The following is a 144,179-nucleotide window of genomic DNA, read 5'->3' on the forward strand; positions in this document are numbered from 1 at the left end:
TGGTATTTAATGAAAAAAATGCAAGCAAAATAATTTTTATTTTAACTCTTTAGAATTAATTATAATTCAAATAGAATTATTTTTATTTTAAAGCTTTCCTTAATCCAACTTTTACAGTTTTAGCGTTTAGTCTTGTGGAATATTTTAACAAAGGCTGTAACAACTAATTAAAAGAACTAGATGAAGAATGTCAAAACTCAAAGCTTTGTACCAGTTTTAGTTTGTCCTGCTCTGCTGAGGGACAAATGCAAAACTAGAAAGAAGGAAAATGCAATAATTCAGAGCTTCTTCCAAGCAACTGAATTTCTTGGAGAGTGTACGAAGTATTGCTGTTCTGTATGCTCAGAACTTGCTGATCTGAATCTGAGATTTTCTCCATAGCCTTTGGCCATTTTGTATCAGTGTTTGGTTTTATTCTGTAATGGTTAACTGGGTGGCCAGAGACATGTAGGATGTGGATATGAAATTCTCCTGTGGCAAAACGACCAAAAGCTTTTGAGGATCTCACTCATAGTGGCTTACGTGAGGAAGAACAAGTCACACTAAAGGCAGCTGCACCAAACTGCATGTTTCTGGAACAGGCTCTTGCTTAGCAGATTACCAGGATTGTCAGGATATATCTCTTTTTGTCTGCTACAAATAAAATGTAATATAATATTATTTCTCAAATAGTGCAATTTAACCTCTAGACATTTCTTCACTTCTTCACCTTCCTTTTTTTGATTTCTTTATTTGCTTGGTATTCTTTGTTTGGAAGCAGTTGTGTGCTAGGCTTTGCTGGGAGAAGATTTTTAACTTCCTGTGTAGGGTCTTTGCCTCACAGGAGTGAATTGGGATGGAAACAGTAAGAGGCAGACGACCCCCCAATTTGTCCTATGTTCACTGTAAATATCCAATGGAAGAACCTGCACTTATGTGGTATGAAGAAAAACATAATGCACTGCACATGTGTGGGCAGCTAAGGAAATCAAAAGGGGAGAATTAGCTAATCTTGTATTGCTAATTAGAAAATCTTATTTTGACCATATTCTTACCTTTTCTCTTATGTGACTGTGCCCAGAAGGTGTGGGCTCTATTACCCATTGCATTTCATGGCCGTGAAGAAGTTACATGTGCCTTAGCTGTAATAAGCAGCAACCATAAACTGCACAGTGCTTTTCATAACAAGACTAAGACGGTAGCTTGTAACTTTGGAATAATTTGGACTGATATCTTCCAGGCATGCTCAAGTGCTCAGCAACAGTACTTATCAGGCCAAATAAATCTTGCGGAGCCACATGCATGTTTGCCTTGCTCATCTTAGCCCTTTTAGTACCATCGGTATTAACAGAGGCAAACCCACTCCCCCAGCCTCTACTCAGTGGCATCCTGTTGTGGGCAGGCACGTCCTCTCTGCCCCCATCAGAAAGACATGCCCAGGTCTCAGCTGGCTGGCTGGGAACCATTTTCTAACAAACTCCTAAATTTTTTCACAATCGACATTTGTCTGATCTGCCAGTGTGTCACCTTGAAGAGCTCTTCTCTGTCTCTCTTTTTGTGTAGGGGGAAGCAGTCAGACAGCTGTTTCCACAGGTTAGTCTATTGAAGCCTAGCCATCTTTTTGTATTATTTCCTTGTAAGACCATTTACCCATTCACCTGAACACTGTAGTAGCCCTTCTTTCTCTCCGTGCTACTTGAATTCAACTTTTGTTTCACTGATAAGCCTGAACGGCCATGAATACTTTCCAGTCTTACTGGAAAACACTGTTTAACACAATTTTAGAACGTGCTTGCCTTTTCAATAATCTCACTATGGTTTTGGTTTACTGATAGCTGATACATGTCATTATGTTTAGTTTCCAATTAATTTTCAGTTTTTCTTCAGTTAGTGCCCAAGTTTTCACAATTTATACTTTCCACTTGTAAGTTGTTGCTACAGTTCTCAGTCAGCTGGTTTATTGTTTGATCTTCCTCCTCTAAACTGACTGTGTCTCCCAGCTGTGCTGCTTTATACAGGCGTTCCCATATCTTGGGCCTCAGTTAAGGAACATGTTAAACCAAAGGCCTAGATGTTAAACCAAATACCCAAGCCCTTTAAGGAACACAACCTTTAACATCACTCTAGTTATGGCATGGAGCAGGAAATACAATGTTTGGTCTAGTTTGGTTGTATTATCTTGAAGAAATAGTTTTATCTCTATTTTTTTCTTCCTCTCTTTATTCTGTATCTTTAATATAAGACTTACGCTCTTCTTTTAATGTGCTTTAAAGCCTAGGAAATTAAAAAAAAAAAATTAAAAAGCCAGAACAACTAAAAGAAAGCTATGGGTGTATGGAAAAGTTCAGGCACAGATTACTATATCCTGGGAGGCTGGCATCATTTCAGTGATGATACTCGTTAGTGAAACGCCCTGGATTTGACTTTTCAGATATTCTCAGCTGCCCGTGGTCCGCTGCACCGAGCACGACTGTCAAGGTTTTGGTAGCAGCAGGGCTGTAGGGGTAGCCATGTAGGAGGAGGTCAGGCATGGCCCTGTGCTGGTCACAGCTGCTCAGCAACAGACAAGAAGCCGGTTTATGGCACCTCTGTAGAACCATGTTTAAGAAAGGGTGGTAACCAGCAGGAGCCGTAGGAGAGAGAAGCCAAGCAGGAGGGATGCTGAAGAAAAAAAGAGAGACATGGGAGTGGAGAGGGACAGAACAGGGCTGGACAAAATAGGTGCATAAGGAGAGAGGCCAGTGCAGTGCTAAAGCACATAGCTGTCTGAGCAGGTGCTAGACCAAAGAGCCACCCAAGAAACTCCTGGAGCAAAGAGCCACTGATAAAAGACAGAGAGGAGACCTGGGCGGGGGGGGGAGTCCTGTGGCTGGTGGAGGAGCCCATGCCAGAGCAGCTAAGTAAGAAACAAGTAGCCTCAGAAGAAAAGGAATGACAATGCACTGGCCCCAGCCTCCTGCTCCGACCAGCCCCACCAATGGGACCAAATGTAACGTGTGGCAAGGAGGCAAGACCAGAGGTGGGGTCCGGCGAGGTGTCTGGAAGGAAACTGAGGTGGTTTTGCTGAGTTTGTTTGTCATTGTTTCTCAATATTGGAATCAATAATTAACTTTGTTGATTGCCAGTTAACTACATTAGGTAAAATCTGATGATTTGAAACTTTTTTTTTTAAACTGTGACACTCCCCCATGCATAGCACAGGTAGACCTGTTCTCCTATGTTAAGCCAGACCAGGAAAGGGTCCAGACACCTGGCGGGGGAGAAATGCTACTTGTTATTACAAACTGTTCCATCTAAACTGGTGAAGTCCTATGCAGGACCGATTGCCCTGGCATCTAATGTAAGAAAACTCTGTGCAAGACCATACAGGAAGGAATGGTGATTTTTATTTTAAAGCTCATCTCCCTGTGCTCACTCTCTTACAGGTCAGCCATCCTTTCAGACCTGTTCTTTCACACTGGCATATTCAGAAGGACTGAGGTGTGTGTGTCCAAGTGGTCTGGCCAGGATTACTTCTGGTGACAGAGCAAGGAGCACTGGTTACTAAGTCTTCATCACACCTCCTGGATTATTCTTGATCTCTGGGCACACCTTTTGTACCTTTATAAGTTCACAGTGATTAACATCTTTTTCTATCATGTCCTACCTCTGAGAGTCATTAGGCAACATCACTAATTTACTAATTATCCTTTTGCCTCCTTTGAAAATAGCCTGTCTTTGTTTCCCTAAACTAGGTATCTCGGTAAACTGCATATTGACGTGCTGAGATTGTGCTGACCTGTGGTTCTGCACCAGGGTCTGGGTGTGGGTCAGGTGAGAGATACGGTGCAGGGCTCTTCCTGCAGCTCAGTAAGAAAGGCCTGACAACAAATGGCTTAATAAAATAGCTGTTTTAATAAGACAGAATAAATAAGACAGAATAAAAAGAGGACTATAGATAGTGAGTAAACCTTTTGTCCCTTCAGATGCCGAGCAGCACACGTGTGCAGCATCAGATGGACCCTGGATGGCTTTTGTCATGTTAAGCTGTGCAGATACCATCTGTGGAGACAAGCTCCTCCTTTTTGGTCCTTCAAGATACTAAATAGTTGTCTTACAAGAAGACAACTCTACTCCTAAAAGTTGTTGACATGAGAACTTCTGGCCACACTGTTAGACACAGGCAAGGATGGGCAGGCGGTGCAGCGGCTGGTGCCGAGCGGGAGCTGCCCGCAGGCTCCTCTGCTGCAACCAGCCGGCTGAGGTGGCCCCGCGGCCGCGGGGCACGTGCCCTGCACCACAGCCTGAAGGCTATGCTGGAGGGGAGTGCGGATCACCAGCTCCACCGCGTACAGCAACATCCTGGTCAGGATCCATACACCAGCTGATCTGGGTGTTGGCAGCACTCGCAGTCTGTTTTCCCCCTCTGCTTTCACACTTACAGGTTTCCATTCGTGCTTGATTCGTATCAGTCGTGACGTTTCTGTTTCTCTGTAGTACTACGTTTGTACGCTGCTTCAGGAAGCATAGTGTGAAATGTTGTCCTTTTAACTCAGCGCTTTTCTTCCCATCAGCTCAGACAAGATATGAGATAACAAGTTTAGCCTCTGGGAGGTTTTACCTGAAAAAATACCTACTAGTGAAACCAGATCTCTTTTAACTTAAAATCCACAATACGGAGCTGCATCAATCGGTGTACCCCACCTTTCCCTCTTGTCATCAGAAGCAGCGCAAGAGTGGATTATCAGAGTGGTGGCCATGAAACACAGTGCTCTGATTTATTATACAAAAAGCTATTCTGGACATGAATAACTGGTGGAAGTGTTCTGAGACAGTAATTATGTAACTTGAATTTTTTTAGATGCTTCTGGGTGTAGCTCAATATATAAAGAACATCAGTGCAAAATTTAGTGGCTTTATTGCTATTTATTTTGTTAGAGCAGTCTGTGTTGCACATTCTAAAACCTTGCCAAATATTTTTCACATAGATTTCTCTCTACAAAGCATGCATCTTTTTTTTTAATCCTTATATTTAATTCTGGTTTTTTGCTTAGAACTTTTCTTCTGTACCCAACTGGTAGACCAATAGTGCTTTTAAAAAATAGTTTCCAGTTGTACTTAATAAACCAAAGTAATATTATTTTAAGCCAATTATTTGTGAATCATTGGTGTACAAGAGAATGTAAGAATTCACAGAGTCAGTGCTTTTGAAACTGAGCGATACAGCTCAGTTGAGGTGGTAGCTGCTAAATCACAGCTTTGAATACATTGCAGTCAACTGCCTTAGGGACTTTGATATCCTTAGAAACCTGAAGAAGTTGCTCCTCTGATTCCAGGCACATCTCTTGCCTTATGAGACAAGTTAGTTTATCTGGCTCACATCAGAAGTTCTGATGATATAATAAATTTCTGATGTTTAAACTTCCTTTTTTTTTGATAACTTGGTAGCAAGGGGGGTGGGGGTGTGTTGTTTTTTGTTTTGTTTTGTTTTGTTTTTTCCCCAGCACATCAAGTATTATCCCTCTGCATCTCTGTAATGCAGTCAGAGCACTAGTTATTGTTCTACTCCTAAATAGGATATATAGCCAACATAAAAGTACAAAGCTGACAAACTGTACTGTTTACTCTGGATACCTCAACTGATGTGATTTTAGTGATCATTTAACCATGAGAACTTAAATGTGGTCTAAGACTATTCTAGGAGAAGACTGATCCCATGCTGGGGTCTGGTAATGCACACAGCGTAGCCTTGTCGTTTGTCAGACATGACCTGTATGGCGGCTCCATGTGCACAAAGAAAAAAAAAAAAAAAGAGCAAGGACATAAAAAATCTCCAGATTTGAGGCTTTGAATGTCCTCTAGCAATTCATGCTTGATTAAACCTCAGTTTAATGCCTGATTTATTTTCCTCCTTATACCTATCTGTTCTTGTTCGCTGCAGGAGTTTTACATTCCTACAGCAGAAGCAGCAGAGCATTTTTCCATGTCTCAGGTATTCCCACTCGTAGTCTGGCACAAAGTAAGCTACCTGTAGTAGTACTTTGACACATGAGAATACGAAATTCACTTTCTGAGATGTGGAGACATACTCCACTTGGACATCCTGTTGCAGTGGTGATAGAAGTACAAGAAGTCTAATCTAAACACCTGGAGACAAGGATATTTTGATTAGCTTCAGCAACATTTGACAGAGAGTATGTCTGTGCCTTCTAGTGTGAAAAGAACAGTCTTCACCTCCACTGGATAGCAAAAAGGATTATTGTATTAGCTCTCATTATTGACCAGAAAATACTCTGATTTTACTCTAGTTGACTGTTTGCTTTGTATTTTGTAGTTGCTTGGCTTTTGTTTGCAATAGATGATGACTAAATTAAGAGTGGGACTCAACTATTCAAATACTTCTAAGGAATAAGCACTAACTGGAAAAATATGACATTAGACCTAAATCAAATAACAACACAGAATATGAGAACCTGTATTGTATTTGGCCCTTCACTTCTTGTCATGTTGAACCACATGCTCCTTACACAGTACAGAACAGGTTCATTTTTGTTCTGTTCTATTTTGTTTTGGTTTGGTTTGGGTTTTTTTTGTTTTTAAACCGACTTTTCTATGGCTTTATTTAGTAGCAGTACGTGAGAAAGTAAGGGAGTTGCAAATGAAATGCTAACTCCTTTTAAGTTAATGGTAAAACTCTTAGTTTTAGTGGGGCTAGAACTTCACATGTTGATTCTAGGCTGAATTACACTAAGTCCACATGCGGTACCAGCGTATATTCACATTGATAGGATGAGCTCTGACAAAGCTCTGTCTTAACACTGCTAGAAAAAGAAAGTATCACAACTAAGACTATTGGATAGGCTTATATTTTTGTTTCTAGCCAAGAAAAAAGATGACATGTCATAGCTGCTTGGAGAACAGTCACTTAGTTTTAACACAGATCTACACCTCTTATCACTCCATTTCCTAATCAATGAACACTTGTTAACAGTAGTCTGTTTATAACACTTATAAAATGTCACAGTAAAAGAATTCTTACTTTTACACAAAGAAAATAGTTGTGGAATTTAGTGCCAGGGCCAGTCAGCGACGTTTGATATGAACAAATGGGTGAGTTTAAGAAATGCTTCATATGTTTTCACATCTGCTGACACAAAGTAATTTAAGCTAAACTGAACAAAAAAGCACCCAGCTTCTCAGATTCTAGCAGCTAATTGCTGGGAGTACCTGAAGGGCAGCTTCTGATCTTCGGGCAGCCTTGGTAAAGTTTTTGTCTTTCATTTTGACTTCCCCACCTCTCCCTAAAGCATTTGAGAATGTAGGTCACCAGACACAGCTCAGTGCTGAAGAAGTCTTGCATTAAGGGAATAGCTTGTTGTGGCCATTCCAACATAAATGCTGTCAGGTTTTATTTACTGTCTTAACTGCAGTGCTGAATCTTTGGTATTAGGCTTCACTGCTGCTTACTCCCTCTGCAGTTCTGGGATTCAGTTCTTGGCCACTTCCCCTCCTGCCAAAATGAAAAGTGTGATTTATATCTCCTCCTGAGAGTATTTTGGGGCTCTGAAAAACTGCTGAGCTAACAAAGATAGAGTGATGTGGGGACTATATGTGATAAATCGAATAACCTACCAAAGGGGGGACAACAAAATGTTTTTCAACAGTTAACTGAGGGAAAAAGAAATCAGAAAACGAATAAAGCTGCAGCAACTATTTTAGTCTTTGTCCATCGTATGATATGATACAGGATATGGATACTTAGAACTATGTAAGTGCTGTGGGCTTTTGAATGTGCCATCTTTAACTACAAAGTTAGTGGCTTTAACTACAAAGTCACTTCACATAGAGCTAAGATATTCAGTGAATGAAGGACCTGCCTTAAAAATATTTTTTTAAATGAACTGCCTCATCATAACCTTCACATCATTGAATGTTTCCCTAATAAAGATTTTTTTCCTTTTAAGTAATGGTTTTGTGCTACAATATCTCTATGCCTCTCAGATATCCTTACTGTAAAATGGTTTATCCCCAATTATTTCTGCAAAAGAGATGCAGAGAGTGATTGAGCATGTTGCTAGCTGCTCCGTGGAAAGCCTGTACAAAATACACTACTTTCTTAAATCTTAATCCAAATTATTGGATCTGCTGCAGAAGTTTATCTTTTTCTAGAGCAGTTCTGCACTGTCCTACTTTGTTCCTTTTCACTTTTTGGTAGGGGGTTGGGGAGGACAATATGATATGGGTTAGAATAGCATTCCATCTGAAAGAAAGAGGATGTGATAAGATACTCTCAAAAAGGGTCTGTGTGCAACAGAGTGAGTGAGATGATAGATAGGCTGGTTTTAACTTTATAGCTTCTGAAGCTCTGTGTGCTCTGATTCACGCTCAACTTTTTGCTAACATTGTTTTTTGATGGGAGCTTTGGCAAATAAAAATAAATAAGGAATTCTATCATGGTCAGGCATTTGCAAGACTGTGCTCTGTACTGTTAGTGCAATCAAGTTATTTCATTAATCCATGTGCACAACTCCTGAACTCTGGCTTCTATATTCGCATTATTTTATTATTAATTTATATTTCAGTAAAATTAATGAGCAGCACTGATTCCATAAACGTAATTGGATTAGTTTCTATATAAAGTTACAGGACACCACACTGCAAAATACAGAATGTCCTAAGTCAAACCTCCTGTGCCTGGGAGCAGCCTTTTATGCTTGTATACCTATTTGAAATTCTGCCACATTGTTTATACAATTAAATATTCCTTGCAATTTTATATATAAAAATGTATTTGTACTGCTAGTGGGGGTCTGGCAGGTAGCTAGTTTTGCCCTCCTGTAAATGACTGAGACTATAGACATAGCTGTACATAAATTGACTATGTGTAACGCAGTATGACATATTGACAACACTTATGTTGCACATACATAGAGAAATGACAATGTTTTTATGACTATTTGCATAACTTGTAAAATTGCACTTGATTTTCACCAGATGAAAGGCTAGAGTAGACTTGACTGATTTTTATTTTCTGTAGCTATTGCAAGAAGTGGTTAAAAAAAAGCAACAACAACAGGAAAAAACTTTATTTTTCTAAATGAAGTGACTACCTGGCATTTAAAAATGATTCTATCATTTTGATGGAAGTTTGAAGCAAATTAATACTCTGATTCATTCAAATATTCTGATTAAAACTTACCACGTTTGAAAATTACAAGCTAACTGAAGTGACCTTTTGTAATGAAAATGTGATCTTGGTGATACATTTTCCTACCCAGGCCTGATGACTTGAAAAATCTTTTTATTTACTGTTTAATAGTTCTGGCTCAAGAGACGATGTAACTGCTGATTCACTGAACCCCCAGTGTTTATGTATTCTGTCATTTTGCCAGTGTTGCAGCTCATGTCCCTCAGGCCGAGAACTACTGCTGGCCACAAAGTTTTCCAGCTCTGGTGGAACAGGCTTAATGTATTAACAAAGGAGCTGCCCAAGCAGGAAAGAATTCTGTCTTGTAGAGAATTAGGGAAGGAAGGAGGAAAAAGCAAAAAAACATTTAAAATAACAAAAACTTTGAACAGAATTCATATGAGGATAAACATTATAGAAATAAAGGGGATGGGCAGTAAGTATAGCAACTTGAAAAGAAGCTGCGGCAACTGCAGGAAGCAGATCTGCATCCCTCCCAGAAGACTTTGTCTTGAAATGAAAGAAGAGCTGGCACGTTAGCTGACAGAGACAATGAAGTAGGGAAATATGTACAGTTTTATTGTGAATAGATCTGTTTACTTCTTGTAGTGTTAATTAAAATCAGTAATATTCTGGTATTCAGCACAAAATCTGGTTGTGCTTTTCTTCCTGTGAAGCTCTGAAAAGGGAAACCGTAGGGCCATTTTTTCTACTCTCTGTTGCCATCAGCCCAGAAGCAAGAAAGTTCATCCTTAAACTGCAGCTTGTAGGAATTTTGCCTTCTGAAAGTCCCTGCGGGACCCAGGGTAAGGCCAGTGCCTGCACTCTGCTCCATTCCTGGATTCTAAGGGAACATACTCCTGCTGCAGTGGCTTGGGAACGTCTAACCAGAGTGTGCCAGAGAGAAAGGCATTTGTTTGATCAATCGTATCTTCAAAAGTTTATTTAGAAGAGCAAAAGAAAATTTAAAATGCTAGGTCACACTGACAAATCATCAGGTCAGGTCGCATGTGAACTTACACCGTGGCCTGTGGCTAGAAGAAAAGATGGTATCCTTCAGCCACAGCTGCAGCCTACAAACACAGCTGTACTAACCTCTTGGGGAAACGCATCTAATCTTAGGATAAGAGAGTGAGATCGCAAGGTCATGGTCAAGGGTCTTCTTTTCTTGTGAGGGAATGGAATTCCAGAGGAGATTGAGCTAACCAAGGGTTGGACTACTCTCAGGATTTACTGCAAGGGCCTGTTCTGTGGCAGAGCACTACTGTCGTATCAGTGTAAAACTGAATAGAGTATTTTCTGGACTGAAAAAAATCATTCTTTGTACAGGGATGAGAGAAGGCTTCTGGGACCTCTAGGGAATTCATTGTAACAGTGTAATTGTATCATGTAAAGTAAGTGTACTGAGTAAGTGCTGCAGAAATCCACAAGATAGATGCATTTGACATTCACTTTTTTTTTTTTTTTAAATGTCCAAGGCACACATAGCACTCGATGATAGCATTCTTGAGTTAAAAATTAAAATATATGCAGATAAAGACAGACAAAGAAGAACTGCCCATTCTCCCACTTTAAAATAAAGAAGGAATTAATTTACACACAGGGTTAAAATAAATCCAAAGTTATGTAACCTTGTTAAGGTAGCATGATAATATGGTGAGTTGACTTTGGCTAGCTGCCAGGTGCCCACCAAAGCCACTCCATCACTCCCTTTCCTCAACAGAAGCTATGACAAAAGTCTCATGTGTCAAGATAAGGACAGGGAGATCACTCAGCAATTATAGTCATGGGCAAAACAGACTCGACTTAGGGAAATTAATTTAATTTATTACCAATTAAACAGAGTAGGGTAGTGAGAAATAAGAAAACCTAAACCTAAAAACACCTTCCCTCTAACCTTCCCTTCTTCCCAGGTTCAACTTCACTCCTCACTTCTCTACCTCCTCTCCCTGAGTGGTGCAGGGGACAGGGAATGGGGGTTGCAGTCAGTTCATGATGTTTTGTTTCTGCTGCTCCTTCCTCCTCACACTCTTCACGCGTGGGGTCCCTCCCATGGGAGACAGTCCTTCACAAACTTCTCCAACGTGGCTCCTTCCCATGGGTTGCAGTTCTTCACAAACTGCTCCAGCCTGGGTCCCTTCCATGGGGTGCTGCCCTTCAGGAACAGACTGCTCCAGTGTGGGTCCCCTGATGGGGTCACAGCATCCTTCAGGGCACATCCACCTGCTCTGGCCTGGGGTCCTCCACAGGCTGCAGGCGGATATCTGCTCCACTGTGGACCTCCATGGGCTGCAGGGGGGCAGCCTGCCTCACCATGATCTTCACCATGATCTGCAGGGGAATCTCTGCTCTGGCGCCTGGAGCACCTCCTCCCCTCCTTCTTCACTGACCTTGGTGTCTGCAGACCTGTCTCTCTCACACATTCACACTCCTTTCTCCCAGCTGCTGCTGTTGTGCAGCATATTTTACTCCTTCTTAATTATGCTATCACAGCGAGCTACCACCGGGCTCAGATTTGGCCAACGGTGGGTCTGTCTTGGAACCAGCTGGAACTGTCTCTGTCTGACATGGGGGCAGCTTCTGGCATCTCCTCACAGAAGCCACCCCTGTAGTCCCCCTGCTACCAAAACCTTGCTGAGTACAAATAATCCTAAAATGGGCTTTTGTGATTTTATACTACACTTTTATAAAAATTAGTTTGGGAGGTGTAGAAGACAAGTGTCTTGAACAACAAACATCAGTTGAAGAACAAAATAAAGAAAATAACCTTTTTTTCCATCCCCACCCTGGCCCCTGGAGGGTGAGCTACCTGGCAGACTGGGAACTGAAGGATGAAATGGAGGCCAGCAAGGATTAGGTTGGCAGAACATGCTTGCCCTGAGGTATCTTTGATTTCTTTTTGTGACTCATTTGTCTTTACCAAAACTGGATGATGGCACATTTTCAACAGCATGCATTAAGTACTAGGAACTAAATTCATAAACTTAGTTAAAATAAGTTCCTAAATTAAACCTCTAAATCCCTCTCTATTTGAGGACAGGGAGTCTTCAAAGTGCGACCAGAAATTAAGTGTTGTTAGGTTATTTGGTAAAAAGCTCATCTCCACACACTAAATGTAGCACAGAGCAACAATGGCAAGTAGGGGAAACCCCTGGGGAAGTCAGAAAAACAGATCCTCTGCCCCAGTGCCCCTCAGGACTGTCACAAAAGAAAACTGATGCCCATTGTCCAGGTCTGAAATCTATCAGATGAGTCTGGAAAGGCTCTGCAGAGCAACTTATGGACTGAAGTGGGGGGGCTACTGCCTAGGAGCTATAGGACACATCATAGGATGCAGCAGAGTAGAGTAGAGTAGAGTAGAGTAGAGTAGAGTAGAATAGAGTAGAGTAGAGTAGAAGAGAAGAGAATCGAATCGAACCAAATAAAATCAAATCAAATCTTTGGAAGGGACCTAAAACCATCATCTAGTCTAACTGCCTGACCACTTCAGGGCTGACCAAAAGTTAAAGCATGTTATTAAGGACATTATCCAAATGCCTCTTCAACACTGACAAGCACAGGGCATTGACTACCTCTCTAGGAAGCCTGTTCCAGGCTTTGACCACCCTCTCAGTAAAGAAATGTTTCCTAATATCATGACCACCAGCATGAGGAAGAAAAGACAGGTTATAGTTGTAGGTGACTCCCTTCTGAGGGGAACAGAGGGTCCAATATGCCAGACAGGTCCTCCTCTTGGGAAGGTCTGCTGCCTCCCTAGGGTCTGGGTTAGGAAACTTCACTACATCACTAGGAAACTTCCTAGCCTGGTACAGCCCTTGGACTATTACCCGTTACAGCTCTTCCATGTGGGTGGCAATGAAGCTGCAACATGTAGTCCAAGTATAATCAAAAGAGACTTCAGGGCCTTGGGACGGTTGGTAAGGGAATCCTGAGCACAGGTAATTTTTTCCTCTATCCTTCCAGTTGTGGGCAGTGATACTGGAAGAAACAGATGGACACAGTCTATTAATACATGTCTTTGTGAGTGGTGTCCTTGCCAGAATTTTGTGTTTTCTGATAACGGGATGGTCTACATGGCACCAGGCCTGCTGGTGTCAGATGGGATTCATCTTTCTCGAAGGGAAGAGAGGGTACTTACTCACAAGCTAGGAGGGCTGATTGACAGAGCTTTAAGCTAGACTTGAAGAGGGAAGGGGATAATATCAGGCTTGCCCACGACAAGCCACGGGATGACACACCAAGGTTGGAGGGATAGGGTGCTAGTGAGGGCCCTCAGCCTGTTGCAGCAAGATGTGCTGGCTACACTGGAGCATACTTGAAGTCTTAAGGAGATGAGCCACGGGCCCCGGAGGTAATAGGAACCAAGAGGGAAACACTGGTGAAATAATTGAAAGGAATGAAGGCTTGTTCCTCTAAAAAAGTGACACAGCTGACAGCTCAGTTGAAATGCCTCTACACCAATGCACACAGTATGGGCAACAAAGAGGAGGTGTTAGAAGCCACCATGCTGCTAGAAAGCTATGACCTAGTTGCTCTTTTTGAAACTTGGTGGGATGAGTTCCATGACTGGAATGAGGCTATCAATGGCTACAGGCTGTTCAGAAGGGACTGGGGAGGAAGAAGTGGAGGAGGTGTTGCCCACTACATCAAGAAATGGATAAAGTGTGAAGAGCTGTCCCTGAAGAATAGCCACGAGCCGGTCAAAAGCTTATGGGTAAGAATCAAAGACCAAGGCAACAGAGGGAACCTTGTGGTTAGTGTCTACTACAGGCCACCCGATCAAGGGGAGTCTATTGATGAAGTCTTCTTCCTCAAGCCAGCTACAGGAGGCATTGCGCTTGCAGGCTCTTGTCCTCCTGACAGAATTCAACCACCCCGACATCCGCTGGAAAAGTAGCACGGCGAGCTGTAGGCTATCCAAGAGACTCCTGGAGTGCATGGAGGATAACTTCCTAAGCCAGGTAATAGACAGCCCTACTAGACTGGATGCCATACTGGACCTTTGGTCACCAATGTATGTGAGCTAATTGGTGATGTCAAGATTGGAGGCAGCCTGGGCTGCAGTGATCATGCTGTGGTGGAGTTTGCAGTCCTGAGGGATATGGGCCAGGTGAAAAGTAAAGTCAGGACCCTGAATTTTAAGAAAGCAAACTTCCAGTTCTTCAGGGGCTTAGTCCATAGGACGCCCTGGGAAACTGCCCTCAGGGACAAGGGAGCAGAACAGAGCTGGCAGATTTTTAAGGATGCTTTATAAAGGGCATAAGAGCTCTTGATCCCCAGGTGTAAGAAATCAGGACAGGAAGGCAAGAGACCAGCATGCCTGAGTCAAGACCTGCTTGTCAAACTAAAGATCAAGAAGGAAATGCACAGGCAGTGGAAGCAGAGAGACGTATCCCGGGAAGGGTACAGGGACACTGCCTGGTTGTGTAGGGATGGGGTCAGGAAGGCCAAGGCATGGCTGGAGCTGAACTTGGCAAGGGATGCAAAGAATAATAAGAAGGGCTTCTGTTGCTATGTTTGCTAGAAAAGGAAGGTGTACTCCCACAATGAACATGACTGGGAAACTGGCAACAATGGATGAGAAGGCTGAGGTACTCAATGATTTCTTTGCCTCAGTCTTGACTACCAATTTCTCTTCCCACACTTCTCAAGACTGTGAGATGGGGACTGGAGGAGCAAAGTGCCTCCCACTGTAAGAGGATGACCTTCAACCTGAAGAACCTGAACATACATAGGTCTATGGGACCTGGTGAGATGCATCCCAGATTCCTAAGGGGAAATTGGCTGATGTAGCTGCCAAGCCACTCTCCATGATATTGGAAAAGTCATGGCAGTCACATGAAGACCCTGGGGACTGGAAAAAGGGAAATATTGCACACATTTTTAAAAAAGGTAGCAAGGAGGACCCTGGGAACTACTGACCCATCAGCCTCACCTCTGTGCCTGGGAAGATCATGGAACAGATCCTCCTAGAAGCTATGCTAAGGCACAGGGAGGACAGGGAGTTGATTTGAGACAGCCAGCATAGCTTCACCAAGGGCAAGTCCTGCCTGACCAACCCAGTGGCCTTCTATGATGGAGTGACTACGTCACTGGACAAGGGAAAAGCTATGGATGACATCTGTCTGCACTTCTGTAAGGCCTTTGACACGGTCCCCCACAACATCCTTCTCTCTAGGGAAAGAGATGGATTTGATGGATGGACTGTTCGGTGGATAAGGAATTGGCTGGACGGCTGCATCCCTAGAGTAGCGGTCAATGGCTCAATGTCCAAATGGAGATCAGTGATGAGTGGTGTCCCTCAGGGGTCTGTACTGGGACAAGTATAGTTTAATATCTTCATCAGTGACATAGAGGGATCCAGTACACCCTCAGCAAGTTTGCAGATGACACCAAGCTGAGTGGTGCAGTTGACATGCCTGAGGGACAGGATGCCATCCAGAGGGACCTAGATAAACTCGAGAAGTGGGCCCATGTGCACCTTATGAGGTTCAACAAGGCCAAGTACAGGGTCCTGCACCTGGGTCTGGGCAACCCCTGGTATCAATACAGGCTAAGGGATGAAGGGATTGAGACCAGCCCTGCTGAGAAGGACTTGGAGGTACTGGTGGATGAAAAGCTGGACATGAGCTGGCAATGTGCGCTTGCAGCCCAGAAGGCCAACCGTATCCTGGGCTGCATCGAAAGAAGCGTGGCCAGCAGGTCGAGGGAGGTGATTCTGCCCCTCTACTCCACCCTGGTGAGACCCCACCTGGAGTCCAGTGTCCAGCTCTGGAGCCCTCAGCACAGGAAAGACATGGACCCATCGGAGCGGGTCCAGAGGAATGGAACACCTCTCCTATGAAGAGGCTGAGAGAGTTGGGGTTGTTCAGCCTGGAGAAGAGAAGACTCTGGGGAGACCTTATTGCAGCCTTCCAGTACTTAAAGGGGGCTTATAAGAAAGATGGGATAGACTTTTTAGTAGGGCCTGTTGTGATAGTGCAAGGGGTAATGGTTTTAAATTAAAAGAGGGCAGATTTAGACTAGATATAAGGAAGACATTTTGTAAAATGTGTGGTAAAAGACTGGAACAGGTTGCCCAGAGAGGTGGTAAATGCCCCATCCCTGGGGCAGGTTGGAGGGGCCTCTAAGCAACCTGATCTAGTTGAACACATCTCTTGCAGGGGGGTTGAACTAGATGACCTTTAAAGGTCCCTTCCTACCCAAACTATTCTATGATTATATGGCATTTGTTTCTTTCTTTTTTTTTTAATGAAGCACAAATAAATTGTGAAATTTGTCTGAATTCTGTCATAGAATCAAATTTGTGTAATTCTGATTCTGCAGGTTTTCTAACACTGATGGCATGCTCTGTGACAGAAAATTCTATTAGAGAAACAGAAAATTATATTCTAAACTGTATGGGATGGGGGAAATAATTGTAAAAAATGTAGGACCAGCTCCATATTAAACGTTAGGAGAAGAGTCTCCTGTTTACCATATGTTTTTTCATGTTAATCTATATTGCATTAATTTTTGCCTTCAGAACTAGGTTCTGATTTAAAGACATACCTGTCTTAATCTGTTTCTCAGCTGTATGGTGGAGACTCTTCTAGGGCCTCAAGCCAGCTCAAGCTGGCTACATAAAGGGTAGGATTGCTGTGTCTCCTTCAGGAGAAAACTTGGAAAAAAATACAACATGATTTTAGTTTGTGCTCTCATGAGAGATCACAAGTGCATTTGCCATTCTGTACCAGAAAACCTTCATCGGTAATGCAGCCAAACTTCACCCTAATATGAAAGGACCTTAAAGCAGTTATGACATTCTGGGTCATGTCAATAATTGCCTTAAGATACTGAAATAAATGTCTATATACTGAAATAATGGTCTATAAACTAGTTTTATAATAAACTATTATTGTGCACCTTAAGGCAAGTATAGATATATGACTGTTTTTAGAAATCAGCTATGTATCTGTCCTGCATTTGAAAAACTGAGACTCCACTGCACATTAACTGGATCCGCTTGCTTTTCACCCCCACCGCTGCAGGGAGAATGCTTTAACTTGATTGCAGCACAGCTTGTGTCGAGTTATGGTCCACTGAGTTCTGCCAGGTCATCGGAATCTGGTTGTAAATTCACGAGTGAGGATGCACAACAGTTCATTAGATTCTTGGTGGCTCCCGAACTGTCTCTAAAATTTTGGATGGGATTGCTCCTGATTAAGTCGGTGGCTGCCCCTCCCCGCTGTGCCAACCCCAGGCCTGCTCGCAGGCAAGCGGATGGAACGCGGGGTTTTATGGAACGCCTACTGCACTGCACAGCCCAGTCCTGTACGTGATTTTTATTTACTTTATGTCAACAACCACAGCTTAAAGCACAGCCGCGCAGCAACCCGGACCCAAACCTGCCACAGCCCGGCAGGACGCGGAGGACTGCGCGCCCCGTGGGCTCCCGTTCTCCCTCGGGAAGGGGCAGTAGGATGCTCGAGACGGCGGAAGCTGCTACAGCTGCCCCCGGCTCCCGCGCCAGCCGGGACGGGGGGGTGTCGCCGGCCCGGCCCGCCCCGCGTCGCTCCCAGCTCCTGGCGAGGGGAGCGGGCAGGGAGCCACGGCCTGCCGGCCGCCCCTCCACCCGGCCCTGCCCACCTGCGGCCGAGCACCGGGCAGCAAGCGGGGAGGCACGGGCAGGGCCGCCGCCAGCCCCAACCAGCCATTTAAGGCAGCAAAGGCAGCGGCTGCCCCCGCGCTAATTCATTACCTCAGGCTCCGCGGGGGGCGGGAGCGGCCGCCCGCCGGACAGCCCGCCCGGCCTATGGGGGCGAGCGGCGGAGGGGCGGGCAGGCGGCGCCGGGCGCTCGCCAATGCCCGGGCGGCGAGGGCGGTGCCTGCCGGAGCCGCCGCGCCGGCTTCACACGGGCTCCCGATACCGCCGGAGCCCGGGCGAGCGTCAGGTTGGGCTGGCGGGAGCTGCCGCCCCTCGAGAGCCGGCGGTGAGTGGGCACCTCTTGCTGGTGGGCGAGGCGAGCCTCTCTTTTTTGGGGGGACACACACACATACACACGACACGCGCGTGTTTCTTGCCGTCTCCCCCCTTTCTAGCGCGCTGGCTAATTGGTTTCTATTCGGTTATCGCAGATGCGGGGCGGCGGGCGCGTTGGCGGGGCTGCCCCGGGCCGGCGGCCCCCGGTGCTGCGGTGCGACCGGCGGCCCGCCCCCCACCGGAGGGGCGCGCGGCGCGCCGTCCTGCCGCGCGCCGCCGTTATGTAACGTCGACGGGGGGCTGCGGGCAAGGCGGCGGCGGCAGCAGCTTTTCTCCGCAGGATTAACCCCTCGCTGTCTCCCCCGTTTTCTTCTGCATCCTTCCTGCCTTCCCGCGGGAGCCCCGGGGACGGGACCGGCGGGGAGAGGGGCTCGGTGCAGAGCCGCTCCGTTTTGCCTGACCGTCGGGGTGGGCCCCGGCAGCCGCATCTCCCGCCGCCACCGCGGAGGGGACGCGCAGCGGCAGGGGAAGGGGGCTGTTTCGCGGCTCCTGGCGACGCTGCCGCAGCAGGTGGGTGGCTGGGCGATGCCCGTAGCTGGGCGATGCCCGTAGCTGGGCGATGCCGGTGACCGGGCGATGCCGGTGGCCGGTAAGCACGGCTGTGCCCGCGGAGGAGCTGGGGAGCCGCCTTTGCGCGCGCACCGGCAGGCTGTGCCGTTAGCTGGAGGCGAGCGGCCCCCTTTCATGGGGGTTGGTGGGTAACGACGACGGGCCTTTTCTTGTCTTTTAAATGCCCAAGCGTTAGCTGAAGGGGCTCGGTCTCCGAGGGCCGCTCCTCCATGCCGTCCTCCATGAAAACCAGCATCAGGTGCGGGCGACTGTTCAGGGGCCGCGGTCTAACGCCCCCGGGTATAAAGCCAGGTACGGCGCTCCAGGGCGAAAAAGGGGACGAGACGAAATCCTCTGAATTAATCTGCGACCCCGGCCGGCTAATCTGAAAACGAGTGCACCCCCCACCCACCCCCAAATCGGCAGCGGTTGCACGTATTCCTGAAATCCCGGCTCCAAGCTCTTGTACCTGCGTGGGACTCTTCCACGGGCGTGGCTGAACGCACCTGTGACAAGCGCGCGCCTGCAAGGATGGCAGCTTTGAGCCTTGCAGCGGATGCTGCTGACCCGCCGTGTCCCCACTCGCGTTTTGCGGGGTCTGCGTGAGCGGGGGCGGGGGCTGTAGGGGGGAATTCTCTCAGATTTGACAGAGGGTTGCATAACTGCTTATGTTTATTTTAAAAGGAAAGAAAAGGAGGGGCAGAGCCAACCCCCCGCCTGAAATGACACACATGATGTGAGGCCGTTTTCGCTGGCTGTCACTGAGCATTCATGCTGTTTTCTCCACTAGTATCATGAAATAGCATGCTTTACAGGGTTGGCAAGTGTTAGGATGATAATGAAAGGTTAAGGTTTGCAGTTGGGTGGTTTTTTTTCCTCTTGTGCGGTGAAAACTTGGGGGGAAAACCAGATACCTATAAATTTTCATAGTTTCAGGCTTAAAATAGCATGACTGTTTATTGAATGTATACAATTTATTTTTAAAAAGTCAATGGCTATTTGTTTAATCCTTTAGTGATAAGCCATTTCTTTTTCAAATTGTGTTTTTTTACAGGCCCTACCCCAGCTCAACCTCACCTCTCCCATAACCAAAATAAAACACTGTTTTGAATGCTTTTGTACCTGTCTTAGGCACAATCATATGCCTTTAAATAGTCAATCATTTCTAACTGCTGAAGTGTATGTCCAGTATTAAATCATAGTACGGTGTAATGCTTAGACAGCATGCCATGCAAGGATCAAATTGCAGATAAAGTTCACATAGGAATCTCCTGCAGTGCTTGCACTTGACCCATGTAAATGTAAGAGAAGACCTTTGTAAATGGAAATATACATCCAGCAAGTAGTTGTTTCTATGCTCAATTTAAACTGTGGATCGACTGTGGTGAAAAATAGTGTCTTTTATATAATTTTTATAGTAGATATATTCATTCCAGTTACTTTCTGTAGGCAGCTGTATGATAGAAGTTATTTTTACTTCTCGTACATTGACCTTAATTTGTGGGGGAAAAAAAAAGAAAGCTTTCTTACAGAGGGAGGCAGGCAGGCAGTTCTGTCAATTTATGTTAAGATTAGCATATTCCGATTATAGGTAGAAGCAATTAATTGTACTTAATATATCTCAGAATGCTTTAGAAAATAAACCATACAATGTTTAAACTTGATAACTTGCTCTCAGATGATAAGCTAAAATGCAAATTAAAACAATATCAGATATTTTCTTGCTTTGCAAACTTTGATTATGTAAGTCTTCAGTGTGAGAATGTGACTGTATTCACAAGCCTGTATCACTGTATGAAGAAAAACTTAAAACAACAGTCTTTCCTGTGGTGTAGTCACTCAGTGATGTCATGTCCTTTCTATTTGTACATGCATACTGAGTGCAGCCCATGCATAAATGAAAGGGACTATTTTCAGCAATCAACAAATAGGGTTTTTTTCTCCATCCGAAAACTGTTTTTATGTCAATGTGGAACCAAAAGTAAATGCAGGTGCATAATTTTCACCCCTAGTGTTTCTCTGCCATACTGGCATGACTATTATGGCTGTAAGCGTTTTTAGGTGCCTCTGCCAGCTAGTTGAAAAGAAATATTTTGCTTACTGTTTGTATTGCCATAGTGTCTAGGAGGTGTGATCAAGGACCTTAACTAATGTGTTAGGTGCAGTATAACCATGGAAGAAAAGTTGGGCCTGACCCCCAAAATATTATGATCCAAAATACAGAACAAGACACCATAAGTGGTATGGAAAAGGGAATGCAGCTGTTGTCAAGGATACATTGGTACACGTGTGCATTGTCCAGCTATGTATTTTCTTTCTTGTATGGTAGAGCAAAGGGAATTGCAGAACTTAATGTAGGGCTCACACAGTTCTCTGAGGGAGTTCTGGTATCAAAGTGCACTCTTGAGGCATGTCAATAATGGCTTGGTTTCAGGGGGGTTTTGTAATTTTTTTTGTTTGTTTTTGCTGGACTAAATGCTAAAAGTTGGGGAAAAAAAATCTACATCAACCCAATATGAAATACTTTATCTTCAGGCTCCTTAACTTTTACCATTCTTTAAATTTAAGGTCATTTAAAAAAATTTGGAAACAGTTTTCATCTTAAAATCAAAACATTATACAGGAAAAATTACGTTGTTTTGCCTTTCCCATGGTGTTTTCTGTAAGCCGTTTTTTAGCTTGCTCTTCCTCTCATCTCCCTCATGTGCTGAAACCCACAAAAAATACATAGTAACAAATATACCTTCAGCAGAAAGAAACTTCTTAGTGAATGCATCACCCTGCCCATCCCAAATTGCCCATAAATAGAAGTACTGCAAGAATTTCCCATTGCAGTGTAGTCTGGCTATTGGAATACTTTGAAATAGTAATTAAAGTAACTGTACATTGAGAGGACGTTATTTGTAAAATACTCTGATATAAATATGTTTTTAAAGTAACACAAGCCCTGTACATGTGGTACAGGACAAGTACTCACAGCCCGTTCAGGTTTCCAGACCATTTTTCTGACTGGGTATTTATCCCATGGAGTGGATCTTCGTTACTCGTGGCTTTTGCAGAAATATTTTGAAAGGGTTCCATGGAAGTTCAGATCAGTAGACTACTCTGGATGGGTGTGGCAGGAGGGGACAATGTATAGTGTATGAAGAAATGAGGCTAAGCAAAAAAAGCTGATGGAGCAGAACAGACTGATTTTGGGCTCAGAATGAGAACAGACTCATTTTTCTTGGCTCGTAGTAGTATGTCCATCAAAACAGACAGGAGGTTTTTTTCATTCTTAGTTTTTGTGTAGTGCTTGGGCAATTCAATTTGCTCCTGCTAAGAGGAATCTTAACTGTGTCAGGACTCTAAGGCAGGTGTGGAGTAGCCCAGGTTCTTACTCTTGCCAGTCGTCTTAAGGTTCCCTCTTCTTTTTCTTTTCCTCCTCAGCTTTCCTTGCCTCATAGTGTCCTGAGTGTGTGATGTGAACTTACCTTGTCCTGGATAGAAAACCAAGACTAATGCAGACTGAAGCTTCAATGCATGATGCGGCAGATGAGAAGCCAAAACTTAATCTGCAGTACAACTGTCTTAAATAATCTTATGAAGTTAATTCTTGCCCAGCGTGGCTAATCTCAAGAATATGCTTGTCTGTCAGTGTTCAAATATTGGAGCATTTGGCAAAATGAGCACAGAGAAACTTAAGAATAAAAACCAAGGATGTACCTGGTTTTGTCCCTTGACTCTGAGGGATGCAGCCCTAGTTCGAACAAGTTCTTAAATGCACGATTGAGGAATGGTGTTCTATTGGACCAGTGCTAAGGAAATTTTTGCATTGGAAATTCAAATGCTAAGAGGTCTTGCTCACAAAAACGTTCTTTCTTTGTTCATGACTCTGCTTATTTTTAAATTAAAAACAAATCTGCATCTGCCTGTCTCATCCAATTTCACTATCAGAAGGACCAGTTCATCTTACAGGAGCTAATACATGTGAAAGAACTATTGATGGTTTAGCAAGGGATGTATTCCCCTGCTGTTTTGTACTAAGCTGTGGATAGTTGAAAAAAAATCTGTATTCAAAGGTTGTTTTTTGGGCTTTGTGTTTTTTGGGTTTTTTTGTTGTTGTTCAGACAAAACTGAAGCAGCAGACTTTAAGAACGTAAGGGATCTTTAGACAATCTAATCTGACTCATGTATTAGTTAATTTCAGTTATTATTTGATCTGAGACCAATAACATAAATTTGATAAGTCTGTCTTTCAGAGATGCTTGACTAAGTGTATCATCTGTATTAAATGAGGTCTAATGTGCAGGCATCAGGATGTGAAGTATCTGCAGCTATTCTTGGAAGTTACCTTCAGTATTTCCAATGGTTGATTGTCTCTCCCTAAGGAAGTCTTTTTTCTAATTTGCATTGGCATAGCCTGAATTTTCAGCTGTTGAGTTTTTTGATATTCTTTGACAGTAAAGAGCCATATAGTATGTGATGCAGTTTCTCTACAAAGATATTTGGATACCTCACTCAGGTGACTTCAATCACATGACAAATTACATTGGTGGAATTCTTTAAGTCTCTCATGGCAAAACATCTTGTCTCATGATTTTGTAGGTCTTACATCATCTCCAGCTCTTTGATCAGAGATGATGCTTTGTGACTATCAAATCTTACAGTCCTTTCAAGGCCTGTAAGTCTCTGTTAGTTCAATTTTTCTTTGATCTAATTCTGTCCCTGTCGATAGCATCAACTTGGTTCTCTTGATCTTTTTTTACCTATAGGTGGTGCACAAAACCCCCCATCTTACTGGTGTTTGAAGTGATCTTCTTGCTGTACAACCTCTGGTCTCCTTTCATGGAGTGGATCTTTGTTACTCGTGGCTTTTGCAGAAATATTTTGAAAGGGTTCCATGGAAGTTCAGATCAGTAGTCTACTCCGGATGGGTGTGGCAGGAGAGGACAATGTATAGTGTATGAAGAAATGAGGCTAAGCAAACTCTGCACTTGTAATGTTACAAGTTGGAGAACCTGTACTCAACTAATCCTGAACTGATGATGGGCCCAGCATGTTATCTGGAGCTGTAAATTAATTGTATGACTAACTACTGCGGAGAGCAGCTGTTGTCTTCCAGTCTTTTTGGACCTGTGATTCCTAAGTCTTTTTTCGATACATCATGAAAATATACCTCATCTAAACAGTTGAAGCTCCTCTTGTTGTGCTTTAATCAGTGTTGTATTCACTTTCTTCTGTGAAGGGTGTTCTAGACACTGGCTTGTATCCTTGCCTGTGTGTGGAATTGCAGAATATTTGTGTCCGGATTATTTCATCATCTACCAATGATAGCAGCACAGCGGAGCTCAGGATGAATACTTAGTAAGTTGGATCCTCAAATGGGATAATAGCATAATGGAAAAAAATGCATGGTAAAGGTTCAGCAGTACATATACGTGTGGTGAATGCCTGTATTTATGCTTTTGCCTTCATAGTTGAAACCTTGTGTAAGTGACACGGTGGTATTACAGTATATTGTAGAGCTAGTTAAGAGCTATCTAGTTAAAGAGTTTTTGTGTAGTTTTAAGTGTTGTTAGTTGAACACGTGTCTTGTAAAAGAAAAAAAGTTATAACTATTGCTGTTAAATGTGTGTGTGTCTGTGTTTATGTGCTTCATTTACACATATATAAAGAGGTGATATTTTATGAAGTGGTTCTTTGGAATGGAGGAATGTAATTTACTAAGATCTGAACTTAGTTTTGTATGTGAGTGATATTGTAGCAGCAACTATGTAGGCAAATAGCAGTAGTTTTTAGAAATAAAACAGTAACAGCAGTCAATAAGCTCTGTGCTTGATGATGTGTTGTCTGAGGTTGTTTCTTTAATGGCATATGTAACTTCATGGCAGTCTGCAACACTGTTTTGCTAAGGAGAAACATTGGACAGCTTGAGTAACCACCTTTTTTGTTACTCTGTGTGTGTCCTGCTGGAGGTCTTAATGCAGCTTTATGATCTCGCCAGCCTTGCCCTTGTCCATAGTGCTAGATACACGTGTATTGCTAAGAGAACTTGAGGTTCAGCCATGAAGTTCCTCATGTGAAAGGATTTAATTTTGTTTAAGTAAAGATTGGTTTCAATGTAGATAGACTTGTGTTAGGTTTAGTTGGTCTGCAGCATTCTCTGCTCGTTTTTTTTCGGTGTTAATATGCTAGGGAAAATGGAGGGCTCTCATTCACTTGAGCATCACGTGTGGAGAAATATGCCCAGAGCAGAAGTCAGAAGAAAAATGCCTTAACTCTGGTTCCTACTGTTAGCTGTGAAGGAAGCTTAAGGGAAGCTTTAAGAGCATTATCTAATGCACTGCATTTTATTAGGAGGATGTTGGATTTCTTCAGTTGTTTATCCCTTCCCTCAGCTTGAATGTTTATGCAAAAATGTGGAAAAAAGATTCCATCTGCTGTACTTTGTCTCTGCTGTTTTTATTTGTCATAAATAATTACAGACAGAAAATAAATGAGAATTCCCCTTAACTGCAATTCTGTAACATTTTTAAAACACAGGGGAGATAGATCAAGTACTAAAATAAAACAGATGCGGTCAGACAAATTCAAATGCCTTGCACAGTTTGATAATGTTATGAATCCAATTCACGCATAAAAATAGCACCTCTTGTGCTCATTGAAAAGTTGCTTTCTTCCTTGCTTGGATTGGCTGGAAGGCCTTAAGAAATTTTGGATGGCAACTATTTGTGGTGCAGTGGAGAAGTTTTACCAACAGTGCAGAAACAAATTCTGATAAAAATTACAGCTTAAGCACTTGCATACTTACCAACACTTGATGTGCAGGAAGGATTAGCAGGGAAATGGAAGGTAAAAACAGGTAATGACATAAAACTACTATGTTATGTACCTGTGGGCAGAATTCTTTGTTGTATGCCTATTTTCTAAAAGCCAGTTTTAAATTTTAAGACTATGTAAGAAATATCTTTAGGAAGGCTGGAAGGCTGGCTGGGCTTGAGGACCTGAGAATGTAGGTGTGGAGGGGCTGATGCATTTATAAGAGAATGGCACAGAAATAGGAAGCTTATTAAAACAGAAATAAAATTGTTAATGTTAACAACATATGGTTCTTCATATCTTTATGTAATACCAGACTTATCTCAACTTGCTGACTGTGTTAACTGCATTGCAAGGGGTCCACCACCTCTATCCTTTCCTCCTACTCTATTTCTAGTTCTCAATAAAAATGGTAGATTCCTGGCTGCTGCTTTCTTGAGCATTCATTCAAATATCTGATGTGATCACATGCATGAGAGATTCTATCCATCTGAATGTAGAATCCTATTTTTCTTGGACAACTAAATAGATGTATAGATGCTTTTGCAGATTAATCTTATATTTTCACCCCTTTGGAAGGTGAGGATGCAAGGAATATCAGTTGGATGACATTCACCCATGAGCTAGGGAATTTTTTGGTCTGAATACCCATTACAAAGAGCGAGAGTGTTAGCCTACATACTCGTGCTTGCTTAAGGACTAGCAAGGATGGAATAGAGTGCTTGGAAGGTTTTTAAAAATTTTTCCCCCCTTTAACCTGCTGATGGTGATTTGCAGATAGTAGAACAGTATATTTGCTTATAAGTCATGGGTTTGTTCTGTGGATTTACCTACTTGTCCTTCTCACTTAACAGATCATGGAGACAAAATGTACAACAGAATTGCTGGGTGATGAGGAGGTTGCAGAAAGGCTGTCTGGGGAATCTCTGTTTTGGGTTATATCTTGGTGGATATTTAGGGTATGGTTAGGGTACCATCTCCACTCTATCTTGTGGCAAAAGCTCTATGGTGTGACTGTAAGCAAAGTAGAACTTTCGACTTTGCGTAAGAACAGCAGCAAAAGGAACTGCAGAACAGAAAGAAGTCAAGGACAGAATTTGTAGCTTTTTGCTGCTTAGTTGTCTGGGGCATGTGGAAGGAAGGGGTTAATAACCTAGGGAGGGATCAGGGCTAAGATTGAGAACTTGAGCAGATTTCTGGTTTTTTGGGTCTTTGGGCTCAAGGTAGGAATTTACACTGCAGACTTTGGATTTTAGCTAGAGGATGACCCTGATGCTTAGTGTAAACATAACTTTGGGGTCTTGTGGAGTTTGCAAGTTGGAATGGAGCTAGGTGTTGCAAGTGATAAATAAGGTTGGCATATGCAAAGATGAGCATTACAGGAAAAAGTAGATGTTAGCAATACCATTATTGCATTGCAGCTGTGCCATTATGCTAGTGAATATTTTCTCCAAATTCATCAGTCTCAGCAGTCTCCTGAACAGAGCTCTGCTTGGTTTGTGAATGCTTTCTGCCATTAAAAAGTTTGAACTGAGTTCTCCTTAGTTCATGGGACTTTTGACCTCCTTTTAGTAAATTCTTGTTTGGTAAATATTCTAAAGAACAAACAGTTTTAAAATAGGCTGCTTTTTCTATTAACTGGATTGTATCTGAGGCTGTAATAAATATCTATTGCAGTGTTCTAGTCTCTTGTGCTCTTAGACAAATAATCTCTTATTCATCTCTGTGGCAGTTAAAGCTGCGAGAAGACTTTCATTAAAAACTGGTTTTGTAATACTTGCTGCAAATGAAAGCAATTCAGCTTAGATTGGGATAGAATATTCCTAGCATGCTAGAGGCAAGCTAGACAAAGCAGGTGAGAAAGTACATGGCATAGCCCAGAAAGCTAGGTATTCACACGAAAGTTGTTGGGGTGGTGGGTTTTTTTTTGTGGGTTTTTTTTGTTTGTTTGTTTGTTTGTTTTTTTGGAAAAGCATTTTTTGGCATGGAGATCGTCAACTGGGTTAATACATTTGCAGCTAGTGAGACTATATTCATATTTCCTCCATAGAGTCAGAGAACATTGGTTCTTCAGAGCACTCTGTACAATCATTCACCTGCTTTATGTGGCCTAATAATTAAAGCAGTGTAGAGTACAGGACCCAGGTTCCTCATCATGTTTTGAACTCTGGCAGCAGAACAGACGTGTTTCTTCATCTCTCTGCTTTGGTTTCCCTCTCTGTGACATGGCAATGATGCTAACTTCTGTTACAAATACTAAGCTGTCTGCATTTCCTGAGCAGATTAGCTATGCTTTAGTTCTCGGGGACAGGTTAGAGAAGGTGCCGCGGTGAATTCTGGCCAGGTAGGATACATGCATATTCTGTAGAGTTGCGTAAGCTGCTGAAATAGTTTGCAAAAATGCTCTGCATTTTGGTAAGTCTTCAGGTCTTCCTTGTTGGTGCTGAGGGATGGATTACTTCTAAGAGCAATTCCCGCAAATCTAAATCAAAGCCATACCAGAATTCCTGCAATATGTTGACACCTGGAGAGAATGTAGATAAATGAAAGAGTGTAAATTAATATAAATCTTTCAGTAGAGCCGACAGTTGGTCAGTACTGAGACTTTGGTTTATTTATATGTACCTGGTATTCGTGCAGCTATAGAGAATCGGCAACTGGAATTCACGGAAACAATAGCTGCTTGTCGCCTCCTTTTTGGAAGAATCCAGATTAATACGTGACTTCAGGGGAGTTCTCCCAGCTGTCTGTCTGCAGATGAGTATGTATTGTGGTCTCTGGCTGAAAGGAAGTTTGATGATACGAGAAATCTTCTAATGGGTTAGGCATGTGCTGAGAACACAGATCTGCAATTTCAGTCTATTTTAGCATGAGTTAGTCATGACCTCAGTCAGTTTGATCCCTAACTTAATCTCTGTATAGGTATCTCTGTCTGTGTAATGTGCTGTGTTATTTACCTACTGCAAAGTGAGAGAAGAGACAAGAACTGTTGTTTCGTGATACTAAAGGAGCACTACATGACACAGGCTATAGCAGTTCACAACACCTAGATCTTCTGTGGATTTCTGGAACTCCAGTTTTTTGGGACGTTTGTTCTTTCATAAAGCCTTCTGAACTTGTACCTCTTTCTTAATGTCTTATATGGCTGCTTTTGGTGATGTGGACCTGCTAGCTCCTTCCTCATCTCTAATCACCAAAAAAAGTTTAAGGAGCTCACCTCACTAAAAACCTGATTTCATACCCTGTGTTGTACAGTTATTTACCTTCTAATGTAGTATATTAATGAATATATTTCTTTTCAGAGTGTGTTGTTTGTAGTGCTAAGAAACAAAATATTAAGTCCAGGCTAGGCCACTACTTTCATAAACCAGGAAGCTTCTTTTTAGTAAATTTCTTGCTATTACGTGGGATTTTAGCATGTAAACTGTAATTATGGTTCAACAAGGAGTATCTGTGACAATTTTTGGCAAACACAGCAGAGCCTTAGTTTTAATCTGTCCTTGATCTTCTACTTTAGATGGTGAGCATTTCTTTGAAATGAGTCTGCTTTGCATACCAGTTTTCACCATTCAAAACTGAAGCCTTTTCTATAGAGTGTGTCCTGTTCCCCCCTAGCCCAGACTACACAAAACACCCCAATATAAAGATAATTTATTGATGTCTGAGAAAACTAAGTGTAGAAGTGAACTTTCTCAAGGCCAAGTATGTTCCTTTAAGCATTTTTCCTGTAACAAGTTTATAAACTTTTAATTTATTAGCAACTGAAAGTAAGTTAAAAATATTTTCTGTAGATATAGTGATCATATTTTAGCAGGGCCTGTTGCAATAGGACAAGGGTTAATGTTTTTAAACTAAAAGAGGGTAGATTTAGACTAGATGTAAGGAAGACATTTTTTGCTATGATGGTGGTGAAACACTGGCACAGGTTGCCCAGAGAGGTGGTAGATGCCCCATCCCTGGAGATGTTCAACGTCAGGTTGGAGTGGGCTCTGAGCAACCTGATCTAGTTGAAGATGTTCCTGCTCTTTGCAGGGGTTTGGACTAGAATGACCTTTAAAGGTCCCTTCCAATCCAAACTATTCTATGATTCTAGATCAAAGACAGTACAAGACAGTATGGACAAAAAAAAAAAAAAAGTAGTAATTTAAAAAATCGCACAATTCAGAAAATCAGAACCCTTCCAGGTATGGGTTTCAGGTCATGATTTGAAATCACTAGCTGCTTTTAAAAACATGTTTCTACTGTGCTGTGCAAAGTTGAGTTATGGTTATGGGCAACATGGGATTAGGTAAAGTTGGTCAACAAGGCACTGACACTGGCTAAAGAAATATTTCATTCAGGAGATACTTAAAAGTGTAGGCATGTGGTTATTCTTTCAAATTTCAGATGAGACAGAGTGGCACAGGCATTTTCTTCCTTGTAGTTTGTAAACTGGGCAGTTGTTGTATCTTTCAAGGAGATTCACACTGAGTATAGCTGCTTGACAGAATTGCTAAGAGGGGCCTATCCCTGAAAATGTCTTGGAAGGTTTATTTGGTACAAGATAAAAGTGCAAAATTATATGAGCTGTACATACCTTACTATAGCAGATCTTCACCTTCTTTTGTCTGTTACTTGCTTATGGAGGTAACTTTGGCTTTTAGTATCCTATATAGACATTAAAATACAGACTTTAGTCTTTGCTGATGTGTACTCTCTTTCCCTAGCCCAGTTAGTGTTAGCTTGGAAAATTTCTGGTTCTAGTTTCCAGCTGCAGTGGATTTGAAATGGTGCAAGCTTGGAAGAGACTTCGGCTTTTGGAATTCAGACTTCCTCGAAGACGGAGGTAGATCGTAGATCTTCATGATATGATTTTTAATGTAATTCTCTTTTGCATAGATTGTGTCAGCAGCGTTTTTGTTTTCTTTTTACATTCTCTCACCATTGTTTTGGTAGCAAAAGAATAGTATAACCTGATGAATCAGGCAGTTTAAATTGATCTAGACACTATTTTAGTAAAAATGTATGCAGCTGTAATATTTGTAGTAGCTAATTTACAGTGGGTGCTTATTGTTTTGGAGTTTTGGTGTTGGGAGACATTCAGAAAAGATTATTGAGGTAAAATTGCTGTGCTTTGGAGAGCAGACAGAGCACGAAGGAAACAGAAATGGGTTACATTAAATCAGTTACATTTTTAACTTTTTAATGAACATTACATTTTCAAACTTTTTCTCCCCCGTGCTTTTGTTTTTATTTCATAGGTGCACATATAACTCTCAGGTTACAGTCAGTAAATTCCTGTCATATTAATTTTAATTTAGCATTTTGATTTGCTGGCCAAAACTTGTGCTGACAGTGTAAACAGAACAGAAGGATCCCCAGGCTTAAGATATAACAAGGTTTTTACACATTTACTTGAATGCTTTCAAGTAGTGCTTTGGCCATGCTGCATTTGCTCAAGTGTAAAGGGCAAAGGTCCTTTTAGTATAGTTTTTAATAAAATGTTGTTTCTAATCATGAAGCTTAACAATAACTGCTGCATAGCAGGTAGTTTTGGTTACTTCTCTTGCAGCGTGCGGGAAAGGGTATGCCTTGGTTGCTCAATTGACAGCAGTTAAGCAATATCAGAAGAGGCAAAATTTTAGAATTGTTTCCATTGCTGAGGAGTTTGTATTGAAGTACAGTATATAAGCCAGAAGAACTTTCTATCTGATGCAGAAATAAAACCTTATCTAGAAATACATACCAATCTTTGCATATGTTAGTCACATACCATGTACAGCTGTGACTGTAGAAGAATGGACGAGGTAAGTATGGTGGGCTTTCCAGCCCTTATCAAGTATTTGCCAAACTTCTGATACCTGAAGTGCCTCTTTATGGGTTAAAATTTGTCACAGCACCACAGATGTGAGTCTGGGCAACAGTCTGCATGTAGCTGTTGGGACAGGCACACAGTGTACTCTATCCCTAGGCTTTTCAGTGCCTCTTACTTCTGCCAAACTAAGAGTGGACGAGCAGAAGGCAAAAGCTTCTATGGCATGCTTCTGGCATGTTAGGGTTTTTTCTTTATGAAGACACCTGAAAATAACTTCAGTGTTTGTTGCTCAGTATAAAGTTTCTTTTAAAAAGCAAATCTATCCTACATGAACATAAGGTAATCTGAAAGTTGCTTTCTGCAGTAATGACATTCCTTCTCAGTTCCCCTGCATCATGGATGTGTTCATTCCAAATGCATTCCACAGCTATAGTTCTTTGGGCATAAACTTGAGGAATGAATGATTTTGTTAACAAGAGAGACTTGTCTAACCATTTCTGAAGCTTCCTTACTTGTTAACCCTTACATTATATAACATAAGGGTTATAACGTTAATATTTTTGCTACACTTTCAAAATATTTCATTTTTCAATAATAATTAAAAAGCCACAGTCCAGAAAATAAAGGGCTGTTTATTTTTACTTCAGAAATAAAGGTAGTAGTAATGCCTACGATGTAAAGGGCATACTTTTATTCAAATCAGTAGAGTGACTGTGGTGATTGCCAATTAAAAACAAAAAAAGAAACAAACACTAAATGTTTTTTTGTTGACTGATGTAATGATGGTGAAATTATGTTTGTGCCCTATTTTGGAATGTTCTTTCCCTGACTTTTTGTTTTTTTTTTTTTTTAATATGCTAGAAATTTTTTCTAGATGGGTAGGGGATTACATAGTTCTATATATATAGACTGATGGTGGAGGGCACTGAGTTCTTGCTAACTTTATAGACCACTTATTCTTCATACACTGTGACACGGACTGTAGCATGTAGCTTAACAGAAAGTAAACTAGTGTAAATTAATGTAATGAGTTTACCCTCCTCTTCTTTGTAGCACAATGGCTGACAATAAAGCGAAGTCGACCAAACCTGTGAATAAGACTCCTCCAAAGTCTCCTTCAGATCCAGCAAAGGACCGAGCAGCAAAACGATTATCCTACGACTCAAACAGCTCCCATGAGGGAGCTATGGCAGGAGAAATAAGTGCTCTGGAAGAGGCCTTTAGAAAATTTGCCATTCATGGTGATACAAGAGCCACAGGAAAAGAAATGCATGGGAAGAACTGGTCAAAGCTATGTAAGGACTGTCATGTGATAGATGGGAAGAACGTGACAATCACAGATGTTGACATTGTCTTCAGTAAAATCAAGTAAGTTCCTTTCTGCCATCATTTCCTTGTCTTCCCAACATGTTTTGTAGATACCATCTAAACTTATCTTCTGTTGCTTACAGATGTTGTGAGGCACTGTATGTGTTTGTCACAATCAATCTCTTCCTTGTTCCTTTATGAAACTGTGTTGCTTTGTCTGAAGATACAGCTTTCAGCTTCTCTCCTGCTATCTTAAACTGACTTCAGTGTCACAGGTGTTATGCTGTACAAAGAGGCTATGATGTGATCAGGACAAATGCAGGCTATTCCAAGAAACATTTTTTTTTTGACTGCAGTAAGTGATGTGAATGTTTTCTGAAGGATATCTGAATGAAGTCAGGATGTAGTTTTACATCTTGGCAAAACTCAGCCTCAGAGGACTGAGGCTAAGGCGGGATATGTACTAAAAGCCATTATTCTTAACAGCAGTCCTGAAGTCCAGCACAACACCTACTCAAGTTTAAAGTGTAGGGCTACACCAAACTGATGGTGGATTTTTGATGCAGAGCCATGGCTGTGATTAATTGGTTAGAATGATCTCAGTGGTCCTAGCTTATTCTTGTGAGCAGACTGGAGCTCTAGTGAAACTTTCTTCCCAGATTGAAAACCTAACCAGGTTTGATCCAGAAACTCGTCAAATCCAAGGGAAGACATTCAACTGTTCTGGCATATTCTGTGTGAAGTCCCCTCCCCCAATTTTTTTTGTTCTCACTTTATGTGTAGAATTGGATCGTTTTCACCTTCCCCTTCCCCCTGGTATCTGGTCTGATAGCCTTGACTTTTCTGCTTTTCATTACCACAGTAACTGTTTACACACCTCATTGTGTTGAGGGACATGCTTTAAGGAAGGTCCCTTAATTGTACTTGTAGCTTGTAGGAACATTTATTTGGCTTGTGCTCTCAACTACTGTGGTGTAATGCTGGGGAGGACATGCAAACAGAGTTGCTTGCAGGGATAGTTGGGAAAACTTGCTACAAGCACTGACCCTTAGGGTATATCAAAGCACAGAAAGAGAGGAAAAGGCCCTTGATCTTGAAAGGCTGTCCAGTGTAACATGTACAGTTAGAATGACATTACTTATTCGTTCCTTTCCTTGTTTCTTTTCTCCTTGGGGATCTTATATAGGCAATTGAAAACACTATATATGCGCACTCCAACCCTCTTTTTCTTGTATCAGTCCACTTTCTCTTTGAGTCCCTACTTGTATTTTTTGGAAGTTGTGTTGCCAGAGTTAGGTATATTACCAGTGAACTAGCTTATTTGAAATGGATGTTTAGGCTGTAGGGTTGTTTTTTTCTTTCGTGATCTATGATAGACAATGCTGGGTTTTTTTGGTTGGTTTGGTTTTTTTCCAATTTTTCTTTGGCTTTCATTGACTTAAATTTCTCTGTGTCTATCATCACAGGAAATAATAAATCTTAGTGCTACTTTCTCATGTCAGCATTTGGACAAGTTAGTGATAGGATAATGCCATGATATGGCATAAACAATTGTGCAACATAAGCTGATACGAAGATGTATCAGTTTTGGTGCCTGCTGGGGTAAAAGGAATCCAGTCCTGTTCTGCAGGAATGAGTTGTGAGGTGGTGGGGACCTGAGGCTCAAAGTGAATGCCAGCATATCCCCTTGCAGTTGTTCAGCAGTCTCAGCTCAGCTTGGGGGTTCTTGTTTCTGCCCCTGTGGGGAGGTGCCTGTTCAGCATTTTCTCAGACCTTTCTCCTGTGACCACTGTGAAGTGTTGTAATTTCTCTTGGAGGAAGCATGCCATCTTTTCATCTATCTAGTACTTAATAGTTTAGAAGATAACTGCATCGAATGCAAAAGCATTTTTATCTTGATAGTTTATTAATTACTTGCACATTCCTCACCGGTACATGTAACATGTATTTTACATATTCTCTTTTAAAATTATTTTCTTTTTAATATTGCTTAATATTAATGCAGATGGGGAAACTTAAAATAGCTGAGATTTGCAATCTTTATTAGGAAGGTCTGTTTTTTTCATGTGCATGCTTTCAGTAGGTATACTTCCACATTGTCTTAAGTGTTCGGGGATTTTTTTACATTTTGAGAGCATACGTCAGCAATTCTTTTTAGTCTAGATCACATTTATTTCACATATAGTATTTTAAGTTTTAACAAGGGAAGATTTAATGGCTGTAGATACTCAAGTGTTAGTAATATGCTGTATAGGAGGCTTATGCATAGGCTGAGTGTACAGGGTTTCTTGAGCATGTTCAGACAACTGCTTTTACTTGTTTTTCTCTTTTGCTTCACATTTAACCTTAAGCTAAAGAATAATGACAGATTTGGTGATGCATCAAAACAGGCATACTTGCAAAATAAACTCTTACTGATTTCCATTTTACAGGCAGCATTTTCCCAGTGGAGCACTAAGATTTTTTGACAACCCAAGTTTTTCCCCATTTGTGTTCAATGAAAAACATTAAACGCTATCAAAGAATCTCTAGCTCCACAGAAAGTGCAAAGTACTGCTTCCATGCCTCAATAAGAGTTGTGCTTATGGGTATCGAAAGGTCTGTACTTCACTGTTGTTTTTACGATCTTCAGCTAGACTATATGTCACAAGATGGACTTTATCCTGGGATTCTTATGGTCAACCATAGTCATTCAGTGAGATGGGTCTGGTGAGTCTTGTTGGCTGTTGTAGTCTGGCCAGGGAACATGCCCAGAGATAAGAAGAGATGTTTGTCATACTCAAGTACAATTGCCATCTAGCATTGTGGTAGAACTTCCAAACAGGTTTTCTGTTGGGTCTGTTACTGGGAAGTCACCATGTTTAGCACAGTGTTTTCTAGCCAGCTATACTTATTGTGTATAACAATGGCACATGTTGTTCAAACACTAGAAAATAGTTAATCTAGTAGAATTGTTCCTTGGATTTATGATTTACTATGTCTGTGTATAAAGCCCATGTTTGTCATCTTGCTAACTTTCCCAGGCTTCATTCATTGTTCTGCTACAGATACTGGCAAAATAGGTAGGAACTATGGGTTGCTGACAGTCAGGTTAAAGTAAGAGGGAAATTAGTAACAGATGTGTTTACCTAAGAGCTACTGAAAAATACTGTTTTATTGACCGATTGGTAGCTTTCTCTGCTGAGGAGAGATTTTATCAGTTCAGTCCCGAGAAGTAATGAACATTTTTTGTAGACTCAACACCCTCTCTCCCCACCTTCGCCAAACCAGGTAAACAAAACTTCTGAAAGTTTTGAATAGTTTGTGATACTACTTCAAAGCTGGGACTATGTATCTGCCTTTCAGAGATTAGTTCATTTAAGTTTAAGTTTATGTTGTTATAAAGGTCGAGGAAGTTCTGAACCTTTGTTACAAATAAGAAAATAAGTGTAGAATGCTGTTTTCCTTCTGCATGAGAATGTTAGGTCAGACCGAAGTGTAATTTGTCTATTTATCTTGCATAAAAGGTCCACTAAAGGCCCTCATGTTAGCACAACATTTGTATGTACTTTAGCATAAGAAGAAGGAATGGTCTAATGCAAAGAATGCACAGTAGTAGACATGAAAGAAGAATTGCTAGAATTGCATTGTTTGAAAAGAAAAGATGTAAATTGGGTGATTCCCCCCTACCCCACCCTCCCCCAGTATTTTTGTTTTACAGTATTTTGTGAGCTCTTAAGGGTCTCTCAAATCCTTCCACTGTGGTGGATTGTAATATAAGTTATTGTGTGTTAAAAATTGTTTCAATAGATGTCTTTCTGACTTTTTTTTACTTTTCTATTTTAAAACTTTCTGTTGTCACTCAGAAAATACAAGAAATAAAGTAGCAATGAATTTTGCAATGGAATTACTTGAAGTGAAAAGCCAAGGCCCACTTGTAAGAGTAGCCACGTGTATGAATATTTGTAAGTTGCATCCCTAGAGATCAGAGAAAAACTGCTTACATTTATGCCAAATATTTTGATTGCATTAATACAGTTGGGAAAGACTGCTGTTTCTACAACAAGTAGAAAAGTAATTTTTTTTTTTTTTTGGTTATAAAAGCATACAATGAAGACATTTCATACGTTATTGTTACCTTTCTATGCTTGTTGCACCTGGAAAAGCAAAAGAAATTGTAAAAAGTCAATTACAAAGTTTTACAATATCTTATGGGATGAAATCTATTAAAAATGCAGCAAAACCAAGAAAAGTGTACATAACTGTAAATGCAATTATGTAGTAAGTTTTCATTACTGTATTTTATAGTCTCAGTCAAAACTTGAGATGTTGAACTCTTTTCTTCGTAGGTTCATTGGACTGCATACAACAGTAATGCTATGGTTGCAGTTTTCATTTCAAAGCTAGCTCCTTGCTTAAAGTTAAAAATCTCTTCTGCTAATTGGTATCGTGATAACTTTTTCTCTTTAAATGGCAGAAACGAAGCAATTACTTCTCTGAAAAAACTGCTCATATAATTGTTTGGGGAAAAAAAAACAACTCAGCCTGAAAATACTTTGCAGGAAGTAATTTTTTTTAACTGGTCTCTAAATTCACTGCCATACTTGAAGGCAAGGATAAAACACAATCATATTCTATGAGAATGAAAGTTTTCATAAATTACTGTATGTGAAATTTTCATGACAGGAGCAAAAATAGTATTTCACCATTTTTGTAATGATAACAACTTCAATTTCCCTGTAGCTCAGGCTTCTGCTAAAATGTAGGCGTTTAGTATAAATATAGTAATATTAGATAATTCCAAGCATTCATTTTTCACATACTCTCTGAACTTTGATACCTTTCTTTAATATTTTGCGAATTAAGAGTCGTAATGCAATCTGGATCTACTGAATTTAGAGACATACAACCTGCAGACATACAATAGCATTTGAAAATGGATGGTTTTTCATGAGAATGGGAATTCCATGGGTATCTTTTTAGTAGCTGAAACAATTGCCTGCCTTCTTGGAAATTTTCCTCATTAACTGACTGTTTCTTTTTTGTTACTCTTCCAGAGTTGCAAAAGTTTGTAGGCTGTGTGTCTTGTATTGTGCTTGCAGTGTGCAAACGTGGGTTTAGTGAATCTTGTTGCCTTGGAAAAGCAAGCTCATCGGTGACACAGGAGAAGGGCACATAAGTGTTCTGTATTTGGTATGAAAAGCAACATGTGGCTGCATTCTTCTTAATCCAGCAAGATAGTGAGACACAACAGCCTAAGAACTTCAGGGGTTTTGTATTAAAGAAAGCAGAATACCCAAGAAGAATAGATGTTACTGATCTCTGACCAGCGTTCTGGCATGTTGCCTTAGGAACTTAAATTTCTTTGTTTATTGGGGTCAACAACTGCTCTGAGAAATTTGATATGTTAGCTATGCTATACACACACTCCACTTGTTGTATGTAGTTAATATGGTAATAGTAATAGCCCTGATATAAATACCTCTGCTCTTATTTTAGAGGTGTTACCATTCAGCACTGCAAGAATATGGTTTAAGCACTGCCATAAAACTGCTAATTCTATGACATTATTAGATAGAAAAATAAAAATATTTCTGTTTACACTGGCATGTTACTATGGTTGCAGGCAGGCCTCAGTGACGTCATGCCTTGGATCCATTGTGAGCATTTATTTAGGTAGTTGTCTCCATGGAAACATTTGTTTGTTTTGATGTTACTATGTGTTAAATTTTAAACAAATTTTTGTGGTTCTATACTGGATTGTTATTGAAGACTAGTTAATCTACAGAAGCTGTGTAAATATACCTTACTCCCCGCCCTCTAAAATATTTTTGGTAAAAGATCAAGTGAAAGCATAATTGTCCTCTCAAATTCCATTAATAGTTTCTTATGTTGCTTTGACATGTTTTCTTGTTGCTCGGGAAGCCATGTGTTCTAAAGTCCAGAAAACTCTCCTCCATCTTTTTGAGAAAGCAAGGTTTTGTTCCCATGGAGAATCTTCACAACACACTTTATTGTGCCCTGACTTTTGAGCAGTCACACCCATACTCTATCCTTAGTACCTCTTGCACAGTCAGCTCTTTAGCCTAGTTCCCACAGTCTGGATCAGTCAGGTCCCTGCAGGAGTGCTTCCACCTGAGACCAGCTGGGTCTTAATTCAGCAGTAGTTCACCATTGCTGCAAGACTGTGGAAGAATTAAAATGGATAATGTTTGCTCTAAGCAGCTGGCAAGATAACTCTTGGCAAGAATAAGTACATGCTTTCCCCCTTTGTCAACTATAATTGTTGTCTTGCCTTTTGTATTGAACAATTATGACGCTTCTTGCTGCCTTAAATATATTTGAAAGACAAATATATTTGTCAAAGTAGTACTTTGACACCTGCACTCATTCAAAACAAGTATCTCTCCATGAGTTTTCTCTGAAGTAATTTGTATTTAACAGAGATTTTACTGAAGCCTCTCTTAATTTTTTAAAATATGTAAATAGGTATGAAGTGGTCTTTACATATAAATGAAGAACATAGTAGTTGTAAGTTGTGTTTTACTTCCCTACTGGAGAGATTCTTTTAACAGTGACATAGAATCTGATTTATGTAATCCTACTTTATGCATGAAGTAGGCATAACAGTTAACTTGTGTACTTTAATATGTCTGCATCAGGAAATAAGTTTTAAGTGGATATAGAATGGTATGCAGAGCATAATCTGTGCTAATAAATCTCTCCCAGGCAAATTGTGAGGTAGTGCAGTTGTAGATAGAAATATAGGTAAGTTACAACAGGAAGTGTTCTTTACCACATCATCTACACTTTACTTTAACTGAAATTAAGATCCAATTCCATTTCTTGTCCAAGAAGCCAAATGTAATACTGCTTTTTGCACTTTATCCTTAAAAGGCTTTTTATTTAAATTACCCTTTAAAGGATTTTTTTATAAAAAGCAAAGCAACTCTTCTCTCCTTCTGCCAAGAGGCATAAATTCTAAAGTAAAACAGTGATCGCTTATGAAAAGAAAGATGGATTTAGATTCACTTGCTCTTATACAGGCATGTTTTGTGCATGTAAAATGCATAAATTCTGTACCTCTAATAATCTATGCTGACTATGATTTTTAGAAAAGCCTTTTTGTGTGAGTAGACATCACATTGAAACACCCACCACTGTATCTATAGGTTTTATTTCCCAGCTGATACAGATTGCTGCATGTTATCATACACAGTACTATATAGTAGCTTGCTTGTTATTTGCTACACTTTGGGGCATATGCAGCTTGTGGACTGTAAGAACTTCTACTAATTTCGTGTAGAAGTAGGGCTCTGGTATGAGATCTTGTCTTGTGGGTTTTTAGAGGGTTTTTAGCCTTTTATTTTTTGCAAGTCAGCCTAATTCCATTATACTGCACCATAATTTAAAATGACCTGTTTTTAATTTATAAAAGCTATGTGAAATCAGTGTTAGTTACAAAATTACCTCACTTTACTGATTAACAAGGAAGTATTTACTAGACTGTTAAACATCAATGTAGACTTTGTCTCTCATTGTCCATGGATTGAAGTAGATGATGATTAAGATGTTAAGGATGAGGCAGCCATCGCTGCAGCAACCAGGTGACTATGAAGTTTAAGCCCCTGGGAGAAGTGAGCAATATGAACAACAGAATTGCAAACCTGGACTTCAGAAGGGCAGATCTTGGCCTGTTCAGTTTCCCACAGAAAATTGCCCTGAAGGGCAAAGGGGCCCGGGAGAGCTGGTTGATCTTCAAGACAGCTTCCTCAGAGCACAAGAACGGTCCATTCCATGTGCCGGGAGTGAAGCAAGCATGGCAACAGGCCAGCGTGGATGAACGTGGAGCTTCTGACTGAGCTCAAACGCAAAAATGAAGTACATGGGAGGTGGAAGCGGGGCGGGGCTATGTGGGAGGAATACAGCCCATGCATGAAGGAAGAGAGTGAGGAAAGGCAAAGTTCAGCTGGAGTTGAGACTAGCGAGGGAGGTGAATGACAACAGGAGAGGTTTCTGTAAGTACGCTGGTAGGAAAAGTGTGGGCTGACTGCTTGGTGTGGCAGGGGACCTAGTGGCAAGGGATGTGGAAAAGGCAGAGGTAGTCAATGCCTTTTTCTGCCTCCCTTTTCAAGTGGTAGGGCTGGCCCTTGGGGTTCCCAGGTCCCCGAGCCTGCTAGCAGAGTCTGTGGGAGTGAAGCAGTACCCCGAGTAAAGGAAGACAGAGTTAGGAATCACTTGAGCTAATTAGACATACACGAGTCCATGGGACCAGGTAGGATGCATGCAAGGGTGCTGAAGGAGCTGGGTGATGTCGTTGCAAAGCTGCTCCCTACCATCTTCAAGAGGCCCTGGCATCTGGGGAGGGTTCCCAGTGACTGGAAAAAGGGAACAACACCACACACATCCTCAAGAAGGGCAAGAAGGAGGATCCAGGTAACTACAGGCCAGTCAGCATAACCTCAGTCCCTGTGGCGGCTGTGAAGCAAATCCTCTTGGAAGCTCTTTCTCGACATGCCAAGGACAAGAAGGTGATTTGGAGCAGCCAGTGTGGATTTGCCAAGGGCAGGTCACGCCTGACTGACCTTATTGCTTTCTAGGATGAAATGACTGGCGCTGTGGGCAAAGGGGCATACCTTGATTATGGCAAGGCCTTGGCCCCAGTCACATCATCCCCAAATTGGCGAGGTATGGGCTGGATGGCGGGTCGACGGTCTAGGAAGCGGCTCTGGAGGTTGTGTGGGACAGCCAGCTGAACGCGAGTCAGCAGCGAGCGAATCGTGGCAGCACGGAAGGGGTAGCCGCATCCTGGGCTGCACGAGTGGCTGTGTAGCCAGCAGGTCCGGGGAGGGGATCCTTCTCTTCTGTTTGGCGCTTGTGAGTCTGTGCCTGGAGTGCTGTGCCCAGCGTGGGGCTCCCCTGTGCAAGAAAGCCATCGATACGCTGGAACAAGCGCAGCGCAGGGCCACAAGATGGTTGGGGGCTGGTTACAGTACATGATGTCTGTGGCAGGGGGCAAAAAAAAAAAGTTTATTTATGTTCCTGTATAGAGAATAGAAATTAACTTGCTGTTCTCAGGTTAAGAGCAGAAATTTTGTAGGAACAAAGTGCGTGTGTGTGTCTATGTATGTACGTTGTTTGACTCCTAAAATAAGGATGTGAGCTAGAAATCACCCATCCCGTAAAGAAGATTACTATACCATAATGTTGTAATTAAGCTACATTTAATCTGCCTGTGTGTATAAAGGTACTGGAAGAATTAAGATGTGGTCCACTTAGGATGTGATGCTGTTAAATGGAAGCATGCTGCATTTGATACAGTTTTTCATCTTCCTTCCACTATTTCAAAAAATAACCCAAAAAACCAAAAACCAGTGGCTTGACTTAGGAAAGCCAAGTTCTTGTGTTCTTCCCATTATCTAGAAGTTTAAGAGAAGTTATTTTTCAACTGATTCAGAACAAATCTCATTAAACACAGGTTGCAACATTAAGTTGAAGAAGGATCCACCAGCACGTCAGCTTAACCCCCGCCCCGAGTCTGCCCTATCTTCGCTATTCCCCGTCTTCACCACCAGCAGAAACATAAACCTCTTCCTCAGTGAAGTGTTGGCACATTGTTTTCAACTTTGTGGAAGGCCGTGTTAATCAGGCCAGCAGATCCCATGATTTGTAGTTGTGTGGAGTCTTGAAATGCTTGGGAGCTGGAGTCTGGGGCTACTGTTACAGAGGAGGAAAAGAAAGGGTCGCTTGTAAAGTGACCCTGAAGGCTGGGCACTGCATGGTCTGGTCTTGATGAAGTTAGATCTGGGCCCAGCAGCTTTAACTTACTAATTTGAAATTGTTCATGCGAGTGATGTCACGTGCAAGGCACTTTCTTAATGTATTTTGCTCTCTCTCTAGCCACACAACTAGCTGGTGAGAAGTTTTAGGGTTAGGACTTGCAGTGCTAAAACACCCAAGCGATGCTACTGGAAACCACTCCTTTGAAAGGCATCACCCTGATTAATTAAAATGGTGTTTCTACTTTGTGGCTGTTACTGAGTTAGTGGTTGTTTTGAAGAGCAGCATTGTATCCTGAATAGCCAGCACCAATTTTTGCAGCTCTCCCGTCTGAGTGTTAATATTGTTGATTTAGTTTAGCATCTCACCTCAGTGAGGTGAGAAAAGATGATCGTTTTTAAAAACAATTAAAAAAATAAAGGTAGTGGGGAGTAATGCTCACAGTCTGCCATTTTGTTGGGTACTGTTTGCCTCCAATACTTTGTTTGATCCACTGGGTACTAAAAAGACATAGTACTTAAGACAGGAAGGGAATGTTTCTGTACTATCTGGACATTTGTAATTCAGGCAAAACAACCCAGAAAACCTTACTGCGGTGTTTTGCATCAAGCCAGTAAGTTTCTGCTTAAGCTGTGGAACTGTTTTAATTTAAACCAGAATCTTTGTCAGTGATGGTGAGCAGTGGAAAATACCTTCAGGCAAGTTGTTTCAGCAGAGGCAGGAGTCCGTTGCAAAATGCATTGCATTTCACGTCTGTTTGGAATGTATGATATTCCTCAAGTCCAGTGACTTTTCTTGCTGTGTTTACTTCCCAGTATTGGTTCTGGAGATCCTTTTTGGGAATGGTGCCATGTTCTGTGCAAAGCCGCACGGCGCACAGGTAACGAGAACTTGCCACGGGCTGTGCCAGCTGCAGAAATGGAAGCAATGCAGCTACAACCGCGTGGTGCTGCCCTGATCTGGTTGTCCAGCCCATAGCATTGTGCCAGGTGAATGCTCCAGCCTTCTTGGCCTTAGCTTGGTGTTTTCAACTGTGTGCTTTGTAAGATGGATGGTAATGAGTGCTGACAGAAGATGAAGAACGCAACTTTAGCAGCCCTGATTTGTCTTCCTTCTTCTTTGCCTCAACTTTGTTCTGGAAGGAAGAGTCCTGAAAGTGCGCGGAATCTTTTAGTCTTACACTGTTACCATATTTTTCCTTTTTTTTTTTTTTTTTTTTTTTTTTTTTTGGTGATTATCACAGAAGCTTCATATGATGCTTAGAAAAGGAATGAGTGGCCCTTCAGCAGACATTAATGTACAGGATTTTAAAGGGAAGGATAAGCCACCATCATCTGGTGAGAAGGAGTTACTACTAGAGACCTGATCATCTCTTTGTCTCTGCTGATACAGCAGAGCATTGTACCACTTAGTGCCATTTGTGATCATGGGCACCAGCAGCTGCAGAAGAGTGGTGTTCTTTGGCACCAGGCTGTGACTCTCATGACACAACAGCACTTGCTTCATTGCCCAGATGTCTTGGGTCTTTATTCTGCGGTCTTCAGTTGCAAATATTGTTCAAAAAAAGAAAGTAAGCTAATGAGAGAGCAGTTGTTTTGCTGTCAGTGGCTGTATTTTTTAATTGTATGTAAAAGATGCAACTGATAGCTTTTACGTCCTCATAAAAGTGTATACAAGGATAAGTTGTTTTTCTTTCAGCTAAGAACAGATATACAGTGATACTGTAACATAATAGTACTTCATTACACCACAACTGAAAAATCAGTATGAGAAAAGAGATTAGGTCTGTGCTTATTGTTTGGAATCTAACCCAATTATACAGATCTCCAGATATACTCATTGTAGTTCCCAGTGCAGTACCAATTAACCCTGGATTTATCTGCTTCGTGATACGCGAGGTGTGCGTTCCTCAGTGTGGGGTGGTGTTTGTTAAGCTTCTGAATGGAACTGACAGTGCTGAGAATGGAAAGTTTATCTGACCTAGAGCAATGTGGGAGTTATACAAGAGTCTACTGACGAGAGGATCATAAGTGAGAGGGTAGGCAGCTCTTGCTCATTGTCATGTGCAGTCTGTATTTCACAAAAAGGTGGTATTCACTTTTGCAAGAATAAGGCTCTGTGGTATGGGATAGATGAAAAATGGTGACTGCACTGTTTACCGTCATGTCCAATCACTTCCCTGTGTGGAAGTGCTGCACGCCAAGCTAGTTTGTGGCACTGGGGGACCATAATGAACCCTATTTTGATACTTCTTATGCTCAGTCTTTCTGTGTCTCAATTTGAAACGGGTAGTAACCTTTCTTCCAAATTTAAGCTATTTATATTTTCTTCCTGTGACGGATGCTGTATGGAAACAGATGCCGGGAGCACTTGTAATCCAAGTGGAGATCCATGTGCTTTTGTGGGTAAAACAGAAAGTGTCATACTATTTTCATTTGGCGTGCTGTCAACAGAAGGTTTCGCAGGTTTGTGAGCAGTATGCATTTATTAGTGTTTACAGCTCTACAAGAGGGTGTCTAGGGAGAAGGTTTCAGGTGGGTTTTTTTGGTGGTGTTTTGTTGTGGTTTTAGGTTTTTTTAGCAAAAGAAATGAACAGGTGAGTTGGTATTCTTAAAAGAGCCTATAGATAGACAAAGGAAGAAAAAAGGAGTACTTTAGATAAAAAAATGTAAGACCCTATAAATGCCAAAGTACTTCATAAGTTGAGGGATCGGTTTCAAATACAAGAAGACAATAACCGAAAGTCCCAAAAGGTAGCTATGATGAAAGAAAATGTATACCGTGTATGGTACCTGAAAGCCGCTTTATTAGGTGATATTCTTGTGTATATCCAAAAATAAAGAATTTTAATACTTTTCAAGCATTCTGTTGGAAGTAGATGTCAGATGAAAATGGTGGTGAATTGTCTGTGATTTGAGTTTAGGACTTTTATTTATGCTAATAATTAAAGATAATGAGTGGTGTGAATGCAAATCTGAGAGTTATGACTCTAATGTGATTAAATGTTTTTCTGTTCCCAGTAAGTCCTGGTACTGGTTTAAAATGAACAGTGAAGAGTATTCAGTTTAGTAATTCCTTGAGAGGACCAATACATTTGCCATGTGTTCCAGCACCTCATCCTTTATTAAGATAGCACAAATAGCATGATTGGTTTTCTAAGCTTTTATAGTAAAAATAAATAGAAATTATTTCCTTACTTTTACAGAAAAGCTGGAACTGTGGTTTCCTCATCCAGACAGGTTGCTTTTCTTTCATCACCTCACCTCAAATGAGAGTAATGGGAGGGCTTCACATTATCCCAAAGTGGATGGCATAGCTGGGAAAGCTGTTGAACTAGAATGTGCAGAACTAGCTTGATCTTCTTTTTTGTCAAACAACAGACTGTGGCCTATTGAGTCTCCTGTAACCAGATGAAGAAAGCTATAGAAAGGATACTGAGCAGTCAATTAAAGAAGCTGTTTGGTTTTCCTCCTGCTGATGAGATGAACTCTGCTTGCTGATTTAACAGTCTGGAACTTCAGTCAACATTGGCCATTTTGAATAGTTTGCCTGATTTTTAGTAATTCCTTTTCTTATTTGATCCTGTGTTCTGTGAGCAACAATATAGTATCTCATGCATGCTTGGGAGATTGTTCCTTTTTTTCCCCTTTTAGATGCTACGTTGTGCCACCCAGTCATTGGCTTCCTTAAGTTCTAGTTCTACATCTTTAAGTACTAATCTGTGAAAGGCCTAGCCCAGATGGACAGTGAAGTGACAACCACATGAAGTAAACAGTAAAGGTATGTAAGAGCTATCAGACATAAGGGCTATCCATAGAGAACTGGATTTCTTTAATGTTAGGGATACTAGCTTCATGTTATCTGCCATGACATTTGTACATTTTGGAAGTGTTTCAACTCCATTTGTCAAAGCCTTGAGATAAGGAAGATGACAAGATGTACTTTCTGGAGACAGTTATCCAAATAACTTATGCCAAGTGTTGATTAGATTCCTGTATGTGCTTGCTACAAGTGTAATCTCTTAATCTTGGAAGAAGTCATTTGCTGAACAGCACAGCTTCTCCAACATACATGGTGATTTTTAAAAGTAGTAGTATTGACTTACCTCTCAACAGCGTTGTTAATTGTCATATGCTGTTTAAGAAAATGAAGCACATAAAGTGTGCCTAATTTGCATGTGCTCAGAAGAATTCTGGCTAACATTTCTGCTTGTCATCTTCTTTGAGCTATATTTGAAAATCTGTTGGGCTTTTTGGAGCTTTGAAGAGTGAGAGAATTTGACTTCTGATGCCTCTAAAGGGGTGGACACCCTACCTCTGCTGCAGGGTAGAAAGGCACAAAGACATACTAGTTTTTGTAGATGTGGTCTCACAGGGCTTTGTTGACTTATGTAGATGTAGGATAAAGTGCAGCGCGTAGGACTTGCTTTGATTATGTTCTACCCTATCTGACTTTGTTTAGTAATTGAAGCAAAGCATTGGCCTGAACCAGTTGCTGTTCTCCTACTGGTTTTGCTATCCTTACTGTGAGAAGTTAACTCAACTATAAATACACGCATCAAGTACTTTAGCTAGTTTTAAATTAACTACTAGTATAAACATACCTAATACAGAAGTTTTGTGATAAAAAACTAGCATGTAACCCTGCAAAATGTTTGTCTGTTGCTTGTTATGGGGTGTTTCCACAGTAGACCTGCACAGGCTGGTATATGCTGTGCAGCACATAGAGCCTGACAGTGTATATGTACGTGGCATTGACTTAATATATTGTTTTTATGAACAGTAATCTACCCTAAAGGCAGTGCTAGTGGATTGTGAGAGACCAGATGTTGAATTAGCTCCCATGGAAATTCATCAGCAGTCCTCTTTCAGAAGATTTTTATACTGCCAGTAAATGGGTATATAAGAATCTGGTAGATCTGACATATGCACTGGAATAAGAGTACAGAATTCTAATAATGATTGCACCATTAACTGGCCACAATTTAGAAAACTTACCCTCCTGCAACAAACATTGTGGGAATGGGTATTACTACATTGAGTATCCTTCTTGCACCAAAATACCGTATTGTCAGCAAATGACAGTTTGGAGCAATACTTCACTTCCTTGATTCCGCTGGTAAAATCAGTGGCTTTGAAGAGAATGTCAGCTTCAAAGTTGAGATAGTAGTTCAGGAAAAAAGAATGTGAAGCCTTATTTTCTGAATGTAAGTGACTAGATATTGCTAATGTAAGAATGTAATAATTCCTGTTTGGAAATGAAACGGAAAGTGCCCTTTGTACAAAGCAAAAGTCAAGAGGGCAGTACATGTTTAGCAGCTTATATTTGAAAGCTGGAGAGTGTGACCAGACAGAATGAAAAAGAGGTGCATTGAAAGGAAGTTTGTATTCCTCTTTAAGAAGGTTTCTGATGTCTGGTATGGCTTGTTACGTTGTGAGGGTTTTTTTGGGGAAGGAGAAGCTTCTAAGGTATTTTGAGCTTCTTAAATGCTATTGACTACTCAGTGGTATCTGATCACAGCAACGTTGTTGAATCACACTCATCTAAGGACAGCTTCAGTTTCATCCTGGCATGCAGCTGGGTCCTGTGCCCTGACAGATTTTGCCACAGATTGAGACAGGCTAAATTTGGCAGAAATTTCCCCTAATAGTTCAGTAACCCTAGCTGCTTCCTTAGTTCAGTCACTGAAGTTATGTTAGACATCTCCAAAACTGTCAGAATGTTTCTCAACACTGGCACGATACCTTTCTTCAGTAGCTGCTGATCTAAATAAGTCACAGATTTCCAAAAGAATGTACACTTGTTCTTTCTTAGTCTCCTCTCTGCTTTCACAATTCATTCCAACATCTTGGAGGCTTCCCAATTGTTCCTTGTCATTTTGGTTCATGATGATCATGTCTGCAAGACAGAAAACTATGTGGGTAAACCTCTGTGTATTGTAAACTTTTGGGCCTTTTAAATACAGCTAGTGCTTTGAATTGAAGTAAGTGTGATGTAAATGAGAGAATATCTGTATTCTGGTGCTGTCATAATTTTCTGCATTTCTTTTGGATTGGTTTCAGATGCACATGAGTCAGCACTGTAAAGACTGGTAAACAAACCTTTAATCCAGGGGAGGACATAGATTCCCACAGAGTATTTGGTCGCTGTCTGTTTATAGCTTTCACAAAGTGACAAGACGTCATTGGCATGGGCTGTTTGCAAATTTTGTGGTACAGCTGAGACTTCTATTAGTAAAACATGTTTCCCTCTTTGGACACAGAGGGAGGATCAATCTCTCTTGCCTGGAGGAGGACTGCCTCAGAATCGAAGTGGCTTATTTCTGAAGTTGGATGTAGCTTCATTGTAACTACTTGTTTGGCAGATTTTCTCTGGTAGATTTATCTTAGGATTTTTAATTGTAGCTTGGGATTTTTATCAGGAAATGGATAGAACTCTATCGTTTGCAAACCCTCTATTTTTTTTCCTCTTCAATCTCTGCTTTGCCTACATTGAATTGTTTAGGTCTCAGAGCTCAAGGGCTAGCACTTACCGCTTGCGAGGTATATTGTGCTTCCTGCAGATGTTCCTTGTTATGATTAGTAAGGGAATCTTCATTCATTGATGGTTGCCTTGTCAATTACTGCAACTTTGGGATGGGAAGTGCATGGAGACGGCTCTTGAGGTATACAAAATAAGTAAGTAGGCAGATGCATTAGTTATTTTTTCCCAAAGCTATGCAAAGGTACAAGATATGGTAAGAAGAAATAGTAGAGACATAGCAGAGGAACTTATTAAAGAATATTCTCTGCCTTGGCAATAGCACATATATGGAATGGCCTTTAGACTTGTGGATCTGTAGAAGAAATGAGGCACCACCTTGCTCGTATGTAAGTGTTCTATAGCTTTTGCTGCTGTATAATTTAGCCTGAAGACTTCCCATCTGCCTTGACAGCTACCCCTAGCCCCAATTCTCTTTCTGCAGGAAAGAGAAATTTGCTACCAGAGAAATTAATAAGAAGGGAAAGAGTCCAGAACTGGTACTTGACTAGAAGGCATGGATAACAGAAAAGCAAGTATTTTCCTCTCCATGTATATTTCTATGGCACACATGAGCAGTCAAGATTTGAGACAGCTACAACTGTTAGCAGAACATGAGCCTTTTCATAGAATCATAGAATAGTTTGGGTTGGAAGGGACCTTTAAAAGTCATCTAGTCCAACCACCCCACAATGACCAGAGACATCTTCAACTAGATCAGGTTGCTCAGAGCCTCGTCCAACCTGACCTTGAGTGTTTCCAGGCATGGGGCATCTACTACCTCTCTGGGCAACCTGTGCCAGTGTTTCACCACCCTCATTGCGAAAAATGTTCAGCTTCTACATGAAAAGTCTTGCTCTTTCCAGTAGTTAGAAACTGCTCATCGCGCTGTACATTCTCATGGAGGTTATTTCAGTGCCTGTCTGGAAATTATATTGATGCTTGAGTGAGCAGAGAAAAGTAACATCTGTAGTAGATGCATGCATCCTTCTTTATGGTAATGTTGTAACAGAGATTTTTCCAATAATGTAGGAAATTTGTGAAGTCAGAGCACTCAAAGCCCGATTAGCTTCTTTGGATCCCTATAAAAAATTAAAGCATTGTGCTTAAATAAGGATCTTGTTGCCATGACAATTGTCTTACATTTATCCTTTGGTCTGAATGGAAGCTGCCTTGGTTTATGGTTCTTTATGGTTTTGATTTGCTGGGTTTTTGCAGCATCAGCTCACTGAAAAATGTTGGCCTGTTTGTTTTTGTTGAGCTGTTTTTCATTATGCTTCAGTTTCAGGTTAACTTGAAAGCATTTTATTATGTGCCATGAGAAGAATTAAATGTTTTTGATGTTCCTCTATTCATTCGTTGTGCTAAGGACATATCAAAACTATTGCAAAAGATGAGCAGAGGAAAACTGTGCTCTTGATGTAGAATTTGTCTTTTGACATTTTCTTGAACACTCCACCTTAGGGAATTAATTTTCAACATGATTTCTGAGTGGATTACATTTTTGCATATGCGGTTTTCAAAACTACCGTGTACACCAATTAAAACTCTGTTACTTAAAGAACCTTCATTTACATGCATAGTGTTCTAGATGACTTGTATATAATCTGAAGTAGAAAGCATGGTATCTGACAAATAAGAACAAGGGCAAAATTAGAGATATTTCTGAGAACTTGGATTTGGTACCTGGAGTACCTTGGTGTATAGTTTGTTTTGAAATGTGAAGAAGATCTTAAAAATGCAAGACTGGACATTTTTAAAAACAATTCTTCCGATACTTCTTTAAGTTTAGCTTACTTCCTAATTTTTCATATCAGCAAGAATTAGCTTGGACTCAAAGATTTACTGTTTTTGTTTCCCATCTCCTGGAGGCTTTTTTTTTCTCCCCATTTTTTTCTCAAATGATAGGAAAATACTTTTTCCACAAATTTTTGTGTGCATTCAGTTTTTGAGTGGACTAACTAGCTTTATTCCCGTAGTAACTTGATGTAACTTGATATTTGTGCAAGTTCATAGTTGGTTGTTCAATGCTGTACCTAAAGCAAGAACATTATTTAAGGTGTTGAAATGTCAATTGTATACATCTCAAATATGTGCAGAGTTTTTTGCTCTGTGTGTGCTTTTTTTACTTGTGGGCAGATATTAAGAGGAATATTTTTGCACATCAAACTGCTATAGGTTTCCTGTTTTTCTTTTTTAAATAGTACAGTTCTCTTCAGGTAGATATCTTTTCAAACATTCTCATACTCTCATTGTAAACTGAGAGACTGTTTTGGCCACAATCTGCCTGTTTTTCTCTTTTCCTTTTTGTTTTGTAAAATGGGAATGACTGCAGACAATTGCATTAGTAATTTTAAGTGTCTAACTGCTGTTTCAAAAAACATTAAGAGGGATATGCGGAGAAGGACATTGTTGTGAATGTTGGAGTTTTAACAGAGATTTAAATCTCCCATACAAGGAACATGCATAGAATGGGAAGACTAGACACCATCTGCATATTTAGAGTTTTCCTGTGATCCAATTTTCCCTTTCATGTGGGAAGGCAGTCTCTCAGAAGGGGAGGCATGTGCACTTTCTTTGTTATTTAGGTTATATGTCTTGTTTTGCTTGAAAGAAAAATTGTGATATTTCTGCTCTGTGCAAACCTGCAGTCTGGAGTCTTCTTTCCTGAAGGTTGTGAGTTGGTCCTTGGTCATTCGTTATGACAAACATTGATTATGTCTTGTGGGTTTCTCTGCATGTGACCTCCGGATATGCACTGCCATTGTAGTTAGTTTTTCTTCTTTCACTTGGTGTGTCATTCGTGATTTCACACCTTTCTATCTCCACCCATGGTCAATGATTCCCATAGACTGAGCTTGCGCTCTCAGTTAACACCAGCTGTCTATTTTTAATGCTGCCACCTTCTCATATTGCCAGCAGAAAATGTTAGCAGATATACATACATCTGTGTTTTCTCCCTGCCTTCAGGATCGCTAAAACAACCCCTCCCGCATACACACACTTTTTTACTTACCTAAATATACCTCCAAAGAGTTCACTATCATTGAGCTGTCACTGGGTTCAGAAATTGCTTTCATGCTTATATATGATTTGACATGGAAAAAATTCCAGCCCTGTTAAATCTTTTGAAAAACTGGAATGTTGCTGTTTTAAAATAATCTGAAGATTATATTTTCTTATTGGGACAGTCTGATAAAAATCTGTTGGTTTTCAATTCTTTGTTATTAAACTCTAAAGGAAAGTACACCTTGGATTAGATGAGAATGCTCTGGCTTCCATAGTAGCATTTTTGGAAGCAATAAGCTGCTATCACAGTCCCCAAATACATCAAGCAGTATTGCTTAATGTTTACATTATGTTTCAGAAACAGCTATGCAAAGACAGTTCTTACGTATAGTATTAAATGGTATTATACTTTTCTCTCAAAAAAAGTCCCAGACCAGTCTGTAACTGGAAATAATTACTTGGAGGGCAGGGGGGAACGTCCTGGAGCTGGAGGGAGCTGGGTATCTGAGATATCAGCTAGTGCTTTCTAAATTCCTTGGCCACGAAACATGAGTAAACTTGCTGTGTCTTGGCAGTGTGGTCATTAACAAACAGCTGCAATGCCTGAATAATAAAGTGAATATGCTCTATGTGAATTAAAGGTTGCGTTTTCCACTCCTTTCCCTTCATTTTTCTTGTCTTCAGTTGGCGACTTTTTTTCTTTATGTTGAACAGTGTAACTTCCAAATTAAAGTGGGAGTTTTGTCATATGCCTCACTGGAACAGAGTGTTCCAGACATCTTCCCCTATAGGAACACGCAATAAAATGTTCAAATTGCACTTGTAGTTTTACTTGAGCTTCATAGTGATTTAAAAACATGTCCCCACAATACACACCGTTTGCCTCGCCACCATCTTGCATTGTTTTTTTCATGCTGCTCTGATGTGAAATGGCCATTTTGGTAGCTATAAAGATTGTGCCTGGGAATTGAAAAACCCTTATAATATTAGACCTTGTAAAGACACAGAGCTAGGCTTTTTGCTGAAACATCAAAAAATCCCAGCAGGAAAACAAGAAAGAAATGCTATGGAAGTTAGCAGCACATAAAAGGTGGTTTTTTTAAATGTAATTTTAAGAAAAAACTGAGAGAAGATAAAACTTTTAGAAAGAAGCTTGGATCCTCACTGTTGTTGCATAATAATGAGTTGGATTCAGTTACTATTCTGTTCCTTGTGCAATGGTTTACTTTCAAGATCCAATTCAGTTCTTAATGAAACAATAATTTAAGCTCTAATATCTTGAGACTTAATGAGTTAAGAACTTACTATGTCAAGTCCTGTTTAATAATGCCATTGTTTTTTGACCTCTTGTAGTTGTGTTTGAATTTTGTTGTCTGAATTGAGTAAGATGTCATATCATATAATCATACAGATATTGAGCTTTTCTGTTCTGAGTCTCATTAATAAAAATAGCACTGTCTTATGTAATCATTTGATTTCTACATGAAGTTTTAATTTTTCTTTCCTCTATCAAATGCCATGTCCTTGGTTAACTGATTTCATCAGAAGAGGTATCTTGTCTTCCCTGAATGACAACACAGTCAAAACATAGATACTGCATGTGGAGAGAAAGCAGTAAGGAGGGTTACTGGCTATCAAAAGCCAGAGGGGACTGGGGGCTAACACAAACGTTCATTGGGTTACATCTCTTTTCCTATCTCCAATTGTCATGTATTTAAACAAATTCAGGTTAATAATAAAACAGAAGTCCTGAAAAGTAGCTAATAATCTGAAAGTTGTCCTTGAGAATCTTTTTCTTTTCATACTTATGAACAATTTTTGTATAGTTTCTATGGATTAACTGCGTGGGACCAAATGCATTCACTTTTGTTTAGAGGATGTTTGTCTGTGCAGCATTGGCTTTGCCCATGGTCATGGCTTGTGATGGTATTCTAGCTTCCTTTCAACAGTGTTCGTGTTAGACGTTTTTTCATTGTGTTAGACTGGTCTCCATTTTATCCAAATATTTTCACACTGTTGGGAGTGAATCAAAATAAATGTAGCAGCTGGGGGTTTTTTGGTGGGAATTTTTGTTGTTGTTGTTTGGTTTTTTTTATTCTGGGACATGAATGAGATGTGTCAGCTCATACGGGATTGCTGGTGAGCTCTAGAAGGATGCCTCACCTGTGTTTCCTACTTTTCTTTCCCTGGGTTATCAAGCAATGAGTTCATGTGCACTGCTTTAACTGCAGAGAAGCTACAGGGGATGTTGGTTCTTTGCCCTGACCTCTCAGCTGCCTTTGCCATAAGCCTCTGCACTTCAAAAGCAGAAAGCTGTAGCATCTGTATCGGCTTCTTCAGCGCTCTGAAAGATAAAATGTTAAATATTATTGTAGGAAAGTACCTTCTTACCAGTAGCTTGTGTAGTAAGCCTGGGGAAGACTGACAGATGAAATGATTAGCTATTGAGAACTGTTAGTAAATCTTCAGCTATTGTTAACTGCTTTCATTTATTGGTAGGAGGCTGAGTTAATGAGCACTATGACATCATCTTCTTGGATTTTCGTATTTTGGATATGCTCAGCAGTGTCCCTGGCAGCTGTGAACTGTATTAGGTTGTTACACTGGTTAACAGTTTCTGCTCCCTCCCCCTACGATCTTTGTGTGTGTGCCCAGCCTAGTGCATATCCTCAAGATGACAAGAACCAAAGGGAAGGGCAAGTAAATGGAGCCCTCTGGAGAAGAAACCAGCATATCTGCAGAAGCCTGATTCTGAGGCACCATCTTCCTGCTTCAGCACTAGTTTGTCCCCTACCATTTGGGTCTAAGACCTGTCTGCAGCCTCTCTTTTATTTTGCTGTCCAGTTCTTACATCTTTCTGTACTTTGGCTAACTTCCCTGCTGCTGTCACTCACCCCTGCCATGTCCTTTAATTTCTAACTTCTACCTGAGCTGTGCTGACAAATAGTGACAGTCCTTCATGCACCCGAGAGACAGATTTCTGTGTTCCTGAACAACATGATCTTTAAGTTGCATGTCATTTACTGTCGTCTTTCACAGACGTAGACAGCATTCTAAGGACAAAAGAAAGACACTTGTGATAAAATTACTATCTTTTATCCATTGTGTGTTATTACATTCTTTGTGTAGAGTCCAAGGGATTGACAGCCAGAACAGCTGTTGTCTTTGTATGATACCAGTTAACAAGAAAAAGTTGAAGTCCTCCCAGACTACTCAGTAGTGCGTGTTTCTATCTCTTTTCAAACTCAGGTACACGCCTGTCATGAGAAATGCATGTGCAAACTCCTTTGGTGTAAGTTGGGGCATCTGCTTTATTCAGGCTTCCCAGAGTTTTCCAAATACTTACTTTGCAGTTTTTTATCAGTAGCTGGATAATAATGGATCTTTATTCTTAAATATCCAGATATAATATTATTTTTGTTCTCTTAAACTGAGGAAAAAAAAAGAAACATCAAACAAGTGGATTCTCCTACTCTTTTAGGCTAATTTCATCTCTTCCTCTAAGACTCATATAACCATCAGACTTACTTTCTGCTTGGACTTTTTCTTTTCCTCATCCTGAAGTCCTGTTAATCTCTTTAACCCCTTTAACTCATTCTGGGGTTTGCTTTCCTTTAGAAGCTTTTACTTACTACATGTTTTTGCCAAGCCATTTTCTTTCTCCACCCCTCTTCTTCCTTCCATTCCCAATACTATTTTATCTGATAGGGTTATAGCTTTTGGGTTTGCTTTTTTTTAAAATTTCAGAATTTATTTTAAGGGAAACAGTTTTCCCTGTGAGTGAACCACATAGGAAGGAAATGCTACAAAAAATAAAGCCAAGAGGAGAAAAAGGTTAACCTCAAGTATAGAAGAGTTTTTATGAGAGAAGCCTAAAATATTTAGGTTAAAATAAAGCCTGATAAAGATACCAACTGCTGGGTTAGTAAGCTGCTGAGGTCCTCTTGTTTCAGATCTTCAAAACATGGCAGTTCACAAGCTGTCACAGTTTCAGATACTTAAAATGAACTAGGCACATTCTGCTTTACCCTTTGTTGTGGTTTAGCCCCAGCTGGCAACTAAGCATCATGCAGCTGCTCGCTCACTCCCACCTCCCCAGGTGGGATGGGGGAGAAAACTGGAAAAAAAAAAAACAATTCACAGGCTGAGATAAAAGCAGTTTCATAGGACAGCAAAGAAAGAGGAAATAATAATATTACTGGCAAAGGAGTATACAAAACCAAGTGATGCACAGTGCTACAGTTGCTCACCACCCAGCAATCGAAAGCCCATCCCTGAGCAGTGATTCCCACCCCCGGGCAACTCCAGTTTTATACACTGAGCATGACATTGTACGGCAGGGAATATCCTTTTGGCCAGCCTGGGTCAGCTGTCCTGGCTGTGCCCCCTCCCAGCTTCTTGTGCAGCTCCCCACTGGCAGAGCATGGGAAGCTGAAAAGTCCTTGACTTCGTATAAGCACTACAACCACTTAGCAACAACTAAAAACATCAGTGTGTTATCAATATTACTCTCATGCTAAATCCAAAACACAGCACTATACCAGCTATTAGCAAGAAAATTAACTCTATCCCTGCCAAAACCAGGACAGTATCTACCCTTTATTCCATACCACCTACGTCATACCCAGGTCTTACAGCCTCCATCATGTTCCAATTAATCGTTGCCACTTTTCCTGTCTTTTGATGTATACACACAGATATCATTCCCTTAGTCTATGTACCATCACTCTAAAATGTTTGTTGAGTTCATTTGGTCCATGACTTTGGGCTCCATCTGTCATAACAGTCTCCCAGGGCAGGAGAGATGGTGTGTGGTGTTGGGTTGTTGCATGCTGCATCTGGAGCTTGTAGCTGGTATATCTGGTACGACCCATGCCCAGGGTCTGTGGGTTGAAGATGCTGGTCTCAGGGTAGTTGCTGGTAGCAAGTTGCTGATGCTAATTCTGATTCCATTGCCGCTGCATTTTGCTCATTTTCATTCAAGTTCTTTCATCATTAATCTAGGTGATTCTTACTGTAATAGCATTGATATGGCATATAGCAACCATAATAATGATGACATACAGTATTGTGTAGCAATTAACATCATACAGTTCAAATCATTGGCTATTCTCATCCAAAAACAAATCCCCTTGAGATACGCATGACTTTCCCATCCTCTCGCATTACTCACTAAGTGCACTGCTATGAATGGGTTTGCCTTCACCTGTCTTCCTCAGCATATTTTATGTGCACAATGGGGACTTCATCCCTTTCTACAGTATGTAACAGTTTTGATGGGGCAGGGCCAGCTCCACTGGCAAATCCCCTAGTGTTGACTTCCCAGGTGGCTTTTTCTAAATGTGTATTCCAATGTTTGAATGTCCCAGCACCCATTTCTCTCAGTGTAGTCTTTAACAATCCATTGTATCGTTTGATTTTTCTGGAAGCTGGTGCATGATAGGGGATGTGATACACCCACTCAATGCCATTGAGCTCTTTGGCCCAGGTGTCTGTGAGATTGTTTCAGAAATGAGTCTTGTTGTCAGACTCAATTCTTTCTGGGATGCCATGTCACCATAAGACTTGCTTTTCAAGGCCCAGGATAGTGTTTCAGGCAGTGGCATGGGGTATGGATTATGTTTCCAGCCATCCAGTGGTTGCTTCCGCCATTGTAAGCTAGTAGAGCTTGCCTTGGCAGGTTTGTGGGAGTGTGATATAACCAGCCAGGCCTCCCCATATTTATGTTTCAGCTATTGTCCTCCATACCAAATAATCTTTAATCACTTGGCTTGCTTGATTGCAGCGCGTGTTTCACATTCATGGATAACCTGTGCAATAGTGTCCATGGTCAAATCCACCCCTCGATCACGAGCCCATCTATAAGTTGCATCTCTTCCTTGATGGCCTGAGGTGTCATGGGCCTACCAAGCTATAAATAATTCACCCTTACGTTGCTAGTCCAGATCTACCTGAGCCACTTCATTCTTAGCAGCCTGGTCCACCTGCTGGTTGTTTTGTTGTTCTTCAGTGGCCTGACTTGGGTACGTGGGTGTCTATGTTGCATACTTTTACAACCAGATTCTCTAGTCTGGCAGCAAAATCTTGCCATAATGCGGCAGCCCAGATGGGTCTGCCTCTGCACTACCAATTGGTCTGCTTCCATCGTTGTGACCACCCCCACAAGGCGTTTGCCACCATCCATGAGTCAGTATAAAGTACTGTCCATTTTTCTTGTTCAGGCATATCTAAAGCCAGCTGGGTGGCTTTCAGCTCTGCAAACTGACTCAATCCACTTTGTCCTTCAGGAGCTTCTGTGACACATTGTGCAGGACTCCATACAGCAGCTTTCCATCTCTGATGTTTTCCTACAATAGGACAGGACCCATCAGTGAACAGGGTATATTGCTTTTCATTTTCTGGCAGCTTATTATACAGTGGGACCTCTTCAGAATGTGTCACCTCCTTTGATGATGATACTCTGAAATCTTTGCCTTCTGGCCAGTCCATGATCACTTCCAAGATTCCTGGGAATCGAGGTTTCCTGTTCAACCTGCTGTGTGATCAGTATGACCCAATTACTCCACATAGCATCAGTTGAATGGTGTGTAGATGGGACATTCTCTTTGATCATCCAGCCCATCACTGGCAGTCGGGGTGCCAGGAGGAGCTGTGCTTCAGTACCAACCACTTCCAAAGTAGCCCGAACTCCTTCATATGCTGCTAGTATCTCTTTTTTCAGTTGGAGTATAGCAGGACTTGGATGCTCTGTATCCCAAACTCCAAAAGTCTAGGGGTTGACCTTGTGTCTCCCCTCATATTTTTCTACCAGAGACTCTGGGTACAGCCATTCTCCCCAGCTGCAATGTACAGCACATTTTTTATACCTTTTTCTGCCTGGACTGGTCCAAGGGCTACTACATGAACTATTGTCTGTTTAAATTGTTCAAAGGCTTGTCATTGCTCAGGGCCCCATTTGAAATCGTTCTTCTTTCAGGTCATTTGATAGAGAGGACTTACAATTAGACTGTAATTTGGAATATGAATTCTCCAAAAAACCCACAACACCTAAGAAAGCTTGTGTTTCCTTTTTGCTAGTGGGTGGAGACATAGCTGTTATTTTGTTGATCACATCTGATCAACATCTTGCCATTTTGGGATCTGATGACATCCATCTTGCCATTTTATTCCTAAAAAGTGGATCTCCTGTGCAGATCCTTTGACCTTACTTTCTTTTATGGTAAAACTGTCTTTCAAAAGGGTTTGGATTACTTTCTTCCCTTTCTAAAAAACTTCTGCTGTGTTGCCCCATATGATGATGTCATCCATGTATTGTAGGTGTTCCTACACAGCTTCACCCTGTTCCAGTGCAGTTTGTATCAGTCCATGGCAAATGGTAGGGCTGTGTTTCCACCCTTGGGGCAGTCGATTCCAGGTGTACTGGACATCCCTCCACGTGAAAGCAAACTGTGGCCTGCACTCTGCCACCAAAGGGATTGAGAAAAACGCATTAGCAATATCACTTGTGGCATACGACTTGGCTGCCTTTGACTCCAGTTCATATTGAAGTTCTAACATCTCCAGCAAGGAAGCACTCAGCAGCGGTGTAGCTTCATTCAGGCCACGATAGTCTACCGTCAGTCTCCACTCTCCATTAGACTTTCATACTGGCCATATAGGACTATTAAAGGGTGAGCGATTCTTGCTGATCACTCCTTGGCTCTCCAGCCAATAAATCAGCTTATGGATGGGGATCAGGGAGTCTTGGTTGGTGTGATATTGCCACTGGTGCACTGTTGTGGTAGCGATCGGCACCTGTTGTTCTTCAACCCTCAGCAACCCCACCACAGAAGGGTCCTCTGAGAGACCAGGCAAGGTAGACAGCTGTTTAATTGCCCCCTCTCCCAGGCAACTATACCAAAAGCCCACCGGTACCCTTTTGGGTCCTTGAAATACCCTCTCCTGAGGTAGTCTATGCTCAGGATGCACAGAGCCTCTGGGCCAGTCACAATGGGGTGCTTCTGCCACTCATTCTCAGTTAGACTCACTTCGGCCTGCAGTACAGTCAGCTGTTGGGATCCCCCTGTCACTCCAGAAATACAGATGGGTTCTGCCCCTTTATAGCTTGATGGCATTATAGCACACTCTGCACTAGAGCCTTATATTCCCGTGGGTCTGATATGCCAGGCCACCAAATCCCCACAGTCCAGTAAACTCAGTTGTCCTTTTCTTCCACCTGGCTGGAGGCAGGGCCCCTCTAGTCCTGGTCATAGTATTTGTTACTCACTTCTTGTAAACATGAACCAGAAGTCCCTCCAAGAGGATCAGAAGTAAGATCAGCTCTTCTATTCTTTCTGGGGAACTGCCACTGGAAAGTGGAGCAGCAATTTTCCTGGAAGAACCCGAACCCTCTTTTGTGATTGTTTTTCCGTGCAACTCATGTACCCATGCCTCTAGGGTCAAGGTAGATTTTCCATCCTACTTCTTCATGTCCTCTCTGTGATCACGCAGGTGAAAAAAAACACAGGGTGGCCTGTGCTGTGTATCCTTTTTATCCTTTCTCTTCAGCAGAGGAATGCTTACTGCTGATAGCTGACATACTGGTTCGTACAGGTGGGGAGCAGAACATGTCCTCTTTGAATCACTGGAACTCTTCAGACAGTTTCTCAGATAGTTTCTCAGATAGCATGTCTGGCAGTTTCTCTACAGCTCAGACACAGACCCACAGGGAGGAGGAGAGACTGTCTTCATATTGCTGAAGTTGACCAGCCATTCATCCACTGTTTGTTCCCCTCTGTCTTTCCAGGTCATTACTGCCAATGTGTTGGCATATCGTAATGGTGCACTCCATACAAACATCCACCACATGGGTCGGGTGCTCTTGACTTCATCTGGGTCTTTGGATAACTGCTTGTTGTTCAGGTCATCATAAATCAACTCAAGTATGGCTAATTCCCTCAGGTACTAGATACCTCTCTCCATGGTGGTCCACTTGCCTGGGGGACATAAAACATCTTCCTTGAAGGGATAACTTTCCTTCACACCTGACAGGAGTTGCCTCCAGAGGCCCCTTTTCCAATCAGTTTGTCCCTGCCCCCTTCCCTAGAAAGGGATCCCAGCTGCTTGGCTTCTTTACCCTCTAATTCCAGGCTACTGGCCCCATTATCCCAGCATTGGAGCAGCCAGGTGACAATGTGCTCACCTGGACAACAGCTGAAATCCTTTTGCATATCTCGCAGCTCAGTCAGGGATAGAGATCGGTTGCTTACCACCTCGTTTATGAGTTCTTCTTCCTCCTCCCTGAGCAGCAACCGCCTCTTTTCCCTCTTCTGTTCTCGTAATGGCCCTGTTTCGAAGTCGTCTGCCTCCTCCATTTCTTCCTCCTGCTCTCTCTTACAAAAAGCTTCTTCATCCCTTATTAAATGACCTGACTTCCACTTCCAAGATTTCTTCTTTTGTATAGGGGCGACTGATACCGGTACTGGTTGGTTCTCTGGTTCAGCTGCAGTGCCTGTCATGGGGATTGGAGTAGCCACAGTGCCTGTTGTGGAGTAGCCGCAGTGCCTGTTGTGTTGTCATCAGACCCAGAAACCTTCTTTTCCCTTTGAAGGTACTGAATAGTGTTGAACAGGGCTTAGTACACGTTAGCGAGGCCCCAGCACATTGCAATGATTTGTGTCTCCTTGGAACTGCCAGGGCAACAGCATACTTCTTCCAAATATTCTACTAGTTTAGCAGGATTCTGCACTTGCTCAGGAGTGAAGTTCCAAAATACTGAAGGTGCTCACTGTCCTAGGCATTTACCCATGCTATTCCACACACCCTGCCACTCATAACTGTCCAGCCTCAGGGTAGATCTCTGGATAATATTCTTAAATTTCTTGCTAACCTTAGACCAAACCAAAGCAATATTCCCAAGAAGTACCAATAGAAGTATTTTAACTAACCAAGGGTGTTCCAGATACTGAAAAGTTATTGTAATGAAGAAGGTAACATCACAGTAGGAGACAGAGAAGGTGCCATTCTGTACTTCCTCTATGAAAAACCTTTCAGAGGAAGAAGTATAACTGCTAATTGTCTCCATGAGATGGTACCCAAAATACAGTAAGGGCTTTAATACAAAGCTCAGATACCACATTAAGCTCAATGTCAGTGTCCTAAAAACAAATCTCCAGGAAAAACATATTGGAAATGCAAATCATTGCAGAGTACAGCAGCCTACAAAAGCCAACACCGATCTTTAACACATACAAAAGCCAAGAGCATGGTGCAAATCAAAAAAACTAATATTGTGACCCACAGATGTTAACCAATATAAATCCCTTAGTACACTCTGATTTATCTGTTATTATGTCAAACCCTTTGTGCCCCATGTTGGGTGCCAAAAAGGACTGTCATGGTTTAGCCCCAGCTGGCAACTAAGCACCTCACAGCCACATGCTCACTCTCACCTTCTTAGGTAGGATGGGGGAGAGAACTGGAAAAAAAAATCACAGGTTGAGATAAAAACAGTTTAATAGGGCAGCAAAGAAAGAGGAAATAATAGTAATAATATTACTGGCAAAGGAGTATACAAAACCAAGTGATGCACAGTGCTACAGTTGCTCACCACCCAGCAATTGAAAGCCCATCCCTGAGCAGTGATTCCCACCCCCGGGCAACTCCAGTTTTATACACTGAGCATGACATTGTACGGCAGGGAATATCCTTTTGGCCAGCCTGGGTCAGCTGTCCTGGCTGTGCCCCCTCCCAGCTTCTTGTGCAGCTCCCCACTGGCAGAGCATGGGAAGCTGAAAAGTCCTTGACTTCGTATAAGCACTACAACCACTTAGCAACAACTAAAAACATCAGTGTGTTATCAACATTACTCTCATGCTAAATCCAAAACACAGCACTATACCAGCTGTTAGCAAGAAAATTAACTCTATCCCTGCCAAAACCAGGACAGTATCTACCCTTTATTCCATACCACCTACGTCATACCCAGGTCTTACAGCCTCCATCATGTTCCAATTAATCGTTGCCACTTTTCCTGTCTTTTGATGTATACACACAGATATCATTCCCTTAGTCTATGTACCATCACTCTAAAATGTTTGTTGAGTTCATTTGGTCCATGACTTTGGGCTCCATCTGTCATAACAGTCTCCCAGGGCAGGAGAGATGGTGTGTGGCGTTGGGTTGTTGCATGCATCTGGAGCTTGTAGCTGGTATATTAGCAAGAACATTAACTCTACCCCAGCTGAAACCAGGACAACCTTATACAGTCATGAGACAAAAAGCACCTGAATGGAAACTGGCACTTCCACGTTCAGTTCCTGAGTGAGTGATGTGTGTTCTTCTGCCCTTCCTGCCTACTCCCTGACTCCTGACAGGTTTCTGTAAGTCATGACTATTGCTGTGATATAGAGAGTCATTTTGCACTGTGTTTTGCCTCTCTTGTTGCTTTGCTTTCCTGGAATGATGAGAAAACTGATGATGGAATTACCTTGTGATTGTGGGGTATATGAAGCCATTCAGTCCAACTGCTTATGTCTGACTTGGCCAAGATGCTGGAAGTTATAGAGTAATAGTGAAGGTTATCTGGATGTCATCTTTCTAAGTCCTAATCTTTCCCTCAAGGGAATCCACTTTTGGTAAATAGCCATGTGCTCAAAGGTGACTGCTTTCCAGAAGTGAGCACTACCTTAGCTGAAGATATCTGTTGTATCTTCTTCCTAGAATAATTTTTCTGAGGGTATCTTCTGAAAGGTTATCTTCTTTCCTAAAAATTTGCCAATTTACTCTTGCTTGCATCAATACCCAGATGTCTAATTTCAGTATCCCAGTTCTACCCATTAATTGTGCAGAAGTCTCTGATGCAAAGTGATACCTCAAGTTTTGTTTTCTTAAATGGTTCTTTTACAACTGCCTTTCTTTAGAGCTATTCAATAGTGCAGCACAAAGAACCTGATAGAATTGTATTACGGTATCTTTCCTTCCCTCCACACTTCTCCAGCTATATTTGTGATATTTTTACACAAGTCTCTGCTTTGGGTTAGTCATACATTGTTCAGTTTTATCAAAGAAACTGTTCTCTTTTTTGTTTGTAAGTTTTTTTGCATTGTATATCTAAATTTTGTAATTTCATTCTTGACAGAAACAGACCTTCACAGCTATATTAAATACTCCATTAGATTGCAAGGTTCTAGCAGCCTCATTAGCCTACCTAGGGACCTAGCTTTAGTTTGTGACTTTTTATTTGGCTGTGATATGTGAGGCTGATGGCCAGTAAAAATGCTGAGCTGTGTAGTCCAAAGAGAGCAGAAAGTGAAAATTGTAAACCACAAAAGGAAAAAAATAAACTACCAGCCCTGTGGCATAATCTGCTTCTTGGTTAAACAGATTAGCCTTGGACTTTGTGCTGGTAACATTACAGCAGACGTTCTTGGAAAAAATACACCTGTGAGATTAATTATGTATTTTGCAGAGACCAATACAAATCTTTTTTGCTTCAAGGAATTTGTCTGTGGTACCTTTTTACTGTCAATGTGTACAGTGCAAATACCACTAACCATTGCTATTAGTGTACATTATGTATATAGACTACATCAAGAAGACTTGGTGTGTTATCACAAAGAGCAAGGAAAGTGTGTCAGTTCTACTAAATGAACAGGAATGAATGCTTTGGGGATTACCACAGTAATAATCATAAAGTTACTGCTGTAAAGTGGTAAATTGGAAAAATCTATTTGTATGAAAATCAGGGAGTTTCAGCTATAGTGAGTTTTTAGTATGGCAGATTGCTCTTGGAAAAAAAGTAAAAAATTCTGGACAAGTTGAGCAAGAACCATCTACTATTTCTCTAAAAAACAAAAAAGAAAAAACTAAAACACGCTTTAGAAGAAACACTTCTCATTTTCCTTTGTTTGGTTGTTAAGGTAAAGCAGAAACAGCTGAAGATTGAAGTCTGGTCCAAATGTCATTAGGAAATACACCTTTGTTAGGGTTCGGGGTAAAAAGTCTGGCTTATGGTCTGTTCTCAATGTTATCATGACACCTTTATATGATTAATTTTAATAATTTACATGATTAATTCTGATAATTCAGGAATGTTTCTTATTATTTGGTTAGCAATTACCTACATGGATGTGGGAGCAGTTAGTGGCAAATCAGAAATTACCTGGTTAAACTTATTGTGCCAGTAAGTCAGAAACTGTGACAAATAAGCCACTCGGGCATTCTGTCTTCTGAATGAACGAAACTGCCTTGGGGAGGAAATAAATATAGGGAGTACCCAAAGTCCTGTTTGTTCTGATTTACAAGAGATGACGCTGTTGAGTTTTACTTGACTGCTTGGTTGACTGATACACTCAAGTCCGTGGTGGATTTAGACTAAATAAACCTTACAAACAAAACTCCTTGTGCAAGACTTTATGCAAAAACATTTGTTGGGCTCCCACCTCTAGTTATGCTGTCTTCAGACCCTTGTCAGACTTTCTATACTCCTTAGAACTTTGTGGGTAGATGACAACTTCCACAGCAAAACAGTTCTGGTTACTGTATGCTGCTGTAAACCTCTCTGGCATGCTAGCAAGAACAGAAGCTTCTCTCTGGATTTTTATATCTTCTTTCCCCTCTTCAATCTAAGAAAATTGAAAGGAAAAGTGACCTTTCAGGGTGGGAGTATGGGATGACTTTTGGTAGCTCAGAGATTAAGACAGAAAACTATTAAGTTGGAGAGTTTGCTGTATTAATAATGAACTGTAATACTGCTATGGAGATAAAGATTTCTAATATTCATCAAGAATTTTATGTATTGGGTACATGGAGCGTATTTGTATAGCTTTTCTTTTACGTTAAAATTGTAGGCAACTGTTAATCCAAATAGTAGTCGAGTCCAAATAACGTAGAAGTATTAATTTGCAGCAGTATATTTTCACACTACATTGTTGTAATCTTGTAAATACAGGACACTGTTAATAGTAACATTTGCAAATGAAAACTGCATCACTTGCTATTGCAATCTAGTTTGGGCCAGTGTTTGATCTTTTACACTTTATGTTCACTATGCTGATGTCCAGCCTCAGAACTGGTGCTTCTACGTATGTGAATTTGGGCTTCCAAGAGCAAACTGAGGAATTCAAGCTTTAGTTCAGAATCTCCCCATTTGTAGTGGTTACATGTGGAGAGACCCATCAAGGAAGGGGAAGTGATGGGAAGCTTCCTAAAATTCTTCTGAGTATGTTCAGTCTGTTCCTAGGTAGGCATAGATACAAGCAACTTTCATGAGTATACCATGAATACAGTTTCCTCCACCGAAGGATGATGCATTCAAGTAGTTCTGTTTGCTGTAAGAAGCAGAGCTCGACATAGAATGGCATGTAAGAATGTATCCTTCCTAAACATAAAGGTTTATTTGTATCATAATAAAGTACAGAGCTTAAAAAAATTTGTATTATTAATCTACCTCATTTTTTGTACTTTTCATTGAGGTGCTCAACCTTATGGTGTCTGTTTTTGTAAAAACCTTTTTTTCCCCACCTTTCTTCTATTGTTACTGTTTTCCATTTTGTCTCATTTTCTGGTCAGATAGTTTTAGTTTGCATTTCCAGTGTCAGATTGTGTTGTGTTTCTGTAGTTGCTTGCACATTCCTTCTATTCCATTCATCATCTTTTTATCTTTTTTATTTTCTTCCTTTTCTTTTTTAATGTACAGTATTTTATCTTGTTTCTAGGTCTCTATTAAGTCTCTGGAGTGCTAAAGCGAAGAGAAGAGTGTTAATAGCTGAGAGATCACCCTTGGCATACTTAATTGGACACAAGTTGTTTGAACTTGTAACACTTGGAAAATGAAAGTTAATATATTTGTTTTGTTATTCCCATGGAAACGAGATATTTATAATGAGCTTCTAAAAACAAGTTACAAATATACTCAAAGAAGTTGATTCTTTGGAGCAGTTGCTTAATAGCAACTGGTTAGTTTGGGAGTTTTAGTTGGGTTTTTTGTAGTTTAACTTCATGACCTCTGAAAAGCTGGTATCAGGAAGGATCTTCCAGAATCTGAACAGGACATTAAAAATGGTGGAAAATACTGAGGGTATGACTACCTTGTGTGTCATGCAGTGTTCATAGTATTATCATTTTTCATAGAATCATGTGGGTTGGAAGGAACCTTTAAAGGTCATCTAGTCCAACCCCCCTGCAACGAACAGGGACATCTTCAACTAGAGCAGGTTGCTCAGAGCCCCGTCCAGCCTGATCTGGAATGTTTCCAGGGATGGGACATCTACCACCTCTCTGGGCAACCTGTGCCAGTGTCTCACCACACTCATCATAAAAAATTTCTTCTTGATATCTAGTCTAAATCTACCCTCTTTTAGTTTAAAACCATTACCCCTTGTCCTATCGCAACAGGCCCTGCTAAAAAGTTTGTCCCCATCTTTCTTATAAGCCCCCTTTTAAGTACTGGAAGGCTGCAATAAGGTCTCCCCAGAGCTTTCTCATCTGCAGGCTGAACAACCCCAACTCTCTCAGTCTGACCTTACAGGAGAGCTGTTCCATCCCTCTGATCATTTTGGTGGCCCTCCTCTGGACCCTCTCCAACAGGTCCATGTCTTTCCTGTGCTGTGGGCTTTCAGAGCTGGACGCAGGGCTCCACGTGGGGTCTCACCAGAGCAGAGGGGCAGAATTACTTCCCTCGACCTGCTGTCCACGCTTCTTTTTAAAGCAGCCCAGCATAGAGTTGGCTTTCTGGGCTGTGAGTGCACATTGCTGGCTCATGTTCAGTTTTTCATTCACCAATACCCCCAAATCCTTCTCTGCAGGGTGTTTTTGTGGACCTGGAAGGAGCTGATCCTGTGGCTTAAGAATGTGTAAATCAAGAGCTATGTAGGTTTGTTGAGAGACTTTGCCTCTCTCATTTCTTCTTGCTCGGTCTGTTTTCTCCTCTGCATTCAACCCATGATTGCACAGGCAGAAGAGAGGCTCGGATAACACTGTCCTGCTGAGTAATGGTGACAGCAGCTGCTCAGAGCTCGTTGCCTCTAGAGACAGGAGTTGTAGCATTGCTACTTGGTAATTTAGATGCTATGGTACGTGGCATACATGTACTCTACATGGCATGCCAGACGTGCCAGAACATGGAACATGTTGTGAATTAATCAAGAGTTACGTTGTTAGGGTTTTCCACAAGACTTGGCGTACCTTGCAACTGTAGAATTTTTGAGTTAATGATGATACTTTTCAAACGGGTTTGATAATATTCTAATAGATGGGAGGGGGAGAGAGGATTTTTTGGAGTGTAGAAAAAGATAACAATTTTCAAAGTTAAAGTTTATTTAGGAAACATTTACTTGGGCCATAGTTCCAAAAATTCCTTTATTCTCAATCCTATCTTATTGTCATGCCAGTTAATGATTTTTGCTGGTAAAGAATACCTGCCATGATGCACATTTCTTTTTCTTTTGGCTCTGGCAGCAATACGACATTGGTTATATATGTATCCAATTTGTGGTTACAACTTAAGCTGGAGGGAAAACAAAAACTCATTTCCTTTCCCCACTTTAGTGTGACAGCGGAAAAGACCAAACATGAGAGGAAGGAATGGCTATGTCTTAGACCAGAAGGAGATGTTCTTTGTTCCTCTTGGCACCCTTATTTATGTATTTTTCCTTATAATACAGACAAAAAAAAACCCCAAAACCCAAAAAACTCTCACGCTCTTCTATTTGATAAATGTGGAACCAAAAATTCTACATGTGTTAAAAAAGATAAAAGGAGTCCACATGAATGTCAACAGCTTTTGCTGAAAGTGTTCATTTCCTTTCCCATTGTGATGGTCATGACTGATGATCCAAGCTAAAATGTATCAGTCCTGATTGGAGACTTCCAGGTAACCTATGTGCTACAGAAAACTGCGTATGAAAAGTCTGTGTATTAGACTTGGCTGTGAGTCTGTAGTGAACAAGGGCCTTGCTGTGGTGTTATGCTGAAGCTTTGCAGTGATTGCCAATGCCATCTTTTTCTAAATGAGAGGCAAAACAAAATGAAGTCCTGACCTCTTGAGCTAATTACATTGGACATGTTTCATCAGAAGGAGGATGTTAATCCTATTAATGAGAATCTTGGATGAATTCCAAGTAGTTAATTGCAGTTTATTCCATGTGTCTTTCTGATTAATGAAATACTGGATTATATTCTTCATTTCCACTGTCGTGGTGTTCTTTTACTAGCTAATTCCATGAGATACTCCAGCATACACTTCACCTGAAGCAGACAAGTAGTTGCAAACAGCAAAGTTTTGTCAAAAAACAGATAAAGTTTATTTCTGGCTAAAATAGGGAGTGTGAGGGATGTAGGGATTTGCTACATGTTGGGCTTTTTTGGTAATAAAGGATAGTAGTAATGAACGGTATGTAAAGGGTCATGTTACTGTTGAATTTTGTTGTGAATAACCAATTTGTCCTTGTTTTAAAAGCCTGGGATAAAATGTCATTTTGTGTTTAATTAATTGAAGTAGGAATCTCTTCCTTAACTGTTGGTGTCTAAAACTGAGAAATCTCACTTTCCTCTTTCATTAGTAGAGTCACCCTCCAACTGAGGGGACTTGACCTCTGAAGGTGTCTGAGAGAAGATCAAAGATAAACTGGTGATAGATAGATAGATAGATAGATAGATAGATAGATAGATAGATAGATAGATAGATGAACTGCTCTTCCCAGTGTCTCTTTGTGATGCTTCAATTAATGTTAGATTTCCATGCATAGTTTTTCTAGTCTGAGATCTCTCTTGGCAGTGCACCCTTTCTCTATCCTTGTATCTATTGTTTATTCCTGTATAAACAGCTGTCACTGTTGAAAGAACTGGTCCGGGTTGTGTGGTTGTTTTTTGTAGTTTTCTTTCTGATTTGCTTGAAATGTTCTCTAAAATGGCATAAAAAGAAATGCTTAAGCGGCAAACAAAACTCATGTAGTAGCATGTTTCCCAGCAACATGGACTGTCAAATATTTCTTTGACTTTGAGGATTTCATAATGTTGTGAGCAGTTGAAAACATCTTCTGCTATTAAGGTTACATCAGCATAAGTATCAGAACATATTTTTGAAAATTTTTCTATCTGTTAAATTTTAGCTTAAAATGTATGGCTAAATTTTTGTATGTGAATTCTTGTTCTAAAGGTCAAGGAATCTGTAATTTAATAATGCAGGAAAAGGTGTGTTTTGTGTGTGATATAATTTGTAGAAAATAAAACAAATATTTCTTTTTTAATGGTGAGTAATCTCACTAATGCTGTAGCCTCATACCTGAATTTTAAGATGAGGAACACCAAAAATAGTTCTGTTTTAGGGAAAAGAAAGGAACAGTGTGTACTCCACTACATTATCTCCTGCCTAAACAGAATTTTAAAGTGCTAGAAAACAGATTTGCATTAATCCCCTTTTTGTTAAACACATCTCTGTAGTGAATGCTGAGTTTCTTTGTAAGAGTTTTATCAATTGAACCCTTTGGTCTGATGGGTGTAAAAGATCTGCAGGAGCGGCTGTATAAATAGATATTTGTAAAGTGTCAATTTCCCACTCTTCAGATTTTGCACTACACACTGCTATAGCAAAATATTCTCCACTAAAAGTAAACCCAAGCAAGTAATTTACTAGTGTGGAAATGTGGGCTTCCTATTAGTGAAAACAACGGCAAGTCTTCAGCTCTGAATTTCTGGGGGCTTTAGGAGTTTATCAGACTGCTATGTTGTGTTTTCCATGAACCTGTGAATGTTTTATGAAGGTAATGATCTAAGAAGGAAAAGAGGCATTGAATTTAAATGCATCACTTCAAAATTTGTCAGTCTTTAATAGAGGAGGAATTTCAAGTTTTTAAATGCTTTTCAATAGTGTGCTTTACACAACAGCATTATTCTTAATTTACTTGTGAATACATGAATAGTGACCTATGAATAATATCTCATAACTAGTTATTCAAAGAGGAATAAAAAATATTACATAACAAAACTCACTTAAGATGCTTCAGTTCTTGACTTCTGTGCATGCAGGATCAACCAAATGAGGCTAGATTCGATTTGATGAGCTGCAGGCATTCTGACAGCAGGCCAGGTCCCTTCATTTCCTCTTTATTTCTGTACGTTCATCAAGGGAAGTTTCTAAAGCACTGTGCTACTGATGTACATAAAAAAGAAAGTGATGTTCCTGGGGTATGTTTTGTTTGACACCATAAATGGGCTGCATGGGTCTTCCTGTTCTGTTGCAGTTTTCTGTTGCTCACTGTGGTAAACTGAAACCATTCTGCTATTCTTGGAATGCTTGTTGTGCTGTCTTGTAATTTCTTTCAATTTCTGTGTGTTTCGACAGGGGAAAGTCCTCCAGAACTATCACTTTTGAGCAGTTTAAGGAAGCTCTTCAAGAACTCTCCAAGAAGCGATTTAAAGACAAGAGTGATGAGGACGCAGTTCAAGAAATATATAAACTAATTGAAGGAAAAGCCCCAATTATATCTGGAGTAACGGTATGTTACTGATCTAATAGATAGATTGTTCTAGCTGTCCTTTGTTCTACTGCAGTGTTGTTATATTCACCTGCTTCCCTTTACAATCCACAAATCCAAGCAGCGTGCTGCTGCGGGCCTGAAGGCAACAATTGCGTTGAGCTGAGTGTGAGCAAAGTTTGTGTAGCAGCTGAGTATTGCACTACTGTGTATTCTTGTGTAGCACTGTCATTACTTCTGCTAGGAATTGTAGTACCACCTAGCAGCACAGTCAGAAAAATTCAAGGAGAGGTCTTGTGTGTGGTTAGAACATATAAACGTTCCTGGCATGGTATATCCAAATCAAAAAGACTAGAAGGGAATTAAATTTAGAACCGCATTAAACAGTTCTAAGATGTTGTGTGAAATACCAAAAAGACTAAAGCAAAGACATCTTAAAATACATTTAATACAACATGTGAATCCCGGAACACTTGAAATCTGGGAATAATTATCGTGTGGTCTGGTCTTTGCTTTTTGTTTGTTCCAAGTCTTTCAGAAATATAATGTTCTTTCTTTTTCTTTTCTTTCTTTTTTTTCTTTTTTAAATATTGGCATTAGACTTAATATATGAAAAGGAAGTTATAAAGCCTAGTGTACATAAGTTTGGTTGTCCTTTTAAATACTCAGGTTAGGTAGGCTTTTACCCTGTACCTGAGGAGATACTGGAGTGTTTACTATCGACTTGAATAGCCCTGTCAATTCAGTTCATCTGCTTAAAATTTGTGATCCTCCTGAGTTTTGGCTGTAGAGCTATGAATGGAAATCTAATTGTAAATAATCTTTCCAGAAATTGGTTCTGCACAGATGAACAGTGGGAAATGTCAAGTGGAGTGATCTCTTTTGAGTTGCACAATTTTTCAGATTTTTACAAGATTTTATTTTATTATTCTTGTACTCTCATTTGAAACAAATGGTAGTTTTGATACAGACTTAAAATAATGAAACTTTCTTTTTGTCCTTCACTCATTTTAATGAGTTTGAATAACTTGTTCATCTATCCAGAGATTCTCCCTTTGAATTGTGCACATTCTTCTAGGCCTCACTCCTGATTCCATTTTCACAGAAACACAGAATCACAGAATGATAGGGGTTGGAAGGGACCTTTGAAAATCATCTGGTCCAACTAGGCAGGATCACCTAGGGCAGGTTGCACAGGAACACATCCAGTCGGGTTTTGAAGGTCTCCAGAGGAGGAGACTCCACAACCTCTCTGGGCAGCCTGCTCCAGTGCTCTGTCACCCTCACATTAAAGAAGTTTTTCCACACATTGAGGTGGAACTTCCTGTGCTGCCGTTTATGCCCATTGCCCCTCGTCCTACCACTGGACACTGCTGAAAAGAGACTGGCTTCATCCTCCTGACAGCCACCCTTCAGGTATTTATAGACATTGATAAGGTCCCCTCCCAGCCTTCTCTTCTCCAGACTAAACAGCCTCAGGTCTGTCAGCCTTTCCTCATACGAGAGATGTTCCAGTCCCTTAATCATTCTTGTAGCCCTCCATTGGACTGTCTCCATAAGTTCCTTGTCTCTCTTGAACTGGGGAGCCCAGAACTGGACACGATACTCCAGGTGAGGCCTCACCAGGGCAGAGTAGAGGAGGAGGATGACCTCTCTCAACCTGCTGGTCACACTCTTCTTAATGCACCCCAGGATACCGTTGGCCCTCTTGGCCACCAGGGCACATGGCTGTCCCATGGATAGCTTATTGTCTACCAGGACTCCAAGGTCCTTCTCCATGGAGCTGCTTTCCAGCAGGTCAACCCCTAACCTGTGCTGGTGCATGGGGTTGTTCCTCCCCAGGGGCAGAACTCTACACTTGTCCTTGTTAAATTTCATGAGGTTCCCCTCGGCCCAACTCTCCAGCCTGTCCAGATCCCATTGAATGGCGGCACAGCCTTCTGGTGTGTCAGCCACTTCTCCCAGTTTTGTATCATCAGCAAACTTGCTGAGGGAAGTATTTCTTACATTATTACATTTTCTGTATTTCAGCAGTCAGATACTGAAATAATCAGTGGTTGCTAATAAGGGAACAGCCTCTTTCTGTGTGGATGACAGGGTGATGAGAGCTTTGCAGATGCAGGATAGTATCGTGTGGGTGCTGCAGAGGTATACGAATGTGGCAGAAGCAGGGGGAGAAGAATGGAGGGGGAATATGAGCCAGTGTGAGGCTTGCTGGTACTCCTATTGTATGTGCAGTCCTGGGCAGAGTTGGAGAAGTAGTGAAGAAACAATGGGAGAGTGGGAGGATCACAATATTCTCTCCTGTTTGCTGGCAAAGTATGGAGGAGCAGGCAGAGCTTAAAGGGAGGGAGATTGTGAGTTTGGGAAGAAAAAAACCCAAATTTTATGTTTGTTTTATCATGCTACTTTAGTTCCCCAGTGTAAAAATTACCCAAACACTTGGATATTAAAAGGCATTAAAATAAATAAATACATGGCCACTCCACCCCCCAGCAACCTGAGGATGCAGATATGAAATCTATATACAAGCATTCTAATGCCTGGTTTACTTTGGGAAGTCTATGTCCTGGAAATTTTAAGTTGGACTGCTTTCTATATGGTTACACAGAGTTAGATGAAGCTTTTCTTAAACTGTTGTAGGATAACTCAGTCATGCCATGTAGTGTGTGCCCTGGTCTGTATAGCTCCGCTGTAGGTTGTGTAGATTTGGTTCAGGTTTCAGCCAGAAAACTTTAGTGTGACTACTGACACATTAATCAAAACATACTAGGGAGGGAGTTGAAGGCATGATTAAGTGAGTCTTGTGGATAAGTATACTTCAGTAGCATTTGGAGATTTTTTGTGTCTTAACTTCTTATGTTTTGTGCTCTTTGTTTAGGGGAGGCTGGCAATATGTCTGTCCTGAATGGCAGCCTGGGGAAACCACTGCTTCAGCAGGGTGGTTGGAAAGTTTACTTTCACATCAAACAACAAGGATTTTTGTGTATGTTGTGATTTTTTTTTTCCATTTATTTTTTCTTCTCCCTCAGAATATTGTAGAATTACAAAAATCCCTGCTTGCGGTTGATGTGGTTGAGAAGGCTCAGCAGCCAGACATTGAAACTGAGTGAAATTTTGAGCTGTTTTCTAATCTGCAATGGAAGGTGTATGGTTGGCTTGGTCACACATAAAGAAAAACAACAGGCAAGTGATAGGAGTTAATTAAGCCATAGCTTTATTAGCTCATTTGGTAGTGATCTGGCAATAGAATATACAGTGCAGGTCATGTATCTTTGACAGTTTACAGTCAGACATTTAAATGAAGTCTCGGGCCTTTTAGTTGCCCTCACTGCTACACAAAGGCTACAAGAGCAAGGCTGAGGTTCTTTGTTTTCCTGTACCAAAAGTTGTGTGCTGTGACGATGTTGAATGCATTTCTACACCTACTGTGGAACAGATGCTTGCTTTGGTTATTGCTGGCTCTTAAGTTGAGTTGAACCTCAGTGTAAATTCAACAGGGTCCCTGATATAAAAATGTAGAATCATTTCAATTGGAAGGGACCTGGGATGATCTCATTCAGCCTTCTGCTCACAAGAGGGCTAATTTCAAAGCTAGATCAGGTTTCTCAGGGCCCAGTCTAGTCAAATTTGCTGTGAGTGTGGTGTGAGTGTCAGGGCAGTACAGCAGCGACAGCACTTTAAAAGCTAGGTGATGGGTGCTCAGGGTGATGTGGGCAAGATTGTATTCTCACAAGAAGGGACCTGTTAGAGAAAGAGCAAGGAAGCCAGAATGAAGCCGACAGAGCGCAGCAAATGGGACATAGTGCAGTTGTTGCAACAGGACTGCAAAGAGTCTCAGAAATTCTGCTCAAGACTCTGTGGGTCTGCTTGAAGACTCTAAAATGGTGGTCTCAACATGCTGCAGGACATACTCTTCAGCACATGGACATCCATTAAGATGTATTAGTAGTCCCCAGGACTGCCATTATTAGCACGTCGGAGTCCTTGGCTCCAGAGGGAGTATCCCTCTATCCAGGTCCTGTGCTGCAGAGTGTTCCTGCCTCTCCCTGGAGGTCAGGGCAGTGGTGGCCACTCTTGTGGGAGATGTGCTGTGGTCAAGGCCCTGAGGTTCCAGATTAAGAGGGAAGACGAAAAGGAGACTGACGTGGTATTTGTAGAAAATCCAAGCTATACAAGGTGAGGAAGGAGTAATAGCTGGAGGCCAAGTGGACAGAGATTATCAAGATGGAGAAGGCTGGAAGCTGGTGACTTCTGGCAACAAGAAGTTGCAGATCTGTTCCACGTACAGATGTCCAATTTCAGAATAGGTGTAGCACTCTGGGCACTGGTGAAGATCAACAAGACCCATCAGAGTCAACTGAGGCTGAACTTAGTGTCCACACAAAAGGGAAAACATGAGTGATAGTGTCACCCAGCACTACCTGACGCTGTGGGGACAGGCAGATTCTTTTAAGGATCCTTGGTAGAATGAGAACTGGCCACAGGTTTATAGTTACAATTTGAGCTTTATTATTATAGAAGGATTTTAGTAATCAGAGTAGTTTATCGTTACACAGAATTGATATCAGTTAGGGTAGCTTTTCTGTTACCTGAACTTGCATTTACTTTTCACTCACCAGGACTGTCTGTAGATCAGGTCAAATTCTTACTAATCAGCATGCAATAAAATAATCATAATCTGGACTGACTTTAAAAAGTACAGGAGTCACTCAGTCCTCAGAATAAGAATAACTATGGAGGGGGTGTCACAGAGGATGTGTCATGGTACTCTAGCCCACAGTGAGGGTGCTCCCCCTTTCCTCTTCCATCATGGTGTGAGTGTCCCCTGTATCACACCAGGAAGCATGAAAGCCTTAGCAGTCTGTCTGCTGTTGGATCAGCTTCAAAAACCTTTCGGATAAAGCTGATGTATTTATACCTCTTAGTTTGGGGGGTTGGTGTATACAATTTCCAAGTTAGTGGATTCTGGAGAGGCTGCCAGACAATCAGTATGCAAGAATTTTGGCTACAGGAGACAGCAAGCTGCAGGTGATAATGGCTGCATAATGATCTTTATCTCTTCCTGTCCATTGTGTCCTGCCTACATGTTGCCCTTGCTTTGACGTAATGGCACTACTCCCAGCACACATCAGGCCTTAGCATCAGCTCTGTGTTAGCAAAAAATCTGAACAGTCACAGGAGGCATCCCTGACCACCAAGGGATCATGGCTTTTGCCATCCAGAGTATCTCACGTGCTGTTACGCTTCCCCGTTCCGTAGTGAGTGTCACTATACCCTAGCAACAATGCTGTACCATGTGTCAGGAGCAAGTGGGTACCGGACAGAGAGTTGCTGAAGATTCCTCTTGTGGATGATCAAGGCATGTATCTTCTGACCCCATCTCATGTCTCAGGAGTTTTGTTCTTTGGTAGGTGCCAGGATCTGGGATTGTTGCGGATGCACTGCCAACATTTATCCAGCCTTCTAACATGGACTTCTTCCTCCTGTTCCTCGTGGGTACCAGCAGTACTGCTCCAGAAGTAACCTGGAGCATATCAGAGACTACCGAAGTCTGGGAGTGAAAGTTAAGGGCATAGAGCTCTGGTCTTGCCTTCCCAGTCCTTACAGGGAGGAGGAAATCTTGGGTAGAAGTGGAATACGCCTGGCTGTATGACTTGTATTGCAGACAGGGCTTTGGCTCTGTGACCGGAGGAATGAGGCCTACTGAGCAGGGGTGGAATAGATCTAATGAAGTGGAGCAAGACTGTCTTTGCAAACTAGGCTTGTTAGTCTACTGAGGAGAGTGTTAAACTGGGTATGGAAGGTTACTGTAACCTGAATAGGAAAGATCATAAGGGGCAGAGCAGAAATGTCTAGGTGACAAGCTTGACAAGGGAGGCTCTCACCCTTCTGTAAATGCAGCAGGACTCAGGACCAATCTCAAATGTCAGTACACAAAAGCATAGGGAACAAGCATGACAAGTTAGTTGCAGAGCTATGACGTCACTGGGATTATGGAGGTATGGTGGGCCAGCTCTCCTAACTGGAGTGCTGCAATGGAGAGATAGAGGCATTTCAGGGAATACAGTGGGGAAAATGAGTAAAAGGGATTGTGATCTATGTAGAGGCTTAGCTTGACTTCATCTAGCTTTGCCTTCACGCAGGTGACGAGCAAGTAGAGAAGGTAAAGAGCAGAGTACAGACCAGCACAGATGATGTTGTAGTAGGCGTCTACTACAGACCATACTGATCAAGAAGAGAGGTTAGATAAAGCTGTCTTTATGCAGTTGAAAAAGATTTGCAATCCAGGCCTTGGTACTCATGGATGACATTAAAGCTAAAATGACTGGAAGTGATCCATAAGATTTCTAAAAAGATTTAAAAAAATCTCTTCATGTGGATGATCAATGATTTGAGGAGATGCTCTGGACCTGTTATTCACAATCAAAAGGAAGAAATGGTTAAAGATGTAAGAGCTGAGATAGCCTTGGCTGCAGCAACCAGGTGACTGTAAAGTTTAAGATCCTGAGAGGAGTGAGTAAGATGAACAACAAACCTGGACTTCAGAAGGGCAGATCTTGGCCTGTTCAGTTTCCCACAGGAAATTGCCCTGAAGGGCAAAGGGGACCAGGAGAGCTGGTTGATCTTCAAGACAGCTTCCTCAGAGCACAAGAACGGTCCATTCCATGTGCCGGGAGTGAAGCAAGCATGGCAACAGGCCAGCGTGGATGAACGTGGAGCTTCTGACTGAGCTCAAACGCAAAAATGAAGTACATGGGAGGTGGAAGCGGGACGGGGCTATGTGGGAGGAATACAGCTCATGCATGAAGGAAGAGAGTGAGGAAAGGCAAAGTTCAGCTGGAGTTGAGACTAGCGAGGGAGGTGAATGACAACAGGAGAGGTTTCTGTAAGTATGCTGGTAGGAAAAGTGTGGGCTGACTGCTTGGTGTGGCAGGGGACCTAGTGGCAAGAGATGTGGAAAAGGCAGAGGTAGTCAATGCCTTTTTCTGCCTCCCTTTTCAAGTGGTAGGGCTGGCCCTTGGGGTTCCCAGGTCCCTGAGCCTGCTAGCAGTGTCTGTGGGCAGAAGGTGATTTGGAGCAGCCAGTGTGGATTTGCCAAGGGCAGGTCACGCCTGACTGACCTTATTGCTTTCTAGGATGAAATGACTGGCGCTGTGGGCAAAGGGGCATACCTTGATTATGGCAAGGCCTTGGCCCCAGTCACATCATCCCCAAATTGGCGAGGTATGGGCTGGATGGCGGGTCGACGGTCTAGGAAGCGGCTCTGGAGGTTGTGTGGGACAGCCAGCTGAACGCGAGTCAGCAGCAGACCTTACAGCGAGCGAATCGTGGCAGCACGGAAGGGGTAGCCGCATCCTGGGCTGCGCGAGTGGCTGTGTAGCCAGCAGGTCCAGGGAGGGGATCCTTCCCTTCTGTTTGGCGCTTGTGAGTCTGTGCCTGGAGTGCTGTGCCCAGCGTGGGGCTCCCCTGTGCAAGAAAGCCATCGATACGCTGGAACAAGCGCAGCGCAGGGCCACAAGATGGTTGGGGGCTGGTTACAGTACATGATGTCTGTGGCAGGGGGCAAAAAAAAAAAGTTTATTTATGTTCCTGTATAGAGAATAGAAATTAACTTGCTGTTCTCAGGTTAAGAGCAGAAATTTTGTAGGAACAAAGTGCGTGTGTGTGTCTATGTATGTACGTTGTTTGACTCCTAAAATAAGGACGTGAGCTAGAAATCACCCATCCCGTAAAGAAGATTACTATACCATAAATGTTGTAATTAAGCTACATTTAATCTGCCTGTGTGTATAAAGGTACTGGAAGAATTAAGATGTGGTCCACTTAGGATGTGATGCTGTTAAATGGAAGCACGCTGCATTTGATACAGTTTTTCATCTTCCTTCCACTATTTCAAAAAATAACCCAAAAAACCAAAAACCAGTGGCTTGACTTAGGAAAGCCAAGTTCTTGTGTTCTTCCCATTATCTAGAAGTTTAAGAGAAGTTATTTTTCAACTGATTCAGAACAAATCTCATTAAACACAGGTTGCAACATTAAGTTGAAGAAGGATCCACCAGCACGTCAGCTTAACCCCCGCCCCGAGTCTGCCCTATCTTCGCTATTCCCCGTCTTCACCACCAGCAGAAACGTAAACCTCTTCCTCAGTGAAGTGTTGGCACATTGTTTTCAACTTTGTGGAAGGCCGTGTTAATCAGGCCAGCAGATCCCATGATTTGTAGTTGTGTGGAGTCTTGAAATGCTTGGGAGCTGGAGTCTGGGGCTACTGTTACAGAGGAGGAAAAGAAAGGGTCGCTTGTAAAGTGACCCTGAAGGCTGGGCACTGCATGGTCTGGTCTTGATGAAGTTAGATCTGGGCCCAGCAGCTTTAACTTACTAATTTGAAATTGTTCATGCGAGTGATGTCACGTGCAAGGCACTTTCTTAATGTATTTTGCTCTCTCTCTAGCCACACAACTAGCTGGTGAGAAGTTTTAGGGTTAGGACTTGCAGTGCTAAAACACCCAAGCGATGCTACTGGAAACCACTCCTTTGAAAGGCATCACCCTGATTAATTAAAATGGTGTTTCTACTTTGTGGCTGTTACTGAGTTAGTGGTTGTTTTGAAGAGCAGCATTGTATCCTGAATAGCCAGCACCAATTTTTGCAGCTCTCCCGTCTGAGTGTTAATATTGTTGATTTAGTTTAGCATCTCACCTCAGTGAGGTGAGAAAAGATGATCGTTTTTAAAAACAATTAAAAAAATAAAGGTAGTGGGGAGTAATGCTCACAGTCTGCCATTTTGTTGGGTACTGTTTGCCTCCAATACTTTGTTTGATCCACTGGGTACTAAAAAGACATAGTACTTAAGACAGGAAGGGAATGTTTCTGTACTATCTGGACATTTGTAATTCAGGCAAAACAACCCAGAAAACCTTACTGCGGTGTTTTGCATCAAGCCAGTAAGTTTCTGCTTAAGCTGTGGAACTGTTTTCATTTAAACCAGAATCTTTGTCAGTGATGGTGAGCAGTGGAAAATACCTTCAGGCAAGTTGTTTCAGCAGAGGCAGGAGTCCGTTGCAAAATGCATTGCATTTCACGTCTGTTTGGAATGTATGATATTCCTCAAGTCCAGTGACTTTTCTTGCTGTGTTTACTTCCCAGTATTGGTTCTGGAGATCCTTTTTGGGAATGGTGCCATGTTCTGTGCAAAGCCGCACGGCGCACAGGTAACGAGAACTTGCCACGGGCTGTGCCAGCTGCAGAAATGGAAGCAATGCAGCTACAACCGCGTGGTGCTGCCCTGATCTGGTTGTCCAGCCCATAGCATTGTGCCAGGTGAATGCTCCAGCCTTCTTGGCCTTAGCTTGGTGTTTTCAACTGTGTGCTTTGTAAGATGGATGGTAATGAGTGCTGACAGAAGATGAAGAACGCAACTTTAGCAGCCCTGATTTGTCTTCTTTCTTCTTTGCCTCAACTTTGTTCTGGAAGGAAGAGTCCTGAAAGTGCGGGGAATCTTTTATTCTTATGATGTTGGCCTATTTTCAAGACTGTGGCACAAGTTTCACAGGATGCTTCTAAGCCTTTGACACCAAAGTTGAGATAGAGGTCTTGTTGAGTCTGTTAAATTAATGCTGACTTAATTGCATTGATGCAGTTTCTCTGCTGCAAACAGGTCAAGCTAGTACAACAGCCCGGCTTTCAGTGGATGTATTTTTCTTCAGGAAACTGCTGTATTCTTCTGCAGTAGTGTTGACGGATGTGTGTTCTTGATTTCTGTGCTCTCGTTTCCTTTTCACTGTAGTTCCTTTTAGTTTCATAAGGATTGATAGTACATTTCTGAAACTTACTCTAATTCTTGCAGCTGATGAATTGGAAGGTTCTACTTGTTCTGTAACTGCTCTTTGATTCACTTGTTACTTTGAGGTAGAAGGCAAAATCTGCCTGAGTTTGCAGAGGTGTCTTTCACAAGAAAGGAGGAGGGAGGCATGTAGTACTGTTGTTAAGGATTTCAGGGTTTGAAAAAAGTCCACAGCTTTCACTTCCTGTTGTTGGTACGAGGGCTGTTTCAGACAGACAGAAGTTAGAACATGGGTAATTTGTAATTTGGATGAGATTTTGGATTGTTTTGTTTTTTATGCTGAGCGTGGTCAAACACTGGAACAAGTTGCCCAGAGAGGCTGTGGAACCTCCATCTTTGGAGGTGTTCAGGATTTTACTGGAGAAGTTTCTGTGTAAGCTCATTTGAGCCTTGCTGTGAGCAAGGGTTTATGCTAGATAAGGACTCATATGCTAAGGTTTCTTCCAACTTAAATTGTTCTGTGACTATATGATTTTAAGTTTTGGTAATGATCAGGGATAGAGAATCACCAGTCTCTTTAGGTAAGCCATTTCTGTGCTTGAGCAACCACAGTGGTGAAGAATTTTTTCCCATGTGTCTAATTGGAATTTCCCATCTTCCAAATTGTGTCCCTTATCTTTTCTTTTTTTTTTTTTTTTTTCTTTCTATGTATTTCTGAACTGGTTCTAATTCTAATATAACTGCTCTGTTGAGGACAAGAATAGGATTTGCTATTCTCTTTTGAATCTGAATAAACACCCTTCTGTCATCTTCTCCTTGTATGCCACACACTCCAATCTCCATGCTGTCTTAGCAGCACTTCTCTGTAAACACTGACACAAAGCAGGAAAAATACTGAATTGCTAACAAAAAAAAATGCATTATTCCTTTAAATTGGCAAATCCACTGGTCTAAATAAAATTTCTTTTTATTTGCCATAGCTGCTTCTCATACTGTGGCCTGTTCTGATCGTCTTAGTGAGGTTTTGGTGTGAGGAGTTTCAGTTGGAAGAGGTGGGAGGCATACATACCTTTCCTGACTCATCTGAGGTGTTCCCATGAACTTGGAGGTCATGTGATCACATCTTTGGCTGGAAACTGACAGTGAAGGAGCAACAGCCTTTTTAAAAAGATTTTTTTTTAAGATTAGGGCGAGCACAAAAATCCAGCAAAATATCAGTAAATATACAAGCTTGGTGAATCAGCAGGTCTTTTGTCAGTGATCACTTCTTTTGATAGAGGCAAAGACACTAAAATTATAGCCGCTGGCTTGTGTTATTGGAAATAACTAAGTGAAGGGAAGAATGGTCAGTCTTGAAAAACAGAAGTCTTGATATTTTTGGAAAGTACCTTTGATTGATTCATTTGGTGTTCCAAAATGGGTTTATACAGTGATTATATTTGATTCTGTTGTAAAGTAAAACTTTTCTCTTAAAGAGAAATATTTAAAAAAAATAAAAATTTTAAATTTATGTGCATCTTCTGTGATATCTTTGCATCTTCTGCAAACTTTGTGGTTAACTATATGTGCAAATAAGAGGAGGAAAATGGAGGCTGCTGTGGGCTCACAGAAAGGAAAGGAGGAGGTTAGCTCCAAGTAATTTATTGCCTTTAGAAAAATGTAACTAGAGAGACTATGTAACTTACTCTAGATAGTAAACAAGCAGAACTGTTATATGACAAGACAGGATCATTTGTCTGTGATTCATTGTGAAAAAGAAGGGAGAGTGTTGACTTGCTAAGATGGAAATTGTCCCCATCCAGCCCTTTGTGCTGTTCACTATATTTCTTCCTACGTTTTTCCTCACTGATGAGGGATCATCAACTCCCCACATCCTCCTTTTTTTTACTTGCCTCCCAATGTCCATGTGCAAGTAGTAATGGGGTGCAAGGAGGGTCGCACAGAAGAATGAGCTCCCAGCTACCATTTTAATTGTTTTTGCCCATTGCTCAACTGCCAATTTAGTCTCCATAGTTGGTTTTGTTGTTCATAAACAGAAACAGCATTTAGATAAAAAACAAGTTGGTTGCACATTTGGTTCATGAAGGCATTTCACTAAAAATACGTCATCAGCTCTTAGAGGAATCTTTATGAATAAACTTGTCACTGTAGGACACTGGGGGTGATGGAACAGCTCATCCTAGAAATCATCTCTAGGTATATGAAGGACAAGAAAGTCATCAGGAGTAGTCAGCATGGCTTCACCAAGGGGAAGTCATACCTGACCAATTCAATAAACTTCTACAGTGAAATGACTGGCCCGGTAGATGAGGGGAGAGCAGTGGCTAGTGTCTACCTGGCCTTCAGTGAGAGCCTCATAGCCCCTCAAGCTGTTGCTGTAGGGCTGGATGAGCAGACAGTGAGGTGAATTGAAACCTGGCTGAATGACTGGGCCCTGAGGGTGGTGATCAGTGGCACAAAGTCTAGCTGGAGGCCAGTAACTCATAGTGTACCTCAAAGGGGACATACTCGGCCCAGTCCTGTTTAACATCTTCATTAGTGATCTGCACAATGGGGCAGAGTGTACTCTCAGCAAGTTTTCTGATGGCACAAATGTGAGAGGAGTGGCTGATAGGTCATCCAGATGGACCTTGACAGGCTGGAGAAATAGGCTCACAGAAACCTCAGGAAGTTCAGCAAGGAGAATTGCAAAGTCCCACATCTGGGGAGGAACAATCCCAGGCACCAGTATATGCGGGGGGTTCAGCCAGCTTGAAAAGCAGCTTGGCAGGAAAGGACCTGGTGGTCCGGGTAGACACCAAGTTGAACATAAGCCAGCAACGTGCCCTTGCTGCATGGAAGGCTACTGGTATCCTGGGCTGCATTAGGCAAAGTATTGCCAAGCAGACCAAAGGAAATGCTCCTTCCCCTCTCCTCTGCTCAGCACTGGTGAGGTCATCAACATCTGGAGTGCTGAGTTCAGCTCTGGGCTCCTCAGTAGAAGACTGATATGGAGCTACTGGAGAGAGTCCAGTGAAGAGCCATGAAGATGATTAAGGGACTGGAGCATCTAGCCTATGAGGAAAGGCTGAGAGAGCTGGGACTGTTTGCCCTGGAGAAGAGAAGGCTCAAGCAGGAATCTCATCCATGTATATAAATACCTGAAGGGAGGATGCAAAGAGGATGGAGCCAGGCTCTTTTCAGCGGTGCCCAGTGATAGGACAAAAGGCAGTGGGCACTAACTGAAACACGAGACGTTCTGTCTGAACACCTGGCAACAATTTTTCACTGTGAGAGTGACCAAGCACTGTCACAGGTTGCCCAGGGAAGTTGTTGTGTCTCCATCCTTGGAGATACTCAAAAGCCATATGGACACGATCCTGGGCAACTGTCTCTAGATGAGGGGGTGGGGGTTTGGAGGTGTCTTCCAACCTCAACCCTTCTGTGGTTCTGTGACGCAGAGTACCACTAGCTGCTTCTGGTTGAGGAGTCCAAGACAGATGTGAAGTCCTTGTTTATTCTACTCTGTGCTTACAAAGGCTTTTTTGAAAGAAAGCACCTTAGTAGGATGCTTAGGTTGCACCTGGCCCTTCTGTGTAATGTTCATGCAACCTTAAAGAGGAAGTAGTATTTTCTTTTTAATGGATATGCATTTATTGTAAGAAACATAAAAAGAAAAGAAAAAGGAGAAATGGGGTGTTCTACATAGCCTTATGGTGGCATCTCATTAGCTCTGATCTTTTATATGGATGGATCAGTTCAGGGAGTGAGAGCATATTGCACAAGGAATTAAAATTGCTTGAACATTGTACTGTTAGAAACAAAGTGAGCCTCCCATTTCATAGAAATTGTGCCAGCAGGAAACCAACAGGGATTGCCATCTTTCAATTGTGATTTGTGATGTTCATTGTGCTGGGGCTTTAGGTTTTGTTTAACTGTTTTTCAGGACCAAAAGATTGTATTTTTTTAATCTGTGGTGTTAATTTATCTTTACTTAGAATGTTGATGTTTCTTTCCCTCTGCACATACACATATCAACTTGCAATTAATAGTTATGAAAGCCAAAGATCTGAACCATTGTCCCAAGTTCTCTGCAAAATAAGTGTGATTTTTTTTATTTTAGATATGTCAAAGGGGTGCTAAACCATAGAAATATTTTTTTATTATTATTTCAACCATTTGCTGTGTTGCAGTTGCACTGGGAACACACTTGGCTCTAGCAGATGAAGAATGAGTTATAAAAGAATGTTTTCATGTTAGTCCTAGCACAGGTCTTCACCAGAGGACATAACAGTGTTATGAAAGAGGCACCAGGAGGAAGTAGTGAATGTGAAATCTGTAGATAGATGACTGCTAAATTCCAAATGGAGAAGTATCGATGGAAATTAGTGGGGGGAAACAAACAAACAAAACTCAAATACCCCACTCAGTGTAAGATCCTACAGAAGGTGAAAGTAAAATTTATTTACAGTCTCTAGTAAGCTGATTCTCATTCACATGTATCTATTTTCTAATAGATTTCATTCATTCACATTCTCACAGTCAAGCATGAAGATGTGTGTGCCAAATTGGTCACATTTTGGCACACACATTGTGTCCCCTCTGTGTGTGAGACACAGAGGACAAGGAATGCTCACTGCTGAGACATCACTGTGTCTCCTGGGTTCTTCATGATTGACAATGACAAACTAGTTTTTGGATAGATGTTTCATGACCTTTAAGAGTCAATAGTTGTTACAGACTGGTCCTTTGCTTCAGGATCTTAGTTCAGTCTCCATAAATTGTAGGGCAAGCTGTTGCCCATTCTCTTGTTTACCTTGTTGGTTTGAAATGTGTTGCTATTTTCCTAGTAGAGTAAAACACAAGCAAAGTAAATATGTGTTAAGTTTAATTAACTTTATACTGAATATTGTCCCTGTCTTGCATCTGGAGTATTTCCGTGTTTACAGTGCAAACAGCATTTGTCACTGGTAGCATCCTGTGGCTTTTAGCAGTAGTATTGTAGAAGGAAACACAGGGCAAATTTTAGTCCTTTGATTATATGATAAGCTTTCTTGCACCTTCTATAGTAGCTTCTTCTGGTGTTAGGGATGATGAAAGATACTTTGGCAAGTATCGTGCCCTAGCTTTTTCCTTGTTGGCTTACATAGGGAGAGTCACAGATGGGATCTTCATTTTCTGAGTAACTTTGTTAAGAACACACAAGAAATGCGCTAATAGTCAAGCAAATGCCTTTAGTAAGAAGCTTCATACGTTCTTTTGGAGAAAGAATGATCTAGTAATAACTTAAACAAGCATAAGAAACTTGCCCATGTATTCTGTCCTACAGTCTGCTCCTGCAGCTGTTACAGCTTGTGGTTGTTTTAAAATGAAACTCATTTATTTATAGGAGTTAGGTGAGACACATGTACTGCCCGCTACTATAGATGCTTCATGGTTCAAATTGGTGGTTGGTGGAAGACTTTGTTTAGTCAAGCAGTCTGCCAATTTGTCTTCAAGCAGTGGCTGGGTTCTTGCTCATGAACATTGCATAACAGGAAACACTACACCATATAAAAGCTTATTCCTACAGGCTTGTGCCAGAATCTTTGTTCAAGATACAAGCCCCCCTGTTTCCTTTCACTTACCAAGCAAAACAGTGATTCACAAGTAAGACTTAAAATAGCACAGCATTCCTAGTGCCTGTGCCCAGGGTGAAGCTAACAGGTTATGCACTCTCACAGAAGTGTGTGTCTCTGTTTTCTCAAGTTGTCAGAGTAATTTCCAGTGGACAGACAATCATTTGGTTCTGTTGTGTGACTGTGTGTACAACCTGTTCAATTTACTAATACCCTGAGAAAGAGAAAGAAGAAATTCTCATCTGGGCACCAGGCTGGGAGTTTTTACTTTGTTGCTTTTGATGTCTCAGCTTATACATTTTTATTACATTTTAATTTCATCTAGCTAGGCTGCTAACACAATTAGTGATCACAGGGTGTATTTTTTTTAATTAGCTGTATCGTGAATACAGGTTTCCTGGTTATCAGGTGCTAGCAGACCAATGTGGACAAGAAAACTGTATGTATTCAGAAGCAACACTTCTTCCTAAGCATTTTCTTAATTTCTGTTTTTCAATATAGAAAAACAACTACTTGCTGCAAATAGTACTCTGAGACTGCAAGGCAAAAGTCCTTAAAGGTCATTCAGCAATGCTGTTCTGATAAATGAATGCTCCTGTGGTCATTTTATTTCAGTTAGTGACAGAACTTGTACCTCCACACCACCTTCCCCCTCAGGGCCTCATGTGAAAGTAATGCTGCAGAGCAGCGCAGTATTGTGTGTATCACATGTTGGGTATGATTGGAGGGAGAAAAGCAGAAGTTTACAACCTGAGATTCTCATTAAGTAGTTGTGTATGTGGACAAATTCCCTCAAAACAGCTTTTATTTAAATGGTGTGAAGGACGTGTGGCTTCCATGGTGTACAAGTTACAGCATTCATTCCCAGTCTAACTGAATGAAAGTATCCTGTTCCTCTTGGTACAGATTCAAGCATCTTTTCCAAGTCTCTGATCTTGTAATATTAAGCATTGAAAGATATTTGACGTATGTTGTCCTATGGAAGAGCTATGTGTTACTTCAAAAGCCTGTGTTAGGTCTCATTAATGAGCATTCATTTTGGCTGAGGATGGGTAGAGAGGGAATGAGGTTTTTGATGACAGATAAGGCTCACAGAGCATTTACTTCACTGCAGTGAAGCCCATGTCACTTTTGCCTCCAAAATGCACTCTAACAGGGTGGCACACAGAAAAAAGATACCCAAGTTTTATCAGTCTTTGTTCATCTTAGCTCCATTTCTGCTAGTATGCAAAAATCTTTTGTGTTTTCCCTTCTCCTTTAGTGCCCTTTCTCTTCTGATTTTAAAATGTAAACTTAAGGATCAAAGAGACTGCTCCCAATCCAAGCACACAGGTTAGCATGCTCCTATATTGTTATGTGAAATATCTTTTCTTCTGTTTGTGTAGTCAAATTTTCTTTGTCTCCATGACAGCAAAACTTTGATTTTTAAGTAGCCTGATATGACTCAGTGGAAGCAATATAGAGGAAAATCTTTGCTCAGTGCCATTTCATAGACTGCTAATTTGCTAACATTGAAAATAACTTTCAGTCCTTCTAGTTTGCTACTTCTCTCATTAATCCTAGAATTTAGAAAAAATTTGTCTCTTGAAGCAATGAATTCTAGCTGTATTGGTTTGCTTTTTCTCTGTTGGTGGAGCCAGACTTTTATGCTTGGATGTTGACATAATGGATTTTGAACATGGTTGTTCCCTATGACTTCATATCTTTGGTGCTTAGAACTTGATTATTAATCAGAAGGATCGAATATTGAAAGTCTCTTTCAAAAGGTTTTGACATAACTTGCACTATTTTGTTCTTGGCTGACAATATGATTATTGTCATTGTATGTAATGGCAAGAAACAAACTTTTTTTGTATCCTTTTGCTGGAAGTGGGTATATATTTACATAGTCTCCATCACTAGCTAAGATTTAAATGTTGGTAGCATATACAAATATTTGTATTAAGAATAATTGATTTCTGATGTGTTTTTTTTGTTTCTTTTCTTTCTTCCAATAGAAAGCCATTTCATCTCCAACAGTATCACGCCTTACAGATACATCAAAATTCACGGGTTCTCACAAAGAGAGGTTTGATCCCAGTGGGAAAGGAAAAGGCAAAGCTGGCCGAGAAGATCTGGTGGATGCTTCAGGATATGTATCTGGCTATAAGCATGCAGGCACATACGATCATAAAGTACAAGGAAGCAAGTAAGGCTGAGGGTTTACAACAAAAAGGGAGAAAGAGAGGGGGACAGAGAATATATTTGTAAGAATGATGTAGATGAATCCCACATGTTTTGGTTATTGTGAATGCTAAGACTATGTTGTCAAGAAGTTGTTTTCAGGAACTGGAACTGATTTCAACATCTGCTGAGCTACTTGCAGCACAACGCCACTTCATTACATTCCTCATGCGTATATTGGCAAAAATAAATCTATCGGTACAAAAAAATACATAATTTTGTTGAGCTTTAGACAAAAAAAAACAAAGTCAAGAGCAGTTATACCACACTTTGTCAATTCAAGCAAAAGATCTCAAACATTCCTAAATGTCCAGTTGCCCTGAGGGTGTTGAATAGAACCTCTTGAAAAGAGGGTCTTGCATAGCAGTCTTTCTGAACAATATCCCATTATTTATACAGTTTGATTTTACCACTGTTTTGGGGCTTCTTCAAATGTCTTATACAGGATCTGGCACTTTCCTTAAAACATTCAACAATATACTATTGGGGTGTAAGTGGTTGTAATATACAAGGTGCTAGCCTGTAAATGTCATATACCACTCATGAAAAACTGAAAAAAAGCTATTTCTAGGACAATATAGGTTCTAAAGTATTTTATGTTAACAGAAAGAGGTGGAAAATATTAGCCCTTACTTTCCTTCTGTCTATACTTTGTGCTTGTTACTGTGTGTACTGTAGCATGGGTCTGACTGGCTGGAGCTGGATGGAGCTGTTGTACTAACCTGAGAGGTGAGGAACAAGACGTTACTAAGAAAGTCTAATAAAGCTTTTTGCAGTCAGTTTTCAAGTTTGCACTGCCTCATATTTGAAATGAAGGAGGCATTAAGCTAATAATGCTTTAAAATATTGATTAGGACTAAACACTGCCAATCAGATTGCTATTAAGTGAATGTTATGCACATATATTGGCACATACTCCCTTTGAGCTAGAACATATGTAAGGAGTGTTTATGGCCCCTTGGAATAAGGACATTTACTATTAATATCCATGCAGTTAGGTGCAATTTGCCCACAAAAATATACTATTATAACCGGGCTACATTTTATGTTAGATTTGTTTGAAGCCAAGGAATTTAATTATCTTTTCACTTTTTCTGCTTAACTTGTGAGTAATAGTATTGATGGGAATGGCTTTCCACTGCTATAGAAGGAGAACCAATTACACAGGCTTAAGGTACAGGCAGCTGAGTGTGACCTGTCTAGGGCCCAGAATGCCAAAACAGCTTAATAGGAATGAAAATAAATAATTTTCTATATTGGTTAAAAAAGAGAGGAAAGGCTCGTCCAGTTTTCTGCAAGAGCTGAACAAGTACCCTTAATGTATTACTCTGCTTCTCTAAAACTATGAAAGATAAGTTTTTCAGTATTCAAAACCAGCTGCTAGGGGTTCTAGTTTGCTTTCTTTCAAAAAGAGCTCATGCACTGATTTTAATTTTTGACTCTGAATAAAGGTTAATAAATATATTGCTCTCCCTCCATCCATATCAGCATCCCATTCAGAGTACATAGTGAGCAGTGTGTGCTGTCTTGTGCCATGCAGGTCAACAGTCTGTATTTGGCCAATGTCCGGAAACAGAGCATTGGTTTTCAGCCCTCAAACTGTTCATGTTTTGCCTTTCTGACATTGAATGGTAGCCTTTCTTGTAACTTTGCCTCCAATGACCCTTTGAGCCCATACATCAGCCTGAAACCAAAACAACAATAGCAAACAAAGAGAAGGACTTCCTTGTAGACTTGGAGATTTTTTTGTTTGTATATAATTTATTTTGGGTTTTGTTTTGAAGAGGGAAGTTTGCCAAAACTCAGCACATGTTCTTGTAAAGATTTAAATGTTTTTTCCCATGGTTGGCTCTGGTTACTTAGGAAGATTTTTGGTGTATGTAAGGATGCTCATGATGAGAAGCATCCAGCTTTGTGAAGCCTTTCCAAGAGTTACCTATTGTTTTTGAAGAAAAATTTCTATGGAATGAAGGATTATCTACTCCTGTGTTGCACTGTTGACCTGTCACACTCTGAGGCAGAAAATAGCATAATGTGATACCAACAATGTCTAAATTGTTCCAACATGGTAGTAAACTGTCTAAATGTAGAGAGTCTTCTACATCACTGGTACCTGTGCACCTGAAGAAGGCTCCAGGGTTTTTTTGTGAATAAAAAGGCTAAGCCTCTAATACTTCATAAATCCTTAGTTTATCTGAAGCTAAGTTCCAGGCAAAACCAGTGATCCTGTTCTTCCTCATGGACCTTAAGGCTTGACTCATAACTCACTGGTAACTGAAAAGATCTGGACCCAGCCTGAATGAAGGGTGAAGTCCAGTCTGCTGCAGAGCCCTTTCAGCACACTGTTGATCTGGCTGTTTGTTGCTCACGAGCTGCCTCATCTGGCATATCAGGTGATACTTAACACAAGTGACAGGCTTTCTCAAGTACCCAAATACTGAGTGTCAGTAATGCCAGACCATTGCTACACAGGAGTGATTGGTTGGGAAGGTTTTAAGGTATAATTAGGCTTTAAGTTGCTAGTTCACAGTGTGAGAGAGACCAGCACACTCATAAGCTAGAAGGCATGCAAAGGAATTGAGAATGCAGACAGATACAAGCTAGCGCTGACTAGAAATTGAGCTACTCTGTTCGCTTAGGAGAGGCTGATGGAACTAGCTGGGGTTCTGACAGAGTTTACTTTGCATTACTTGTACAGTATAAAATCCCTGCTACGAACCAAAGCACTTTGTATGGACCCGATGTAAAGTTCTTTGAAATACTTTCAACGGTGTAGTCGACTTTGGATCAGGACCTGAGAAGATGCTTCAGGTTAGCAATATTTTATTTTGAGGAACACAGTTCTTTGTTTCTTCTTCATTTCTACAGTTGGATAGTTTTAAAACTGAATCAAACAGATGCATGAGAAGAAGTCATTCTGATATGACAGTGACAAAGGGAAGTTGTGGCTGGAAAGACAGTACTTTGGAAAGATTTTTCCCTTTTACTACACTTGGTGTGGAAGATAAGGACTATGAATAAAAGCACCATGTGCAGCTGTGTAAGTTCCAAGCCTGCTTGGGAATGAGGCAAAGTACATTTTCTTGTTCATCTGCCATTCCCTCAACTCTCAGGACAGCAAGTATAGCTGGTACCTCAGAGATGAGGGGGAGGGATAGCTCAGTAGGTGCAGAAGGTGACCCATTTTCAACCCTTGAAGTGTTGTAGAGCATATGCTCTTCCTGTGCACCATACTCTAGACTGTAACTACATGTCATGTCTGAAGTTAGGACATGGGTACCTAATAAGGTTTATACTCATCTCCTTTTTTTGGGCATCCCAACTCATTCCATCTAACTTTCCAGTCTGATTTTCAGCATCTTATACTATGCAGCACTCTTCTATGCGACATCTTCTATAAAACTCTGTTGTTCCTAATTATCTTTGCTTCCATTATTACTGAACATGCTACCAAAAGAAATGTGATCAGAAAGTTCAGGTAGCTTTTAGCAATAACTGCCTTAAAGAACAAATTCAAATTACACTATACATTTACCATTAAACCCTTAAATACTATGGCAGTACACAGTCTTACCTGGATCTCCACTGAGGCTTAACCTGACCATCAAAGCCTTGGTAAGACTGAGGACAAGGAATAAAAACTCTCACTGAGGCAAAAGAATAGTCCTTTCATATCATTTTCTAAAAATAACCTACTTTTTAAATAAAATATGCAGAAGTCAAATGGGTTTTCTTATTAGTTCTTGCTTACTAATTCCCTCTAGTCACTCCATGTGCTTTAGTTACTTGTTGAGAGTTTTGCAACAATCTTATCAATATGGAAATATCAGAAACAAAAACTATTGTCCTGCTTTTTGTGGCTATCAAAATGATCACAATAGTGTTACTGAGAAGCAGACATTAAAAACATACATTGTTTCAACAGGCCTATGTGGACAGTTGTCATTAATTGTAATAAAATATTTGGAATCCCAGAGCAAATGCTGAACATTGGACAGTGGTCGAGATCTAGCCACTTTTTTTTTTAACCTATAGTATTTCTTATCTCTTTTTCACTTTAGGAAAGGGAGATTTCAAAACTACTCACATGTCACAACTTTTGTTTTTCATCAGCATAGTGATTGTCCTTCAAAGATATTTTGAAGTATGGTATTTTCCATGTATTTTACTGACCATACCTAAATTAAAAATTCCTCTGACAACTTTTTGGCATTATAGAAAGCTTTGTTCATGAATTAGCATTTCAGTTACCTGTATTTTCCCTCTATTGGCTCAATTAATATTTTTTATGGTAGCTGGAATTAGCCAGAACTAACAGGCAAATGACTACTACAGGTTTGGCTTGCAAGTGATAGGTATCCTAGCCATCTGTAACCATCGGTAGAGAAAATCCTTGTGTATCTTTCTCCAAACCCAAAACTTTAAAATTGTAATTGATAGGTTTTTTCCTTAAGGCTTGTCATAGTTATAAAATAAATTTTAATTCTTTATGGCTGCATGTATGATATTCAAAACATAACCCTGCCTTTCAGTGATGCATGTATTCTGGCAGCATGTACCTCTCATCCATGAATGAGAATTCTCTCTTTGCATTGGCCAAGAAACAAACCTTTTACCTTCATGACAGAGCAAATGTAATGTGTTGCACTAGTACATGTCCTCTTAACTGACTGTTAGCCTTGTGTGTGTGCCAAAATAACTAAACCTTTGTGTACATTGTAGTATGAATATTATGTTCTTGGCTCATCTATTAGTTGGTAATAAGTAATGTAATACACAAGACTTGTACAGGTTTATGTGTGCATACATATACTCTTTGGATCCAGCTAAGTAATTAAACCATATAGATGTTGATCAACACCTTAAATCTTATTAGGGCCAAACTCTAGTCCTGCAGCCACTGCTGTTCAGCTTGGTCAGTCGGTGACACTGCCATTCTCCCTCCATAGCTTGAAGGTAAAGATCCTGTTCCTACCTCTGAGGGAAATCACTCTTCAATGATTCTAACGTAGGCTTGGTGTGACAAGAAGAGTTTCTCCGTAGTGAGGAAGTGGGGAAGAGAGAGTCAGGGTAAAAGCAAGATTTCCCCTGAGTGTTCTTAAGAGACCATTTAAAATTATGCCCTGCATGGTCCCTGCATTTTCCTTTGCCCCAATTTTGTGAAGCAAGTTGACACTCACTATGTATACACACAGTTGTTCATTATGTATTAGTTAAGTACAAATTTGTGGTCTATTGAGGTGGTAACAGGAAACGGGACTGTTGTACAATGCCTGTGGACTTGAGTCTTGCATAGACCTTTATAAAATTAAACACCTGAAGCATAATGACACCTCAAACTTGTGTGAAATTCCCACAGTCTGGAGTGCCTCAACTCGATACATGTGTCCCTCCTGTATTTGGAGTGTTTGCCCATAAAATAGCACTTAGACATTCAGTTACTTATTTTGCGCATCCAAGTGCCCATTTGGCTTACCTAATATAAGCTGGAAATGATCGACTGGGATGTTCTTTTTAAGTCTTCAGAATCCTAAAACTAGTGAGAGACCTTGAGTTGCATTCATGCTTGCTCATTAAACTAAAAAACAGTGCTTTGAAAGATGTCCCAGGTAAGAATGGTGCTTCAGGAAGCTAAAGAATATTGCCAGTAGAACCTCCAGGTCTTAATTATCCAAGTAATTTGTTTTTGCAGGCAGGAATAACTGTTAGAATTTTCATGTTTTTCAATATATTACCTTGCCTATATTACTTCAAAATCCATATGGAGAAGGTGGATTTCAAAACAAGTTTAATATATAACTCTTTACTTTGTTGTTAGAAAACTGAATTGGCTTGTTTCATTCAAACTAATTGATTATCCCCTAGGTAGACTTTGGCAAGAGCAAACGTGATAATAAATAAAAGGGAAAAAACGTCAGCCTATCTGCTGAGTATTCTTGATAAACATTTGCAATACTGGTAGTCTGAAATGATTTTTTAAAAAATAAATTATCTTTCATAATCATGCACACGTACACGTGCATGCATACACACGCTACTTTGGGGCATATATATACATGAGTGGCAAGTCTACAGAAGAGGCTTTTGGTTTTGTTTTTTTTTTAATACCTCACATTTGGAGATTGACATTGAAATGCCCAACTGACTAACCTGATTTGGAAAAATGTTAAGCACCTCTCATATCCCATTGCAGGTAAACAGCCATTGAATTAATTTTCAAATATAGTTATTCAGCATCTCTTTGTGAGTTACTGTAAAGCTTATGGCACTGTAAAAAGTGAGTTTTGTTGTAAGCGTTTGTAAAGGTCTTAAAGATAACGGTCATGATAATTTGCCCTTACCTTCAGTTATCTTTACTCAAGATTTTTATATTACATTGCACATTTTTCCGAACAGGTCACAAACGTGTATAAAGTTACCTTGAAGTTAATTAAAAATGTAGCCCTAAAAATATGCTCACACTTCATCCATCTTTACATTGATCAGGAGCTGTATTAGGAATGATCAACAAAATAAGAAAAATCTGTCAATCTGTATCCCCACAATGGTGAATTATTTTAAGCTCCAGTTTACATCAGATGAGTTTCTGTATGCTTGCATTTGCTCAAATGCTGTTTTTAAACAAAATAATTAAATAATGTGAAATAATGCAGCCTGGGCTCTGTTAAATATGGTTATATTAATGCAACTGAAATGCTGTATGTCTGTCATATGCTAAATACATACTAGCTCTTTACCAAGGCTTTGTGTAAGGTCAGTTAACCTACAAACTCTGATGTCCCATATAAAAACCTGCTGGGAAACTACTTTTGTTAGCACCGCAGTGTATGAAATGACAAGGTCATAGAAAAAAACAACTTATAGGATGCAACAAAAGTGTGTTTGTGTTTATCTTTGTGCTGTGTTCAGAATATATCGGCTTTGGCAAACTATTGCAGCAGGGAAAATGTTTTGTATAATGCTTATAATACAAAGTAATTTGTCTTTACATTCTGTAAAGCAGAGAAATGGTCAATGTTGGGTAATTATATTGAAGTTTATTCTTAGCAAGGTTTTATGTTTCACAGATTTAAATATTACAAGAGAAATATATATTTATACAGAGGTATAATTTTTGAATGTTTGAGGTTGATTTTCTTCCGTCATGAACCATTTATTTATCCACATTATGCTTTATTCCTTTCCTAGCTTGTTTATCTGTCCATGCTGTTCCTACATCCATTTCTAATTTGGTTTAGATGTTTTGATTCTTTATTTGCACAAATCTGGATGTGCATGCTGTCAGGACCCCATCAGAAAGTGTAGAGGCAACACTGTTTTGTCTTTGACTACTTAGAGCACTAATAAAAATTTAATCGATAAATAGTTGTGATACGGAGATAGGTCTTGACATAGTCTTCCTTGCAGCACTGTACAGCATGATAAAAACCTTCAGTGAATCTTGTTATTTCTTGTTCTTACTTTCATTTGTCTTTCATCTTGGTCCAGAAAACCAGGAAGCTGCTGTGTGCTAATAATTACCTGCAATATTTATAATTGCAGGCATTGCAAACATTAACATCCAGCTGTACTAGCCTACTGTATTCACTGTGAAATTTTCAACACAGTAAAAATTTTACATGATCATTTAACCTTACAAGTTTACTTTTTTTCTCACTAATTTAACACTGAACCTTTTTTTCTTCATTATTGCAATTGAACAACTTGAGCATAGCATTTCTTAATCTTAACTATAATAGAAAAACATATCCTAAGCAAAGATTTTTAACCACTTGATGAAGGGGGCCAGGCATCATCCAGTGCAAAGCACACTGGGCAAAATCTTATCCCCACTGCAGTCAGTGCCAAAATTCTAACTGGTGTTAGCAAAAACGAAACCACCACTACCAAGGGGTTAATATGCTTAGTAACCATGACAAGAGGTTATGGGGAGCACAACAGTGATCCTCTATTTCCATATTTTTGTTTCTGTTAATTTAAAACTACTACTATTCAATCTTTAAAATAAGTAAAAGAAACTTGAAGGGGGATCATATACTACTAGTTTGTACTAGGTTTTTTCAGGAAAAGGAAACAAATTTATATATATATATATATGCAATATATTTTTACACTGTTTATTAATGCTAGAAAGTATTAAATGTATCACTTTATCAGTGTGAATGTTAAAGTAATGACAATGTTATGGATGTTTTAAACCTTTTAAAGTTGTCTTGTTAAATTCTAAACCCACATTAACAATGGAAAAGCTACTTTGTCTACAATATTATTGTTGATGTTTTAGGGAAAAAGTTCAAGTACAGCAGTTGTTTAATTAGCACTGTAAAAGCTTGGCTTCAAAAGTTGTAGTGAAATCTGTATTGTAAACACCATGTTTTAAAGCATAGCTTCTCATAAAGTATGTTACTGCTGTTGACTGACTGTATAAAATTGTATCTTTAGTTGGTAAAGTGATCAATAAATGTGTTACTACATCAGTTCCTGGATTTCTTGAAGTAAATGGTATTTGCTGGTAAACTTTGTTACCAACAGTTATTTTACAGTTCAGATGTTAAGCAAATTGCTAATGAATGTATAAATTATATCAAAAAAAATTCTGAACAGTTAGCTTTCTGTTTCTCAGCAGAATATATTTCTTCTTTACTGTTTATTTTCCTAGTTTTAATAATAAGTAAACCTGACTATTAACATTTTGAGAATGCTAGTATGACCCTTGAAGAGCCATGGTGATAGTGATCCACCAAATGAGATCTGTCAGGGATGAAACAAGAACTTCTTAACTAGCTACTTAACATAGATTGGTCTTCAGTCTCAAAAGCCTGAGTTACTTCTCTTGCCTTCTCTGAGTCATGTTGAAAATGTTTTAGTTGCAAGGAAAGTAATTTGCTATATGGAACATCGTTTTAAGGATGTTACATTCAAAAGCGAATATGGACGTTATATTCATAAATAACAATATTCTTCAGCTTCCCAGTAGCAATAATACCATGATTTTTCAAGAAACAAAACACCGAAGTTATTTAATTAAACTCAGAACATCATAATAACATAATGAATAATGTCACAGTGCTGCTCTAGAGATGTAGAGGTACTGGATTAGCAACTACAAGGAAACATAAATAAACAGCTTATAGCTACACTGTCTCTTCTCCAGTTGAGAAGTTCTCTTCTCACACTAGACAACCTTTAGAAATGCCTTTTAAGTAAAATATAATACAGTAGTGTCCTGAGATAGCTTTTCTTCCTGCATAGAGACCATATATTTTTTGTAGTATGACTGCCAGATAAAGCTCCTTTTATCTCTGAGCATGTATGGTTACTGAAACTGTAAAAACCTGTGCTGGTTTTGGCTGGGATAGAGTTAATCTTCTTCACAGTAGCTAGCATGGAGCTATGTTTTGGATTTGTGCTGAAAACAGTGTTGATAATACAGGGATGTTTTTGTTATTGCTGAGCAGTGCTTACACAGAGTCAAGGCCTTCTCCGCTCCTCTCACCACCCCACCAGCGAGCAGGCTGGGGGTGCACAAGAAGTTGGGAGGGGACACAGCTGGGACAGCTGACCCCAACTGACCAAAGGGATATCCCATACCATATGGCGTTGTGCTCAGTATATAAAGCCGGGGGGAGAAGGAGGAAGGCGGGGGGACATTCAGAGTGATGGTGTTTGTCTTCCCAAGTAACCTTTATGTGTGATGGAGCCCTGCTTTCCTGGAGATGGCTGAACACCTGCCTGCCCATGGGAAGTGGTGAATGAATTCCTTGCTTTGCTTTGCTTGCGTGCATGGCTTTTTCTTTACCTATTAAACTGTCTTTATCTCAACCCACGCGTTTTCTCACTTTTTCTCTTCTGATTCTCTCCCCTGTCCCACCAGTGGGGAGTGAGCGAGTGACTGCATGGTGCTTAGTTGCCGGCTGGGGTTAAACCATGACAAAAACCTAATGAAGCAGAACCTTTAGGGTTTACTAAAGGAAAAAACAAGATTTTTTTTCCATCCAAAAAGCCCTTAAGGAAGGGGAGATAGTACCCTTTTGCTCTATGAGAATACAAGAGACTAAGATCTGTGTTTTCAAGAGAGTTGAGGATTTTTCATTATTTTCCTATAGAGCCTTTAGAAACATCCACTCACCCTTACATGCCACTTACGCATCATGACTTTAAAATAAAAAATAAAAAAAAGTTTGCCAGGATGCGTTCTCTTTACTCCAGGAATACAACTACTTGGGCTAGCTTTTCTCTACGTGTAGCTGCTGTTGCAATAACTACCCACAGATTTTATGTGTAAGGATAGTCCTGTTGAGATGGGACTGACAGAGTGCCACCTAACCCTTGCTGGCTTTCTTTTCCAAGCTTTCAGAACTGACCACTCACATCAACATCAGTTAGGTCTCCTGCTCTCATGTCCATATGACAAATGCAAGCAGATCTCTCCTGGTTCTACCAGGTGTTCTACCACAGCCAGCACTGCATGGAGGAAGGCAGGGGGGGAAAAAAGGCCAAAAAACTACCTCTGCCAAGTCTGAGTCTTCAGGGGACTCATAAAACCTGGTCTTCTAGTTAGACTTTTTTCGTTTCCTCAGTTTCCTATTTAACTCACTGCACTGCTTTATGAATAATGTAAACTAACCCAGGCTCATTGACATTTACTGCTGTGGTTCACATTCTGACCAGTTCATTCCAGGTCTACATCACTTTATTTCCAGAACTGTGAACTCAAGATTACACAACCATCTATGCGTCACTTAAGGGCTCAAGGGCTGCAGGGGTTTTCAGGAATGAATGCAGGAATATAAGGAGTGGCAGGAAAGAATAGCCAGCTGGGGCTGCTGGAATGAATCATATAGATCTGGCTTCCAGCTAGCACAAGAGTGTCTTCTCTCTTTGAGGCAGGTAAGCTAGTCAACTGGAGCATCAGTTTTAAACCCTCATTGGAATGATAACAAAAAAATGTTACCATCTGTTATATCATTACTGTGGCAACAAGACAATTTTTTTCTGTAACTATCCCTGATACTAGGTGTTATTATAGAAAATAAAATATAGGTTTTAATCCCATTTTTATTTGAGTTCTGTGAACACTGTAATACCAGGAGAATTTTGTATACAGAACAGAAATTGGCCTGCACAGAGTATTTTCTCTGAGTCAGAGAGCTAAATAGCTTCTGTACGTAGGATCATCTTAGTGCTTTTATAGTAGTGGACAAGACTCTTCATCCAAGGCAGTTTTGTTTGTACCCGAGAAAGAATTCCAGTTGAGGAACTGAGGGTCGTTGTATCAGGTTTGCATGGCAAGGTTTTAGTAGTGGGGGGCCTGCAACGGTGGCTTTTGTGAGAAGCTGCTAGAGCTTTCCCCATGTCTAATGGAACCAGTGCCAGCCGGCTCCAAGACGGACCCACCACTGGCCAAAACCAAGCCCATCAATGACAGTGGTAATGGCTCTGGGATAACGTATTTAAGAAGGGGGGAGGGGGGAAACCTGTGGAATTGCAGCCAAAGAAAGGAGTGAGAATATGTGAGAGGATATGTGAGAGAGACAACTCTGCAGACACCAAGGGCAGTGAAGAAGGAAGGGGAGGAGGTGCTCCAGGCACCAGAGCAGAGATTTCCCTGCAGCTCATGGAGGTCCACAGTGGAGCAGATATCCACCTGCAGCCCGGGGAGGACCCCACGCCAGAGGAGGTGGCTGCCCAAAGGAGACTGTGACCCCATGGGAAGCCCACACTGGAGCAGGCTCCTGGCAGGACCTGTGGACCCCTGGAGAGAGAAGCCCAGGCTGGAGCAGGTTTGCTGGCAAGGTTTGTGGCCCCATGAGGGACCCAGGCTGGAGCAGTCTATTCCTGAAGGACAGCACCCCATGGAAGGGACCCAGGCTGGAGCAGTTTGTGAAGAACTGCAGCCGTGGGAAGGACTTGTGTTGGAGACGTTTGTTGAGGACTGTCTCCTGTGGGAGAGACCCCACACTGGAGCAGGGGAAGAGTGTGAGGAGTCCTCCCCACAGGAAAGAGCAGCAGCAACGATATGTGACAAACTGACTACAGCCCCCATTCCCTGTCCCCCTGTGCTGCTCAGGGATGAGGAGGTAGAGAAAAATTGGGAGTGAAGTTGAGCCCAGGAAGAAGAGAGAGGTGGGGGGAAGGTGTTTTAAGATCTGGTTTTAGTTCTCATTACCCTACTCTGATTTTGATTGGCAATAAATTCAACTAATTTCCCCAAGTCAAGTCTATTTTGCCCATGATTGTAACTGGTGAACGATCTATCCCTGTCCTTATCTCAACCCACAAGTGTCTCATTATATTTTTCTCTCCCCTGTCCAGCTGAGGAGGGGAGTGATAGAGTGGCTTTGGTGAGCACCTGGTGTCCAGCCAGGGTCAATCCACCACAGTCGTGCAGAAAAATAAGAAATTGCCATTATTGCCATTATTAAATGACTACCAAAAAAAAAAAAACAACGGGGGCTGTTTCATGTGTTTCCAACAGTGTGGTGGAACATGAATAAACTTCAGATATCTTGACTGACAGTTATTTTTAAACAAAAGACCATTTGATGTCAATATACATTTGACCAGTGAGTCCCTTATTAAGAAAATGCCATGTATTCAACCTGAAAGCTAATTCAGCAAAGTAGTGCTTTTACTAGAGCTTGTTGAGTCTTTTGAACTCATCCATTCAAGACAAAACACATGTGGTATATTATGCTGGCATATTATGCTGTTTGTTTGGGATTGTTTGAAAGCAGCTTAGCGGTCGTAGTATTTCTATAGTTCCACCCAGAGCTGTCAGTGAAATTTCATGCATTACCCTTATCTTTTATTATTCTGATTTTTTAAATAAAAGATAAACAAATAGACCATCTACTTGACATTTAAATACAATCTCACAATTTAAAAATCAACTGTTAAACTTCAGATACTACAGCTGTTTTTAAACATGGAGGATTTAGAAATAATTCAGGATCAAATCTGTTTAAACTGCTACTTTTACTGCTGCATCAATAATTTAGCTAAGCTTCCTAAGTTCACTGGCTCAAGATGGATTCATGCCCTTAACCATCCCTCCACTCCTGAAGAAAAATTGGATCAGTGTTTTTCTGCTGATAATAGGGTCAGGCAGGTAGGGGAACTGAAATAACTTAAGTAAAGGCATTCTTTATTGTCTGAAGTAACCTGTGCCCTATGCCTTTTAATTGTTTATTTTACTCAGCCTGTTAATTTTGTTTCCTTCTGTCTCTGCTTTATTTTTCTCAGACTAAGAAAGCTGAGGAAGGAAAAAATGAGAAGAGCAGTCAAAAATTAGGAGTAGTGTTCTGGTGAACACTTTACAAATAATTCTATTTTATCCACATTTTTTGCCTATTTTTTGTCTATTGTAAAATAGATTTTACTTGGATTTGAAACTTACATAATATTAGTAGAGAAGATTCACTGCGGTCGCCACTGAAATGTGTTAGCTGTTGGACAGCACTTGAATACTAAAAACGACCAAGTGCAGGTAGGATTGTTCTGGTAGCTGTGATGGGCAGTTATTTAAGCCACTATTTGAAGAGAGAGCTGTTATAGCGTGACAGTAAACTGGCAGGATTCCAGTTTATCATAAACTCAGAAAGAAAATCTTTGTCTTTTTCATTCACCATTCAGAACGGCTCAAGCAGCAGGGTCAGTAGTACTGCCAGGAAAAAGAAGGGCAGTTTCCAAGGTTTCAAATTAAGTAGTGGTCGGGTTTCATACTGTCTATGACTGTCGCTAGTCATTGTTTAGCAACTCTGTCATTGGTTCTGTGATTAAAAAGCTCATCCCCACAAACGCGAAGGAGCACAAAGGCACAATGGCAGCTGGGAGAACCCAAATAACCCAGTCAGAGAGAAGGAGGCCCTGTCACAGCCCTTCCTGGGGCTGTCACAGAGGAGCCATCAGCCTCGCTGTCCAGGCGTGAAGCACACTGGGGTGAGTCAATGGCTTTCCACGACACCTTACAAATCAATCAGGTTGCTACCCACAGGCCTATGCAGGCACGAGCATTTAGGGACCGTACAACATTACGTACAACATATATGGAAGGAACCAAAGGCAAGGATGTAGGTGGTCTGGGGAGGAACAAGCACAGGACAATAGAGGGATAAGGGGCTGGTTGCTGGCCTGTACAGTTGTTTGGTGATGCCCTGGACCTCATACATGCCAGCTGCCCAGTCTTACTAGATTTCATTTTTAACTATTTTCTTGGGTGAGGGGATTCTCTGTTCTGTGTATATATGTGCATATGGAGGTCTAATTGCCAGCAACTGGAGTCAGACCATGGGTCACTACAGCCAATGGCACCCGTGGTGCCAGCAACTAAGAGTGAGTGAGGCTCTGTGTGCCAGCCACTAGCGTGGGGACCACGGGTAATAGTGTGCCTGTGGTGCCAGCAACTGGACCAAGTGTAGTCATACATTGATACCTATCCAATGAGAGTAGGTTCCACATGTTGAAGTCACTCGACCAAATGCAATATAAAATATAAAAAATATGAACATAAAAATTATAAATATATATTATATTTAGATTTAAATATATCTTTACCTGTAGTTATATGTATGGTATATCAATAAGCATATATGTAAATATTAAAAATTGGTATAAAATGTTTCCCATTATTTGAAATTCTGCCTCTGCTCCAAGGCACTGCCGCCAGCATGAAGTGATATTCTGTATAAATTTTGAGATTCTATTTTAGCTAATTGCCATGACACAGACATCCTGAAGGATGTAATCTTCTTTTACTAAAGTAAATCTTGTCTGCCTTAAAGCAGCACCACAGCATTTTGTCCCATATACAATCTATGCTCGTTATCGTCTTATTACCTCATCAACATCATAAACAGCATCTGACAATGGCTTTCATGCCGAGCTGTGTCTCGTTCTGCTCTTCTTAGTTTCTTGTCTATCTTCTCTTGGGCCATAGCTTGTTCTCATTTAAACATTACTGAGAAAATTTTAGACCAAGTGGTGTTTCTAATTCTTTTTAGAAGTAATATGAGATTGTCTTTTAAAATTTCATTTTAGCCCAAATTTTTACTCCTCTGCAGATCCACCAGAAGGCAGACCATATAACGACTCTTATTATAATTACTGAATAAGTAGCTATCTTCCCCAGATATTTTACACAAACTAGAATGCCATAAATTATAAATGAACAGAAAAGTGGAGAAGCTCCTAAACCAAACAGGCCCAAGCTCATCTCTTTCAAAATACAGCTATGTTAACATGACCTCAAACAACAGAGAGCCCACCTTAAGCCTGCGTAGCAAATGAGACGTAGTCAACAGTACCGCCACATCTTCCTGCCCTCCCCACATCCCTCTTCCCACTAAACTGTCTTAAATTATCACCACTAATATAAATTGCATCAGAAAAATTTCCCAGGTCATGAAAAAGAATGTGTCTTAATCATAGATGCAAAGGTATATTGGCAGTTTGCTTGGATTCATGTACACCTGGCTCTGCTAAAAGGTGGAAACTTACTGCAGCAAAAACAAAACAATGAAAAAAAGCAAAAAAACATCATTTAACAGATTACTTTGGTTAAACAGTCAGTGAAAAATTCTGTACTGGAAGGAAATGTTTACTTCACAGATATATTTTGTTAGCAACATAATTTGAAAGTTTATTTGCACTCACAAATCAAAAAAACATCCAAACAAAACTAAAACCAAACAGAAACACCACCTCACACCATCCCACCACCCCAAAACTCCACATCATGCTATTACCACCATAACTTCCTAGCTGGGAAAACTTGGATCCCAAAAGGATATTTAGTAGGATATTAACTTTTCATCTGGTATGGACAAAACCAGCAGCATACATGTAGTTCCCAATCTTTGTAAGGCAAGTAATATCCCCTCTGTTGGATTTCATGGGCAGTGTTCTTTTAGAGGAGTAAGTACTAGACATACTAAACTGTGCAGTCTCTTTTCTGGCATAGCAGAGATTGTTAGGCCACGTGGATTAGTGACAGAGCTGCCTGCAGAATCTTTTGCTATTTATCTTGCTCCTCCCTACAAAGTCAGTATTAAGAAACCACAAAGGAGCTTGGACTTTGGACATAAATTAGCCTCAAATCTGCAGAATACTTATGAGAATGTTATGCTATACATATGCTCAATGCTATACAAGAGCATCACAGATCTCAGCAGGTGCCTATCAAAGCCCATAGCCATCTTTCTTACACCAGCCTTGCCATTAAAAGCTGAATAAATTGCTGTTACTTTCTGCAGGAATCACAGAGTCACAGAATCACTAAGGTTGGAAAGGACCTTCAAGATCATCAAGTCCAACCGTTAATCCAGCACCACCATGTCCCCTAAACCACGTCCTGAAGCGCCACATCCACACGTTGCTTGAACACTTCCAGAGATGGCGACTCCACCACCTCCCTGGGCAGCCTGTTCCAATGCTTGACCGCCCTCACAGTGAAGAAATTTTTCCCAATATCCAATCTAAACCTCCCCTGGTGCAACTTGAGGCCATTTCCTCTCATTCTATCGCTGGTTACTTGGAACAAGAGACCAACACCCTCATTGCCACAACCCCCTTTCAGGTAGTTGTAGAGAGCGATAAGGTCTCCTCTCAGCCTCCTCTTCTCCAGACTAAACAACCCCAGTTCCCTCAGCCACTCCCCATAAGACTTGTGCTCCAGACCCCTCACCAGCTTCATTGCCCTTCTTTGGACGCGCTCCAGCACCTCAGCATCCTTCTTATAGTGAGGGGCCCAAAACTGAACACAGGATTCGAGGTGCAGCCTCACCAGTGCCGAGTACAGGGGCACGATCACTTCCCTACTCCTGCTGGCCACACTATTGCTGATACAGGCCAGGACGCTGTTGGCCTTCTTGGCCACCTGGGCACACTGCCAGCTCATGTTCAGCCAGCTGTCAACCAGCACCCCCAAGTCCTTTTCTGCTGGGCAGCTCTCCAGCCACTCCTCCCCAAGCCTGTAGCGTTGCATGGGGTTGTTGTGACCCAAGTGCAGGACCTGGCACTTGGCCTTATTAAACCTCATACAGTTGACCTCTGCCCATCGATCCAGCCTGTCCAGATCCCTCTGCAGAGCCCTCCTACCCTCCAGCAGATCAACACTCCCTCCCAACTTGGTGTTGTCTGCAAACTTACTCAGGGAGCACTCGATCCCCTCATCCAGATCATCAATAAAGATATTGAACAAGACCGGCCCCAGAACCGAGCCCTGGGGAACACCGCTTGTGACCGGCTGCCAACTGGATTTAACGCCATTCACCACAACTCTCTGGGCTCGGCTGTCCAGCCAGTTCTTTACCCAGCGAAGAGTAAACCCATCCAAGCCACAAGCCGCCAGTTTCTCCAGGAGAATGTTGTGGGAGACACTGTCAAAGGCTTTACTAAAGTCTGGGTAGACAACGTCCACAGTCTTTCCCTCATCCATAGGTGGGTCATCTGGTCATAGAATGAGATCAGGTTGGTCAAGCAGGGCCTGCCTTTCATCAACCCGTGCTGGCTGGGCCTGATCCCTTGGTTGTCCTGCACATGTCCTGTGAACACCCTCAAGGAGATGCTGACTACAAACCTTTACAGTGAAGATAAGCCTGGAGTTTCTTCTGGTTTCACAAGTGACTATAGAAGAGCACGAGCAGGGGGTGACAGCCTTTAAGAGGTGAGATAGAAAGTGATGTTGGTGATATCAGATAATAAATAGTATTTTGCAGTATCAGATACCGCACAGATGCAGAATTGTATGGCTTTGTATGAGGTCCCTGCCCTAGAACCACAGTTTTGAGAGGCAGATTCCTGTAGCATTTGGAGAAGCTAAGTTACTGAAGTGTTGAAAGAGACCTAATGCTTGGACTTAGGGTTTGGGTGCGTTTTGGCTTCAGGTGGATTCTATGTAATTGCCATCAGTGAGGGAAGGTTAGATGTATTCTCTGGAGCTTTGCTAAAGCCTTATCCAAAGCTATTACAACGTAAAGCTGTTATCTTTATTGACTTCAACGGGCCATTCATTCAATCCTCAGTTTTTTGCTCCTGGTGAGATGAGGCAGATGCCAAAAGCTAAATGCTATATTCCTATTGTGCTTTACTCCTGTTGTGCTTTACCTGAACTGGTAAATATAATATTTTTGAGATTAGTTTGAATGGAGTAAATAAGGGGTAGGAGGACAACAGCCAGAACAAAAATAGGTGAAGTAGTGGAAACTTCAGAGGAAAGGGGAGCAGAGAAAGCTGGTCACAGGGAAGTTAGAGAAGGCACACAAGAAGCAGCCTGAGGACTACGCATGTAATAGAAAGACCATCTGCACATGCCTGAAGTTAACGTTTTGACAGAATAAAGTGAGATGTTTCATTAAGAACTTACAAATTTTTCAGAAAGTGTCTGTTACTAGTTAGAATCAGCACAAAGTTGCTCAAAGGCTAGAAAGCCTTAAGAGGCTTAAGAGCTTGTCTATAAAATATAAAACATGCTAATTTTTCTGAAAAGACAGAGTTTCTGCAACACAGCAATTGGCTAATTTGCAGCTACTGCTGAATGCATCAGTGAAAAAGGAAATGTGTAAGCTGACATGTGTACCGAGTTAAGGGGTTTGTGTTTTTTAAATCGCAAGGGGAGGTGTGCTGGCACCTGGGAGAATGGCATTCACTTTGTCAAATGAACGGCTCAGTCCTGTGAGAGCTGTCAGAGAACGTCAGTGGAAGCTTTCTATACACACACCACCGGTTATCACTACCTTTTATGTAGGTGATCGCGGTACTTAAAAGATTACGCTTAGATTAAACCAGCTGCCTTTTAAAACCTGAAAAACTGACTTTATACGTATTTGAGTATTTTGGAGTACATCCATACCCCTTTCCAACTTCCACAAGCCAGCCAGCAGCACCAGACCCTCCTGTGCGCATGTAGCTCGGCCCGGCCCCCGTCCCTGCCGCGGCAGCCCCAATATCCTGCTGAACAAAAAAAACCTGGGGGAGGGCAGCAGGAGGGGGAGAGGTTTATGCACGTGCACAGGTTTCCTCTACTGCAGGGCGTATTTCTGCTGAGCGGTACGATATTGTCCCCTCTATAACCACTGCTTTCAAAACCAATGCATAGGGCTGGATCATTCTCACACCTCGATGAGGACATAAATTTCACGTTGCTGACAGGCGTGCACCGCACCTGATGAGCCATACTACTGCAGCACACAGCCCGGTTTCAGCTCGCCTGTTGACCTCGACCGGATGGATAAAAAAGGAGAACCTATTTCCAGCAGAAATATAAAATACAGCAGGAATTTTTGTTTTGTGTTGTAAAACACTTGATCTACAATCTCCTTGACAGAAGCCTCTATTAGGAAAACCCTCCAAAGCATCACTTCACATGAGTTTAGAAGCACCCACCTTCCATGGAAAAATCCCATTTCTTTAGATTTGATATATCCCAGAACTACGGAATTACATTTGGCCGTAAATACTGACTTTAAATGCCACAGTAAACAAGGCTGTTGTGTCCTACGATTGCCACGGCTTATTATATTTCCAGCCTTCTGGCCTAAGGCAGGGGCCATGAAGAAGAACAGGAAGTTTCTGCCCCTCTGCTCCTTCTTCTTATCTGACCTACCCGAGCAGAGGACAGTTTCACCATGTCCAAACTGTCACCTGCAGAGACAGATGCTGAGCAAGATCCCAACTAGCCAAGAAAAGCTCTGCAATGAGCTCAGTGACCCAAGCTGTGGCAGGGTTGTAAGAAAGTTACGGAGGAAGCAAACTTTCTGTTTCTAAGCTGACACTTTGAAAAATCTGATTGACGATTCATCACCCGTTGGATATCCTCATTTTTAAAGCCTCTGAAAAGATGCTGAGTGCTGGTCCCTCTCTGGGTCTCCAGCCACAGCCCCAAAATGCAAACAGCCTGCTGTCCCCTTCCAACGGCTGGCATGCCTGAATGCCTGCCCCAGGCTCCAGCGCCAGCGGACTACTCTTCCTCAGAATCCCACTCATGCTTCCTTGCATCTTATCACTTATTTAAGGAATAAAGCAGAGGAAAATGTTGGTAACAACACTGATAGCACATCTGTTTGAGTGCTGATTGTGCATTCTTGTACTTTTTAAAGTTAACAGCTTCCCCTTTGCTAAAAATATGTCCTCTTCCCCACCAAGGCCTCTTTGCCCCACTCTCTTACCTCAGTATTTCCAACCTACGTGAAATCATTCTACCACCTACCTACTTCCTGAGAGAGAGAATAAATCGGGTTTCACAACATTAGACACATTTTTAGCCAGAGCAACCAAGTGCGCCTGTTGTCCCCTAGTCACTCCAGCGCCGCAGGGGTCTTCTCGGCAAGGTGAATAAGCCTGGGAGCGGCAGAGCGACACGCAGCTTCATAGCACCCAACGGAGTTGGAAGAGAAAGCAAGTCACCACCGCCTCACAATCCTGGACAAACTTAAATTTTTCAAACAGTCAAACATGACTGCTGGGAAGAAAAAAATGCGCTTCTTATGCGGCTGTTGCGTTTATGCTTAGGACTTAAAGCGTATCTGTGACTGCCATGTTTTTAAAGGCTCCTCAAGTTTATCCCAGTGTTGAAGCCATTCCTTCAAGCTAATATTTTCATTTGTTAACTGTTGCTGATTTTGCAGTTCTAAAAAAACTAGGTTATTTCCTACAATATTAAAACAACCATTTTCTGGATAAATCCTAAAGCAATTCTTGGAATTTCATGTCAAAAGATGCCATAACATTTTTCTTGTTCATAACCAAATACTTCATAATTTTCCACCAACTATGTAACTACACAGCTACAGAGTGTTTTAATTAAAATCCAATACAGTTAAACCTATTCTTATCTTCAGTCTTCTCCTGGCAGTATTCATTGTCAATCAAATCAACTTTCTCTTTTAAAGCTGTTTACTTATTGCAGTTACGTTGTTAGAATGGACGGTTGCCATTTACTGAAATTATTGTTATATTTTTGAAAAATACTTGATATTCCACTACTGTTTTTTCCAAACATTTAAAAACATTAACTGCACTCAAAAAAATTGAGTCTTCCTGAAGGAAAAAGTGTCATTAGAATTTCCATTCAGACATTTTTATTAGTTGGACTCCACTGAAGTCTTCCACCATGTGAAAAGAGTCTTAACTTATTCCTTATTCCATAGGAAAAAACAAAAAGTGATGTATCCCATTCTTTAATATGAAAGCCAACTAGAGCAAAAGTATCCAAAGTACAACACTTACTGCCTTTGCTGGAAAATACTGATACAAGATAGCAAATTCACATTTTTTCTATATCCAAAATTAAGAGATTAAAAAATAAATGTGATTCGCATCACTGATGTTTATAATGACATTAGGAGCAGTGTACACAACCCCTTAAGATATCTTTCATGTCACAAGTTTATATTTGAGTTAGCAAATAGTGTTTAGTTAAACATTAAGTGGTATTTCTAAGTCCTTTAATTTACTTTATAACAACATTTTTTCAATTTTTTTTTTAATTTTTATATCCATAAGAGGAGAAACCAGATTTTTCTGAGAAAAATACACGAATGAAAGCAGATTGATTGGGTACTAAACAGACTCCTTGAGCTTCCACAAGAGTTCCCCTTGTATATATATATTAGCAAGTTAACATCTTGTTTCCAACATCTGATGAGGTGTATTAGCCATTACCATTACAGAATAACGCCCCAAGAGTCGGTATGCTTTTTCTGTGATCCTACCTTGACGCCAGAATGTAGACAGGGATGAAACTATCATGACAAGAGGTACTGTTTGGGTAGAGATTCCAGGCTTTCCTCATTTTGATGATCCAATGACACTTAGGAGAAAAATAGGAAAGTGGATACATGCAGTCAGGTAAACAAAACTCCGTTACCTAGATCACCAGGCTTTTAAAAAAGCACAGTATGATACACAGCTTAGTTTTGAACATGAGTTATTCCTAAATTTACAGTCAGCAGACTTGTGTTTTCTCATTCTGTTACTCTCATTGGTGCTAAGCAAATCTAAATTAGTTATTTACAAAACTTAACTAAATAAGCAAGCATCACCTAAAAGCTAGGTTATTTAAATATGCTTACTTGGGTGAGAGGTCACAACCAACAGTTAATTACTGTCATTTACACTTAAAATGGGAATAAAAGTATCACAATTTGGCCACCGTATATGATTACACCTACTATAAAATGTGGTCTGAGATTTGCTTCGGATAATACTACTGAAGAAGTATCTTTAAAACTCAACTTTAAGCTGTAAATATCCCATGTTCAAAAGACTTCAAACTGTTGTTCTCTTCCAGAAATTGATCCAGCTGCTATTTCAAAGCAGTCTGAGGATATTTAAAAACAAATTAAGGAAAAAAATTAAAGTTAGTATTTTCAGCAGAGTTCAGCATCACCACCGAACTACACTGAACTACAGAACTACACCATGTAAGTAAACATGATCATTTCCTTCTTCATCTACAGTTGTGTGGGTGATTTTATATAAAACACAAACACAGACAGACAAACGCTTAAAGATCACGGCTTCCTTGCTTCATGTTTTGCAGCAGTGATGTAAACCCAGCGAGCTTCAGCAGCCGTTACAGGGAATTGCATGCATTTTCATTAATTAAATATTAAGTGGTATTTCCAACTACTTTCACTTTATAAAACCATTTCTTCATAACTGTATTTAATTTATAATATGTAAATATTTAATTTTAATTAATAGTATATAAATAATAAAACATTCTATAAATTATATGTTATTGTAAACAAATAATTGTAGCAAGTATAAACAATTAATTATAAACTAATAAAAATATTTTTTCATATTCACCCACCAGAGAAGAGCTTCTTGTCAGCATATCCGTATTTTCACTTATGGAATTGAATACCATCAATCTACCTAGTTCAGAAGTCCAGAAGACTTACTTTTACAGCTCACAAATTAAGGAACAAGAGATGACAGAGACGTGGTTCTTAAGGCAGAATATGACACTATTTTTGTGTTAGCTGTGTTAGCTGGCACACTACAGTTAGGCCATAGTTTAAAAAATAGAACTATCCCACTTAGCAAAACTATCATTTTATCAACTATATCATTTAGACAGGTTTACTCTTTGCTGGGTGAGGAACTGGCTGGATGGCCGAGCCCAGAGAGTTGTGGTGAATGGCGTTAAATCTGGCTGGCGGCTGGTCACAAGCGGTGTTCCCCAGGGCTCGGTTCTGGGGCCGGTCTTGTTCAATATCTTTATTGATGATCTGGATGAGGGGATTGAGTGCTCCCTCAGTAAGTTTGAAGATAACACCAAGTTGGGTGGGAGTGTTGATCTGCTGGAGGGTAGGAGGGCCCCTCACTACAAGAAGGATGCTGAGGTGCTGGAGCGTGTCCAGAGAAGGGCAACAAAGCTGGTGAGGGCTCTGGAGCACAAGTCTTATGGGGAGCAGCTGAGGCAACTGGGGTTGTTTAGTCTGGAGAAGAGGAGGCTGAGGGGAGACCTTATCACTCTCTACAACTACCTGAAAGGGGGTTGTGGTGAGGTGGGTGTTGGTCTCTTGTCCCAAGTAACTAGAGATAGAACGAGAGGAAATGGCCTCAAGTTGCAAGGGGAGGTTTAGTTGGATATTAGGAAAAATTTCTTTGTGGAGAAAATGGTCAAGCATTGGAACAGGCTGCCCAGGGAGGTGGTGGAGTCACCATCTCTGGAAGTGTTCAAAAAACGTGTGGATGTGGCGCTTCAGGACATGGTTTAGGGGACATGGTGGCGCTGGATTAATGGTTGGACTTGATGATCTTGAAGGTCCTTTCCAACCTTAGTGATTCTGTGATTCTGTGTTTCTGTGATTTTGCCTGCTCCAAAATTATCAAGGAAAGACTGCAGATTCACTTTCTGAGTTTACTTTCTGTGGATTTAATTAAGGTTGTGGGGTTTTAATTACTATTTTTTAAAACTTTATGTAAAAATTATTATGCAGTTATGTAAATATTATTTACATAGCTACTTCTGTACTTATATTAGAATACTGATTTTCCACAGCAGAAAGAAATGTATATACCACAAGTTATTAAATATTTAAATTGCACTGTATTAGACTTACTTACAGAATACACAACATTCACTAGGACAGGAAGACTTTAAGTCCATTTCAATGAAAGTCCCTCAAAGTATCAATAGAATACACTATTCATATTTAAAATTCTTAACAAAAGATTTCTCATCACAGTGAAATGATTTACTACCACTCCAGTATTTATCCACTATGTCTTGAAGATGTTTCATAGGTGTTGCTTCACATACAAGTTTATTGACTGCCAGAGCTTTTGCCTTATGATTTTCCTGAAGGTAACTGGAGGAAAAAAAAAGAAAACTTTCAATCCAAGGTGGTGTTTTTTTAAACTGGAGTCACCTCTTAATTGGAAGGTGTGATATGCAACAACAACGGATACAATCAGGTAGTTCGGCCAAAATCCTTTACCCTGCATATGCATTAAAGAGTCCTAAAACAGGGACTCAACAGTTTGTTCTGTAGTTTTAACTTTTTTCTGAAAAGGTATTTATTTTCTTCACGAGGAGAATGCCTATGTTTAGGTCTGGTATTAAGCAGAGTTCAACAAGCTGTAGCTTGTTTGGGAAAACCCCAAGTGCCACCTTGCTGGCCATTCTTAAGCCAAAGGGTTTTACAACAGAAAAGTCTAGATACATTTACTTTTATTAAAGCTCTTGAAAAATGTCCTTGTCAAACTTCCATTTGTCAGTTTTTAAATAGTTTTTACAGGACTCTGTTCTCTTGGACTAAGACAGAGCCTTAAGCAAAAGTTTTTTGCATAGCTTCTCTACTACTTCTCTACCTCTTCCACTCTAAAAAGTTTAACTTTTCCTGTAATAAAGTCCCTACTAACATGACTACAAACCTGCCCAACCAAACAAAAAATTAACACGATTCCATCTTTGATTTCACTAAAAGACAAATTGGGATCACAAATAAAGCTAATACAAATAGGTGTAGAACAAATTGCTACTGTACTGTTCCATAGAAGCCGGAGATCCTTCCGGCAAAAATTATTCCAATGAATAGGACAAGATGGTGGATCCATATAGGACTGATCATCACCAATCACCACAGGATTTCCATCACCACAGTCTTCTGACTGCTTACCACATGAATGAAAATATTAGAGAGTCCTAAGCCTGGCATTGCAGAGAACAGGGTTCTCAGCAGTTCTTATTTTTGCAAGCAGAAAAGGTACTGAGTGACAGAAGTATATCAACTTCTGAAAAGCAATCTAAGAAAATGTAATTGTCATTAAAGGTCAGTTTTAACATTTGAGATATATAATGCACAATAATCATCTCTCTTTTCTAGTGCTTACCTGTCTGCCAATTTTGTTCTTTGTTCTTCACATTCCAGAGAGGTGACAAGTAATTTCTGCTTAGGCATTGATGCTCCAGCATTAGATTGTTCATTATTTTTCTGCAAAGCGATGAAGTTTCTGTTTCTCAGCAGGTTGGTTTGTTTCATTGTATAATTTTCTACTGCTGGGCAATTCAGATGCTGAGAGTGTGTTAGAACTCTCCTGAGCTTGAATGAGCTTCTCTGAAGAAGTGGATAATTCATCTATTTCTAGGGAGTCTGAGAAAAAAAAAAAAAAAGATACACAGTCGTGTCAACAGAATATCTTCATTTTAAAATTACTTTCAAGAATAAAACCTTATTGATTTTTTACTATGCAGATTCACTTAGTTTTTGAAACTAGGTCTGGAGATGATAAAAACACTTCCAGACTAGTTCTCAGGTATCTATTTTTTTGTTTTGAAAAAGCTTAGTTCTTTCAGTAAAATTTTTCTTGCTTTGGAGTACTTTATATATTCATCACAACTGCAAACAGTGCCATCACCTTGTTTACAAGTTACTAAATGTAAAAGGACCTTTGCTTAAAGAAAAATAATGTATGTATGAACTATTGGAATAATCTGTAATACACATTGCCTGTAGTATATAGAACTGAGTAACAAATTTAAATTTACAGAAGTGAAAAGCCAATAACTAAACCTGATTGCATGCATGATGCTTAGCAAGGGGGAGGAAGAATATCAAGACTTAGTTTCAACTGTGTAAAGTAACTTCACCGCCAAGTCTTAGTGAGTTCTTTTCACATTGTTTCATGCAAATAGTAGCTAAGACTTTTGAAAGTACTGTCCTTCCTGATTCTTTAAATTGGTGAAGGCTAAATTTAAACTAGAGTGCCACTAACGGTTATTGATGCCATATGTTCAAGTAAGAACTCTTTATGATGTTGCTAAACGTAACTGGAAGTTAAACAGAAAGGTATGAATTCACACATATTTTGTTACTGCACAAAGTAACCGGGGTGTGAGTTAACTTTTTGTAAACAAGCAAGTCCTGCATTTCATGAAGCTGTGAAAGGATGCCTCTGTGGAGGCGTACTGAAAGAATTATTGAAAGAATGCACTAGGTGGTGCACAAGGCACAGAGGAGACAGGCAACGGCCCCGAGACCTAAATCCCACCTGGAAACTGTTTTCCATTTGGGGGTGGGGGGAAGTCATCACAAAGAATTAAAAGGAACCCCAAAATCTAAGGTTAAAATTACAGATGACAAACCTCAGTGTAAAGTCCAGGGTACAAGCAAATTTCACCTCACTTTAGCAATGCAAGTTCACTTCTAGGCACATTCACTGACCATATCTGGAGGAAAAAAGAATCTTTCCTCTAGACATGGATTTTTCTCCTAAAGCCTGCACTGTATGTTGTTTCTAGAAAAATGCAGATGTCTGATGTATGACACTGAAACCTAAAGGCCACATCCATTTCTTCTATCATACAGGAAGAAGGAAGCGCCGGGGCTTGTGCCTTGGTGCCATGTCATTTCTACCACAAGATGTGTGTCCATTATGTCTCTGAGGATTGTGGAGTAGAGGAGGATTAGCAATCTTAACAGAACTGTGAATCAATATCTAGCAGTCTTTACGTCACCTTATACCTATAGATTTGTTATGTGTTCTTTTTACTTATGCATCCAACACTTAGTATTAGCTCAAGAGCCTCTTTTGTGCAGCCCATCTCTTCATCCACACCACTACCTCCAGTTATTAGCCAAATTTCCTAATGTTAACCTAAGCCATCACCTCCCTGCACTCCTGAAGTACTCTTATGCACGCTACCTGCTACAGAAAAGGCACTTTTTGGCCGGTCTGCATGCAACTTGGAGCCAGCCACAACCAGTACACATAATGACCAAAAACTGCAGTCTTTTATCACAGAATCATAGAATCATTAAGGTTGGAAAAGACTTTTAAGATCATCAAGCCCAACCATCAACCCACCACCACCATGCCCACTAAACCATGTCCCAAAGTTCCACATCTACAAGTTTTTGGAAGCCTCTGGGTTCAGCCATCCAGACATTTTTTTAACCCAGCTAAGACTACACCTGTCTAAGCCATGAGCCACCAAATCTTACTGATTCTTCAGTAAAGACACCAATTAGAAAGCTCAAAAATTCCTTCTACTTGAAGACTGAATTTGATTTCCATTTCATTACAGAGATTATATATCCCTCAGAGACACTGATTGTCACAGAATAATAAATGGAGTAGAAAACAACACAGACACATAATTCTTACACAGAAAGTATAGTAATAATTTGCACCATGGTAATCAACACCTTGAATAAAGCAAGCAAAAGAATTAAGTTGTAAAATTGATACCTGGGTGGGTTGTAAAGTTAGCCTGGACAGTAATTTTATCATAAGCTTCAGCTTCATCTTGAAGTTTTACATTTGGGTCTTTTTTAGACAAATCCTTAGTCTTACTTTTTGAAAATTTAACTTTGTTACTTTTTTTCAGGTCCTTGTTTACTCTTGAGATGTTCAGCTGGTGAAACATTAAACAAATACTCATACTGTAGCAAAGAAAAAAAAAAGAACTTTAGGTTTGCTATCAGATAACTACAGATAATTTAATATATGGATATATAATGGAGTATGCAAGAGAAAAGAGTGCTAATGGATCACCTAGACAATCTTCATTTTCCAAGCATGACAAAATAAAATGTGGTATTTTTTGAACAGAACTGCAGTACAGCTTTTCAAAGTTGAGCCACTGACCAGGTACTCCACACTTACTGATTGTTTGGGATTATAAGAAAACTAGGCAATAACAGATTGATAATTTTCTAATTTTATGCTACAGTGTATTTTTGCTTTTTTCCAGAGATTGCTGACACAGTATGCTGCATTATTTTCTTATAGCATGTAGTGTTGGCACTACTGCTGTTAAAATAGCTCTCTGTTGATTCAGAGCATAAGTACACTGAACTTTTGGTTGCCTACAAAACACTAATCTTCAGCAATTTCCACTACACTGAAATTTCATACCCTAGGCATAGGGATTTAATGCAAAATTCCAAACTAGTTCCAGATATAAGTTATTAAATATAATGCAAATATCTCATGCCATCTGTTGGGTTTTTTTGTAAAGCACCAAGAGCTAATTCTTATAAGGTATTTCATATACCATTCTACTTGCTTGAAGTTAAACACTGGTATTCTTTAAGGAATCAAGATCCTAGTATTTACACTTGCATAAGAAGTGTTATGAGAGTTAATCTTTTCCTAGAATTATCTGAACTTCCTATTACAAAGGTATCTAGGTATGTCTAACAAATTGTATTCGGAAACATGCATGTTAATATGGTTGCTAATGATTCTTCTCTCATTTCCCCCCCCTTTTTTTTCCAAGGGCAAATCATAAAATTCTGAAGATGCCAGCATTTTTCCAGTATTCCAGCTCAGATACTGTATCTCTCAGGACACGTGTTTAGTAGGCTAGGCTGTATACCCTTTTGCTGATGAAGTGTTACAAAATGCCAGGAAATAAATTCTATAAGAAAGTTTCTTCAACACCTTTTTCAAGACAGATCTTTTCGCTGTCATCTTTGATATTTATCATGGACTAATAAGAACCTTTAAGTGCTCCTGCAACCACTTCTCTCAAACTTCTGCTATGAAATGTAACTCTCCAAAGCCAGTATACAAACTTACCCTATCACTGCCCAAAAAAACCACAGGACAGCAGCACAGTCTTCGTGCAAGTCTGTCACCTCTTGCAATGAAACCTCAATCTCTCCTTACAGAGATGTGATGACGCCAAGTATTGGCAAAAAATCATGAGGGTTGCTAAAAATTCAGGACCCAATCGTCTTGAACAGTTAGCTGGTAAAGCAGATATATAAGAAGACCATGCTGTGCCAACTGTGAAGCACTTCCTGCACAAGTCTCCTTTTCCATGCAATTCTACTGCATTTCTTAGCAATGGAAATGTCAGCCCTACTATCTAAAATGTTAAAGAAAGAGCTGGTGCTAGAAACACTTTGATCCCAAATAGTATGAAGCTGCTGACCTTCAAGCAATACCAAAAAAACCTATACATGTTTGACAACCTGGGAAGAAGTATTTGAAAGAAGTATCTATTTTGGTTTTTAGTTTTGGCAAAGCAGGTGCTGTCAGTCTGCTCAGTTCAACTGTGCCTTAAGTTACAAGCTAGACTTGCAAAAGCCATGAGAGACATGTCATCAATTCATCAGAGCCCAGTTTTCTAATTACAGTTGTAGCTACCATTAGCAGTGGGAAGAAATTTTATGACTACGCATCAAAAATAAAAATAAAGCATTAAGGAAATAGATAAGAAATGTGTAGACAAGGCCAAACTAACAGTGCAAGGCAAGATTATTCCAACAATAGCACAATGTCACAACCTCATTTGTAACCTGAAATGCTCCCAGTTCTGAGCAAATACCAGGCTGACAACAGAACAAAGGTGAATATACCAGAAAGAAGTTCAGACATTTAAGATAAGTACCTTTTTTGGTTATAGATGAAAAAAAAAGAAAAGTATTTCTAAAAGCCTATACCTATAGAGGTGCAGGGGTTTTTAAATGAAATCTCTGGTACCAAAACAGCTATGGGTACCAAACAGCTAATGGCAATACAAATTTATTTATTTATTACTATGTTGCTTCCATAATTGAGATGTGGGTTCAATCTCAGACTTCTTGTTCTTTAACTCTTATACTATCAACTTTGCAGATACCAAGGAAATAACATTTTAAAATTTAAAAACATAAAAATAAATGGACTATAAGTACCAAAAATGTATATCTTTCTTAAAATTATATCTCAAACATCTTTATAATTAAGAGTCATCTTCATCACTTGTAAGTAAAATTATACAAATCCCAAACTTAACTCACATGTTAACCTAGATGCAGAATTTCAATATCTGCATTAATCTGAGTCCCACAAAAGCCAGAGAAACAATACTAACTTTCTGCTTATCCACAACTTTATTTACCAAGCTTTTGGTTTTTTCCCTGAAGATTTCACAAAATATATAGAATTCAGATGACCTAATTATGTTTTACTTTCCTGAGTTCAAATGTCAGGTTATGCAGGGCAGCATTAACAGGAAACGCTGCTGTTCTCCATCAGATCAATAAGACTTTTTCTGGCAAGCTGATGACCACATCACTAGAGCTCATTCCCCTTTTCCCTGCAAGGGTCTCTCACCAGAACACAGCAGCCAGGACACTGCTCTTTTATAGCACAGAAGAATCCTGCTGTGACCAAAGCCGGGGGGAAAGGCAGCTGCAGCAGCAATGAGAAAGCAATGGTGTCCTTGGAACCTGAAATCCCAGCAAATTCCTAGTACTTCCTAGTACTTCTACTGGGTCCAAATCCAATTTGTATCAAAACAAAAATTCAAAGGGAAATCAGCAACAGCAGTTTCCTGTCTGATATGTAAGAGTAGGCCTATGTTTGTACTGTGGCTATCCTCAGGTTCTAATAGAAGTTCAGAGTAAAATATTAAAATACCTATATCGGTAATTTTGCTGCTGAGTCCTCCTGGTTTTGATTACTTTATAGATTTTTCCAAGCTTCTAGAAAAGGGCATGTCACAGGACAGTGTAAGCTTTGTTCACTGGATTGCAGTAGGATATTCTTGCAGTTATGGCAGGAGCAATTTAGTTCAAATTAGAGCTCTGTCAGAAATTTGTTCAAGTGTTCTTGGTCTATTCACCTCCTCTGTGTTCCAACTTCCATTTTATAAAATGGGAAGGTCAATAATTGTTCTCTCCTACTTATTGCCTGTGTCATTTTTCATGACATGTGACTTCACTAATTCACATTACCACTTCAGAATAGGGTTTAAATGAAAGGCAACAATGTATTAGAAAATTTTCCACCACCAGTTTGGAGGAAAAATCATTTTAAAATGTTAAGTTGTAAGTAACTAGCTTGTATCTTAATTAGAATCATAAAATAACTCAGCCTGTGTGGGACCTCTGCACGTCCTCCATCATCCAACCTTCTGCTCGAAAGAGCTCTAACTTCAATGGCAGACAAAGCTGCACAAGTGTTCTGTTCAGTCATATTTTGAAAGTCCTCCCTGCATGCATGACCAGTGGAAAAAATCCTTCCCTTACATCCAGCTGGAATTGTCTTTGTTGCCACGGAAATGCTAGCTGCCTCTTGTCCTTTTACTGTGCATATTTGTGAAAAGTCTGGTTTCATCTTCTCTATATGCCTCCAGTAAGTCATGGAAGACAGCAGTTAGATTACAGCATCACAGAATCACAGAATCAATAAGGTTGGAAAAGACCTTTAAGATCATCAAGTCCAACCATTAACCCAACACCACCATGCCCACTAAACCATGTCCCAAAGTGCCACATCTACACATTTTTGAACACTTCCAGTGATGGTGACTTCACTTGCCTCCCTGGGCAGCCTGTTCCACTTTGGATGCTTTTCTCCAGGTTTATTACAGGTGTACTGGCATTTTTTTCTGCCAAAATATGCCTGTCCCTCTCCCCTTTCTGGTGTGACACAGCAGGCAAAGTCAGCATGTCATCATAGCTCCCCTGTTGTTGTGGGGAGTTGTCTCCTCATGCTCCCCTTCCCTCAACTCTTCTCCAGGGTAAACAAAACCAGATGTCTCAGCCTACTCCTTCTATGTTATATATTCCAGCCCCATACCATCTTAGAGGTTCTCCTCTGGACTCTCTCCAGTTTTATGACCTCTCTTTTACTGGGGAACCCCAAAGTGGAACATAGTGTTCCAGATGCTGCCTCATAAGTGTTGAGTATAGCAGAATAATTGCTTCTCTCAATCTGCTCTTGTTAATGAAGCCCAACATGTATGGCATTCATGTTCAGCTCATTATCCTGCAAGAGCCCAAATATTCTGCAGAGCTGGTACCTAACCAGTCAGACCCTGTACCTGTTGTAGGGTGTTATTCTACCCATGGTGCTAGACTTTGCATTTGTCTTTGCTGAACTTCATGATGTCAGCCAACTCCTCAAGCTTTCCAGCAGCAAGCCAAGTGCAAATTCCTTGTTATCTAGAAAGTATCTTGTTGCTTTGGGACGGGCATAGGAAAAGTAAAAGTTTACCCAGAATGCATTTATTCAGAGTAAGTTGCTCCATTAAGTCACTTTTTTGAAGATACCTATAGAATCGCATGAACAAGTGAAAAAGCAGTTATAACTGAAGGTGAAACCCTAAGCATAAGTCTATGGGTCCACTTTAGCCACCTAAGTTTGAACATGCTGAGGAATATAAGTAAATGTACGCTAAATAACAGTGGCTTTAAATATTTTTTTCTTGTTCCACAATTTTCTGACTGCCTATCAAGGCAACGAGCAAGAAGAACAGATGTATTTGGGTCTCTATGGATTCTCCACATGAGCGAGTTCTATATACAACACATGCTAAAGAGTAATTTCAGCTGAATAGAAACTAGACAACAGGACTTCCTGTTGGAAGGCTTAAATTGCTAAACTTTCTTGTATGGTCCTCATAGGTTTAAAGAATGGAGGCTGGTGAAAGTATTTCAGAGAGTCAGAGGACTGGTAGAAAGGAAACACAAAATCTTTATTTTATTTACAAGTAATTCATTGTGAGAGTTCTTTAAAAATGTAAGACTAAAAACCTGATGAGTTAACCATCTCCACAATTAAAATCAGATGGCTAAAATAAGTCTACTGATTTAGACCTATTAATGGCAGGATGGTCCACCTGAGAACAGCTCTGAAAGCTGCAACAACGTGCTAGGTAGGAAGATGACAATGAAGCACTGCGAAACTGAAAAACACTGGGCAAGTACACAATTGCATCATGCCTGCGTTTATGTGAGCATACATATAAAAAAAGATAAAGTTATTAAAATAATTTTCACAGAAATATGTAAAGACAAAATACTAAAATTTTTATAATTGTAATTGTTATAATCTAGTCCTGTATCTTGATATAACAAAATGATAGTACCAAAGCTGACATTCAAAACATAATGCAAAATTGTTTGTATTGCCAGAGGGGTGCTAAAAAGCACAACATACAGTTATATAAATACAAAGAACCAACACAATGGAAATTTAAATGCAATTGAACTACACTCAAAACAGGTATTTCAAAACAGCAAAACCACTCTGAATACATCAGAAATCCTTTCTCCTCTATGCTAACCAGTGGTATCAGTTACAATCCCATTCCAGGTTTAGAAACAAGCTAGCAGGAACACAGAATACTGGTGTTGAAAATTAATTTTTTAATGAGGTCACAAACGATAAATAAATATCAAGACGCTACCTGGAGACATTGTGATGCCAACAGAAAAGGTGCCACCAAAAGTAAATAAATGCACAAAAAAATGACAAGACTTATAAATCTGAGGCCATACCTATGATGCTGAGCATACTACAACACAGATATTTTTAAAAGAGAGGTGAAGTTTCTACACTCTCGCCACTGAAGCCTGAAGCTGTACGTAAAACAGTTCATGACACTGAGAGGCAGCACTACTATAGTTACGTGTAGTTATCTTTCCAAAATACTTGAGAAAAATTCAATTGGTGAGTGAAGCCTTGTAGATTTTCTAAGTGTTTCCAGACTCACTGTGAATTTTTCTGAACTCACCTAACTATACTATTCACTTTTGAATGAATTTCTAACTTCTGTAACAGCATTTCAATATCACTGTTTCAGTTAACACATTTGTACCTTTTAAATTCATCTATTTCATTCTGTGGCTGAGGAAGACTTAATTTAAATGCATGATCTGTTGTAAAATGCAATAGAGAGACATTTCCTTCACTATCATTCGCTGGACCCTCAACTAAAGTTTCCAAAAATGAATTTATTACATTAGGATTTTCACAAATGTTTAAGTCAGGAAGTTAGAGCAACACCACTAATCTTTAAGATCATTGAATGAAAAGACAGTTTATCAATCTAATATGATGTATCAATACTAAGGTAGGTAAGAAAAGCTAATGGACAAAACAAGTGCATTCAAGATAGCACTGTAGGACATGAAATCCATACGAACATAGCAACGTACACAAAATCTTGACAAATCTTGTAAATCAAACCATTCTATGGAGGAAAGGAATCTCGGCCTATGTGTCTATGAAGTTGTCTCAAAAACAAATCCTGTTGTCTGACCCAATTCTTTTGGGGGTGCCATGTCGACATAAGACTTGCTTTTCAAGGCCCAGGATAGTGTTCCGGGCGATGGCATGGGGCACAGGATGTGTTTCCAGCCATCTGGTGGTTGCTTCCACCATTGTAAGCACATGGCGCTTGCCTTGGCGGGTTTGTGGGAGTGTGATATAGTCAATCTGCCAGGACATTTTTAACACCTTGTCCTGCCTGGACTGGCCCAAGGGCTACTGCATGAACTATTTCCTGTGTTTTAATGGGTTCAGAGGCTTGTCATTGCTGGAACCACCGTAACAGTTTTTTCACAGCCAAGATGCAGGCCTGTAGGGAGGAAGAGGAGAGATTTTCTTAGTGTTGCCGGAGTTGGCCAGCCAATTCATCCGCCATTGGTCCCAGTTAGCTCAGTTGGTAGAGCATGAGACTCTTAATCTCAGAGTCGTGGGTTTGTGCCCCATGTTGGGTGCCAAAAAAGACTGTCATGGTTTAACCCCAGCTGGCAACCCCAGCCGCTCGCTCACTTTCCACCCCTGTAGCTGGACTGGAGAGAGAATTCAGAAAAAAACAAAAAAAAGATTAAAACTTGTAGGTTGAGATAAAGATGGTTTAATAGGACAGAAAAGGAGGGGAATAATAATAATAAGAATATACAAAACAAGTGATGCACAATACAATTGCTCACCACCTGCTGACTGATGCCCAGCCAGTTCCCAAGCAGCAGTCCCCACCCCTCTGCCAACTGTCCCCAGTTTACACACTGAGCATGACATTGTACGGCAGGGAATATCCTTTTGGCCAATCTGGGTCAGCTGTCCTGGCTGTGCCCCCTCCCAGCTTCTTGTGCAGCTCCCCACTGGCAGAGCGTGGGAAGCTGAAAAGTCCTTCACTTAGTATAAGCACTACAACTACTTAGCAACAACTAAATCATCTGTGTGTTATCAATATTATTCTCATACTAAATCCAAAACACAGCACTATATCAGCTACTAGGAAGAAAAATTAACTCTATCCCAGCTGAAAACAGGACAGCATTGTACAATGAGAATTTTTGGCAATAGAATCAGTGACCAAAAGATATGACTAATGTCAGTAGCACCGGGGTTTCATATGGAAATTGGAAAGCTTTTGAATACTTCACTTGAGCATGACTATTCTTTAACTTAGTCTTACACCTTAAACAATGTGATTTTATTCATACAAAGGTAAACATGCAAACTGTCTGCTATGAAACTCTTGAAATTGGGTAGGAAGGAAAAATTGAATAAACAGCCTTTACGTGCAAAAAATAGTACAGAAGTAACTCTAAGAAAGTCACAAAAAACACAGGAAGGCTTCACAGTTAAAACCTACTTAAAAATATACATCTTTCATATAGTGTTCAGTCTATAGTTTAGTTAGTAGTACTAGTTTTACTAGTAACTACTAATAGAAATAGCTATCATCACTTTCTGTGGCCTTTGATTTCAATGACAAAGCAATAAACTACACTATGGATGGCAGATCAAAGTTCACAAAGCAATAATATAGCGATTTATTTTGTAGCTCTACAGAAAAGAAAAAAACAGCACAGCTTCCCAGAGGAAACAGAATCTATTTTTTTTCCCTTGTGTTACTGTGAGCACAAGATAAGACTATTATCAAGACATTTCAAAGGAACAAATGCAAACAAAAGGGAAATAAGCTATCTTATCAAAACATTTGTGTATACAGTTAATCTGTAAATGAGGTGTGTGCATACCTGTGAATTTAATCAACTTATATCCTCATAGGACAGTAATACAAAAGCTTAAGTGCAGAATATAGTATCATTTTGTATTCCCCGAGTTTTACCTTGATCCCATCTTCAAAACAACTTTATTATGAACTAATTTTGTATTTCCAAAATACAATCCAAACTAACAGAAGTAATGGAGTCTGATGTTTTACAGAAGCCAGTGTAGTCTCCTCAAACCATTAATGGAATTTATGACAAAACTGAACACACTTATAATCTAACCCTAAAAGTCTGTATCCTTGCAACTTCAAGGTCATCCATTGATGGATTTTTTTGAACAACCTCGTTTTATTTAAAAGTGGTAGCAAGGACTTGAAATAATTAGATTAAGGGAGTTTTGTTGCTTGCTTTCTTCAGCTTTCATTATTTACATTTCTGCTGCAGTAAACTAACAAGCCACAACAATGACATACTCCTTAATATACATCATGCTGGTGATATTGCTTGAAAAGCCTCTCTACAAAGATGTGGCCTCGAAGTCACTTCATCTTATAAATGGAATAGCAACCAAGGACACAGGGTTTGTCTAGTTTGGAGTGGAGGAGGCTGAGGGGCAACCTCCCTGCTCTCTCCAGCTCCGTGAGGAGGAGAAGAGGAGAGGGAGGTGCTGAGCTCTTCTCCCTGGTACCCAGTGCTCAAAGCTGTGTCCGTTAGGGGAGATTCAGACTTGATAAATGAGGAAACATTTATCTACCAAGAAGTTGGTCAAACACTGGAATAGGCTTCCTAGAGAGGTAACCGATGGCCCATGCCTGTCAGTGTTTAAGAGTTATTTGGATAATGCCCTTAATAATGTGATTTACCTTTTGGTCAGCCCTGGAGTGGTCAGGCAATTGGGCTAGGGTTGCTGTAGGTCCCTTCCCACTTAACTATTCTGTTCCGTTCATACCTATTGAGCTATGGTTCAAACAGTCATACTCTGATTGCCTGTTATGGCACCTAAGGCAAGCAATGGGCACATACTACAGCAACTAAGGCCACTAAAGTTATACTAGGACTGTTTAATTTACTAGTACAGATTATCTGCATCAACTTGAGACAACATCTCAAGGTCATATGACAGTATGCAGTACAGCAGAGAATTAAACATCCATTCGCCACGTCCAAGACAGGATGGATGGACAGTGCCTATCCAAAAGAAATTGCATCCTACAGCATTTTTAAAAACAAAAAAGGAGATCAGAAATATTACTGACCGTTCACTTAGACTTTATGAGGAATCTCTCACAGGTGGTGAAAGTACTGTATCCCAAACATTAAACAAAACAAAACGGAAGAGCCCCAAACACACAGATCAAAAAACCTGCAGTCCACTATTTAAGTGGATGATAAAAAATTAAAAATGTTATGGTTGCATTACAAAGCTTACATGATGACACATATGGAAAGAATAAAACACAGAGTATCTACACAAGATATTTAAGCAAAGTCACAATCCTAAGCCCACATTCCTTAAAAATTGCCTGTCTTATAAAAACAAGGAAATGCATTTATGCAGTAAATCTATATTGTTTGTTTTCTTACATAATTGTCTAAGTCTCAGAAGTACACTCACTATGAAAAGGCAAATTTTTTTATATGTTAATTCAAATGCAGGTCCAAACCTTGGAGTGCAGTGAGATATGATGTCTAAACACTTCTGATAGATATGAAATGTAGTACAAACTGAGTTTTACTAAAGTACTTAGATGCTGAATGCCCTATTAATACACAGAAAACAAACTGAGTTAATATTTGTACATCACTTCAATAAACCGGGAAGCTGGAAACTGAGAGTTTTTGCTGCATGGCATGAGTCAGTAACATTTTCTAGGTAAAATGAATGCTAATATTGTCTATGTTCTGATGGATACACTGAGTTAAACCTCCTCCTAAAAAACCTGTGAACAGAATCTCACGTTATACACACTATATGTACTAGGCTCTATCAAAAGACAAAACTAACATGCTCAATCTCCCTTCCATATAAGGTTTAGGTCTTCACATAAAATGGCCTGGGGGTGGGAGGAGTGTGTTGTTTCTTTAGGCGGTGAGGAGTGGTGTGAGAAGAGAAACAGTCATGACTGGATAGCTGTTGTCCATATAAAGGTATTTGGTGAAGAAAGCCTGCTTTTACATGCTTTCCAAGCCAAGAATATTTTACTTTAGATGAGCATAAAATTAGAAGAGAAGCAAGACTGAATTATGAACTCAGTCATCCTTTAATATTGGCATTCTTATTGGGAACATTGTGACCAAGGATGAGGACAAGGCTGAGGTACTTAATGCCTTCTTTGCCTCAGTCTTTAATAGCCAGACCAGGTAGCTGCAGGGATTCAGCCCCCTGAGCTGGAAGACGGGGATGGAGAGCACAATAAACGCCTCATAATCCAGCAGGAAACAGTTAAGGACCTGCTAAGCCACCTGGACACCCACAAGTCTATGGGGGCCTTTTGGGATCCACCCAAGAGTACTGAGAGAGCTGGCAGAGGAGCTTGCCAAGCCACTCCCCATCATTTATCAGCAGTCCTGGCTAACAGGGAAGGTCCCAGATGACTGGAGGCTTGCCAATGTGACACCCATCTACAAGAAGGGCCAGAAGGAGGATACTGGGAACTACAGGCCTGTCAGCCTGACCACCGTACCAGGGAAGATCATGGAGCGGTTCATCTTGAGGATGCTCACAGGGCATGTGCAGGACAACCAAGGGACCAGGCTCAGCCAGCATGGGTTCATGAAAGGCAAGTCCTGCTTGACCAACCTGATCTCCTTCTATGACCAGGTGACCCGCCTAGTGGATGAGGGAAAGACTGTGGATGTTGTCCACCTGGGCTTTAGGAAAGCCTTTGACAGCATCTCCCACAGCATTCTCCTGGAGAAACTGGTGGCTCGTGGCTTAGACAGGTTTACTCTTTGCTGAGTAAAGAACTGGCTGGATGGCCGAGCTCAGAGAGTCATGGTGAATGGAGTTAAATCTGGCTGGTGGCCGGTTACAAGCGGTGTTCCCCAGGGCTCGGTTCTGGGGCCGGTCTTGTTCAATATCTTTATCAATGATCAGGATGAGGGGATTGAGTGCTCCCTCAGTAAGTTTGCAGATGACACCAAGTTGGGTGGGAGTGTTGATCTGCTGAAGGGTAGGAGGGCTCTGCAGAGGGATCTGGACAGGCTGGATCGATGGGCAGAGGTCAACTGTATGAGGTTTAATAAGGCCAAGTGCAGGGTCCTGCACTTGGGTGACAACAACCCCATGCACCACTACAGGCTTGGGGAGGAGTGGCTGGAGAGCTGCCTGGTGGAAAGGGACCTGGGGGTGCTAGCTGACAGCTGGCTGAATATGAGCCAGCAGTGTGCCCAGGTGGCCCATAAGGCCAACAGCTTCCTGGCCTGTATCAGCAATAGTGTGGCCAGCAGGAGTAGGGAAGTGATCGTGCCCCTGTACTCAGCAATGGTGAGGCTGTACCTCAAATCTTGTGTCCAGTTTTGGGCCCCTCACTACAAGAAGGATGCTGAGGTGCTTGAGTATGTCCAAAGAAGGGCAATGAAGCTGGTGAGGGGTCTGGAGCACAAGTCTTATGGGGAGTGGCTGAGGGAACTGGGGTTGTTCAGTCTGGAGAAGAGGAGGCTGAGAGGAGCCCTTATCGCTCTCTACAACTACCTGAAAGGGGGTTGTGGTGAGGTGGGTGTTGGTCTCTTCTCCCACGTAACTAGTAATAGGACAAGAGGAAATGGCCTCAAGTTGCACGAGGGGAGGTTTAGATTGGATATTGGGAAAAATTTCTTCACCGAGAGGGTGGTCAAGCATTGGAACAGGCTGCTCAGGGAGGTGGTGGAGTCACCATCACTGGAAATATTCAAAAAACATGTGGATGTGGCGCTTTGGGACATGGTTTAGTGGCCATGGTGATGTTGGGTTAATGGTTGGACTTGATGATCTTGAAGGTCCTTTCCAACCTGATTCATCATCCTGAGACTGGGGTATGATGAGATGACCTGATCTAACAGTTCCCAGACCCTGAAAGAGAGGGAGTTGACAATACTTTTCCCCTATTTTTCACTCTCCATCTTTCCAGTCAGAAGTTGTCGATGCTTTTTTCATACTTTTTACCTTACAGAAACTCTTGTGTTTTCTGGATTCCTTTGCAAGCTCATGCAACATGTCAACTTGCCAGAAAACAAGTCTACCAGGAAAAAGAAGTCTTAAAGCTAGGTTAATAAACTGAACTGACTCACAGAATTGTCTGATGAGTGCCAGAGAGAAAGCAAAAGAATGTGTAGGACTATGTGGCCAGGAGCCGTGAATGAGGGAGGGAGGACCTGAGGCATGAGAAGGGAACAGAGATGGAAGATACAGAAATAAAAATTCTCCCTTGCTGCAGCAGCAAGCCATTCATTTCACTCTTGAAAATAACCTGATTGTTACAAACTGGGAAAAAATGGTGATTTTTTTTTTTATTACCATTGCAAAAAGCTATAAAAAGTAGAATTAATATTGGCAAACTTGCTTTTAATTACAGAAAGACATCTCAGGGTAAAGCCTGACAACCAGCTTTTGAAGCAGCATGTGAAGCCTGAGTGCTTGCTATTTCTCCCTTGCCACTTCCAGTCACTCATACAAGTTCTCACACCACTGTCTATATTATATCTCTTCATTATGTCAGGTGTTACATCACTACATAAACTAAATTGGAAAGCTGATCCAGTTGAAAGACAACCACCTGGGGTATTTTTTGGTGTTCTAATATCTTTTTTTTTTTTTTTAATTTATTTCAGCACTCAGCCATACAGAGGTCTGCTTTAGTGCTTGTGGTAGGGGCAGGAAGTGGCGAATATACTTATTTCAGCAACATTACTGCTCAACATCAATTCACAGACTTAATCTCACCTGAGCCAGAAAAACTTCAAAAGTAATAACTGCTGAACATACTGCTGCCATTTTTCAATAAAAATACTTAAGTAACTCAGATGATAACTCCAAAACACAAGCAGCTACTTAAGATCCCCATGATAAGCACCTGAGATCCCCATGATAAGCACCTGAGATCCCCATGATGCTGATGAAAGTTCTCTGATTTGCTGTTTGAGTTTTTGTGAAATCACAGTTGCTATTAAACAGAGGTTCCTCCAAGTGCTGTCAATTCAACATGCAGAGGCAATATGTTCTTCTGCATACTCACCCCTTAGTGCAATATAATAATATAAAGGACAAACTTTGAAGTCTGAAATACTTATCCAAGCTCTACATCTACGTCACTCAAACTACTGCCAAAGGTTTGCTTGCTATGGCTGCTCATTTCAAAATAGACTAAATCCATACATGCTTTCTAAAACCTACTTTGAATAGCTACAGGAAAATAAGCTTTAGCAGCTGCTGATCTGCTGCAGAAGTAAAGTTACCACCTCAGCATGAAACCCACCGTTTCTTGCCCATCTCTTAGGACACGTCTCAGGAATCAGCACCTTAGTTACAACTTCAGTGGTATGTTGCAACTGGACTTAGGCACTGAGACTCCCTCAATTCACAAATGCTGATTTTCAATTTTATTGGAAAATAAACTTCTCACAGAAAACAAAGGTGAAAAAAGCATACATGTAACAATTGCAATGTTGCTCCAGACAGCTGACACCTTCTTCACCTTGTCTTCTGTATGCTTTCAAGACTCAGTGTGTATTGGTTACATCTTGCTCAAGCAAGTTGTTAAAAAACCAAACAAACATACAAAGTCCTTAACTCCAAAATAACCAATGCATTGCAAGAGAGATCTAAGGATTTCAGGTGACTAAAAGTTTTCAGAGAACTTCATAAATGAGTAATTTTCTCCTGACATTTTCCAGAAAGGAACAAGGTCTGAACATCACCTACAGCAGAGCAAAAGGGCAGGCAACATGGGGGCATGGGTGGGAACACACATAAACCCAGCATATTTATAAGAAATGCAAGTGATACCTTCTACACATTTTAATACTTATATGGTTAATATGAAATACAGGATGAAGCTATTGTGCAGAATGTCAAGAACTAGGACAACATTTTTAGTACTAAACAAAAATAGTAAACAAATGGATTTCTTCTTGCTACTTGAGGGTTTTTTTGGTTGGCTGGTTGTGTTTTGTTTTTTTCTAATGGTAGAACTAGTCATAGTAACTATTTTGTAACCATTGCAAAAAGATGCTAGAAAGAAGTATTACATCTTTCAAATGTCACTTAGTATCAAGCCAGCACCTGCTCAAAACCCTGCATATCCACTCTCCAGAACAAAATAACCGCTATGTTTCCAGATTTTCCTTGAAAACAAGCATTTATAGCAGGTGCATATTACACAAATTAAATCACTATCATCCTGTGTACCAGAAGAACACATCTCAGCAAGACAGACCTGTGTATCATCTTCCTTAGGAAAGAAGCTATGGAACAATAAAAATAAAAACTCAGTTTCTAAATATATGAGCATTTTGATGACAAACAACCTTACAGATTTGTCTTACAAGCCTGCAATAATCAACTTTTTTTTTTTTTTAATTTAAAGGTAATCTATGAAAGAGAAAATGAGTTGTGCATTCTCTGGTAGTGCTGAGCGTGTCTCTGCTGAACTGTGACATTATTTCTGTAGGAACAATTATAAAGAAAAGGTACAGTGCAGAAGGCATCCAGGGTAAGATCTATCCAGGACACAAGAAACGAAGTATGTATTTCTAAACTGGGAATTCCCTCTCTCTCTCTGTGTATCTGCCACTCCCTACACCCTTCCCATGATTTGACTCAACATGTAATATCTTTTGTGAAGATTTGTAAGCCTCAATGGGCTTAGCTTCCATATCGAGGAATGCTATTCCCAAGTACTTCGGGGTGTTTGAGCATTACATCCTTTAGGTTTCCAGCTGCTGAATTATAACAACACTTTGCATTACATGTTACTCAAAGTTCAAGAAACAATTAAACAGAACATATTTAAAACACTAAACTAGGTCGATGGCACATCTAAATTAAGTTAGATCTTATCAGGACTAGTACTGAACACAAGCCAAAATTCTGCTTCGCTTCAGATCCAAATTAAGGATGTCAGTAATTTCAAACGGCTTTCAGAAAAACAAATTGCCATGATGGGAAAATGACACTTGTCAGACAACACACTGTCGAATATCAGCCACAGATTTTTACAAGAAGGGGAAAACCCCTGTCCTCTCAATCACCTAGGAATGAAAAGCTTAAAAAACTCAGAAATTTGTCCAGGTCTACTTAACAATCCTTCTGGACCTGTCTAGATGATTCCTATTTATGTCATTGCATTAGATGTCCAATAGCTAATAAACTGCATTTTAGCTTGAGTTTACCATTGCATAGTTATGCAATAGTTAGTTTAACATAGTACTGGTTTACAACTTCTTTATCTAAAAGCATGAGGCAAGAGGAACAGACATTCTTTTCTCTTTTTTTCTTTTAATCTCCCAGCATCTACAATGTAGTAATAGAGGAAAAGGTTTACAAATGTCAGCTCAGCCAAAACAGAAAGGATAACAGCTGCTAGTGCTTCATTACTACCTGGGAACAGGCAAAAAAGGGATGGGAAACAATGGAAATTTCTATGCAGGAATTCCAGGCCTTTTAGCTTTACTTAAGGGAGAAAGATAAGACAAAGTGAGGGTTTTTTTCCACAGCCTAAGGTTAAGAAACTTTAAGTCCTGCTTAGACGCCCACATCCACCTTCCTTTCAGCTATGTCCTCCTATTGCTTTATTCTGCATTGAATCTGGCAGTGATTTAATCAACATTCATGGAATAATGGACAACAAAACCAGAACTATGCAATAGCTTTTTGCTGGGATAGCAAGTTGAATTGGTATATTGCATGAGCTGATGAATGCCAGAGATGGTGCAAAGTAGGAAGATACAGCACTGGAAGCGAGGAAAAGAGAAAGAAGAGCAGTGAGGAAAGATGAAAATGAAGATGAGAGACCCCCATACATCAACTATCTATTAATTAATCTTAAGCATATTAAGAACTCACATATTTAAGAGTCTGTCTCTCTCTTGCAGTACCTTTACATAATATACATACATCTGAACAAGGAGTTACATGTTTTGATTTTGTAGAGATTTACATCCTTTGAGCACACAAATAAACTACTACCTAAAGTGCAAGATGACAAGAGACTGAGGCTCCTTGCTCAGGCCAATCAGCAAACTATAGCTATTCTAGTGTACAGTGCACACAGCAGTTGAAAACCAGAAAGCATGTTCTTGTGGTGTAGTTGTTTTTTTTGTTCTGGACCACCAGAACAGCATCGGTATTTTCTTCTGCTTGAGGGTAGCATTCACTATCTGCACTTACAGACAAAACACAGAACATTGCTTATGACTAAGTATTTGGAGAGAACAGAGCTATCTATGACACAAAAAAATCCAAACCTGAGTTAAATGCTCTTCTGACATAAACCACTGTGAAGTCATTTTAGTAATGTATGACTTGTTGATCAGAGAAAAACTGACACCAGTTAAACTTCTACTATATTACAGTAATGCTTGTCCCTCAAATTTGCTGCGAGCAAGAATCGAGGAACTACTGAGAGAGGAGGAAGTTAACTTTCTCCCCTGTGAGTGAGGATACGGGAAGTGTGAACTAGCTTCAGAAGATGCAGAGTCAGGATTAAGGTCAGAAGTAATGTAACAGACCATGCCCACCTATTCACAGGCAAGCAACCGTGATAAGGGTCGAAGATTGACCACCGCCTCAACCACAAGAGGTGCGGGGGACGCCAAGTGTAGTCAAGCCTTGCAGAGAGCATCCTCCTCCCAACCAGCAGACGGAACCATCAGCAAGGGTCAGTAAGGGAGGGAGAACCACCGCCACCATCGCCTCCAGTGGCTGCTCCCTCTCAGGGCAGCGAGGCAGTCACCAAGGGGCCGGTACGGCAAGCGGATCTTCTTCTTCTTCTTTTCTTCCTCTTCCTCTTCTTTTCATCGTCTTCTTTTCTTCCTCTTCTTTTCCTCTTCTTTTTTTCTTCCTCTTCTTTTCATCTTCTTCATCAACTTTTCTTCTTATTATTCTTTCCTTCCTCTTCATCTTCTTTTCCCTATTCCTCTTCTTTTCTTCCTGTTCCTTCTTTTCTTCCCTTCCTCTTCTTTTCCTCTTCCTCTTCTTTTCTTCCTCTTGCTCTTTGTCTTTTCTTATCCTTCCTCTTCTTTCCCTCTTCTTCTTTTCTTCTTCTTTTCTTCCTCTAGTTCTTATTTTCTTCTTTTTTCCTTCCTCTTCGCCATCCTTTCTTCTTTTTCTTCTTCTTATTTTCTTCCTCTTCTCCTTTTCTTCTTCTTCCTCCCCTCCTTCCTCCCCTCTCTCCCTCCCGCCCCGCCGCCGCCTGACGCGCGAGACAGGTGCCGGGCCGCCGCCTCGCCCGCCGCGCCTCCGCTCTTCTGCAGCCAATGGGAACCTGCCGGAGGCGTGACCACGGCGGAGCGGGCCAGGCAGCTGGCTAGCGGGCGGGGCTCGCCGCCGCAGCTGGGAGCGGGAGCAGCAGTCGCGCTCACGGTGCCTGGGCGGGCGTGAGCGTGGGCTGCGCTCCTGGCGGCGGTTGCGCGTTGCCGTCGCCGCTGTAGGGCTGGCGCTGCTCCCACTCCACCCCGGGCCTGAGGTGGGGGAGCGCCTTGCTCCCTGCGCTGAGGGCGTGCGGAGCGGGAGGAGGCGTCGCCAGGCCTGTGGAGCTGCGGGCCGGCTTCGGCAGGCGCGCCTCACGGACGCAAAGCGGAGGTGACGCCGTGGGCTGCGGCGAAGTGTGCCGCAACCCCGCAGTGACGCATCGGGGAGCGAGCGGGAGCCCTCGCGGGCAAGTGGAGGGCTGGCGGCCTGCCTGCGGCCGCGGCGCCCCGAGGCGGAGCCCTGCCGGGGCCCCGGCGCAGGGAGACGGGCGGGGCTTCCAGACCGCTGGGGAGCGGCGGCCAGGCGCTACCCGCCCCCCCACGGGCGCGCGGAAGGGTGGGCTGGGCCCTCAGCGCCGGGAGGGGGAGGGGCTGGGCCCTCGCCTTGTGGGCGCAGTGAGGGCGGGGGAAGGCCGAAAAGGAGAAACCGGCCGCGTGTTTGTATTTCAGTGCGTGAAACGCCAGCGGCCGCGGCCTGCGCTGGGTGAAGGCTGCCCTTGCTCACTGCAGGGGGTCGGACCCAAACCGTGCTATGGACGTGCCGTGGTACCTACGAACCAGGGCCGTCCGCCAGCCAGGGCGGAATTTTTTTGCAGTTGTCTTACTTTTCGTCGCATGTAGGCACAGTACTGTTAAGCAAACTCGTTTGCAGCCCTTTGTAAACTACTAACTTGAAATATTTTATTTACTGGTGATGGAAAAGTAATTATATTCTTTACATTCTGAAAAAGTACATAGGCGATAAAATACATTTTAACTTGGTGGACTTCCTTATCTTTTTTTAAGTGGTGTAGGAAGATTTTAAGCTGTAGTATGTTCATGGGCTGTGAATGCGGCCGATGATAAGTTTTTACCAAATTTCGGTTTAAAACAGCAAGCTTATTCTCAGGTTTAACAAAGTAGTGCTTAAAGTCCTCTCAGATGTAACCGTGATGCTATACTAAAGAAAAGGAATGCATGACCATCTTTAGCCATGAAAATGTCTTGCCTTTTTACGTGCCTGTACTGCGTGCCTTCAAAAAAAAAGATATAAAGACAAACTCTCTTGAGCATTGGTTGTCTAGCTGGTTTTATTTCTGTCTGTCTTTCCAAAATATTTGCATTATATTGACTATGAATCTGATACATTTCCTTTTGGCATCAACAGGGAGTCTTTCTCTTGGTTGAATGGGAGTTGGATTAATGGCTAAACCATGATTTAGATTTGTAGACTCTTGATAAAGAACAGATAAAAAACCTGATTCTGAATAGTGGTGAATTTCTTAGAATAAACAGAAAAAAAGAAACTCTTAAACAAGATCTGATCTTCTCACATTAAGGTCTGCAAAAGTAAGCTTATTATGAATCCATACTGTCAGAGCTAGGTAAGATGAACACGATTTCATATTGGCACTAGATTAAGAACTGATAAGCGTAAAATCTGTGCAGGGGGACAGGTGGTCGGGACATATATAATTATGTTCATGTGCAGTTGTGTTATTGCTATAGTGTTCCTGAAATGTATAACAAATCTTCGTAACATATTTTTATCTCTTTATGGAATAAGGGATGTTAGCAAGAAGGAAGAAAAGAGAATCAAAGGGCAAAGGAGTTGCAACATTCATATCCATCCTTGTGTTTAACATAAGACTTTGTCGTGGTTTAGCCCCAGCCGGCAATCAAGCACGACGCAGCCACTCGCTCACTCCCCTCTTCCCCTCATTGGGACGGGGAGAGAATTGGGGAAAAAAACTTGTGGGTTGAGATAAAAACAGTTTAATAGGACAGCAAGAGAGAAGGAAACAACAATGATAACAATAATAATACCGACAAAGGGATGTACAAGAACAAGTGATGCCCAATACAGCAATTGCTCACCACTCGGTGATCGACAGCCCGTCCCCGAGCAGCGATTTCCTCCCCCTGCCCAACTCCAGTTTATGTACTGAGCATGACATCGTATGGTAGGGAATATCTCTTTGGCCAGCCTGGGTCAGCTGTCCTGGCCGTGTCCCCTCCCAGCCTCCTGTGCACCCCCAGCCTTCTTGCTAGCAGGCCAGCACGAGAAGCTGGACTGTCCTTGACTGCTTAGCGACAGCTCAAAACATCAGCACATTATCAACATTTTCTCATCCCAAATCCAAAACACAGCCTCACACTAGCTTCTGTGAAGAAAACCAGCTCTAGCCTGGCTGAAACCAGGACAGTATCCACCCCTTATTCCATACCATTTGCGTCATGGTCCTACACTTTTCAATACATTCCAATTATTCATTATTACTCTTTCTGTCTTTTAATATATACACACAGATACCATTATCTTAGTCCATGGGCCGTCACTTTAAAATGTCTGTGGAGTGCATTCGGTCCATGACTCTGGGCTTCATCCGTCATACAGTCTCTCAGGGCAGGGGAGATGGTATGTGGTATTGGAGTGTTATCTGGCACGGTCCATGTCCATGATCTGCGGGTCGAAGATGTCGGTCTCGAGGGAATTGTTGGGCACAAGCTGCTGAAGCCAGTTCTGGTTCCATCACTGCTGCACGTTGCTTGGTTTCAGTGAAGCTCATTCTTCATCAGTCTAGGTGATTCTTACTGTAATACCATTGATATGGTACATAGCAACCATAGAGTAATGTCATACGTTGTGTAACAATTAACATAATACAACTAAAATCATTGACTATTTTCACCCAAAATCAAATTCCCTTGAGGTACACATCAGACTTCCCCATCCTTCCGCATTACACACCAAGTGCACCCAAGGTCCCTGGGCAAAGGCAATCCCATGAATGGGTTTGCATTTGCCTGAGGCAGGAGTAACCCAGACTGTCTTCCCCAGCATATTTTTTACGTGCACCACAGGGATTTTATCCCCTTCTACAGTACGTAAAAGTTTTGATTGGGCAGGGCCGGCTCTATTAGTAGATCCTCTAGTGTTGACTAACCAGGTGGCTTTTGCTAAATGTTTATCCCAGTGTTTGAATGTCCCGTCACCCATTGCTCTCAGTGTAGTCTTTAACAGTCCATTGTATCGTTCAATCTTTGCGGAGGCTGGTGCATGATAGGGGATGTGATACACCCACTCAATGCCGTGCTGTTTGGCCCAGGTGTCTATGAGGTTGATTCAGACATGAATCCCATTGTCTGACTCAATTCTTTTGGGGGTGCCATGTCGCCGTAAGACTTGCTTTTCAAGGCCCAGGATAGTGTTCCGGGCGATGGCATGGGGCACAGGGTATGTTTCCAGCCATCCGGTGGTTGCTTCCACCATGGTAAGCACATAGCACTTGCCTTGGCGAGTTTGTGGAAGTGTGATATAGTCAATCTGCCAGGCCTCCCCATATTTATATTTCAACCATCGTCCTTCATACCAGAGGGGCTTTAACTGCTTGGCTTATTTGATCGCAGCACATGTTTCACATTCATGGATAACCTGTGCAATAGCGTCCATGGTCAAGTCCACCCCTCGATCCTGAGCCCATCTGTGTGTTGCATCTCTTCTCTGATGGCCTGAGGTGTCATGGGCCCACCGAGCTATAAATAATTCACCCTTATGTTGCCAGTCCAGATCCACCTGAGCCCCTTCAATCTTAGCATCCTGATCCACCTGATGGTTGTTCTGATGTTCTTCAGTGGCCCGACTCTTGGGTATGTGAGCATCTACATGACGTACTTTTATGACCAGATTCTCTAATCGGGCAGCAATATCTTGCCACAATCCAGCAGCCCAGATGGACTTGCCTCTGCGCTGCCAGTTGCTCTGCTTCCATTGCTGTAGCCACCCCCATGGAGCATTTGCCACCATCCATCAGTCAGTATAGAGATAGAGTATTGGCCATTTTTCTCGTTCAGCAATATCTAAAGCCAGCTGGATGGCTTTCACCTTCTGCAAACTGACTTGATTCACCTTGTCCTTCAGCAGCTTCTGCGACTCGTCGTATAGGGCTCCATACAACAGCTTTCCACCTTCGATGTTTGCCTACAATACGACAGGACCCATCAGTAAACAGGGCATATTGCCTTTCGTTCTCTGGCAGTTTATTATATGGTGGAGCCTCTTCAGCATGTGCCACCTCCTTTTCTGGTGCTATTCCAAAACCTTTGCCTTCTGGCCAGTCCATGATCACTTCCAAGATTCCTGGGCAAGCAGGGTTTCCTATTCGAGCCCACTGTGTGATAAGTGCGACCCACTTACTCCACGTAGCATCGGTCGCATGATGCGTCGAGGGGACCCTCCCTTTGAACATCCAGCCCAGCACCGGCAGTCGGGGTGCCAGGAGGAGCTGTGCTTCAGTACCAATCACTTCTGAGGCAGCTTGAACTCCTTCATATGCTGCCAATATCTCCTTTTCAGTTGGAGTATAGCGGGACTCAGATCCCCTATATCCTCGACTCCAAAACCCTAAAGATTGACCTCGGGTCTCTCCTGGTGCCTTCTGCCAGAGACTCCAGGTAGGGCCATTCTCCCCGGCTGCCGTGCAGAGCACATTTTTAACATCTAGTCCTGCCTGGACTGGTCCGAGGGCTACGGCATGAGCTGTCTGCTGTTTAATTTGTTTGAAGTCTTGTCATTACTCAGGGCCCCATTTAAAATCGTTCTTCTTCCGGGTCACTTGATAAAGAGAGCTTACAATCAGACTATAATTTGGAATATGCATTCTCCAGAAACCCACAATGTCCAAAAAAGCTTGTGTTTCTTTTTTGCTAGTTGATGAAGACATAGCTGTTATTTTGTTGATCACATCCATTGGGATATGATGTCGTCCATCTTGCCATTTTATTCCTAAAAACTGGATCTCTTGTGCAGGTCCTTTGACCTTACTTTGTTTTATAGCAAAACCAGCTTTAAGAAGGATTTGAATTATTTTCTTCCCTTTCTCAAAAACTTCTTCTGATGTGTTGCCCCATACGATGATGTCATCAATGTATTGCAGGTGCTCTGGAGCTTCACCCTGTTCCAGTGCAGTTTGTATCAGTCCATGGCAAATGGTAGGGCTGTGTTTCCACCCCTGGGGCAGTCGATTCCAGGTGTATTGGACACCCCTCCAAGTGCAAGCAATCTGTGGCCTGCACTCTGCTGCCAAAGGGATTGAGAAAAACGCGTTAGCAATATCAGTGGTGGCGTACCACTTGGCTGCCTTTGACTCCAGTTGATATTGAAGTTCTAGCATGTCCGGCACGGCAGCACTCAGCAGCGGCGTAGCCTCATTCAGGCCACGATAGTCTACTGTCAGTCTCCACTCTCCATTAGACTTGCGCACTGGCCACGTGGGGCTGTTAAAGGGTGAGCGAGTCTTGCTGATCACTCCTTGGCTCTCCAGCCAACGAATCAGCTCATGGATGGGGATCAGGGAGTCTCTGTTGGTGCGATATTGCCGCCGGTGCACTGTTGTGGTAGCGATCGGCACCTGTTGTTCTTCAACCCTCAGCATCCCACAACAGAAGGGTCCTCTGAGGGACCAGGCAAGGCGGACAGCTGTTTAATTTCTTCCGTCTCCAAGGCAGCTATACCAAAAGCCCACCGGTACCCTTTTGGGTCCTTGAAATACCCTCTCCTGAGGTAGTCTATGCCCAGGATGTACAGAGCCTCTGGGCCAGTCACAATGGGGTGCTTCTGCCACTCATTCCCAGTTAGGCTCACTTCAGCCTCCAGTACAGTCAGCTGTTGGGATCCCCTGTCACTCCAGAAATACAGATGGGTTCTACCCCTTTATAGCTTGATGGCATTAAGGTACATTGTGCACCAGTGTCCACTAAAGCCTTATATTCCTGTGGGTATGATGTGCCAGGCCATCTAATCCACACAGTCCAATAAACTTGGCTGTCCCTCTCCTCCGCCTGGCTGGAGGCAGGGCCCCTCTAGTCCTGGTCATAGTACTCGTTACCCACTTCTTGTAAATATGAATCAGAAGTCCCTTCAAGAGGATCAGAGGTGAGATCAGCTCTTCTGTTCTTTCTGGGGAACTGCCCACTGGAAGGTGGAGCAACAATTTTTCTGGAGGAACCCAAAACCCCTTTTGTAATTGTTTTTCCTTGCAGCTCTCGTACTCGTGCCTCTAGGGTCGAGGTAGGTTTTCCATCCCACCTCCTCATGTCCTCTCCATAGTCTCGCAAGTGAAACCACGGAGTGGTTTGCGGTGTGTATCCTCTATATGCTCTCTCTTGAAGCAATGACCCACTCTCTTCCCTCTTCAGTCCTCATGATGGCCCTGCTTCAGAGCACTTTGCCTCCTCACTCTCTTCCTCTGGCTCCTTCTTAGAAGAATCTTCTTCATCCCTTACTAAGCAAGCTGACTTCCACTTCCAAGATTTCTTCGTTTGTACAGAGGTGACTGATACCGGGACAGGCCAATTCTCTGGTTCAGCTGCAAGAGTCTGAGCAGCTACAGTGCCCGTTGTGGGGGTTGGAGTAGTCACAGTGCCTGTCACATTGCCATCAGACCCAGAGAGCCTCTCTCCCCTTTGCATAGTGTTAAATAGAGCTCGGTAGGCATGGGCCAGGCCCCAGCACATGGCAATGATTTGTGTCTCCTTGGAACTGCCAGGATGACAGCATACTTCTTCCAAATATTCTGCTAGTTTATCAGGATTCTGCAGTTGTTCGGGAGTGAAGTTCCAAAACACTGGAGGTGCCCACCACCCCAGGCATTTGCCCATGCTGTTCCACATGCCCTGCCATTCATAACTATCCAGCCTTGGAGCAGATCTCTGGATGATATTCTTAAATTGCTTGCCAACCTCAGACAAAACCGAAACAATGTTCCCCAGAAGCAGCAATAGAAGTATTTTAACTACCCAGGGGTATTCAAAATACTGAAAAGTTATTGTGATGAAGGAGGAGACATTATGATAGAGGGTAGCAAAGGTACCATTCTGCATTTCCTCCATAAAAAGCCTTTCAGAGGCAGAAGTATAATTGCTAATTGTCTCCACAAGATAGTAGCCAAAATACAGTAACGGCTTTAGTACAGAGCTCAGATACCACATTAAGCTCAAGGTCAGTGTCCTAAAAACAAATCTCTTAGGCAAGATATTGCTAATCATCACAGAGTACAGCAACCTGCAGAATCCAACACCGATCCTTAACGTGTACGGCAAAGACGAGAGCATCATGCAAATCAAAGAAACTGATATCGTGACCTGCAACTGATATTATCTCAAGCCTTTCGCTCCACGTTGGACGCCAAAAAGGACTGTTGTGGTTTAGCCCCAGCCGGCAACTAAGCACCACGCAGCCGCTCGCTCACTCCCCCCTCCCCCTCATTGGGACGGGGAGAGAATTGGGGAAAAAAACTTGTGGGTTGAGATAAAAACAGTTTAATAGGACAGCAAGAGAGAAGGAAACAACGATAACAACAATAATAATACCAACAAAGGGATGTACAAGAACAAGTGATGCCCAATACAGCAATTGCTCACCACTCGGTGATCGACAGCCCGTCCCCGAGCAGCGATTTCCTCCCACCGGCCAACTCCAGTTTATGTACTGAGCATGACGTCGTATGGTAGGGAATATCTCTTTGGCCAGCCCGGGTCAGCTGTCCTGGCCGTGTCCCCTCCCAGCCTCCTGTGCACCCCCAGCCTTCTTGCTAGCAGGCCAGCACGAGAAGCTGGACTGTCCTTGACTGCTTAGCGACAGCTCAAAACATCAGCACCTTATCAATATTTTCTCATCCCAAATCCAAAACATATCCATCAACTTCTGTGAAGAAAACCAGCTCTATCCTGGCTGAAACCAGGACAGACTTTTATGCTTTTTTCTCTTAATTCCTATCCATTAAAGAGCACCTTTATTTAGACTGTACCCTTGTCACTTGAAATACCTGTACTCTGAATCCAAAAACACAGAATCATAGAATATCCTGAGTTGGAAGGGACCCACAAGGATCATTGAAGCCAAGTCCTGACCCCACACAAAGTAACCTAAAAGTTAAACCATATGTCAAAGAGCATTGTCCAAATGCTTCTTGAACGCTGACAGGCTTGGGGCCATGACTACTTCCCTGGGGAGCTTGTTCCAGTGCTTGACCACTCTCTCAGTGATGAACTTTTTTCTAATACCCAATCTGAACTTGCCCTGATACAGCTTTATGCCATTTCCTCGCTTCCTGTCTCAGTTTTCTAGTGTTCTTTCTGCTCTTAAAATTTTTTTTTCTTAATTTCATTGTTTGTGGTAAACATAATTGTTCCTTATATTATAAGGAGTTTTGTAGCTCGAGCATCTTACCTTTTTATTTGATCTAGTTTAGACTGTTAACCTGCCATTCTCTGTGTTACCTGTTTAGAGCCTAATTTTGTCACCATTATAATACATGGCTGATCATCCATGTAAGCTATTTTTCAATTCTTGATCAGTTTTGGAAATGGAATCATATTTTATTGATAACATAATATAACTCATCAATCTATTAAAGTCACATCGGTTACTTAGAAATTAACATTCAGTGTTTCCATTTATGTTTTTTAGGGTACAAGAAAAAGATCAAAAGTCACATTTGAAAAGCAGCAGGACCAAACACATAGAACCTCTTTTAAGACAACTTCCAAAATAGGAGTCAGATTTTTTTCCTGTTATCACCTTCAAAACAACCAATATGACACTTTTTGCTAGTAGGTTCAGAAATGGTTTCTTCATTTTTTTCTTACGAAATAACTAACTTCAATAGGATGACTCGTAGAAAAAATTTCAACTTACTGCAGTAAGGGTAAAATTTGGACCTTAGAAAGTCTAATGTCCAAACAAACCGTAAGCATGTAATGCTTAAGAAATTGAACAGCACCAAGTAGAGTGTGAGATGACAAGAACACTCCCTAGGCAACAGAATTAATGGAAAAAATAGCATGGAACAGTTTACATAGATTTGTCCTTACTCAGTCCATTTTTTACCTATCAAGGTGGGAGTATCAGTCTCATAATAAGTGCAATGGGTAAATTGGCAAGGACTAGCAGTTGTTTTTAGCTTGTCTGTAGCATGGAATGTACCAGTTTCCTAGGATTATTCAGGACTGTAATGTAATGTGTATCGTAAGTAAATTGGAAGTACATTGTTCCAATCTTGCCTGCTCCGTTCCTGTGGAGCATTATGGTTCTTGCTTTGATATTTATCTATAGGTCTTACATTTGTTATATAGTATTGGGTAGTATTCCCTGTTTTCTTGTTAATGGAGTAGAAGTTCTGTGGACTCTCCAGGATGGGGCACTACTTTCATGGATACCTATGACCGTGGAGAGCTGGGCTGGAGGAGCCAGATTGTTTCTTTGGTTGTGTCTGTATTGCCAAGTATGGCCAGAGGCTTTTTTCTACACCTAGTGGCATGAAATGTGTATAGTACCACGTGTGATGTCCTCATAGTTCTA

At 41.2% G+C, this 144,179-nt stretch overlaps 1 protein-coding gene across 1 annotated transcript; it reads left to right on the top strand.

Annotated features, from left to right (window-relative positions):
* Window positions 1–31,975: 31,975 nt before the first annotated feature.
* TPPP (tubulin polymerization promoting protein) lies at window positions 31,976–88,933 on the top strand (the record flags this gene model as incomplete). The annotated part of the gene is made up of 3 exons (XM_081996558.1): window positions 31,976–32,679; window positions 71,228–71,381; window positions 88,739–88,933. Exons 1-3 carry the CDS (start codon window positions 32,369–32,371, stop codon window positions 88,931–88,933), a joined length of 660 nt encoding a protein of 219 aa, XP_081852684.1. The 5' UTR covers window positions 31,976–32,368.
* Window positions 88,934–144,179: the final 55,246 nt, after the last annotated feature.

Source organism: Phaethon aethereus (genome assembly GCF_964289735.1).
Source record: "Phaethon aethereus genome assembly, chromosome: 2".
Classification (NCBI taxonomy): Eukaryota; Metazoa; Chordata; class Aves; order Phaethontiformes; family Phaethontidae; genus Phaethon; species Phaethon aethereus.